The sequence below is a fragment of the Equus quagga genome, chromosome 1 (genome assembly GCF_021613505.1).
Source record: "Equus quagga isolate Etosha38 chromosome 1, UCLA_HA_Equagga_1.0, whole genome shotgun sequence".
Lineage (NCBI taxonomy): Eukaryota > Metazoa > Chordata > Mammalia > Perissodactyla > Equidae > Equus > Equus quagga.
Genome location: NC_060267.1, coordinates 128730644 through 128850771, shown reverse-complemented (window position 1 = coordinate 128850771; position 120128 = coordinate 128730644). Strand labels below are relative to the sequence as shown.

At 49.7% G+C, this 120128-nt stretch overlaps 1 protein-coding gene and 1 long non-coding RNA gene across 4 annotated transcripts; both read right to left on the bottom strand.

Annotated features, from left to right (window-relative positions):
* Positions 1-31804: 31804 nt before the first annotated feature.
* FAM3D (FAM3 metabolism regulating signaling molecule D) lies at positions 31805-70808 on the bottom strand. 3 transcript variants are annotated; one of them, XM_046655070.1, is made up of 10 exons: positions 70546-70808; positions 54020-54070; positions 52099-52206; positions 48554-48574; positions 45007-45124; positions 43631-43689; positions 40472-40522; positions 36326-36410; positions 35495-35621; positions 31805-32285 (listed from the first exon to the last, which is right to left on the bottom strand). In XM_046655070.1, the coding sequence occupies exons 2-10, from the start codon at positions 54030-54032 to the stop codon at positions 32196-32198; spliced, it is 672 nt and encodes a 223-aa protein (XP_046511026.1). In that variant the 5' UTR covers positions 54033-54070; positions 70546-70808; the 3' UTR covers positions 31805-32195. The 3 variants fall into 3 exon arrangements, 2 of the variants coding, with proteins under 2 accessions (XP_046511026.1, XP_046511018.1); XM_046655062.1 differs by lacking the exon at positions 70546-70808 and adding an exon at positions 55878-56133; XR_006887670.1 differs by lacking the exons at positions 31805-32285; positions 70546-70808 and adding exons at positions 40939-41122; positions 55878-56133.
* An 18573-nt stretch (positions 70809-89381) lies between these two features.
* LOC124236245 (uncharacterized) lies at positions 89382-96572 on the bottom strand. The gene is made up of 3 exons (XR_006887673.1): positions 96137-96572; positions 92904-93048; positions 89382-89453 (listed from the first exon to the last, which is right to left on the bottom strand). It is a non-coding gene; the product is annotated as an uncharacterized LOC124236245 (long non-coding RNA).
* Between the last annotated feature and the right edge of the window lie 23556 nt (positions 96573-120128).

The following is a 120128-nucleotide window of genomic DNA, read 5'->3' as shown; positions in this document are numbered from 1 at the left end:
GTGTTGGTGGGGCTGGTTGCTAGGAGACATTTCTCCAGGAACAGGCTCTATGCACAGCCCCACGTTATCATACCTGGGAGAGAGACGGCCCAGCACGTCTTTCCCCCAGGCTATTGGAAGTAGATCCAATTCCTTCTCCAACTGGTTCTTCCAGGACCCAGCTCGGAGCGTATCCTGGCTGAAAACAGATCTTGTGCTAGACAAACTCAGAGTCCTGGTGGGAAGAGCCCTTTGAGATGACCTACTTCCCTTCCTCATTATATAAATAGGGAAACCGAGGCACAGGGAGTTGAGGGACTCATACAGTGAGTTGGTGGCAAGGTCATGATTCGTGTCTTGTTACTGCACGAGGCAGCCCTCCCCCCTCACTGTCTGAGCCCTGTATGGTGAGATGGCAGGAGCTCGGTCTGTGAGGGCTGGGCTCAGGTCCCTTTATTGATCCTTGGGTTTCAAAGTGTTTTGGGGGACAAACAATTGTTTTGCTCAAGTGGAGATGAGCAGCTGGCATTTATTGGGCATCTACTACGTGCCAAACTCTGGAGTAGGTGCTTTAGGGTCTTCATCTGCTAAAGCCGACCTCTGGACCATCTTGGGGTCAGTTTCTCCTGGCAGTGTTTTCCTGTTTCTTTGCATGTCTAGAAAATTTTGGTTGTAGACTGAATGTTGTGTGTGTGATATTGAGACTCTGGATTCTGTTTTCTTCTCTGAAGAGTGTTAAATTCTGCTTTAGCTGGCAGTACAATTACTGGCTGATCCCTTTGCAATCCCATGGCTTGGTTTTACACTTTTTAGGGAGGATTCGTGCACAGCCCAAGCTATGACCCAAGCCCCCTAACTTGGCAGGACGCGCCTCCAAACTCTTTTTCCCTGAGGATCTGGAAGGATGTGGCCTTAGGCCTTGGGGCAGGTTTGGAGCAGCCCTAGAACCAGAGCATAGTCCTCACTCCTGGGGCACAGCCTTTCTGTGTCTCAGCTCCGGCCTGGGATGAAGGTCTCTGGGTACCACTTGACCTGCGCCGTCTCAGTTTGTTCTCAATCCTCTAACAGCTGCTCTCTGTTAAACCTCAGGTAGTCTTACCCTGTGCATGCACAGCCCAGCCATGGCAAGGACTTGTGGGTCCTGGGGGACCCCCATGCAGGAGCCCCCTGGCTGTGCAGCTCCCTCCTCTCCCGTGTCCTGTCCCACAGATTCCTGCTTTTGTTGCCCCAAACTCTGACCTCTGCCTCCTGAGCTCAGAGGGACTGTCATGCTGTCGGGGCTCCATTGCCCTGTGCCGTGCTGGGGGAATTGTCCCAGGATGAGAGCCCAGGTGCTGAGGGGCTTGCCTTGTGGGTTCCCCCTCCCTCAGAGGTCACAGTGCCTGCTCTCCACTGCCTGCGAATGGCTGCCTCTTATTTTGTCAGGTGTTACATTATTTTTGGTGGGAGAGCCGGTCTGGTACCAGGTGCTCCATCATGGCCGGAAGTGGAAGTCCAACTCACAGCTGAGCACTCTCTCTGTGTATTTCTCTTGGAGTGCTCACAAGGATGCTGAGAAAAAGGGCTTAATATTTTCCTTTAAAAAGTGAGAAAACTGAGGTTCAGGGGGAGGTAGTAACTTGCCCGAATGGCAAAGTGGTAGTAAAAACGAGTTTGCTGGACTTCAGAGCCTGTGTTCTGTCCCCACACTGCCCCTGCTTTCAGTGGAAGAGCAAAATTCAAAACTAATTCACTTTCACCACCAGCAAAACAGCAGCGTTTTCTGAGCCAGTTTACATATTTTCCTACATCCCATCTCTCACCATGTACCTTTATTCCTGTTTCTGCCACTGACCCCCTGGTCTGGGTGGTCGTCACCTTGACATGGGTGGCTATAGTCATCTCCTATGGGGCTTCCATTGTGTTCTTCCCAGAACACGTTTGCTGTCTTATTGTCTTGCTCCATTGTCTTCGGTGGCTCCCTATGACCCACAATGGCACTTCCCAAAGTACAGAATTGAGAGCCATGCCTTGGGGAATGCTGTAGCTCACAGCTCTCCTCTTGGAGATCCACAGCTCGAAGCGTGAACTTGTAAAGGCTCTGCAGGAAAGAAACCTGCTTAATTGGGCTTAACCCTGACTGTTGGCCCTGAAACCCTTGGTTCATCTAACACCTATTAAAATCCTGTGGAACACACCAGAAAATGTTGGACCACAGAGTAAAGGCTAGTCTTTTTTGTCTGCATTCTAGTCCTTCTACATTTCAACCTGCTCTTTCAATTTCATTTCCCACGACTTCTTGTCACAAGCCACCTTTCCCCTCTGTACGTATTTCTCCCTCCAGCCTTCATACCCTGCTAGCTGTAGGAATGCTATAAGCCTGCAAATGCTGGGAGTTTCCATGAGGGGGGACTGGCCTAGGAATGGGATCAACCAGAGGAAAGTGGAGCCATGAGGAAGAGAGGGACTGGGTCTTGAAGACTTCATTTAAGACTCTGGGTCCAGCCTTGCCTGAAGCCATCACTCCTAGACTTTCAGCTACAAGAGATGATAAAATTGCCTTTTCTTCTCCCTTAACTCAGTGTTCCTGCAACCAAAGCAGCATCGGGCTGGTACATCTTTCCAACCTCCTGGAAAGTTTTCTGAGATTGAGCGCCATGTCCTGTCCATTTCTGCTCCTCCTTGAGACTTTACACCGTGTGGTACTAAGGGTTGCGGTTCAAATGTGTCTTATACGTCATGAGCCATTGTCCCATGAGAGCCACTTTTCTTGGTCCACGATGTGACCAGATGTTTACAATGTGAAACTGACTTCACAGCTGCCAGCTCTGAGTTTTCTCCTGGAGGGTGGGGGTGAGGAAATTGGTGGGAAAAGGGGAGCTGGCTGTGGTGAGAGGAGCAGGCAATACCCAGTTGTTCACACCTTGGTGTGATCCCCCCCCTCTGAGTGTGGGCGGGACCTGTGACTTGATTCTAACAATAGACTATGGCGAAGCTGATGGCATGTCACTCTCATACTTACGGTAATGTGTGTTTTTATTTGTATGTGTGTAAGTGTGTGTGTGTGACTCTGTCTTGTTAGTGTGCACTAGCAAGAGGTTCTCCTTGCTGACTTGGTGAAGGGAGCAGCCATGTTGAGAAGCCCCTGTGGCCAGGAACTGTTGGCAGCCTCTGGTGCTGTGGGTGGCACCTAGCACCTGAGGATAGCCTCCAGCGAGCAACCAGCAAATCTCTGGGCCCCCTGTCCTACACCACAGGGAAATGAATGCTGCCAACAACCCGAATGAGCTCAGAAGCAGATTCTTCCCGAGTCGAGGCTCCAGGTGAGCGTGCAGCCTGACCAACCCCTGAGAGACTCTGAGCACAGGACACAGCTACGCCAGGCCAGGCTCCAGCCCATGGACGCTGATAAATGTTTGTTGTTCGAAGCTGCTGATTGTGTGGTAATTTGTGACACAACCATAGAAAACCAGTGCAACGGGCTTTGGAGAGTGAGAGACTGGGTTTGATTTCTGCCCCACTTACTGGCAGTGTGACCTTATGTGAGTCATGTCACCTCTCTGAGCCCCAGTTTTCTCATCTACAAACAGGTGCAGACTTGGGAGAATTAGGGCTACTGAATGTGAAGCACCTAGCATGAGGCCTGGAACAGAGTTGGTGCTCAATAAATAGTAGTGGTTGAGTTATCACGATTTTTAATTTTCTTCATTCATTTTTCTAAATTTTCAATACCAATCATGGATTCTTTGCTAAATAGAAAGAACAACTTTGCTTAGAATAATTAAGGGGGGAATTGACTTGTCCAACGTCACAGAGCTGGTCAGCAGGAGAGCCGGGTGACGGGCTGGGAGTCTGACGTGGGGCTCCTTCCAGAGCAGCCCCATCCTCATGCCTGGATTAACAACCGCAGCAGCACTAGCACCTACCCTAAGAGCCAGGCACCTCACCTCTACCAACCCTGCCAGGTGGTCTAGTCATCCCTGGTTTACAGATGAAGAAACCGGGGCTCAGAGAGCTTCAGCCACTAGCCCAAAGTCCCACAGCTGGCAAGTGGCAGAGCTGGGGTTTGCCTCTTGCACCTGGAAGGAACCACACCCTAGCCCACAGCGTCCAAACTTGGCCTGCATTCTGCGTTCCCAGGTCCCCGTGGAGGTGGCGCCAGGGACACCTGGGCTTTCTGGAATGGGGCAAATGCAGGGAAACGAGCAGCGCGGCCTGGCCCCGGATCCCGTTACTCCGGGGAGATCACGTTTCCCCCTTTCTGGCGCCATGAGCAGGGCAGAGAAGCGGGCAGGCGGCCACTTCCCAGGTTATTCAAGTAGAAAATTACAGGTGCCCGAAATAGCCTGGGCATTCTTTTATTTATGAACATACGGCAGATCCGAGGAGCTGGAATGGGGGGTCGCATGTATTTCTTTCCACTGGCTGCTCTCCTGAGATCCGCAGGGACCTAGCTCTCTCAGGGGACTCTCCCGGGCGTTGGGGGAGCTCGCGGCGTTGCGGGGGGGTGGGGGCATTTTCAGGGCCTGATCATGGGAAACGGAGAGATGAGTTCCCGCCACGCAGCAGCTGGAAATGGCGCTAGTCCTGAGGGCCTGAGTCTCCAGGGGTGCGGGGGATGGGGTGGCAGGCGTGTGGGTCTGTCCCAGCCACCCTCTTCTTACCCTGTGACCTTGGGCAAATGGCTTAACCCCTCTGGGCCTTCATTTCTTCTTCTGTAAAACAGGATGAGTCCTAAACTCACAGAAAAGCTTATTTTCTTCTGACTATAAAATTAATACTTGCTCACTGTAGACAATGTAGACAGTGAAAAAAAAAAAAAGACAGAAACATGACCATTGTACCCCCCCACCCCGCCTCTCCTCAGTGAAGATCATTAGGATTAACATCGCGTGTGTATCCTTCCCGTCTCTTTTTTGTAGGTATCTATTACAAAGATGGCCCATCCAGCTGCTGTGTTCTAAAAATGGGACCCTAAAGTATAGTCAACAAGTATTCGTCAGTCAGCAAACATTTACTGAGCACCACCTTAGGCCCTGGGGCAGCCTGGAGGCAGGTTCCCCCAACATCCCTGACATCCTCCTTCTGTTTCTCCAGCCCTCTGGTGACAGCCCCAACCTCGAATCCTCAGAGCCACCTGGTGAGCTGGTGAGGAGGTAAAGCCATTTTGCAGGTCCCAGACAGGGATGTGAGGCCCAAGTTGGGGGCTAGAGTCTCCTGGTGGGGACGCCCGTTACCTTGTGCCCAGATGGGCTTGCCTGTGCGTGCCCTGTTGACCCCGTCTCCCCGCTGGCAGGTCAGGTTGGGAAGCTGCTGCCTCTCCCGGGGCTGTATCTTGATAGTTAATGTGTAAAGCTCTCAGAACTGGGCCTGGCACAGTGTGCAGTCAATGCACCTTAGCTGCTGATATGATTATTACATCACTATTATTTCAGGTTGGGAGCTGGGCAGCCTGAGGCCATTCCCTCTTGGAGACTCAGATTTGTCATGAATCTGAGGAGACAGCAACTGAGTCCACTTGCAGGGTGGAAATGGGGACCATTGATTGGGTACAGCACTGTGGGCTAGACCCTGCTGAATCATCTCATTTGCTGCTATAGCCCTCAAACCAAATGAGTTTCCTTAGTTCCCATTCACGGATGAGAAAATGAGGCTCTGAGATGTTAAGTAACTCTTCCAAGGCCACACAGCTGGCAGGTGACAAATAGAGACCTCAGGTTTGTCGGATGCGGGATCCGTCATCTCTGAGGCTCGGCCTGTTGGGATGTGAAGACCTGGTCCCTGCCCTGGGGGAGCTCTCTGTCTGGTGGCAGAAGCCCACATTTGGAACTTTCCCCCAGGTTCCTTGGGTTTGCTGAGGGGTAGAGGGAGAAGGCTGTGGGCTCTGGGATCGGACTGCCTTGGTGTAGATCCCTGCTGTGACGCCTCCTAGCTCTGTCACCCGCTCAACTTGTCCAATTCTCAGTTTCTCATCTGGGAAATGAAGATAATAGAATGTTGCCGAGAGGATGAAATTAGATAACATAAAGCTTCCTGCCTAAGCATGGCACGTAATAAGTGCGGATAAGTCCGGCCATTAGAAACTTTATCTCTGATACTGTTCCCAGAGGACGTGCTGGCTTCCCCACGACCACCCTCCCTTCCGCCCGAGTGGCGGGCAGAGCCGTGGCCGGTTTAGCTCAAGGCAACTCTGACCGCGGAGTCAGCGGCTTCACGCAGACAACGCTGCCCTCCGTCTGGGCTGCTGCAGACACGAGCCCCAGTGTGAAAGGAGGTGGCAGGGCAGAGGGGTCCTGCACACAGGCCCCAGCATCCGCTCCATCCACTCTCCTTCCCCCTCCCAGTCTGGGGTCAGCAGCGTTTGACAGCCGACCTTGTGCTCCCAGAGAGAGTGCTGCTCTGAGCAGGGGGGATGTAGCTAGTGTAGGACAGCAGGACCAGCCGGGCCCACGTGACATTTGCCCACCCTGAAGGCACCTTCAAGCAGGCAGACACTCTTGATTTTCTGCAGCATCTCTTTATAGGCAGGTCCCTGATGGAAACTCAAACAGCCTCGACAGGTTGGTGGAGAGAAGCAGGGGAACCGCTGCTTCAGGGCTTGCTTCCTGGGCTCTGGGAGCCCTACCTGCTGCCCTGGGCCGTGACGCTTGGGCAAATTTGTGCCTCAGAGAGTGGGCTCTCAGGCAGCTGCCTGGGTCTGATTCCTGGTTTCACCACTGACCTGCTGTGTGACCTTGCACAAGGCACCTAACCTCTCTGAGCTCAGTTTCTCTTCTGTAAAATGGGGATAACAGTCATACCAACTTCACGGGATTGTTGTGAGATGGTGCATGTAAAGTACTAGAGTGGTGCCTGGCACCTGATAATTATTAGTTAAATGGGAAGTTATTATTTCCTTGAAATGAAGCTGTTTGGAATTCTGCGGTCCAAGTTGCCTAACTGCGCTGTACAAGAATGAAGACAGGAAGGAGACAAGGCACATTCGCAGACTGTGTTTTCTGCAGCAGTGGTTCCTGACTCTGGGAAATGAGCTCCCCTAAGGATCTGACAAGGTCATGCTCCCTCTCCTTGGAAGGTCTGCACATCCTCACGTACACTCAGCATTTTGCACCCAACTTCACAGAAACCCACTCATGAGCCAATACATGGGATCCTGAGGAAAGAACAAAGGATGTGCACCAAAATATGTCTACTAGGATATGGAAGAATAAAAAACAACCTCAATATCCAAAAATCAAGGATCAGTCAAAACAAATTGTGGCACAGCTATATTTGTGGAATACTATGTACCCATAAAAAAGGTATGATGTGAAAGCATGTGCATGATCTATTGTGGAGTGTGGAGAGGAAGTCATAACACAGGTCTTGCTTACACTATAGGTGATGATCTGTGCCAGAATAAGTGTGAGGGGATTCACACTACGTGTTAGCTCTGGTTACACTGGACGGAGGGACAATGGGTGATCTTCTTTATTTTTTTATCCCCCCCAATCTGTATTTTCTGATTTTCTACAATAACATGTGTTGAGTAATAAAAAATAAGAAAAGTTTAGGGGCCGGCCCCATGGCCGAGTGGTTAAGTTCGCGCGCTCCGCTGCGGGCGGCCCAGTGTTTCGTCGGTTCGAATCCTGGGCGCGGACATGGCACCGCTCATTGAGCCACGCTGAGGCGGCGTCCCACATGCCACAACTAGAAGGACCCACAGATAAGAGTATACAGCTATGTACCGGGGGGCTTTGGGGAGAAAAAGGAAACAAATAAAATCTTAAAAAAAAAAATAAGAAAAGTTTAAAAAATGACAGGAGCAAAGATCACTTTTTAAAGTGATAAAAATGGAGTATTGTGGAAAGTTTGGAAAATAAAGAGGAAAGGACCAAGTCACCTACACATCCCTCTCCTCACACCTATCGTCATTCTTCCCTCGCACTGTTGGGAGGCAGGTGTCTCTCAATTGTACGGACAGCCGTGTGGGATCCGTTCCCTCCTAGGAAGGAATCTGCTTGTGTCTTCCTGCTCGGGCTTCGGCAGCTGGCTGAGGACTGGATCTGCACAGGGATCTGTTTCTGTCGCTCTCCCCCATGCCCTCAACACCCCCTTCACTCCTGGGCCTTGGTTACTGTCTCTGTTGGATGCTTCCTGCATACGCGGTGCACAGCCATGGCTCTCCCTGCGCTCCAGCCTGAGGGAGCTGGCCGCTTCTTTGACCAGATAAAAGTCACAACAGAAATAGGAGCCATTTGCTATAATCACTGAGACTAAAAATCACAAATGTTGGAGAGGGTGTGGAGACAAGGGAACCCTCATACAACGCTGGTGGGAATGCAAACTGGTACAGCCACTATGGAAAACAGTATGGAGATTCCTCAAAAACTAAAAATAGAAATACCATATAACACAGCTATCCCACTACTGGGTATCTACCCAAACAACCTGAAATCAACAATCCAAAGTAACATGTGTACCCCTATGTTCATCGCAGCACTATTCACAATAGCCCTGACATGGAAGCAGCCCAAGTGTCCATCGACCACTGATTGGATAAAGAAGATGTGGTATATACACACAATGGAATACTACTCAGCCATTAAAAAAGACAAAATCATCCCATTGGCAACAACATGGAAGGACCTGGAGGGAATTATGCTAAGCAAAATAAACCAGACTGAGAAAGACAAACACCACATGATTTCACTCATATGTGGAATATAAACAAGCACATGGACAAAGAAAACAGTTCAGTGGTTACCAGGGGAAGAGGGGTGGGGGGTGGGCACAGGGGGTGAAGGGGAGCACTTAGGTGGTGACAGACAAGAAATAACGTACAACTGAAATTTCACAATGATGTAAACTATTACGAACTCAAATAAAAAAAAAAAAGAAATAGGAGCCATTTTCTGAGTTCTTACTGTGTGCCTAACACTGTGTTCCGTAGGCTCTAATATTAACCCATTTTAGAGCTGGTGAAGCCGAGGGTAAGAGAGGCCAAGGTGGCGGCCAAAGTCACAGAGCTAGTGAGTAAGGGAGCCAGGGGTCCAACCGAGCTTCTCCTGACTTCACGGCGCAGGCTCCTAACGCTATGCTAGAGCTGCCTCCGACCAGCTAACCTCGGACCTCCCATGTCAAGCTCCTTGGCCTGGTTCCCCAGGCCCCATTGACCTCTTGCCCCCACTGTCCTCTCTCCTACAGCGCTCACCTCTGTCCTGGCCCTGCCCAGCCTCTGCCTCCTGCTCTGGTCTGGCTGACTTGCTTGATTTCCCTGACTGGGAGCAAGTCTTCTCTCCCCTCCACCTGGAATGCTGCCACCTCCTCTTGGCCTGGCTTACTCCTCCGGGACTCTGCACTCCATCAGGTGCAGATGGCACCTCCTCTGGGAAGCCTTCCCTGATTGCCCCCTCCCTAGGTATGGGGACTATCTCTCTGTGAGGGGTGAGCTGGAAGGAGGCCCTGCTCTCTGGAGGAGACCATCCCCACTCAGCCCTCCCAAGGAGCTCAGCCTCCCACGGTTGCCATGTCCTTGCTCTGGGATGGTGAAGCCTTTGCAAGGCAGAAGGCAGGCAGCTTCAGCCCTTGTGGCCAGTCCGAGGTCTACATGTCGCATCTGCCCTAGCCAGCCTTCTGGCTCAGCTCTTGCAGGCGCTGTGTCTCCCTGCAGCCTGTGGCTCCTGCCGGGGTAGGCAGGCCAGGGCTCTGCTGCCTGGCTCCTGGCTGCGGGCAGAGCAGGCCGGGGCAGAGGAGTGCCTGCAGGCCGCAGTGCCGCTGGGCAGGACTGGGCCTCGAAGTCACCCTGGGACGTCTCTCCCTCTCTCCGATGTTTACCTGGCTGAGCCTGGACAAGACATCCCTGGAAAAACTGCCCCTGGAACTTTCCATTGACTCTGGCCTGGCTCTGGACTGGCAGGATTCAGAGACGAGGGAGCCCATGGCCATTTCAGGCCTGAGCCCCTTAGCTGCTCTGGTCCAGACCAGACTCCCAGAGAGGAGGCATCTGTGGCACCGGCTAAAAATAATTCCAGCGCCACCAGGTCCCAGCTGTGGGATTGTGGAGTCCTGCTCAGGATTCTTTTGCATCAATATTCATGAGTGGATTGACCTAGAATTTACTTTTCTTTCGCTGTCCTTGTGTAATTTTGGTATCAAAGTTATTTTATCATAAAATGAGGTGGCAAGTGTTCCCTCATTTTCTATTGTCTGGAAGACTTTGTATAAAACCAAATTGATGAATTCCTTTAAAGTTTAATGGAGCTCACCTATAAAACGGATGGTTTCTTTGTGGCAAGATTGACTCACAATTCAATTTCCTTAAGTGTTATTAACTATTCAGGTTGTCAATTTCTCCATAAGCCAAATTGTTCAACAAAATTTTCTGGATGTTTTTAGAAAGTTTAAAATTTTACGGGCATAAAGTCAGCCAGATCATTCTCTACAATTGTTTTAAAAGAACCAGCTTTTGGCCATATTGATCTTCATTATCATATATTTCTTTTCTGCCTCTTCAGTTTCTGCTCTTATTCTAATTTTCTCATTACTGCTATGTTCTTTGGATTGGTTCTGTTGTTCTTTACCAACATCTTAACTTCGACATTTAGCTCATTCAATCTCAGCCTTCTTTTCTATGTGCATTCAAGGCTATCAGCTTCTCCTTAAATACTGGTTTAGCTGCACCCTACATGTTTCAATATATAATATTTTCACTATCATTCGGGTCTAAAGATTTTCTTGATACCTTCTTTGGTAAATTAGGAAGTATAGTATACCTTCAAATATATTTTAGTTTCTTTTTGATTTGTTTTTTATTGTCCTTTGATTATGTTGTAGACACACACGACGACATGATAGTGATTCTTTGGTATCTGGATTTGTTTTGTAACCTAGAATGTGGTCAACATTTGTAAATGCTCCAAGAGTGCTTGAAAAAAATTTATAGGTTTCTACATATATCTTTTAAATCCAGCCTGCTGTTTTTAAAAAAGAAAGCAAAAGCCATAATGAGATACCATTATATATCCACCAGGTTCACAAAAATTAAAAAGCTTGAAAAATAGAAAATGCTGGTAAAGACATATGGCAGCTGAACACTTACACTACTGGTGGGAGTGTAATTTACTATAACCACTCTGGCTTTATCAAATAAAGTGTGAAGGGGGCAGAGTATGCCACCCCAAATATGCCACTTTGGCATAAGGATTATTTTGAGCTCAAGACACTTGAAAAACAGCAGGTGCAAGAAGGGCACTCTGACTTCCCCTTTTCTTCCTGAAAGCAGGAGATAAAACTCCCATGTGAAAGATGCCACCCTGCACCAGGGGGAAAGAAACATTCTTATCACCAGAGATGGGGAATTGAGGCCAAGAGAAGCACAGACTTTGTTAAAATAACTCTTATCTTCCTTTAGTCTCCCCGTACGTTTCAGTTACTTTTCCACAATCGCTATTCTTTGTTCAACCTGGTATATATGCACCTGGGCCTATCTGCTTTTTGGGTCTTCGTTTTTCTATGGGGGCTCCCATGTGCCTGTAAAAATCTGTGAGCTTTTCTCCTATTAAACTGTCTTAGGTCGATTTACTTCTCAGGCCCGACCAGAGGCCCTAAGAGGATAGAAGTAAAGTTTTGCTTCCCCTACAGGTTAGAAGGTACGTGCCCTTGGACTCAGGGATTCCATTTCCAGACCCAGACCTGAGAGACTCACGGACACTACACTCTGAGACATATAAAGTCCACAGCAACATTTTTGTAGTGGCAAAAGTTCTGGAACAACCCAAGTGTCCACCAACAGCAGTGTGCAGAGAGGAACTGTGGCATATTTACAGTGGAACGTCATTCAACCTTGGAAACACCTCCCAGATACACACAAGAGCGTGGCTGAATCTCGGAACATATAGTAAATGAGAAGAGCAAATTATAGAAGAGACACACTGGTCCCATTTACGTAAGGCTGGAATCTCGGCAATTTAGAACTAGGGATCCTGTGACAATGGCTGGCAGGGAGAGTGGGGACCTCTGAGAGAGGAGGGAAGTGGAAGTGTGGGCAGAGGCCCGGGGTGTTCTCAGGTGACGGTCAGGTGCTTTTTCTTTAGGCAGGTGGTCAGATATACGAGTGTTTGTTGGCCAAGCTTCGTTATACCTTATATGTGCAGTTTTCCAAATAGTCTTTTGTAGCTACTTCATATTTAATGGAAATAATCTTAGAAACTTAACAATTATAGTAAAAAATTTGTTTTACCTATTCAAAAATCATCTTTGAGGAAGAAGGTGACAGACATTACGCAAGGACCAGTTTGTTCTGTGCTCTCTCCCCAGGAAAACCTGAATCCAGTTACGTACAAGGACCCAAGTGGGGATTTTGGAAGAAAGAAAATAACTAGCCTCAGGTGTGACTTCACCTGGGGCCTCCTGCGGCAAAGCCTGAGGCTGGGGGTTCTTGGGAAAGCCCTGCCTGAAGGAACTTCCAGGCCTCAGGTTTAAGAGCATGTGCTTTCCCGGATCAGGGGCTTCTAAAGAACAGAAGGTCGTAGCTCCCGGAGCAGGCCCAGGCTGGGCCCCCTGATGGGGGGGCTGAGACGGGCAAGGCCATGGGCAGACTTGCTCTTCCCAGTGATAGGAGTTCCTGGGACGCCCCTCCCGGCAGGCCCAAGGGTTTCTTCTTGATCACTTCAAGGAATTTAAGTGCCAATCCAAGTCCCAAACCTGGTGGTTGGCAGGAACTACATCGCCACTGTTTTGAGATCTTGCCCTCTCTTCCTCTGCTCCAGGGCTGTTGGAGGTTCAGGGCTTATGGTGGGGGGGCATTGCTAAGACATCAGAAAGGGGCAGCTGGTCCTTGGGGACATCTGCATGTCAACATCCAATAATACCATAGTTGACAGTACACTTTGAATGTTCAATTTTCTGGCAGCTGACGGTGAAGGCCTGTGAGGAAGGGCGCCTTTTCCGAATTTCCATCAGTGAGTCATTCACTGTGGGCTACACTTTCTGTCTCTGTGAGCGAGTGGCCCGGGGCTGAGCTGGGCTCTCCTCCATGCCCCAGGCCTGAGGCGGCATCTGGCTCAGAGTAGATGCTCAGGAAATATTTGTGGGATGAAGGAGTGAGTTTGCTGTATGGTAGCTATGGATTCATTCATTCATTCACTCCGGCCTGTTGTGTCACACCTGCACTAGGCACTGAGCATCTAGAGCAAGTGACAGGTAAGGTCTCTGCCCTCATGGAGCTGACGTGCTGATTGGGAAAGCCAGACGGGAAACAGTTAAAGAAACAACCAAAGAAGGCAATTTCAGATGGTGGTAAGTTCTGTGAAGCAGCTGCGGGACCTGGGGACCAAGATGGGGGAACTTTAGCTAGGGGGGTCAGGGACGGCCTCTCTGAGCTGAGACCTGGAGGAGCCAGTCACAGGAAGAGCCAGGGAAGAGGGCACCAGGCAGAGGGAACAGCAGAGGCAGAGGCTCTGGGGCGAGGAAGAGCGTGGTGTGCTGGAGAAGCGTGTGGCGTCTGCTGTGGCTGGAGCAGAGGGAGTGAGAGGGAGCGTTGCAGGAGGCCAGGCCAGAGCGAGGTTAAGGAGCGCCAGGCGCTCGTGGATTTCCTTCTAGCTGCTCTTGAAGGGTTTTACCCAGGAGAATAGGGGATCCAATTCCAAATCAAAATAGCTCACTCTAGGTCTGCCGTGTGGGAAGCCACTGCGGTGGACAGGAGCTAAAGTGAGCTCGAGGCCCAGGAGAGCAGCCAGCAGAGGACAGACGGGTTTCAGCTAGAAGAACGTGTAACTGCAGGGACCTGAGAAGAGTAGAGGTCTGGAGGGGTGAGGGTCACGGTTATGGGTTGAACTGTGTCGCCCCAAAAGACATGTTGAAATCCTAGCTCCCATACCTGCGAACGTCATCTTATTTGGAAATTGGGTCTTTGAAGACACAATCAAGTTAAAATGAGGTCATTAGGGTGGACCCTAAGCTAATATGGCTGGTGTCCTTATAAGAAGAGAAGAGACACAGACAGACACACAGGGACATGTGACAACGGCAGCAGAGACTGGAGTCATGAATCTACAAACCAAGGAACGACAAGGATTGCCGGCGACACCAGCAGCCAGGAGAGAGGCCTGGACCAGGTTATCCCCTAGAGCTTCCGAGGGAGCTGGCCCTGCAGACACCCTGATTCAGGCTCTGGCCTCCAGAGCTGAGAGAGAATGAATGCATTTCTGTTGTTTCCAGCCACCCGGTTTGTAGCCATTGGTTGCAGCAGCCCTAGGAAACCAATGTGTCACTTCCCAGTACCCGGCTGTGATCACAGCGTGACCACTGGGCCTTCACAAACGCTGACTGCTACAGGGCCTGCAGGTCCTGATGGCAGGACTCTCCACGAACATTTGCCACATCGTACCCCCCAAACTGACCCCAAAGTGTTCCGAAGAGCTCAGATGCATAAGAAAAACCCCTGGGTGGTCCCATAAAACAGCAGCTGCCACTGGGTTTTTGGCTGAGTTCCATAGGTTCTGGGTGTGGCACCCCTTGTGGGACGCCCTATATCTCATCCTGAGGGAGCAAGACGTCGCCAAGACCAAGTCAGGCTCTCCCAGCTTCCCTGGCGTGGCCTTGTCAGTTTTTTTTTTTTTTTGCCTCCTCTTGGATTTTAAATGGCAAAAGAAAAGTTCCAGCTCTTTGCGTTTTCCTCCCTCCTCCCCAGGCCCTGAGATCTGATCTCGTTCTTAAACAAGGCCCCGTTCATAGCAGCTTAGGAGGCACAATGTTCTGAAAGCGGATCCCTGGGGCCCAGGGAGGGAGTTGCATTTTTGGGTTTCTGCCTTCTCAAAAGCCAGCTTCTGATTTGGCCTCCCCTGCCCCACCTCCAAGCCCTTTCACGATGGAAATTAAATTCCTCTGAACTTTAAGGTCCCTCTTCAGCGATGCTCCCAGTGGAACTGGAGCCGCCCCCAGCTGGTAACTCTACCCAGCAAGGTGAAGATTTGCTCTGGCTTAAGATGCACAGTTTCATCCAGACCCTTGAAAAACAAGTCTATGAGAATGGAGGCTGTGGAACCAGATGTATCTGGGTTCAAGTCCCGGCTCCGGCACTTGTCAGCTGTGTGATCTTGAACAGTGAACTCAACCTCTCTGAGTCTGAGTTTTTCCCTTGGTGAAACGGGGACCCTGATATCTGTGCGGCTGTGGTTATGTTGAGGATTCTGAGGGAGTTCCATTATTGGAAAGCACTCTAGTTTTTATCTTCAGGAAGTGCCCATTCTACAGATGAGAAGGATGGAGGCCTGAGAGGCATTGGGACTCCTTAGGCTTCTGAGCCATTTGGGGTGCTGTCGGTCCAGCTCACTGGTGTAGGCTGAGGCTGGACTGCACTGCATGAGGTCTCACAAGCCCTCGGCTTTGGGTGCCTGTGGGCCGAGTCCAAAGGCCGCCTTGCATGAACTCAGTGATTGCAAACGACCACTTCACAGCTATGAAATTGGGGAAAACCACGCAGGCCAGGCTGCTGAGAGGGGCTGAAAACATCACACACGTGAGGTCCTGGAATGGCATCCTTCGGGGGGTGATCGTTCCCCACCTCCCTCCTTCTCCCCTGCCTCATTTTACCCCTCAACCAGTGGGTAGCACAGCTATCAACCCTGCATTGACAGGGGAGGAAACTTGGAGCCCAGAGAGGGAGACCGCCTTGCCCAGGGTCATTCAGGGCCTCTGAGGCAAAGACTTTTTCATGTTAGTGAGCAGGAAGATTGCACTGAGGGGAGGTGGATGAAGAGAGGAAAAGCAATGAAAATATGTCCCTCTCTCTACCGTCCAGCAAAGGAGATTTTCCCCCAGCAGCCTGAGCGTGAGGTACAGGGGCCACGGAGGCTCCATGTCCCCTTTTCCTGTCTGGAGGCGTTAAAACATCTGTGAGTGGAAAAGAGGCCCAGGAGGGCACCAAAGGGAGGGGGGAGCAGAGGGACCGAGGTCGGGGACGACAAGCTTGAGGTTTCCTCGTTCTGCTTCTGGGGACTTTCTCTTAGTGTCTTTTGTCTCTTGTTTATGTCTATCTCCGTGTTTCTTTCTCCCTCTCAGTCTTTCTCTTTTTCTCTCAGCTCTATTTTGAATAATTGAGCAAAGGAAAGGAGAGGAAAAAAATAAAAAGAATGTTCTCCTTGATCAAGGGGTCTGTGGCAGATGCATAGTTGGGTCTTTTGGGGAGGGGAGCTGTGGCAGGATGAGCGGAGGGGAGAGTGGGCAGTGCGGAGCTGAGGCCTCACTTGGACCAGCCCTATGGCAGTCCCACCCCAGACCTGGGAATTAGGAAGCCCCACTAGGCTCAGGAAGAGGAGCTGGCAAACCAAGAGGTTCTTTCAGTTCCTGGGTCGCTCCATGGCCCCTCGTACCTGCAGGCCTTGGCCGAGGCCGTGCGCCCCCTGGGAACCTCTCCCGGCCCTCTGAGCTGGTCGACCCTTCTTCATGCTGCAGGTCACAGCGTGGGCATGTGGGAACTGCCCTGACTACTCCTCTCGCTTTGTGGCCCCCATTCTGCGCCCAGCTCCTCTGTGCTTCCCTCATTAGGGCACCGAGCACCTGCCCTGTCATTGCAGGTGACTTATTTCTCTCCCACTGGGCTGTGCACCCTGAGGGCGGGGCCTGAGTCCTATTCACTGGTCTGTCTCCAATGCCTGGGACCCTGGGACCCAGTAGGTACCCAGTCAACATTGGTTGAATGAATGATGAACGATCAATGCGGGATTTTGCCTTTGGCCAGGAAGTTGTGCAAAAAGTCCGTGTGTGTGTGTGTGTGTGTGTGTGTGTAGTAGTCAGGTGGAGGTGGGGTGGGGAATGTGGGCATTTGGGTCAGAGCCTTAAAGCTATTGGTAAGCAAAGGAGGGGATGTGTGGGAGAAACTGCGGGACCCAGCTGTGTCCTCCCTGCCAGTCCGAGGTTCTGCGTGGATCCTTCCATGAGCATGGCCTTCAACCCCACCCTCGAGTTACCTCCATGAGGACCCAGTCTCCCTCTCCCCCACGTCCTTCCTCAATTTATTGAGCACCTGTTATGTGATAGGGACGGGGGGCACCATGGTGAGCCAGATCAAACACAGTCTCCCTTCCCTCCTGGATAAATCACAGAACTAAACGTGAAATCACAGCCACGGTCAGTGGCGGAGAGAGAGTTGAGAACATAAGGGGATTTGCCCTAGTCTGGGGAACGCAGGGGGCGTGGTGGCGCCACAGGGTCCCTGAGGGAGCTTTGCCCTCTTCAAATCTCTCTGGCCCCTTTCCAGCTACCCTTGGAGGCTCAGTAAAAGCTGAGGGCCTAGTTTCTCTGAGACAAGCTCGCCCCATCTCCTCCCTATCTAAGCCCCTTGCCCTGTGTAGACATTTGAGGTCCACTAAGGGAAGCCTTCCTGGAAGAAGTGTCAGCTAAGCTGGCATCTTTCTTCCTTTCTTACTCCTTTGACTTTTCTTCTTAAGCTGGGCTTCCAGCCATAAGGATGGACAGGAAAAGTTTTAATCCTGGAAGAGGTGATTGCAGGGCCATAAGCGATGGCATTAGGAGATTACAAAGCAGCATTCCTTCCTCTGGGCTGACCTAGCCAGCACCCAGGTACAAGTCTCCATTGGTAGAAGGTTCACCCCTGCTGACCCATCCACTCATTGCCTTTGTGCAGTGCCCAACCTGTACGTCTGTTTGAGGCAGCCCTGGGCATTCAATTCTTGACCCCAGCTTGCAGAAGCCAAGGGCACAGAAGAACGTAAGTCCCATTGGGAGGCCTTGGGGGACAGGAAAACTGTCCTTTCCCTGCTTCTAAAGGTCACTCTGCCTGTCTTCAAATGTCCCTTTCAGTTGCAGCCAGTATACCCCCCACTACTCCCCCATCCCACCCTCTGTCCCTGGCCTCCCCAGGGAAGAAATTTCAATGCCAGTTTTTTCAAGGGTCGCAGGCCAGGCCATTCAGAGGGCGGGCGAGTGAGGCGGCGAGGACAGTGCCCAGTGAAGGGAGGATATGTGTTTACCAGTTTGCTCGGGCTGGGGAAGGCATTTGGGGGTTTCAGATCCAGATGGTGAACAGACGGAGTACAAGGGGAGCCTGAGACTGACCGGCAGGGTCCGGGGTTTGGAAAAGCACGCTCTCCATCCCTGCATGTGTGCTGGTGCCGAATCCCAGAACCCCCAGGAATGGGAACCTCCGTGCATGGACCCCCTCTGGCTGGCACTGACGACTGGGGCTGGCTTTCTGGGCGCGTGACCTCTGCGGTCACTCAGGGCCCCGCGTTCAGAAAGGTCTGTGCTGGGATTAATGCGCTGCTCTCCCTGTCTTGTAATTCTTCCTAATTTTTGAGCAAGGAGTCCTGCATTTGCATTTTGCACTGGATCCTGCTAAGGACAGTGACGAGGTCAGCGTCCTGAACCTTGTCTCTGGGCTCCAGCTGAAAGGTCCAGAAGGGGGCCCACCTCCCCCAAAAAGATACTGGAGTTTGTCATTTTTACCATGGTTGAAAGGGGCATTGAGAGTCATTTACTCCAACTCGCAGGGTTCCCTTCTGGGGAAACTGAGACTCAAAGAGGGAGGAATACATCCTGGGCTCTCGTTTAATCCTTACACCAATAACAAAAGTGGGTACTATTTTCATCCTACTTTACAGATGAGGAAACTGAGGCTTGGACATCACCCCGTGAATGAGTGCCAGAGCCTCAACTTGATCCCAAGGTCTCTTCTCACCTGGTCCAGGCGCTTTCCAACAAACCCCATGCCTGACCTGTGTGTCTCTGTTTCCTTGTCTGGGTAATGGGGTTGTAGGGTGGTAGTGAGGGTCTGAGATAAGGCTGCAACGTATCTGGCCCGAGTGAGGGCCGCCTGGCTGGCCAGATGTAACCCCTCGGCCCTGCCACTTCCTTGCCGGTGACCTCTGAGCCTCAGTGTCCTGATCTGTAAGATGGGGATGAGAACAGTGGCTCCCTCATGGAGGCATTCATGAAGGTTATATGAGAAAAAGTGGGTGGGGTCCCCAGCTCTGTGTCAGGCAGGTCGGGGGCCTCAGGACCTGCACAGAGGTCCAGAGCAGGCATGAAGGGCAGAGCACTCATACGTGAGTGTCGCTCACCCAGGAAGTGAGCATGGCGGCCTCCACCTTGCAGGGGGCAGGGGTAGGGCGGGAGGAAAAGCATGTGGTACACCTAGAGAGTGGCCGGCAAGGGTAGGGGCCCAGCAACTGATGTCCCTCGTCCCCATCTTCCCTCACACCTTGATGAGATATTTGTCAGGCGCACAGTCGGAACTCAATACACTCCTGGTCCAAAAACACTTACAAGAGCAGGTGCATGGGTGCTGGGCCTAGAGCTCAGAGAAGGGCTGGACTGTGCCGAGGAGTCAGGAGGCTGCTCCAGGCACTGCCTGGGGTGAATAAAGGCCAAGAGGCTGGAGTGGTCCTGGGAGACAGGGCTCAGCAAGGAGGTGCTGGCAGAAGCAGAGCTCGGCGTTACTGGGGGTGAGCAGGGGGTGTTCTCTCCCTCACTCCCCATACGCTCCTGACAACCTTCTCCTCTTGTCCCTGAGCCTCCCATTCCAGGCCCAGGAGGCCTTTGAGGACCCAGCTGTGGACTCCCCGTGGTGCTGAGGGATGGGGCACTTGGCCCCAGTTCTTTGTAGAGAAGCAGTCTGAGGCGGTGGGCAGAGTGGGGGCCATGGGTTGGCACAGGTGGCAAGGGCCCCCTACCATGGCCCTCATGTCCTGCTGAGCTGGGCTCCAGTGAGCAGGGCCCAGTGGACCCATCCATCACTGGCAGGGATAACTGTGCGAGGAGCTAGCAGCGCCCAGCCAGATGTGCGCCTTTTGGGCTCCGCAAGAACCAATGCTCCCTTTCAGGCCATTTATCAAATTTGGCCCTGTCTCCCATATATTTTTCCTTTTTATTTCAGTCAAGGAACCTTTCTTCTAACGAAGATGAATTAAAGCGATGAGCAGCGTGGCAGACATCAACAGAGTTAGAATATAGGACTCGTTAAGGGAAAGGAAAAGCCTGGGAGGAGCTGAGTTTGGAGAAATGTTTTAGAGAATGCCGTGTCCAAGCCTTCATGGGGTTACACTGAAGATTTAGGGGCACAACCGGCCCCCTGTCTGCTGAAGCTCCACCTTCAGCTTCTAGAGCAGTAGTAACAGTTTCACCCACGGTTCCCTGATCACCTACTATGTGCCAGGCACCTCATCTCATCCTAGCGTGGAAGGGAAAATCATGATCCCATTTGACAGATGAGGAGACTGAGGCTCAGAGAGGTTAAGCAAGTTGCCCTGATAGGGGTCCCAGGTGGGATTTGAACAGTGCTCTGCCTGCTCAAGAGCCCAGCTTCATGAGCGCCGGCAGTGGGATTCATCGGCTAAGAGGTCAGGCCCTTTAGGCTGCCTGGTTCAAATCTGACTCCCTGCCTCCTCGCTGGGTGGCTTGAGCCTCTTGTTTAACGCTCCCTGCTTCTGATTGTTTGAGTAATAAAAATACCCACTTCCGAGAGCTGTTGGAAGATTCGATGAGAGAATTGGTGCAGAAGCTGCAATGCGTGTGAGCTGTTATCAGTAATATTTTCTTTTTAGTATCAGGGTATCATTTAGTATCTCTTTTTTTAGACTCAGCCCCTTTAAGGGTATAATTAAGATCATGGCCTAGGGTGCTGGACTTGTGTAGGAGCAGCCCATGGAAGCTTGTGGGCCTGTCTCCTTCCCGGGGGAGCGACATTGGCTACTGACTGGGGGGCTGAGCACGGAGTGCCCCGACCCTGTGGTCTCGGTGAATCTTGAGCTGGTGTCTGAGGCCCATGGGAGTTGCTTTTCCTGGACTCATTGCTGCCCAAGGAGCTGCAGCCTCACTGAGTAATCGAATGGCATAAAACAAGGCTCCATCCAGGACATCTTGCCTGCACTCATCCCTCTAGTGTCAGTGCATGCCCAACTGACCAATGTTTGCCGCTTCCGGAATGTTCCAAACAGTTTGAGCCATCGCTTCCATGTAGCAAAAATACCTTCATTTCATCCTTGCAAAAATTCTGATATTGGCCAGGTGCCCACTTTGCAGATTAAAAAATGTTGAGTCCAAGGGAAGTTCATAACTTGCCTCGGCTGAATAGAAGCAACAATGTCTGTGTTTTGACTCCTGGCCCAGTACTCTTTCTGCCATACCCTTGAGCTTTCCAAGTTCTTTTCACTTTCTCTGTTCACACCATGGTTGGACACCATGTCTCCCCCAGGGTGGGGAATTATGATTAAATGTCCAGCATCCATCCTACCCCCTCCCACTGAGTAGCAGCCCTGCCACTGGGGAACTGATCTCCAGCTCAAAGGGGACCTTAGCTTGGTCTCTGGTAATCAATGGTCCCACTTTGATCCCTTGCCTGCAACAGGTTCAGGATTGCAGGCAAAGCTGATACCTTTGGCATTCCCCAGGGTTGCCTCAGGAATGGGCAGGTGACAATTTGAGCCAATGAAATTCAAGGGAACCTTGGCTGGGGGCTTCTGGGAAAGGTCCTGGAGACATTATTGAGCCACTGGACTTCCCACTTAGGGAACCCAAAGTTCCTTAAGGAACTTCCTTATTGTTTAAGCAGCTGGAGTTGGGGTTTCCAGTCTTTACAGCGGACAGCATACCAGATGAAACATTCGAGGTCCGGGGCTTTCAGCAGCTGTCTCCCACCTGGAGTCCCCACACCCAGACACACTCACCTGACCAGTCACCCTGCCTCCACTGTCACACGGGCCGCTCCCAACTCTCATTATTTGCTTTCAGTCAGTCTCCCCGACCAACAGTGAAGGCATAAGAGCAGGCACCGTCCTTGGCTCAGCTCCCAGTACACGGCAGCAGATACTCAGTTAATATTTTTCTATGGGAGGCTGGGCGGGAGCAAAGATGCAGCGGGCGGAGTTATGCACCAGGAGAGAGTGCACTTAGTGGGCAGGAGTCGTCTCCCAGGGACAGCTCAGTCCCGCCCTTCATGGTGCTCCCTCCCTTCATGGGAGGGAGACCCACTGCCTTCCTTGTGCTTCTAGAGTTTGGCCTGGGGCTGTCAGGCATTGTGGAAATGCTCTTCCACTCTTTGGGCCTCAGTCTTCTCAGCTGTACGATGGGGAAGGGATTGGATCACATCACCACTGGCTTTCCAGAGCTGTTATTTTATGACTACAATTAAGCTGTAACTGTGGGAAGGGATCTGGTAAGCCCTAAGGACAGTAGAGTGACATGTATAGGACAAGCCAGTGGGAGAATAACGGGATGGGTGCTGTGCATTGTCACAGACATCGCAGAGGCCAGCTGGGCTGTCGCCCTCAGAGAGAGAGGTGGGCATGTCGGGGATTGGGGGGCGGTCCCCAGATGGGGGAGCCCCCCGGGGCCCAGCCTGGGTATGCTCACAGCCTTTCTCCTGGCTGGTTCCCCCACTGACTCGCTGGGGGAGGTTGCCCTTGCCATCTTTTCATCTGCCATTGGGTGTGATATTGATGCCCTCGTTGGCTCAGAGGAAGGGCTGGGAGGCTCAGAAGAGGACACAGGTGTGAGAGGATCTGATTCAGGGGGAGACATTGACTATCTTGTCCCAGGCATGATATCATTTAGGTTTTACAACCATCTGAGGAGGATTATTATCTTGAGTTTATTGAGGTAGGATCTGAGACTCAGAGATGTGTGATGACTTGTCCAAGGGCACAGAGGATGTGGAGGAACTGACACAGGCTTATCTGATTCTAGAGCCCATGTCCCAGTCACGCTGCTCTGCTGCCTTCTCCCCGTGAGGGCTTTTCCCTGAAGGCAGGGGAAAGGGCTGGGCCCAGGACAGACATGGCTTTCAACCCGGGATCTAGTTCTGACTGACTGGTGAGGGAGTCCTGGGATGCTGTGTTGAGAAGGATTCTGAGCTGTCTAGACTTAGGGGGAGAGGGTGCAGGGCTTGATTTGTGATGTCTGCCATGGGTTGGGGAAGAGGGAGAGGCAGTCCATGAGCTACATTTTGCCATTCCTGGGCTAGACTGTGTTAGGGTCTTTTCTAGGACTAGGAAGCTGGTCTCCAAGGTGACTGTCTCCCCACCTCACTTTCAGCACAGATAGGATGTAGAGACTGAGCTCATGCTCCCCTGAGAAAGGGGAGAGGTGGGAAGATTGTTGCTGAAAGAAGCTCTGGGACTAGCTGGGGGCTGTGTCAATCTGCTGCCCGGACTGTGGGTGACCCACCCTGACCCCTGCAGGCAGGAGTGAGCATTGTGGGGAGAGTGACAGCCCCCTCCATCAAACTTTTAGGACAATGCTCTCAGGGGTTGCTGAGGGGAGGCAGGAGCATCCTGAAAGAAAGGGTGGTGGGAACAGAGGCGGGCACTAGGAGGCCCCTAGGGGTAATCTAGCCCAAGACTCTCATTTTGCAAATGGGACGCTGAGGTCCAGAGGGCTTCCTTTGTGGGGTCCATGAAGTGTCTTAACTTTGAATTTGAAAAATATGGGATGGGCTGGGTTGGCAGAAAGTCTGGAGGTAAGCAGAAGGGAGTCAAAATCCCACCCTTTCCCCCACTAGCTGCATGACCCTGGCTAAGAAATCACGTCTCGCCTCTGAGCCTCAGCTCCCAGTCTTTCATGTAATAGGTCATACGGGCGGCTTGAGGATTAGAGCCCCTGTTTTGGGGGCCCTCCAGGCGTCAGGCAGCATGCTACGCACTTCATAGGCACCATCCCATGGAACCTCCCACACAGTGGGTACCAGCCCCACTTTACAGATCAGAAGCTGAGACACACAGGGGGTCAGTTCCTCTCCGCAGTAGGTAGGTGAGGAGCTGGGACCTGGGCAGCCTGATCACACCGCTGGGATCACATCTGGGCCGACGTGGGCCGCGAATCACCTCAGAGTAAACTCAGAGTCCTGCTGCCCCCGGCTCCGCCCTCACTCCAAGTCAGGAGGTCTGGGTGGGCCCTGATAAGGCGACTCTTTGAGGAGACCCCTCCCACACCCCACCTCTAATGCTGACACACGGCATCTACAGACCACATGTTCAGAAACACGGCACAGGCTATGTGGTCTACAAACCCCCAACTGAGAGCCCAGACTTAGCAAGTGATGGATGATAATGTGAAGAGAATTCTTATAGTAACAGAGCATATATCGGTTCAAACACTTCGCGTATTTTAATTCATTTAATTCTCACTACGAGCCTCTGAGGTAGTCCCCATTTACACATGAAGAAATGAGTCACAGAAAGCTTCAGTAACTTGCCACACCCCACATCTGGTAACAGCTGGTTAGCCAACTTAATTATAGTGATCATTATTTTTCACCTTGCCACTACGTCCACCTGTGCTGACCCCACCCCCGCCTCCCCCCCTCCCCTCGCCCGGCGCACGGGAGGGGAGGCCAGGGAGCCTGTGTGCAGGGCAGGAGAGGCGCGTGTAATCCAGGGAGCCTGTGCAGGGCCGTAGGTGTGTCATTCCGGGAGCCGGAGAGGTTGCGCGGCCCGCCTGCTGCAGAGCCGGCCGAGCTGCGGTGGCTCGGCCCTGAGCCCGGCGGGCTTCTGGACGCCAGTCCTGGCTGTGCGCTCAGGGAGGGAGGTGACAAGGAGCTGCAGGCGGGGGCTGCGGGCGCCCCCCTGGTGAAGCCGGCCTCACCCCCGGTCCAGGGCCCCGCAGGACCCTCGGGGCTCCTACCTTCTTCCCCTGGGCGGCTCCCATGGCGCAGAGGGGCCCGCGGGCCCCGGGGCCTCAGGCCGGGCGGGTCCTGGCGGCGGGCGCTGCTTCGGGCTCAGGCCCCGTCCCCCGCGGCGCATACTCCGCGGGCACACAGGTGGCTGTCCCCGCGCCGCTAAGCCAGGGCAACTCAGGCCGGCTTAGGACGATTGATCCTGACAGAGGGGCCCGCTGTCCCCAGGCGGCCCACATGCCTTCCGGGTCCCTGTGGCTCCTCGCCTGCCGGACCCCTGCCTCTCAGAAAGGGAAACTGAGGCAGCCAGGGTCGGGAAGAGCAAAGCAGCCGGCAGCGGGGGCGCAGCTCTGCAGAGCGGGGGCTCCAGAGCGGGGCTCGGGGCTCGGCGGGCTGGTTGGGGTGAACACCTCGGGCTGAGCAGCCCCATGACTGGCAGACCTTGGAAGACGCTTGGGCCGGGCTTTCCCAGAGCAGAGAGTCTGACAGCAGACGCTTCGTTCCCGGGCAGCAGCCAGGCGGGGAGAGCTGCAGGGCAGCTGGGCTGGGCTCCGCTAGGAAAAGATCCGGAGGCGGGAGTCCGGGCCTGGGGCCGAGTTCTCAAGGTCTCCCGCAGTCACCCTCCTCCTCACTTGCCACCTGCTTCCTTGTGTTTATCACCAGCATGGGGCGAGATTCAGGCTGAAATCACCTTGGGCTTGAATCCTGCCTCTGTTCCTCACAGTTGTGTGACCTGGGGGACAGGATTTCACCTCTCTGAACATCAGTCTCTTCATCTGTGTGTGGGAGGGGATCAAGCAGGGTTGCCCTGAGGGCTGAAAGGGGATGGTGTGTGCGGCTGAAGCCACAGTTGTGTTAAAGCATAAATCATATCATGTCATGCCCTGTTTCATAACCTTCTGCTTGACCAAAGAGGATGATGATGGCTCTGCCCCCTGGGGCTGTGAGGATGAAATGAGGTCATTTGGGTAAAGCTCTGAGCAGAGGACTGGGACAATAGCAATTCTCCAGGGAAGTTAGGTGCTGCTGTTAGGGTGCTGTTAATATGATTGATGACAAACCCACAGCTCATTGGCAAGTCCCAGGTAATCAATGTGATTAAGCAAGAACTGATTCGAATGAGCCAGACTGGTGAAGAAAGAACTGATTTCCCAAGAACTGGGTGGGTGGAGGAAACCTTGCCACCTTTCCCTTTCCTCCAGTACAGGGCCTGGAACAGAGGAGGTGATGACAATGTATGACACAGGTGATTTATGAGATGGCAGTTGGAGGTGAAGAGCCAAGGATTAGGTGTTCTAGATCCAGCTTCATCCATAGCGTGGACTCCCCCATGGTCCCCAAGGTCTGATGTATCAAGTCTTGAGTGCCTCTCGGGCCTCATTTCCCCCTCCCCTGCCTCCCTGACAGTTCCTGGATCATACCATCTTTCTCTTCACCTCAGGGCCTTTGCACTTGCTGTTTCCTCTACCTGGAATGTTTCCCATCTTTCTCCCTTGACTCTGTTTTTTGATCTTGGCATGATTCTTTCCTTTTTATCCTTCAATCTCAATCATCACCTCTGCAGAGAAGGCTTCCCTGACCCTCCAGGCTCTGTTTATTTTTTCAAAGCGCTTATCAGCAAATAAAGTGATATTATGTCTGTGTTTATTGTTTGTCTCCCCGACCTGGGAACCCCGCAAGGGCTGGGACCTGGTCTGTCTTGTTCCTCAGTTTACTCTCTGGATCTAAAATAGTTCTTGGCACATTGCAGTTACTCAATAAATATTGGTGGAGTGGCTGAATAAATGATGGAGGATTAAATGAAATAGTCTGCGGAGTGCTTAACACAGCCCTGACTCATTGCAAGTACTGCCTGCATGGCAATTATTAATACTGCTGTTACTGCTATTGCTGCATTTCCTCTAACACCCACGCCCCCACAAGCCAAGCACAAATGTGGCTGCTTCTTTCTGTCCCTTCTCTTAGGTCCAGCCCCTACCTCAGCGCTCCCTGTTCCTTTGCTCTCTGTTCCAATCATAACTGGGGTGCAGCTTCTGATCTCCTGCAGTAAGGAGAACATCCACAAAATTGTAAAGGGCGGTAAGTAAACTGGCACTCAGCCAGAGGAGTAAAAATGCCATAACTCACCCCTGAAGATCACACTCCTTTGGCAGCCATCCCATAATTATTCACCAGCTTGGCTTTTGGTGGAATGGGAGGGGAGAAAAGGAATTCTACACATTTATTAATTTTTCCCATCTGCTTGGAGTCCTGCTGAAATATGACTTACGAGCTGCACTAACAACATGGTTGACCAGTTTTCTGAAGTTCACCGATTGGCTGAAGGTCTGAAGCTCAGCTCCTGGCAGGATGTGAGTCTGAAATGCAACGTTTGGACCCCGTGCCATGGGCAGGAGGAATGGGGGTGGTGGCCCCGGGGTCTAGCACTGGGCCTGGCTCAGAGGAGGTGCTTGGATGACAAACACAGATGGTTTATGAAGTGACGGTGGGTGGGGAAGGCTCAAGGACCAGAGATTCTAGATCCAGCTTTGTCCTGACTCACAGTGAGGCCCGGGCACGTCCCTCAGCCTCTCTTTCTCCATCTGCAAAATGGGGATACACATCTGCTCCTTCTTGACCCACAAGCTTACAGAAAGAAGTAAGGCCTGCAAAGTGTGTGTGTGTGTGTGGGGGGGTTTGAAAAGAACAGTCCCAAACCTCTCAAACCCACACCCTCTCCATCCTCCCAAAGCAGTGATGGTGGATGTTGAGAACGTTGACTCGGGTTCTGAGCAATCATCAAATGGCTTCCGAGGAGGAGGAGGGGGAGGAGGGAGAGGAAGTAGAGAAGGAAGAGGAGGGGGATACTGCTTACCTCAGAATGGTTTTAGGATAAGTGCTACCGAAGAGGGTGTTTCCTGTAGTGATGGAGATAGACTGCAATCCCAATACTTCTTCTGAGGCTCCTTAGCTGTGTGACTTTGGATAAGTCACTTGATCTCTCCGAGCCTCATTTTCCCCATGTGTAAAAGGGGGTAAGGATGGTCCCCATCCCATGGGGCTGGAAGGGTGAAATGAGGTAATTCATGTAAAGCTCTGAGCAGAGCATATCTGGACAACAGCAATTCTCCACAGAAGTTAGGTGCTGCTGTTACGATGCTGTTAATAATAGTGACGGTAAACCCTCTGCCCACAGGCAAGTCCCAGGTATCCAGTCCATTAAACACAGAACCTTTCCCAAGAACTGGGTGGGCCTGGGAAACCTCGCCACCCTTCCCTTTGTATCTTGGGCTGCCACCTACTGGCGAGGACCAGAATCACAGCTGCTGCAAAGATCTTGCTGTGGCTGTGGGAAGAGAGACATTCCCCCTCACCACCCGATCCTCGCTCCTGGGAGAGGGGCGTGGCATGCTGGCGGGGAGGGGGTAGGCAAGTACAAGCGCCAAATTCTGGTCCACAAGTAGCTTGCAGAGATTCCTGAAGGCTTGTTCACCCTGATGATGAGAAAATCAGTCCCCAAGTCTTGTCCGTTTCACTTCCTGAATATCCCTGGGACTGGTCCCCATTTTTATATCCCCATGCCCTCTCATGGTCCTGGCCACCACCCTCTGTCCCTGAATGATACAGCAGCCTACTCACTGGCCTCCCTGCCTCCACTCCCATCTCCATACAGCAGCCAGGAGGAATTTTTTAAAAATTGCAAATCCGATCATGTCATTTGCCAGTTTACATCTCTCTGTGTGTCCCCACGGCCCCCAGACAAAGTCCAAGACCCTGTGCCCAGCCCACAAGGTCACTCAGGCTCTCACTCCTGCCCTCTCAGCCCTTGTCATTTGCCCTCTGCCCCTTCCAGGCCTTGTCAAGCTGTTCCCTCTCCTAGCACACTCCTCCCTCCCTTCTTTGCCTGGTGAACTTCTATGCATTCCCAAGGCTCAGTGTGGATGCTGCTTCCTCCAGGATGCCTCCCCTGATCCTGCAGTCTTTCCGCCAGCATACCTTTATCAAGCCATATTGTCTGTTGACCTGCATCCCCACGAGACTATGAGCAGGGACTGTGCCTGGTTTTCTTAAGCGCAGTATCCCCAGTGCGTACCCAGTTCCTGATGCATAGCAGGTAAGTAATAACTGTTGAGTGAGGAAATTGGCTCTTAATGGGTAACAGACTCAATGATACAGACTTAACTCTCTACAGCCTTTTTCTTGGACTCTCTGTCCTGCCTGAATCCCAACCTGACCTGGGGGTCCCTATAGTGGCCACAATGCCCTGAAAATGATGTTGAGAGTCTGTGAGTATTTGCTCCTTTGGTGTGCCCACCCCAGAGGGCCCAGGGGGGCTGGCTCTAGGATGCCATCTCTTTGCTGGGTTTTGCTGGCACAACTGATGGTCATTTGGGCTCCTCTTCACAACCGCATCTGGAGGATGTGCCAACTGCGCCAGGCGCCTGGTCAAGGAAGGGGAGGTGGGTGGGGGGGCGTGACCTGCAGTCTCAGCCTCCTGTTTCCCAGCATGCAACAGCACATGGCCTCTTCCACAGGCTGCCGTGGCAGCAGCAAATGCAGCTCTGCCTTTGCTCATCGAGAACTGACCTTTTAATAAAAACAATTCCTGCAGACCCATGGTCTTGTCTCCCACTCCCACCGTCAGTTCCATCCAGCTGGCCATGCCACTGCCTGTCTTAAGACAGTCCCCCCAGAAGCCAACTTTGGGATGAGGATTCTTGCGCAGGTGATTTGTTAAGGACTGGCCCCTGGAGGACATGGGTATGGGAGTCGGGGAGCAGGATTGGGAAGAGGAAGCAACCCAGCAAAGGGACGCTTTCAGGCAAAGTCCCAGCTTCAGTTTGCTCCCATGGGGAACTCTGGCGTGTCAGTTACGCCTCATGGTTGTCCTGCCCCAAGACAGCGAGCTGGGCTTTTGCCTTACAGCCAGGCAGGCACTAGCTGTGGACCATGGTAAAGCCCAGCACTTCCTGGCCTCTTTTCTTTGCACCTGTGAGCAAAGAAGGTGCAAGTAGCCTGAGGGCAGTACTCTAAAGAAGAGCGCAGATGGAACAGGCTGAGCAAAGCCTGGGAGAGAGGATGCGGGGAGAGCACCAACCGCTCCACTGTGCTGCCTTTCCGAGCTCGCCCGTCTCCAGGAGACCCTTTCCCCACTTCTCTGATTCATCTCATTGACATTTTCTCAATCTTCTTTAAAGTACTGTGCAATGCCGCTTCTAGAAGAGTACCGTGTGTCCTTTCTTACAACCAGGTGGCCACCCCATGACCTTTTAAAATACTGGCCCCTGCCCAGAGCTCTTCCCAGCCCTGTTTCAAGTCATGAACTCACTTTAGAAATCCTTATGGGCTCTTTTAATTTCATAAGGTATTCTTGCTTGTTGTAAAGAAAAAATTCCAAACATACAAAGGTGTTTATGGTAATAATGGGAATTTCCTGCCACCTTCGTTCCCAGAGCGAGCATCTGGCCAGATGTTTTTTCCAATACTGTATTCATATTCTTTCTCTTCTTTGACAACTTTTAGTAATGTGGATATTTTATCACATTTAATGCCCACAGGCTCCTGAGAGACTGATACACTCCCCCATTTCTTAAAGGGGAGCTAAGGCTCAGAGAGGTGACATGACCTGCTCACCCAGCTGGTAGGTGGCAGGGCCCGTGCTCAGAGCCTGGCCTGGCTGCCTTTCTGTTCAGCCTCACGGCCTGAGATGGGTGACTTAGGTAACAAGGGTGGAACAGAAGTGAGTCAGCTAAGAGGACAGGAGAGGCTTGGTTAGGGTCCTGGGCCTGCAGAAGCACCCATGCAGCTTGACTTGTTAGTCGTGGGGTTGGGAGGGAACAGCCTTGGGCTTCAACAGCAGCCCTTTGTCAGCACTGATGTCAGGTGTGGGCAGAGGCCCTGCCACTTAGAACAAAATGGGAGGAGTGGAACACACTCATTTGCTTACATAAAGCTGCCAGGCATTTTACTGATGTGTGTGTCCGTGTAAGCGGTTAGCTGGACTCCCCCTTTATCCTGAGAGTGGATCTGTGGTGGTGGGGAGGAGGGGTTGTGGAACTGGCGGGGGGGGGTTGACTGGCTGGGCGCCTTCTTCTGATTTCCGCAGCCCAGCCTGCTGGAAGCTGTCCCATCAGGCTTTGAATATGCATCTCGAGCCCTCCAACTGCAGCCCAGGTCCCAGCCCCCATGGCCCCTGGTTGAAGGTTCCCATCCTCTGTCCTCTTCCCCACCCCAGGCCTCTTGGCACATTTGAAGCCCTGCCTGTTCCCAGGGCTTGGGGACCGTGAGCCCCACGCTGCTGGTGTGCCCAGGACCTGAGCTCCTGCTGTCCTGCCGCTCAGAGCATCTGCACTTGGGGCACGGGTGTCTCCTCCACGAGCCTCCAGTCTCTCTGGCACACACTCCAGGCACCGAGGACCAGTGCTTTCTACTCCCAGGCCCCCTCCCAGGCAGGGCCTTAGTCCCAAGTACCTTGGGCCTCACCACTGCAGTGGGCTCCAGTGCCTGGTGTCGATGTCTCCTGGCTGAGGACTCACTGTGGAGCCACACATGGCTGCTCTTCCCTATGCAGGGCAGATGAGAAGCGCCCAGCAATTCACATCAGCCCAGTGCTGGCAGCCCTCGAGTCATGACTGACGGGAGTTTGTGCACAAACCCCAGCTCCCTCACCCCTGACGGAGATACTGCTCTGGTGCGCGTCTACACTGATTCCCAGGGCTTCCCTGTGGGATTAAGCTCCAGTCCTCCACAGCCATATTTGAGTTGACAGCACCCCCTTTATAGGCTGCCTTCCCCTCCCTGTCTTACTTACTCATCCCCCTACTGGTGTTTTCTAGAATCACTTCCCAAATAAATCTCAGGGGCTGCTCCTGGGGAGCCCACACAAACACAACCAGGATGTTTCCCCTGAAGCCTGCCTTAGAGTCTGGCTGTTCTTTCCAGTGTGTCTCAGATCTCCCCGCTGCCTCCACCTCTCCAGCTCTGGATTTTCTCCGGCTCTCATTCAAACAGCAGGTGAGGACAACAGTCTCTGCATCCTGTTCTCTGGCTCCCTCTGTTCCTGGGAGTCTTACAGCTCACACTGGGAACCTAGGAACCTTTCATGCCTAAATGAAATCCCTATGAAATCAACCTCCTTTGTTGAAAGCTGCCTGGAACTAGGTGCCCGAGGTTGTCACCGACCTGTCTGAACTTGTGCCCCAAGCAAACCCAGCCTAGACCAATTTGATCCCAGGAAGGAATCCTGCACACAGAGTGTTTGGAAAGCTCATTCAAAACCAGCAAAAATAAAATTTAATTGTCCTCAGGTGTGGGCAGTCTGTCCTTCCTCGGGGGCGACAGTCAGCAGTCCCTGAGGGAAAGCATGCCTGTTCTCTCCACAGACAGTTGGCCCCGGAAGGACCCTCTGAGGCCGGCCACCCCTGGGAAGGATGCCTCAGCCCGTGGGAGGGTTTGTTTCTGAAGAGGGGAAGCGCACGGAGTGTGCGAGGACCCCCACTCAGCACTGTCCATGCTGCCGCTCCTGCTCCCTTCTCCTCCTCTGCCATCCGTTAGCTCCTGCCGGTCCAGCCCACAGCAACCCCGGGTCTGACTCGTAAGTCAGGCAGCAGCTTCTTCAGGCCCTGGCCCAGGAAGAGCCACAGCTGCCCTAAAATACCTTCCTGGGCACACAGCCCTCCAGCTCTAGCAGCTCCGGCCAGCCCTCATATTTGTTCGTGTTTGGGTCGTTCTTTAAGAACTAGAAGGGAGAGAAGAGAGAGAAACACTGAGGATGGGGGAGGCTGATTAAGATTCAAACCTGCGTTTTCATTGTGCTTTGAAACCTAAATGCTTTCAGTCACTTTATCCGCACTTCAGACCTGTGGGGAGGGGTGGTGTTGGATAGTACTAACCCATTCCACAGATGGGGAAACTGAGGCTCAGAGGAGCTGCAACTTGCCCACAGTTTCAGAGATGGGATCAGAGCCTAGTCACTGCCTGTCATGCCTGGGTTGGGGGGAGGGGGTGATGGGCAGGAAGCGTGTGGGGTGGAGTAGAGAACTTTAGCCCCTCTCCCGGATTCTCTATCAGCCCCTCCAGGACATCTCAAATAATAGTAATAATAATAATAACAACAACAATAAAAAGAAGCATCCTAGCAATTCGTGAGTGCTTGCTCTATGCCAGGCACAAGGGGTCTTATGTATTTAATCCTCACAATAGCCCTAAGAAGTGTAGACTATTATCATCCCAATCTACAGAGGGGGAGAGAGGGCCAAAGTACCTGCCTGTGGGCGCCCAGTTGGTAAGCGGTGGAACCACTGTGTAATATTAATATTAATAACAAATATATAAAGAGAATAAAATCAGTTAAGATTATGTTTAAAATGCTCAGCCTTAGTTTATGGAAGAAGAAATGTAAAGGGCAAAATCCACCGGTGGAATAATTTTGCCTAACCCTTAGGAAGAAAAAATAAACTCTAGATGTTGCTTCCCTAAATCCCAGTTTCCCATGTGTGGGAACAAAAGACACGATGGTTTTAATCACAGTGTTGTCCTTCGTTCATTTTTGGGTGGAGGGTCCCAGTCAGCTGATCATAAACATCAAAGAAAAGGTGGGGCTGACTTTCCTCTACTTATGGGCTTCCTCTTGGCTGTCTGGGCCCAGTTTTGAAGGGTCTGGAAGCTCCGCTTTAGGGAAGAACAGCATTGGCTCTGCCAGTGCAGCCTCAAGCCTCTTCTCGGAGACTCCTGCCCCCACCTCCCTCACGGCTGGTCCAGAGCCTGAGGCCCTGCCCTCTGTGTTCTCCACCCAGAGGGTATGAACAGAGGGCCCTCGCCTTTTCTCTTCTCTAGCACGAGCTACTTTATACTATTAATTACCCGAATATACATTTTCTCTTAGAAACACACACATACAAACCAAGCCAACATTTTCCAGACATGGCGAAAACCCTCGTGGCCCATTGTGGTCCCTGTTCCCTGGAGCACACGGCTTCTTTTTTCCCTTTTTTTTGCTTGAGGAAGATTCATCCTGAGCTTACATCTGTGCCAGTCTCCCTCTGTTTTATATGTGGGTTGCCGCCACAGCATGGCTGAGGAGTGGTGTAGGTCTGCACCTGGGATCCGAACCCACTAACCCAGGCTGCCGAAGTGGAGTGCCCTGAACTTAACCACTAGGACACAGGGCCAGCAGCAGCACACTGGACTCTGTCCCTTCTCTGCCCCCCACAGCCCATCTGTCTCCAGGCTGCTGTATCTCCTGTCTAATTATTGCATTGGCCTCCTCCTCTCCACCTTCTGACTTGCCCCCCTTCCATAGTGTTCTCCACGCTCAGCCAGGCAGGCTGTTCTAGAAGCGTCAGGACAGGGAGTCTTTGAGGAGACAGCAGACCTGGAGGAGGAATGCATCCACCTCACTGAGTGGTTCTGAGATCCCAGCAAGCTGGCTAAGACGGCTCCAGGTCCCCGCCCGGTTCCTCGTCTGTGAGAAGGGATGATAATCGTACCTACTTCACTGGGAGTGTTAAATCAGCCCCTGCACGTAACGTGCTCAGCTGTGCCCGCATGCAGCAAGCTCGCGAATATAGGGGTCCTCCCTTGTCTGTGGTTCACTGAGGCCCGGAAGCAGATGGGCCTCGTCTGACATGTCATCGGAAGGTCAGTAGCAGCCTAACTCACCTCACTTGATCTCATCATGCAGGCACTGTGTCATCTCACGTCATCACAAGAAGGGTGAGCACAGTACAGGAAATATTTTGAGACAGAGAGGGGGACCACATTCGTGTAACATTTATTACAGTGTATTGTTATAGTTGATCTATTTTATGTTATTGATGTTAATCTCTTACTGTATCTAATTTATAAATTAACCTTTATCATAGGTATGTCCGTATAGGAAAAAATACGGTATATATAGGGTTTGGTACTATCTGTGGTTTCAGGCGTCCAGGGGGGTCTTGGAATGTATCCCCCAGGGATAAGGGGAGACTGCTGTACTAGTCTTTCTTATTATCAATCTGCTCTTGTCACTCTCCTGCTTCAGCCTCCCATGGCTCCCACTGCCTTCAGGACAGAGTCCACTCTCCTCAGGGGTCCTATAGGTCCCATCATTGACCCTTAGCTCCCTGTCTTGGGATCTGGACAGAGCTGAATGTTCTTGGCCAGGAACCAGCCTACTTCGTGCCCAGAAAGGCCTGGCCAGTTCTCCCAGGTTTTGGAACTGCTCTGAGCTGAGGAAGCACAGATGGGGACTGTCCTGGACAGGGGGAGAAGGTACGGCACCTCTCTGGGTGTCCACAACCCTCCGTGGACTCCCCATTCCTCCTGTGAGTGCTCCTCAAAGTCCACCTGCCAGACCCCCTCTGCTGGGGCCACCCTTGGGTAGTGACTGTGGAGCCCCATATTATGGACCCCTCCTGACTCCTTCCACATGCTCAGGGGGGGTCTCCCATGTTCCATTCTTGGTGCAAGTTCACCCATTCCACAGGGAACTTAAGAGGGGCCTCTGGGCTCCCCTAGTCCAAATCCTCCCCTTTACAGGTGGGGAGATTGAGCCCCGGGGGAAGAAGGGGCTTGGGTAAGGTCGCAGCTGGGATTCGAAGCCGGGCACCCTGCCCCTGCTCTGGGGTCCCCTCCCTACACCATGCAGGCTTCATCCCTAGGTCCCTTTCTCTTTCTCCAGGCCTCACTTTCCTTCATCCTTCTTTTCTCCTTTTCCTTCTCTGTTTTGGTGCTTATCTATGGATCTGTACATCTATACATGACCCACCTCCTTGCAGAATGGTCAAGGCTGCTTCCTGCTGGGGGAGTAGCCAGTCGGGCCACCCTCACCTCTGGGGTGGATGACAGCCAGGTGGCCCTCCCCATACTGCCCCGTGTGTCCTTCCCAAGCCACCCCAGTCCTTGTCCATCTGTCCCTCGTGCCCCTCCCTCTTCACTGGGGCGGGGAGGCCGCCAGGAACCCACCTGCTCAAAGGGGCTTTTACTCTTGAGGTCTTTGGCCCCCAGGAAGACCCAGCTGTCCCGGAAGCCCAGCTGCTTTGCGTAGGAACTGCCCAAGTTGGAGAAGAGCTTCCTGATTTCATCATTCATTCTGTAGAGGACCAGAGGGGCCGGTGAGGCGGCTGGACGGGAGAAGGGGGAGCTCCTCACGCGCTCGGCCGCCTCCACGAGTGCAGCCGACGAGCTGAGCCGCGCTCAGGAGGAGCAGGTGGAGCGACCAGGACTCCTCCAGGAGCCACTCGGAGCGGCTGAACAGGTATGAAAACAGTTTTGCTTCTGCTTACAAATCCAATACGTGTTCATTGGAAAATATGGAACATCACAAAGTAAAAAAATACTTACAGTCTCACTGCCTTGACATAAGCACTGGAAAATTTTAATTTATTTCCTTCATGTCTTTCTCCCCCATGCACCCAAGGGTCATACCAAGGCTTTTGTAACCTGCTTTTTTTTCCCTCGCTTAACACTAAAGGGTAAGCATTCTTCCACATCCTTAAATATTTTCTACATCATCATTTTTAATGTAGTGTATCCTCTTTTATATATATATATATATATATAATATGTCATATATCATCATTTGTCATGATTTCTGTAACTAGCCGGTTATTATCGGACATGGGAGTGTGTCTAGTTTTTCACTGTTGTAACCAAGGCTGTGAGGAACCTCCTAGAGCATCTCTTTGTACACTTGTCTGGTTATTTCCTTAGGAGTTGCCACAAGATGGGCATGGGAGTTTGGAAGTATTTGGTACCCTTCACCCCATTGCCTGTCAGGTGAGGGTTCCCACTTACTTGGTCCCTGGATCATCATAGGAGGCCACCAGCACCAGCACGCCCTCTTGGATTTCTTTAAGGAATTTCACCAGGGCCGTAGGTTCTAGTGGAGGAGGAAAAACAAGGTGCTGGTCATTTAGGGGAAAGACCGCTGGTCCTTCTCATTCTCTCCTCCTGCAGTAATGACCCAGGTGCGGCCTGGGCAGGCAGACACTGAGCTCCATCTGAAGTTTGGGAGCCAGCAGGTGGCGGCATCCTGGGGTGGAGCTCCCCACAGCACTTGTTGTGGGGGAGAGCAAAGTGCACAGAGTGAGGCCATCCTCATTCAGGTGGTCTTGGGCAGGGATGTTCTGGAATTGGAAAGTTCCCCAGAGGATTCTGACGTGCAGCAGGTGAGAACGACTGGTCTAAGGGCCCTTGGGGACCTACCCCAGGGGACAGAGCACAAACATCTCTCCAGGGTTCTGGGCTCTTTGCACACCCCTCTGCTGCTCCCTTCCACACTGGTTAAGATGCACCCAGCTTGTCTGTGTTGACTTTAGGGGGTACTCCCTTTGGGCCACAGGCAACTCAGGTCACTGAGAGAAAACACCAGCCTCCTTCAATCTCCAGCTTATGTCAAGGAGCAAGGCTCCCTTTGCATCTTTAAGGCCTCCCTGCCCTTGTGAAGCCTCTGCATTTAACAGAGAGCAGCCTAGGGGTAGCACCTGGGAGAGGCGTGGTCAGCATGTGGCTCACTTCAAGGATGCTGATTTGTTTCTGTTGTGCTTATTTTTATGGTCACCTTCTCTGCATAAAAAGTGATAATGGCTTTCTACTTAGGGCAGTGATATAATTTCCTTTTAAGATATATTTATGGGGCCGGCCCTGTGGCCGAGTGGTTAAGTTCACACGCTCCGCTTTGGTGGCCCAGGGTTTCACTGGTTCGGATTCTGGGCGTGGACATGGCACCACTCATCAGGCCATGCTGAGGTGGCGTCCCACATAGCACAACCAGAGGCACTCACAACTAGAATATACAACTATGTACTGGTGGGCTTTGGGGAGAAGAAGACCAAAAAAGGAAGATTGGCAACAGATGTTAGCTCAGGTGCAAATAAAAAAAAATGATATATTTACTTAGGTTTAAAAAAGTGAGGTGATTTAAAGCAAAATACCAATGATACAGATGGTACTCTGGCTATGGTGTAACTTGTGCAGGGGGCTATTGAACAGCTGAGGAAGTATGGACCAGATTGGCCTGTGAGCAAAGCAGGGGCTATATCTGTAAAACGAGGATGATTAATAGCCCTGCTCATAGCATTTTTGTAAAGATCAAAAGTGACAATAACTGGGCATACAGTAAGTGCACTATAATGGAATTACAATGATTAGCAGGATTGGCTACATAATTTTCAGGGCCCAGTGCAAAATGAAAATATGGGGCCTTTTGTTAAAAAGTTATTAAGAATTTTAAGAGGGTGAAGACAGAACATCAAACCAAACATGAGTTTCCTCTAAGCGCAGGGTCCTGTGCAACTTCCCCATCCACAGGCCACATGCCCAGGAAGCTGCCCTGATTCTTAGCATCTGTGGGGATCCCTTGGATCTAGGGGAAGAATCAAATCCCACAGGCAAGGCCTGCCACCAACCAGCTCAGTAACAGAGAGGCCCCCAGTCAATGACCACAGAGGCTCTGTTGGTGAAATGGCCTTGAACTCTTGAGACAAAAGAAGGGGCTCTGAGATGACCATTAATTTGTTTGAGCCCTCAGTAGATATCAAGATCTGGCTCTTATCTGGGATGGACAGTGGATGTTTGGGAAAAATGAAGTGTGCCTTCTGTTAATTATCATCTCGCTTTAACTAGTCATCGTCTTCTTTTGTCTCCTGTGGGAAGGAGCAACTTGTTCTCAGAATGGTTCTGTTCCTGGTTCCCCATGGTTACATCCAAGTTCATAATAAGGCATTATGAAACTTGGTTTCATCTTTTTAGTTATTTTTTTCCCTTTTCATTCTGACAGATGACCTCTTTGCTTCCGAATCATGTGGCTGGAGTGAGGGAGGAGGGAAGGGGAGGGAGGAGACTAATGAGCTCCCCTGGGCCCCTCCCACCAAGGACTGCAGGTTATCATTTAACCCTCACATCAATGTCATGAAGTGGACACTTTGGTTACCTATACTTTACAGATAACAAAACTGAGGTTCAAGAGGTGTCACCTGCCTCAGGTCACACAGCCTGAAGTCTCTGACTCCAGAGACTGGACCGTTTCCATAAACCTGACCCCAGGCCTCCCTGGATATCTGCAGCATCCTGGACAGAGAGCACATGAAGGCCTCCGACCCTTGGTCCATGACCTGCCCTCCTTTTCTCACCCCTGTCTCCTTTCCCAGCCTGCACCAAGAGGGGCCTTGCTCACCTGCCTGTGGACACCCTAGTCTGCCTGTTCAAGCTCTGTCAGTGCCACCCTCCCCTGTAGTAACAGCCATCCCCTGGCCTCCCCTTGGTCCTCAGGGTGTGTCTGCAGCGTGGGGGGCACACCTGGAAGAGGTCTGTGTGGGCCCTGCTGCAGGCTCCAGGTTGGCTCATCCTCTGGCCCTGCAGACCTCACCCCTGAGTGGGGCCCTCTGAAGGCCTGGGCCCAGGACAGGGGCCCAGCTCCTGTCTCTAAGGTGGTGTTAGAGATCACCTTCCAGACATTCCCTGGCTGTGGCTTCCGGGCAGCAGCTTCCCATTTCCCATGTCTCAGCCCCAGCTTTGTTGGCAAAGCCAAGAGGGCTGCCTGCTCTCTGCCGCCGGGTGGCCCTCTCCCCTCTTAGGCTCGCATGTTTATGTGGGTGCAGCGAGGTGGGCTTTCCTTGGAGAGGAAGACAAAGATGAGGGGTTCGGGGCAGAAGGAAGCCAGCTGACTGACAGCGGCAGGGCCCCTTCCACTCTGTGAGGGGCTGCCCGGCCTGAGTGGTCACATGCTCAGTGCCCTGTGATGCCCGATCCCAGAGCTGGCCCTGTGATCTCAGGGACATAGGAGGGAAACTGAGTCGAGCTGGGCTCTGAGAAGGGGGCTGAGCCCAGTTCATCTGTCCTGATGGAAATCAGTCCTTGCAGGGCCCAGACCTCTGCCGTCTGCCAAGGGCTGCCCTACTGAGGTTTCACTCCTTGTTGAGGCACCCATGTCGGAAGGGAGGCTGGGTTGCCATACTGGGGTGGCATACTGGGGCACGGGGTGGCATACTGGGCCCGAGACTGATTCCACTACATTTTGGAAGTTGTCAGGAGTGACAGGTGAGAGTCCCTCTCACCCACTGCTTTGCCAGGCGGCTTGTGGACGAGGGAGGAAGCCGCTCTCTGGGCCTCCTGCCCCGGTAGGTCAGTGCTCTGTTGCTGGGCTGCACTCAGGGCAAGGGGCACAGTGATTTCCTAAGGTATGGCCTTGTGCACAGAGAAGCTCAGAGAGCATGTCTGTGCAGAGAGAGAAGAGAAGACATCTGCAGAAGGGTGCAGAGAGCTTGGAGCCTCAGAGCTGCCCTTTCTGGGCCTCAGGAGGCCTTGTCCTTTCCTTGGGCCCCCTTGCGACCCTGTGGCCTTAAAATAAAATGCTGTTTACACGGTAGAGCAAACTGGGCCATATGCCCTAGCCCTTAGCACTTCAGTGCACATGTGCCTGGCCTCCCACTGCCAGCATCAGCATTTCTATGCTGAAGCTGTTCTCTGGCCTCCAGGTCCTCCTTTGTGCCGTGGGGCAGGCCAGAAGTGTGGGAAGTGCCAAGGAATTAGGGGTGGGAGCACCCAGCTCCCTTGCCTCCTGGGATCTCTCTAAGGCTTGTGTTTGACACTGGCTCCCAAGTTCCAATTGCCCGCAGTGTTCAATGACTTGATAACACACTGTCCTGGTGGCCTTCCTTTCCCTGTCTCCCTTCCCCACTCCCAACTGACATTTCCTCACCTCACCCCCTCCCAAATAAAACAGTGCACTGAATCCTTGCCTCAGGCTCTGCATCTGGGAGAGCCCAATAAGACGGGAGAAAGGAGTTTCAGAAGCAGCAGGACGCCCTTCAACCCCTACTCTGCCTCTTTCTTGTAGTCTCCGTGAAAACAAGAGCCAAGGGCCCCACACCACGATAGCTCCTCTGCCACAGGAAGAAGCTCAGCCCACCCCTCGACCTCAGTGCCAGCAGAGGGGCCTACCTCCAGAGTACATGTCGAAAGAGCTCTCTCTCTGCACTGTCCCCGTGCTTCCTAAGGGAGAAGAGCACAGAACTGTTATTTCCTGTAGCATGGCATTCTGCCTGTCATTTTTTGGAAAATGGCTACTTTGTAGTCTAAGGTCTAAAAATAGACTAATAATGGAATAAAATCAGGTTCTGTAGAAAGCAGGCAGGACTAACGTAGGTGCCGAATAACACTTGGGCTGATCTGAGAGGCACAAGTACATAAAGGTGGGTGGGGGGGAGGGTCTCTGGAATCGAATGGAATCCAACCAATCTGGGTCTGTGCTCTGCCTTGCCACTTCCTAATGCACGACTTAGTATTTGGACCTCAATTTTTGCATCTGTACAATGGACTGCGGGAACTAAAAGAGATGTAAGCATGCGGGATAAATTTTAGCTGCCAAATAGTAATAAAAAAACGACAGTCTTCATCATTTTTCCCACCTAAATAGGAAATCTGCATTTTGAGTCCTCCAACTCTTGAAGGCAAAGGCATTTGTGCCGGGCTGAGCGGTCCTCCGGGTCCCGAGTCCAGTCTTCTGAATTGTGTTTGCGGGTTTTGCAAAGGGTCCAAGTTCCACGTGGAACCGGTGTGCAGGAGCAAAGCCGCAGTTCTCCCGCGCCGCCACTAGATGGGGGTGTTGCAGAGGGGATCGCAGCTCTATTTTCACCGTCGCGCCCCGCCCCCCGTACTGCGGGTTGTGGATTCCTGGCAGGTGGAGACAGCGACCCGGGTAGGAGCAGCTGTCCTGCTGGGTGGGGGCAGGCTCACATTGCAGCCCCTTCCCAATTCTTGCAGCCACTAGGGTCCAAGACCCTTGAGGCATTTCACCTGGAGCCCTTGGAAGGGGTCTGTAAACCCATGACACTGCTCTCATGACGGTGTGCGTTTGCGGATTCTTCTAGAATTAGGGGGAGGAGGTGTAGTCTGAACAGTTTCTCAAAGGAATCTCTGTCCCTCTAAAGGGTTAAGGACCACCAGTCTTTAGCGATCTCTTTGTTGTTCTGGCCTGTTACAGATGAGGACCCTGAGGCTCCGAGCGTGCTCTGTTAGACTTTGCACAGCTGGCATGCAGGACGCGCTGCACACGTGCTCGGAGACATTTCTAGTCTAGGGAGGCCTTTAGTGGAGTGATTAAAGCCTGGAGTCAGCCAGATCCGGGTTCAAATCTAGATGATTCTGTTGGCTGTGTATTCTTGGGCAAGTCCCTTAACCTCTCTGAGCCTCCATTTCTTACCTGGAAAATGGGGATCCTGAGCATGGCTCCTTTCTAACATCATGATAAGGTTAAATGAAATAGCTAGCGCACAATAAATGCTCAATAAATGTTAGCTCTTAGCATTACTGGTCCTTGTTTTTATCTTTGGGCTTTGAGAGGGTGGGGAAGGAGGCCCCAGCGTGAGCCCATCTCATGGGAGAACATTCAGAGGTCTTCTCCGGGGGTAGCTATGTGAAGGAAGATGAAGCCAGCAGGGTGCAGCCACGTCAGCTGCAGCTGGAGCCCTTTGCTGCCCTCCCTGCCAGCGGTGAGTGGAGATTGACAGTCGATGTGGAGTGAGTCTCTGACGGCCTTCTGGGGTCTGGCATGCCCGGAAGAGTGCTCTGAGACCTGTCTGGGCCCCAGCATGCCCTCCCTCCAGGGAGGGGCCACCATCGGAGTGACTCGGCCTTGCTCTCTCCTCAAGACTTCGGAGGAGCCACCGCTTGGCCTCTTGCCCCTCCAGGAGCCTGCTGCTTCCCGGGGCCCCCAGGAAGTTGGCCAGGGCTGCCCTCCATCCCCCTCCATCTGGGCTCCATCTTGGCTCCAGGCCTTGACCTCTCCCCTGACCCAGTGGGATTTCTTGGCAGAGGGGCAATGGCTCCTCTAGGAGCAAGGGGCCAGGTTCCAGTCCTACCCTGTCACTTACTATGTGGTCATGCCACTTGCAAGCTTGACCTTTTCCCTCCTGAGCATCCTTTGTGCCCTTTTCCCATCTGCTGTAACCTTTGTCCCAGGAAGTGGCTCTTCGATTCTTAGATCCAGGGAGATGGCCACTCTTCCCCATCTAAGAGTGGAGGGCAGGGGGTCTTGGCTGGGGCCAGACCACCTGGTCCTTCCTCAGCTCCTGAGTACTCGCTCCCTCCTGAAGCGTGCCCCTGTCTCACGCTTGGCCTGCAGTCGGCCCCCTGGGCACCACCCACTGGAGATGCAGCCTCAGTGAGACTGTGGGCCTCCCCCGGGTCTCCCTGCCTCCAGCCTCCCTACTCCAACCTGGAGGGAGGTTTCTGGATTGCAGGCTGGGCCCTCAGGCCCTGCTCCAAGCCTTTCTGAGGCTCCCTGCCGCCCTCTGCTTCAAGCCCACTCTTCTTAGCAGGACACCGAGCCCCTCACCCTCTGCCCGTGTGGGCCCCCCCAGCCTCGCTGCTCACCACTGTCTGCTTCCGTGTTGCAGCCAGAGAGGCCTGTGTGGGCCCCCAAACCCTTCTCCCCGCTCCTCCCCTCCTTGCACAGTGTAGCGCCTGCCTGGAGGGAGACCCCCCTTTTCTCCTGGCCACTCCCTACTGCTTTCAGGCCTCAGTGGACCATTCCCTCCCTCTGGACGCCTCACCTGACTAGACCCCCACCCCCCGCTCTAGGTCTCGCTCCCAGAGCTGTGCCTCCTTCTCCTCTGTGGATGCTGACCACATTCAATTGCTTGTGAACTTCCTGGACTCTGGGGCCCATCCTTCTAGTTCACAGCAGACCCCCAGCACCCTGTACGGGGCCTGGCCCCCAGCAGCTGCTATTGATATTTGTTGAATGAATGAACGTAGGCATGCTCTCAGTTGGTGGGCCCACACTGTCATTGGTTGTCCCCTGGTTTCCTGTGTGTTGGTTTGGGCTGGGGTGGCCTTGAGGATGGGGTCAGGTTTCATAAGAGAAGTATACTCTGCCGGGATAGGTACACGCGGCAGGGGCCTGGCCAGGACTGCAGGCAGGACTGGCTCTGTTAGAACTTCTGTGCCCGCAGGCCAGTCGGGCCTCCTCTCCTGAGCTGCAGGTGACCCTGGGCATGTGGTAGGAGCTGAGCTGATGTCGGCTGAGTGGCTGCCCAGCTCCCTCCCGCTGTGCCTGAGAGCCTGGGGGGGCTGTCTGGGGGAGGACCAGCAACTCACCATTCACCAGGGCAATGTTCAGCCCTCTGCCCACATTGTTTTTCACAGGACTCATGATCCTGAAGAAGAAGAAGAAGAAAAACAGAATACAACAGCCAGTCCTGAGTGTAGAGTGAACACTGCTTTCGAGATTCTGGAACTCGGAGAGAGCCCACACGAGGCAGAAGCATCAGGAAACCCACGGAATAATCTGGGCCATCTGTTGTCTCCTGGAAACGAGTCGGGGGCTGGATTCTCCGAGGAGTCTCTCCAGGCATGTCTGGACCAGAACAGTCTGTTCAGAGCAGAGGGACGGTCCCTGCCTGGGGCTCTGAGGTGTTGGAGGTAGAGCCAGCCCGCCTCCCCAGGCCACAAGGAAGGCAGAATCTGGAAAGTTGCTGCCATCCTGCGGTGTCTGGGATCCTCACCTGGAGCCCAGTTGTGTTCCTGCCTGCCCAGCATCCGCACCCCCGTCTTCTGGTGTTCCTTGGGAAAACTGACCTCCTCTGTCGCAGGCCAGGTGGTTCTCAGGACTGACCTCTCTCCTAGGCCTGGACAAGCACAGCATCCTGTACCCCTGGCCACAGTGACAGGGCCAGGCATGGTCATGTGACCCAGGCCAGCCAAGGAGACCCAGTCTTGGGACTTTTGCAGGGATAGTTAAGGTAGGAAAGCTTTCTTCCCAGTGAGGTGCTAGACTTGGCTACTCTCTCAACCCAGCTGATGGCCTCCCTCCTTCACCACATAAAGAAGTCCATTATAGGTAGAAAAAACTGAATCTACTGATAGGAAAGCAGAGCTGAAGATGGTGTGAGAGGGAGTCCTGACCACATATTTGAACCTCTGGATTCAGCTGGTCCTGAAGCCCACTCTCTCTGACCTTTTGGGTATGTGAACCAATAAGTTCCCTGTTTTGACTAAGTACGTTGGAGTTAGGTTCAGAATCCTGACTAAAACCCCTGTCTCTGGCTTCTTTTGTAGAATGAACTTGCTGTCCTAGGGCCTTTACTACTCAGAAAGATGGGTACACAGTCCTTGTCCTACACCTGAGTGGAAGTCCTGGCATCTGCTGCATTTGGACTTTGATGCTTGGCTTTGATCTGGAACCTTCCCCACAGGCATCTCCCTTCTAGGAAGCCCAGCAGCTTGGCTCTCAGATGGACCAGAGTTCAAATCCTGGCTCTGTCATTGAATGAGATGATGCCGTAAAGCATTTAGCAAGGTGCTAGCAGGCATGGAGCTGTTAGGATTATTATTATTTGTGACTCACCCACCCCCAGTAAAAGGAAGCGGGTGGACATTGTGGGCTGGTCTCAGGGCCTGCCCCTGCAGCTTCTGAATTTGCGAATGAATGAATGAATGAATGAAATGAAAGAAACGAAGCACAGGAAACTTACAAGTGGTTTTCGAAGCACATGGAAGGGCCCACGACGTTGGCTGCCCCGCTGCTGAGTTTAAATGAAAAGAAGTTTTCCGGGCAGGGCTTGCTGAGGCCACACTTGGTCTTCTCGACCCCTGGGGAAGGAACAGACCAGCCTTGGTGGCAGCAGCTGTGTGTCTGACCACCCCAGAATTCACTTTCGGGCTTCCCTTCACAGCCCCAGCCCCAGCACAGCGCCTGGCTCAATGCAGGCCCTCCCTCAACCCGGTAAATGCATGTGGAGTCATGGGTAGGGAGTGGTTAGTAACCAGAGTCACTGTGATTAAGGGATTCTCTTGAGAACCTTTCTCTTGGGCCACAGCAGCCTTGTGAGGTCCTGGAGGCGCCTGTTGACAACCTCCTGGGGCCCCAGCATGGTGGGAAGAGCGCCTCCTGCCAGCCGGGTTCCCTTGGGGCAAGTCTTCAGTCTCCTTGTACCTCAACTTCCTCATCTGTGAAATGGGACAACTACGGTGCCTTCCCCACAGGGTTCTTGTGAAGAATAAATGAGCACAGGTTAACGCAGTATGAATGGCTATGCTTCTTATTCATTCATTCACTGAGCACCTCCTATGGGCTCATTCCTGGGACACAACAGGAATAGGCAGGCGCTCCGGCCCTCCCCCTTGGTGCTTAGAACCCGCTGAGGACTCAGCATGTGGCACCTCTGATTATTGTGGCTGCCATTAAGACCCGTGTCCCCTCCACGTGGCCCTCCTGGGGCAGACCCAGGAGGCCTGTGAACAGAGTAACATGGAGGCAGGACCCCAAACTCAGCTGCTGAGCCACTCAGCCCTCAGCGGGCTCCTTGCGGGCTGAGACATCACTGCCTTTCACCCTGGCAGGTTCTAATTTATATTAATGTGTGTGTGTGTGTTTTTTTTTTACCACCACCTGACAGTTTGGAAGGTACCATGAGGAAGGGTTGGGTAAACATGGAATTAGAGAAAGTTCACCTGCAAAGGGGAAGTGGTGACTGGGCAGCCTCTTTGTCCTCCAGCCCCTGTGCCTGGCGTCTGGCTGAGCCATGTGGTGTGAGCTTGGGGCAAGCCCGCAGGCGTCCTAGGAGAAGCTCGCACGTGCCCGGGCTTGCTGGGTGCTGGCCACTGTGGCGAGCACTTTGTATTTATTATCTTGTTAAATTGTCCCAATAACTCCTGTGCCTGCACACAGTAGGCACTCAATAAATGTTCACTGAATGAGCACATAAGAGCATTTGGGCGGGCTCAGTGGAAGGCCTCTCCTAGGCTCTCTGACAGCCCCCGAAGTTTCAGTACACCCACCTGATGGGTGTAACCAGAGCTGCAACCAGGACGTTATCACCAGAGAGTGAGGGCCAGGAGTGGAGACCCCCACAAGGAGCTGTTCAGGAGAGAGTGGGTGTCCAGGCCTGTGGCTCAGGAGAGAGAGGGCTGGAGAAGTGAGCCCAACTCCCGTTTCCCACCCCCAGGACAGGACCCTTCACAGAGGGGCCCAGCCCCTGCCGGCAGGTCTGACTGAGGAGGGATGCTGGGGAGGGGTCCTCTTCTCCCATGAGCCTTGGGGCCGCACCTCTGGCCACCAGCCCCCTCACAGAGAGGCTGGCTTCCTCTTGAGGCTAGAGGTTCTCACCTATGCTGGAGGGATTGCTCCAGCCTTGGGGACCACCCTGGAGTTTGCCCAGAGCCTACTCAGCTGCACCTAAGTCTAATAAAGTCGATGTCAACAGGCCGGCTTAAGCAGGCTTTTCTGGAATTGATTTTCTGACCATCCAGCCTTCACTGCTGGTCAAGCTGCCGGATGAAGGGGATGACGCCCAGGAGTCTCAGCCACTGGGAGGCAGGGGATTTGCTGTCTGGTTCTGGCTCAGACGCTGCCTCCACCAGCTGCCCGACCCCTCCAGAAACCCCTCGCACTGATGCTCAGGGCGTGGAGCTGAGCCCTGGAGGGGGTGCAGCCAGGAAACTGGGGCTAATCTCTCATGTGACTTGCCAGAAATCTCTCCCTTTAGCTTTGCCAACTGTAAAACGAGAGAGTTTGTCCAGATCAGGGTTGTCAAATAGGTTTCCTCTTAAATGTCAATGGATCTACTGTTAAATGTTTAATGATAAAGCTCTTGAGGTTACCCGTGGCTTAGAGGGCAAGAGTGCTGGGATTGATTGGTGATGTCTACCGTGGGAGAGGGCAGGGTGGAAGGCAGCGTGTGTGCTTCGATTTGCCATCCCCCCAGCACATGATGTCTGAGTGTTTGTTCAGCACCAAGATGCTGTGACACTCTGTGTCTACTTCAGAATCTGACTCAGGAGGCTCCTGGGAGATGTGGCTGAAAGTGTGGTGTGAATGATTTGTGTTGATTCATTCTTTGCTTTGCAGGCTTCGCTCTCTGTGACCCAAAGGGCACTGGGGCTCCCACACCCTTCTCAGTCAGGTACAAGTCCGTTCCTGGAGCTTCATCCCTCTGTAGTCACCCCCATCTTGGGGTGGGAGGGGAGGACCTGGAGGTGCTGCCTCTTGCAAAGAGGTGTTGAGAGGGGGGCCCTGGACTAGACGGAGGTTGACTCCCAGTCCACCACTTACAGCTACGTTGCCTTGGCCAAGAATTTCACTCTCTGAGCCTGTTTCCTCATCTATAGGATAGGATGATTATGGCACTACATAGGGCTGTGGTGAGGAGCGTGTGAGATGCCTGTGAGGTTCTGAATACGGTGTCTGGCACACCATCAGCACTCCATCATTGTTAGTCTCATCACCATCACAGCTGTCCCTCCTCCCACCTTCTCTGCACCTTGGGAGCTGTGTTCAGACGTCCACAGTGTCCAGCATTCGAGGCCCTCAGTATTCCTGCCCTCCCAGTGCTCTCTCCACTCCTCACACTCGCATCCCTGACTTTGCAGCCAAGGTGTGACTGGAGCCCCAGAATTCCCGCCTCTAGGCCTTTGTGTAGGCTGTTCCCCCCTCTACAAGGCACAGCTGACAAGCCACCCCCTCCCTGATGCCTCCCCTGACCCCATCCCGCTGGAAGGTGGTGCCCCTCCTGAAGCCCGGAGTGCTTTGCCCTACCTCTCTCGGCACATTTGGCACTTCTGCCCCAACAATCAGCACCCCCTTGTTTTTGTTCCCAGGGGCCCCTGTAGTGCCCAACATGGCCCCTGGTACTTTGGAGCAGAAACCATGAGCTGAGTCTGGGGTCATTGCAGTGACAATAAGCAGAGCCCCATCCTTGGGGCTCCCAGCCTGGAGGGGAGTCAGAGAGGGGAGGTGGAGTGCAGGGCTGGGTGCTGTGACGGGGAGGCAGGGCTGGGGCACCGTCCACCTGAGTGGGGAATGGGGAAGGGGGTCGGTGGAGCTGTCCTTATCAGGCTGAATGGCTGAGAGGAGGCCACCCCGGCCACAGGGCTTGGGGGCTTCAGAAGGCACCACTGGGCCATGGGAGGAGAGCGCCAGGCAGACTCTGGAAACTGAGATTTTTCTAGAACCTGCAGGGCGGGAGTAGAGACCTTGGGACATCTCACCCTAAGGCAGAGGTGGGCTGGGGAGATACTCACGGGTCTCTCTGGGGACTGAACCTGCGGGAGAGAAGACAGATTCATGTTAGAGAGAAAGTGATCTGGGCCCCGGCTGCAGGAGGGAGGCTGGGGCTGGGGGCTAGGGAGTGGGGATTGGGAAGAAGGGACTTTAGAATGGCAGTGGCCTGGCCAAGCAGAGTCCCCCTCCAGCGGAGGGTGTTGAAATGAGCTACAATTTTCATCTCATCTGGGAGTCCTTCCTCACTTGCTGCTGTGACTCCTTCACACACACACACACACACACACACACTTATGTACATACCCGCACAGGCATATACATGCACACAGCCACATGGAGCACACTTACACACATGCACACTCATGTGCACACTCATGCACTCATGCACACACGGATGCAGACATACCTGACTCTCTCATGGTTAAAAAGAAGCAGGGCTCTGTTGAGAGACCCACTGCAGTCTGAGCCTCGACTCCTGGCCGTGTGGCCATGTGTGGGCTTTAACCTCCTAGAGCCTCCGTTTCCTTGGCTGCGCCGTGGAGGCCATCATACCCACCCTCTCAGGCTGTGGAGAAGATCCCGTGAGGTCAGTCTGGAAGGGCCCAGCCCAGCGCCTGGTGCCCTGGCCCCGGGGAAGGGGAGGACTGTGTGGCTGTTGTTCAGTCATGTTGGAGGGTCCCTGTCCTGACTCACTGAGGTGCTGGCCACTGCCACTGGGCTTTAGGGCCCTCAGTCACTTCCTGGCATCCTATTTACACTGTGTCCTGGTTGTTTCTGTGGTTCTATGTCAGGTCTCCCACCATACTGGCAGTAAGTGCTAGAGGACAGGGCTCCCAGAGACCATAGAAATGCCAGGGGGGGAATTTTCCTTTTTAGGGGGACTCTGCACACTGATGCACTTCCATTTGGTTCTTAGGGGGTGTCCATTCTAAGGTGCCTCTACTCTCTGCCTGCGAGGCCCCAGGAGTATCAGGTGATCCAGGCTGGGCCAGTCATAATATGACATTCCTCTGGAGACAGAGCCCTTCCCTAGGCTGACATATGGCCCTGGGAGAGAGAGAAGTGCCTTTTTCAGCTAAGCTGGAAGATGAGCATCTGGAGAGCTGGTAGGCATCATACCTGCCTTGGAGAGAAAGCTGTCCATTGAATGAAGTGAAACAGCAACAACCAGAGCCCAGAGACATAGAGAGACACATTCTGGGGACTTTGTGGGGGCCCCTAGATCCAGCCATATCTGAAGCCTGATTCCCAATTACATGACTCAAGACATCCTATTGTGTTTAAACCGGTTAAGAGTTTGGTTTGTCACTCCCATCTGGACGAGCCCTGCCTAATTTGCCAGGTAAATCAGGAGTTCTTAATCTCCTGATTTCTGTGACATGGACCCCTTTGGTAGTTTGGAAAAGTCTGTGAACTCCCTTTAGAATAAACTTATTCCTGCTTTTCTTGAGACACTTAGAACTTCCTATTCTACCAGAGTGCATGTTATTAAGTGCATAAAATAAAATAGATTAGATTATAAAGGAATCCAATGTATATATTATTATTACATATATCAATATAATAATAAAAACAAAAAATAAATTTGCACTATCATAATAGACGTGATTCTATATTAATGCATTAAATAATAAGGCAGGGGTGTGTGCAACCAGGTTAGGACCCTCACACGTAAAGGAACGGTCCCCTTTGTAAGGCTGCTGGTTTCGGATGTCCACTTTTCCCACCGGTTACTTTTCCCACTACTGTAAGCATTTCTTGAAACTCTGGATCCCGTTAATGCACTTTCATTTTTGTATATGCTGTTATTAAGTCTGTTTGTCTGCCCGACTCAGACCATGAGCTGGGGCCACGTGTTCCTTATTTTGGGGTCCCTGGGACCTAACACAGCATAGTCGCTCAATGAGTGTAGGTTGGAAGTATTGATTTGTCAGACGGCAGGGAGTTGAGTTCTGAGAGGGAAACAACTTCTGGGGTTTCCTTTCGAACACTGTCCCCTCTCTCACCTCAGGCTGGGGCTTTCCACTCTGGAGGACAGTCCTGAGCTCCACTCCTGTCCGAGCCTCCTGCACTGATCTGGGTCCATCTCCTCCAAGGCCACCAGCCCAGCCACGCCACTCTCTATCTATAAAAAAAGTGCCCTAGGGCTGGGGATATGGTGGTCACCTTGCATCTGTATCAGTCGTCTTGACACGGGTGTGGGCCAAGCTTGACAAGAAGTGGATGAGGTAAGGGGTCTCTGAGACTCCACTGGGGGGAGTTTGTGTTAAAGACGGGGTGACTGGCTTCTTGCTGCTGTAAAGCTGTGAGCTGGTCTGGGCCACTACAGGTTATTGTGTTTGACTATGTCAGTGGAAGTGGTTCTTTGAATTCAAGGAGGAGAAATTCAAAGGTATGAATTCCTCCCCTTCCTCGCCTTCCTTTGAAATGAGTTGGATCTGGGAGTCTTGAGTTTCCATTCCTGTTGACATCTACAAGAGGAATTTGGCAAATTTCTTAATCCCCCTGAGCTTCTCTTTTCTCAGACTACACATAAAACCATACCATGAGGTCATATGTGAGTCCACTCCACAGCCATACTGTGGACCACCTGATAGGCATTTGTGCAGATTAAATGAGACTGTGTATGTAAGCAACTAGCATCCACTACCCATCTATCCAACCATATATCCATCATCCACCCATCCATCATCCATCCATTCATCCATCTACTCATCCATCCATCATCCATCCTCCTTCCACCCACCTATCCATTTATCCATCATCCATGTACTCATCCACCTATCTGCTCATCCATTATCCATCCATCCATCATCTATTCATCCATCTATCCACCCATCCATCCATTTTTCTTTCATTTATCAAATGTTTACTGAGCATCTGCTCTGCACCAGGTGCTAGAAAGATGGATGTATGCAAGATAAAATCCTTGCCTTCAGGAAGTTCACATTCTAAGGGGTGGAAGTAGGCAACAAATAAGTAAACAGATAAGTAAACAACATAATGATGGATGATGATGATGCTCTAAAAGAAACAGGCTGACATGAGAGAAGCTGAAGTAGGCGTGGCTATATCTGGGGTGCTCAGGGAAGGCCTCTCTGAGGAGGTAACATCTGAGCAGAGACCTGAAGGCTGAGAAGGAGCTGACCACAAGGAGATCTGCATGAAGAGGTACCAGGCAGAGGGAACAGCAAGTGCAAGTGGAAGTCACTCAACGCACACACAGTTTTCTCTTTCTTTCCTTCCTCCTATCCTTGTTTCCTCCCTCCATCCTTCCTTCTTTCTTCCCTTCCTTCTTGGGGTCACATTTTCAAAATGGCCCTTGATGCAGGCACATGTTTTGGCTAAGGCCTTAGAAGGCTTCTCTGACCCCATAGGGTCTAGCCTTCCTGACAGCCTAGGGGTTTCCTCTCTGTCCCCCCACCCGCAATGGCTGGGGTTCCAAAGGCCCCACATCCTGCCATGCCTGGCCATCTCCTGGGTCACCCAGGGATGGAGAATGGAATAGATCCTAGGTCCCTAGCCCTGGTTCACAGGCCCCGCCCCAGCAGTGAGCCCCACTCACCCATCCAACGGGGCAGACGGATGGTTTTCATGTTGAAGCCATTATAGCTGCGAATAAAGACCCATGTGGTGACCAGGGCAAAGATGAGGGCCACGAGGCGAAACAGACCTGCAGACAAAGAGACACTGCCGTGAGACCACAGCACCAGATCACAACGTGGGGCCATGTGGCAAGACTGCATGAGTCCTTACCGAATGCCCACAGGGAGACCACGTCATGAGACCCCACACTGTAGGTCCAGACCACGTCCGCACCGTGGAGCAGCCCATGGGCCCATGTGGCAAGACCAGTGTGAATCCATGTGATGATCAAATGGTGAGATCATGCTGCAAGACTACATGGCAACATTCCCCAAAGCGGGGCCACTAGGAGAGAAAGGCAGACATGCACCTTCCTGGGCTCCACTTATCCTTCCAGAGAGAGACTCTCTAGGGAGGAGGCCTGGAATCCGCACTTTTATCCAGCGCCCTGACGTGAGGCCTGAGAATTGCAGCAGGAAAGCAGGAGGTCGGCTCTGTGCAGTGTCCTGGGAGGTGAGCCCTGGCGCAGGAGTCAGGAAGTCCGGTCCAGCGCTCAGGGCAGCCAGCCGCCTCTGCGCAGCCTCGGGCAGGAGCTCGGCCTCTCTGAGCAGGAGTCCCTCAGCCACAGATTGGACATGACAATGCCTTTGCTACTGAGCCCACGGCTTGTTGTCACCAGTAGGCAGTCCCCAGGGTGGCCTGGGGCGTAGGGTTGGTCCCCCACATTTTCCATCAACTCCTCCTGAAAGCCACCACAAATAGCCACACAATGCTTTCTGAAGGGACACACACTGGCCTTACTGATGCAGACTCCCCGCCTCACAGCCAGGTTGCTTCCCGATCCCCTCGCCCGTCACTGGGGAGCAACCCCACACATGGGACAGACAATCCAGAGCTATCCTGATCCATTCCCTTCCCTCACTCTTCCATGAGGGCCAGAAGCAGGCTCCACTACACCTCTGAGTTCAAGGACACTGGTGGCCCTGCTGCCTTCAGAATCAAATCGAACCGCCAGGTCAAGTTACCCCACTCCTTGCCTGACCTCCCTCTTGTCATCATCTTTGCTCCTCAGCCCTGAATTCAGCTCCGTGGCCTCCCGCTGGTCTCAAGCTACTTGACATGGGGGAGAAGGCCACTGGGTCCTGTAGGGTGGGGCTCAGGTCTGGGGGTCCCTCATCTTCTAGGGCACAGTGTGGCTGTAGGCACCCAGAATTCCTCCTGGGGAGCAGCTCACATTACACTGCACTCACTTTGTGCTGGGCACTGTGCAAACAGCATTTACATACATTACCTCAGTTCATCCTCACAGGAAGCCTCTGCATGGGATGTGATTGATTATCCCCATTTTACAGATGGGGAGACTGAAGCTCGGAGAGGTGGTCACTTAGCTAGTAAGTGACAGAGGTGGGATTTGAATCCGGGGAAGTAAGCCGACTCTAAAACTTGTGCTCTGAACTCCCTCACAGCTGTTTGGGAATATAAGGAATTGTGCCAATTTCCTGTTCGGTGCCTCAGTTTCCCCATCTGTACAAAGGGGGTATGGCATGAGGGTGTGGACTAGAAGGCAAAGGCCCCTCCTTGGGCCCAGCCCTATGGTGTGAGGATTCTAGAATAGCCCTTCTTGAGGCAAATATTTTGTCCCCCATTTCCAACCAGGGTCAGGTGTTTCCAGCCAAGTAGGGCTACTGTGCCCGTTCCTCCAGCCCTTCAGCCCAGAGGCAGGAGGTCGCCTCTTACACTCCTCCAGGCTCGCCCTGGAATTCTGGCCTGACCATCTGAGAACAGATACAGCCACACCACCTCTGAGTCCAGGATGGGCAGACACTGCTGACAGAAAAATGATTCCCAAACCAATTTCAGACCTCACCCTTGAGCCTTAGAATCCTCAGAGCTGGCCCTACCTGACACTCTCATCCTGTCCAGGTGAGGAGCAGCTTAGGGTCAGCGTTAGCCTGTGGAGAGAAGAAAATGGAATTGGAAATGGGCACCTGGGGTCTGAAAATGAGCAAGACTGGAGATTAGGGGCGGGTGCCCCTAACTGAGGAGTTCACAGTCCTTTCAGCTTGGCTCCTCACCGTCACATCCTCCACCTCGCCTTCACTTTTGCCCCTGGAATTTTATATTGAACTCAACATGTATTTTATTGAGTGCAGAGATTATGAAGTAGAGGGAGGTGCAGTCTGCCAGCCACTGTCACTTGCAGGGTTGACTTATTCACTCATCCATCCACCCACCCACCCATTCATCCACCCATCCATCCACCCATCCACACATCCATCCATCCACCCACCCACCCATTCATCCACCCATGTATCCACCCACCCACCCATTCATCCACCCATCCATCTATCCATCCATCCACCCACCCATCCACCCACCCACCCACACATCCATCCAGCCATCCATCCATCCTTCTATCCATCACCAACTGGGAAACATTGAGCTAGCTAGCCCCAATGAGACCATCAGGGAGGAGAAGCTCAAGTGATCTTTGCTAAGGTACTCAGGACTTGCATATTACAGGTGAATTTGTGCCGGCGCGGTTTGTGCATTTTCTCCTTTAATCCTCACAACTCCCCATTTTAGGGGTAGTAAACTCAGAGTCACCATGGCTAAGCCCAGGGTTATTCAGCTTACAAGAGTCAGAGTCAGAATTTGGACATAGGTCTCTGGCTGCCCAGTCCCCACAGGCTCCCGCTGCCAGTGCTTTTTGTCTCAGAGGAGAGTGGAAACTGGAGTTTCCTCTCCTCTTGAGTCCTGGGCAGGGGTGGAGTCATCCTCAGCCCCACCTCTCACCTGTACCACTCCCTGCGGCTGTGCAGTTACCAGAGATTTGTCAGCTTTGAAAACCCCCAGGAGGTCTCTGGAGACTCGGGGGAGGGGAGGCCAGGGCTGGCGGTAACTGTTCCAGGTCTCAGACTCCCCACTGCCAGCCAGAGGGTCTCCCACCACTCCTCTTGCCCCCTCCCGACCCCAGAATTTTCTTTATCCTAAGAATCCATCTCAACAGACATGGTGTGGAAAGCCCAACTGCCAAGGACTCAGCTATGAGACGGGAGATGGACAACGCCCGGCACTGAGGTGGTCGGGCTGGGTCAGTTCTTGATGCCTGAGCAACAGCAACAGCTAGTGCAAATCCACGTCTCCTTCTGAGAGTTATAAAAACCCTCCCCCGAGCCTGGCCCTACCCCTCTTCCTTCTGGGAAGGAAAGGGAGGCCTTCCAGGTGAGAAAGCTGAGCGTTGCCCGGCCCCACCCGCAGAAATTTTGTAGAACTTTAACTTCGTGAAGGTCAAATTACCAACCTTTTCCTTTTTTTTAGATACAAAAATATATTATGCTTTTGAATGTTCTTGGGGTGTGATCTATAGCTGGATGAGGCTCGAAGGACATTCTGTGGGGTCCCCCATGTGTGGAGGACCCAGGAGAGCTGGGGGCTGGGCAGTATGGAAGAACAAGGACAGGGTCACATAGGTAGGGATAGAAAGACAAACAGTCATGGATTTTTGCAGAGAGAGTGCACAGAGAGATAGCTAGAGAGAAAAGGCAAGGACAGGAGGAGAGGGGGATGGCAGAGAGAGAGAGACAGAAGGAGAGAGAGAACAAGACAGAGCCGTGAGAGAGGGACAGAGGACAGAATGGAGAGAAAGAACAAATGCTCGCGACATGCACACACTCAGGTTCAGACGGAGAGAGAGACGGTGACATTCAGAGAGAGAGAAGAGAGAGAGGACAAAGAGAAGGGGTGGGTGGCACATACCTGGGCAGGGGGCTAGCCTCTCGCTGTCATGTCCATGCCAAGCAGGGCCTCTGGCTTCAGGGCAGGGATTGGGCAGGGGCAGGGGTGGCGAGGGCTCTGCCACCTGATGTCCCTCCTGGCTGAGTCCCCGACTACCCCCTCAGCACCTGCAGGGCTCCCTGCTCTCCTGAGTCCCCAACTGGTTCACCCTGGCAACCCGTGAGTGCTCTGGAGCTGGAGCCCAGGACTGGCCTGCTGGGGTGGAGGGAGGGAGACAGGTGCCTGGGCCAGCTAGGCAGGGTGGGGCAAGAATTTCCTCCGCAGTCACCCAAACCTGAAATAGTTTCTTTCCTCTTTGTTCCTTCTGGGATTGTCGCAACCAGTTAATCAGGTTATGAAGCTGTAGGGCAAAGGCCTGGGGAGAAAGGTCCCACTGTCCTGCATGCAGACCTGGGCGCCCAGGCATGGATGCAGGGGCCTCAGGGTAGTATGTGCTCAGAAGATAGGTGGCATGGGAGAGTGGAGGATGGGAAGTAGGGACGGAGTGTGGGGGTAGGGAGAAGGAAGGCACAAATTGCTGACAACTGGCCGATTCGTCCCTGTCCGGAGAGCCCATTGTCTACCTTTACTGTCCTTGAGTCTCTCTCTTTGTCCTGCTTCTCCCCCTGGGCCCCTTCTGATTTCCCGCTGCAGGTCTGGCCATGTGCAGAAGCCCCAAGCCAGCTCTTTTCTTCCACGGCAGGCCTTATCTCCAGCAGGCCCAGTGCAGTGCTGAGCACTGAGAAAGTGCTCGATGATTATCTGGGGACTGGATGAATTGGATTCTTGCATAGTCCTTGAAGGTTAGGATGATTAAACCACGAGATAGAGAAGGAAGCTGAAGTTCAGAGAGGGCAAGTGACTTGTCTAAGGCAACACAGCTGATTGTGAATTTCATTCCTGAAGCATTCTCTGAGCCCTCATGGGAAGGCAGGCTGCGCACTAGGGATGGGGGATATAACTGTGAGCAAGACATACTCTGGAGCATTCGGAGGCTTTTGCATTTCTAGTCCCTCTGTCTGGACACTGTTCCTCTGCCTCTTTGCCTGGAACATTCCTACTCATCCTTTAGGTCTCAGCATAGAAGTCACTTCCTCTGGGAAGTCTTCCCTGATCCTCCAAGTCAAGGTTAAACGCCCACCTGTGGTCCTGGATGGGGGGCCATTTCTCATGGCACTTCACCCTGTCAAAAGGGGCTGGCCAATCAGAGCCCTGTGATTTCCTTGTAATTGGTCCAGGAGGGAGTGTGTGACCCAAGCAGGGCCAATCAGAGTTTTCCTGGGATAGATCTATGGAAACTGGGGAGAGGGAAGCTCTTTTCTCCTCGGGGATGCTGAGTCAGATGTCTGCAAGCCTGGGCTGCTGGAGTCCTCTTCTCAACCACTACAACGCATCACCTCCTGTGGGGGCTGAGTCCTGCCAGAAGATGCAGACGCAAGTGCTGAGCAGTGGGAGCCGTGCATGTGGTCTTGGTCTTGAAAGAATCAGGCAGTAAAAAGTCTGTGATGTCAGGAAAGAGGATGGACTTTGGGATCAGACAGACCTGGGTCTGTCGCTTACTAGTTGTGCGTTTTGGGGACGTACTTTTCTGCGCCTGGGCTTCCTCCTTCGTAAAGTAAGAGTGATGCTATCTACCTGCCCTGAAAGGGGAGTTGGGCTGGGAGGACACCTGTCTAGCAGGGGTTTGCTGCCCTGGTACCACTGCTCCATCCTCTCCCTGTTGGCAGTTCCCACTCACCCTGCTGCATCCTGCTAGCGCACCTCCACGGCAGGATTCCTACACGGATGTTTGTTCTTTCTGTGGAACCAAAATGCCATCAAAGCGTCTCTCTACCTGCTTGTTTGTGACATTTCTTAAGGGCTCTACAGGAGCTGGAAGGTCAGCTTATTCCTGTTTCCTGGAGCTCTCTGTACACAGGTGCTTTTCAGCTCAACCATGACCTGTCCCAGAGCCAAGACAAATGGAGAAAGGGTTACTCTCTCTCTCCAGGTTGGGAGGGTAGGGGAGAGCACCTTGATGGGGAAATAAGTGGGTATTTCCCCTGCTTAAATCTGGTCTGTTGTCCCTATTGCTCTCAGGATAAAGGCCACAGTATATCACGTGCCTTATAAGGTCTTGCATGATTTGACCCCTGACGTGAGATTGACCTTGCCAAACTCATCGTAGGCTGTCCGTACTTCACACACTTCTCCAGGCCTCAGAACCACCCTGAATGAGGCTCTCTCCCTCTCCAGCTTTGCACATGCTGTCCTCTCTACTTGGGCTGTCCTTCCCTGCCCTGTCCACTTGGACGACCCTTCCTTGGCCTCAGCTCCTTACCCAAGCAGCCCTTTGTTGTTGGAAGGACAGAGCTCAGAAGCTGTTTCCTAGCTCATCAAAGGGATCCGGGCTCAGCCAACAGTCACCTCTGAATCAGCCTTGAGTTACAGGTAGAATGGCATCTGAGCTCTGTGGACATGCTCTGCCTGCTCCCTGACAGAGGCATTAGCCACAGGTTCAACTTTGCTATCTGTTCAGTGGGTCAGTTCTGAGGGTGTGTGAACTTGAGGCCAGATGTGGAGCTGGGGAAATCAGGCTGATGTTAGCACCAGCTATGCCTTCCTGACTGCCCTCTGTTAGCTTTAGTCCTTCAGCTTTGCCAGCACCTACTGGCAATCAGCTCCCTCCTCTCTGCCCAGAGCCACACCGCGAATTACTACTCAGGATCCAGAGCCTGGGACTCCACAAAGCAGGAAAACCCCATCAGACACCCCTGGGAGAAGATGGCAAACTCATGGCATGCGTTCTGCCTCTTGGTCCTCTGGTGCCCACGGCAGACATCAACAACCGATCAGGAACCTAGCCTCAGAACCACAGAGCACTGAGGCAGAAGAAATCTATTTCTACTCCTATCTTAGAGGTTTCCTGAAGAAGAAACTAGCAGACGCTCACTATTCCTTATGCCCTTAGTGGTCTATCACGAGAACCTGTGACACCCCACTTGAGGGCTTTCTCTTGGCCAGGAACCGCCCTCAGCCAGTGTGGTTGCGAGTTTGAGGATAATACCCTAGCTTTCTCATCCCTAGGTGGGTTTTATGGGTTGAATTGTGTTCCCCCAATTTCATACGTTGAAGTCCTAACTCCCTCAGTACCTCCGAACGTGACCTTATTTGGAAATGGGTTGCAGATGTAATTAGTTAAGATGAGGTCGGTAGGGGGGTCCCCTAAGCCAACATGACTGATGTCCTTTGAAAAAGGGGAAATTCAGACGCAGAGACTCGCACAGAGAGAACGCTGTGGCAAGACTGGAGTTACGCTGCCACCAGCCATGGAGCCACCAGAAGCGAGTAGGGGAGGCTCCTTGCCTAGCACCTTCAGAGGGACCGTGGCCCTGCCGACGCCTGACCTCAGACTTCCAGCCTCCAGAACCGTGAGACAATATGCTTCTGTTGTTCAGGCCGCCCAGTTGTGGTGCTCAGCCCGGGCAGCCTGAGCCGATGAATACAGTGGGGCAGATTTGAGATGTGACCTGCTCCATGCCCAGAGTCCCACGGTGGCATCGGGCCTCAGTTGCCCACAGTAACCTGTTGGGTACCACACCCTTTCTAGCATCCTTCCCTTCCTGGTCTCACTTCCCCACTCCCCTGCCAGTGCCATCTGGGGTCACTTCCCAGAAAAACTACTTTCCCTAGTATCTTTTGCTTAGGGTCTACCTATGAAGAAACGAGCTCAAAACAGCAGAAAATCCATCTGTCCTTCCCTCCCCTTGGGCTTCCCGGTCCTGGGCCCCCTGTCTTCCCACAGCACCACCCTTCTCCCTACTTTGGACCAAGGGCTCTCCCAAAGAAAGGGCCTAGCCTGGGGCAGGGGTCTCTCCTTCCCTCCCAAGCCCACCCAGGGCCTTCCTGCCTGGGAAATCCCTCACCTTCCTGTTACCTTTGCCCTGGGGTGACAACCTGAGTCATCCCACCCTCAGGAGGGCGAGCCACCTCCACATCTTCCCAGGAGCGTGTTTTTCTGACTTTTCTTCTTGTCTTAACCCCAAGCCCTGGGGAACCCCTCCCTGCAGCTCTCTCAGGAGAGAAGGACCAGACTGTTTTCTTGGTGAGCTCTTGAGTAAGACTTGCTTTAGCTAAAATAAAATCAGCTACCATTTATTGAGTGCTTACTGTGTATCCGGAAGCAGGCTGAGACTTTACACATATATCCTGCCAAATCCCCATAGCAACCCTATGAGTTGGACACACCGGTATCTCCGATTTTTAGAGGAGGAAGCTGAGGCTTGAAGAGAGTAAGCACCGTACCCACGCCTTCACAGCTGTGGTAGCAGAGCTGGGATTCACACCATTGACTGCAGACAGCAGAGGGTGAAAACGCAGGCCCGGGGCTGACCCAGGCTCACCACATCCAAACAAGGGAGGGAAATGGGTGTGAGGGAGCTCTGTGTGCCAAGGAGCAAGGCTTGACTCTCAAAAAGTAGGTATTTAATTTAAACTCAAAGGATGATTTAAAGTGTCCTGGCCTCAGGGACGATGATTAGATGCCACTGAGGGCTCGAGTTTTCCTTCATTTGAGCAAATGATCATTTGGGGCAGGGATGGCAGATATGAGCTTCTGGGTAGCCACTTGGCAATCCCCCGCCAGTCCCCCATGGCGGACCTTCTAAAGCAAGCACAGCACTTTTTCTGGCTAAGAGCAGAAGAGAGCTCACACTTTTCCTCTAACCTCTCCGGGTTGTCATGCGAGATTTGTCACCTGGAGTGGGGCCTTCTCAGTGTGGAATGGAGGGCCAGGTAGAGTTGGAGTTTGGTCCTCCCCATGGCATCGGCCTTCAGGAACCAGAGGAAACACACTGGATGTGGCCGAAGCCTCTCTCTTCTCACAGCCGAGCTCAAGACGTCACAGGGTCACGAGCTGAGCAGGTGTGAGCCCTTCCAATCTGCCTGGTAGGGAGTTATTTGAAGATCTGTGACATCTTTTTCTTTAATCCAACTCAGTTATTCATCCTACTGCATTTCCTGAGGATCGCTTCTGTGCCATCGCTAGGCGAGGGTTGGGGGGACAGAGCAGAGGACCAACAAGGTTCTCCCCTTCTGGAAACACACAGTGTGGGGGTAGAGACCAGAATGTGGATGGCTACAGAGCAGTGGGATAGGTGCTCTGGTAGAGCTTCCTTCAGGGGAGCTCCTGGCCCAGGGGGCTATCAGAGAAGACTTCCTATAGGAAGCGACATCTAGGCAGATGAAGTTCTGGAAGATGTTCCAGGTAGACGGAACAGCATGTGCAGAGGCTCAGAGGAGAGGCAGAACATGACACCCTGATGGTAGAGACCAAAGGGAAGGGGGAGGGGACTGAATCATTAGAGCCTGAGGACTGGGGTAATGACCTTGGGCTTTGTTCTGAGGGTGAGGAGGGGGCACAGGAAGAATAAATAGGGCCAGTGATGGAACCTCAGTTCAGCTTGGAGAAGGTAGCACTTGCTCCAAGAAGCCTTCTCTGACCCCTGCTCCTGGCCCTTCCCTGGCACTCTGAGAATCCTTCCGTCGAGGTACCTTATCATGCTTCACAGTCAGCTCTGACTTTTGGGCTGGCTTCCCTTCCAGGCAGCAGCTCTTTTTTTTTTTTTTTTTTTTTTATTAATGTTATGATAGATTACAACCTTGTGAGATTTCAGTTGTACATTTTTGTTAGTCATGTTGTGGGTACACCACTTCCCCCTTTGTGCTCTCCCCCCACCCCCCCTTTTCCCTGGTAACCACCGATCTGATCTCCTTATCAATATACGAACTTCCACCTATGAGTGGAGTCATATAGAGTTCGTCTTTCTCTGACTGGCTTATTTCGCTTAACATAATACCCTCGAGGTCCATCCACGTTGCTGTGAATGGGCCAATTTTGTCTTTTTTATGGCTGAGTAGTATTCCATTGTGTATATATACCACATCTTCTTTATCCAATCATCAGTTTCTGGGCATGTAGGCTGGTTCCACGTCTTGGCTATTGTAAATAATGCTGCGATGAACATAGGGGTGCAACGGACTCTTGAGATTTCTGATTTCAGGTTCTTAGGATAGATACCCAGTAATGGGGTGGCTGGGTCATAGGGTATTTCTATTTTTAACTTTTTGAGAAATCTCCATACTGTTTTCCATAGTGGCTGTACCAGTTTGCATTCCCACCAACAGTGTATGAGGGTTCCTTTTTCTCCACAACCTCTCCAACATTTGTCGTTCTTGGTTTTGGATGTTTTTGCCAATCTAACGGGCGTAAGGTGATATCTTAGTGTAGTTTTGATTTGCATTTCCCTGATGATTAGCAATGATGAACATCTTTTCATGTGTCTATTGGCCATATTCATATCTTCTTTTGAGAAATGTCTGTTCATGTCCTGTGCCCATTTTTTGATCGGGTTGTTTGTTTTTTTGTTGTTAAGCAGTGTGAGTTCTTTGTATATTATGGAGATTAACCCTTTGTCGGATAAGTGGCTTGTAAATATTTTTTCCCAATTAGTGAGCTGTTTTTTTTGTTTCAATCCTATTTTCCCTTGCCTTGAAGAAGCTCTTTAGTCTGATGAAGTCCCATTTGTTTATTCTTTCTATTGTTTCCCTCAACTGAGGAGTTATAGTGTCCGAAAAGATTCTTTTGAAACTGATGTCAAAGAGTGTACTGCCTATATTCTCTTCCAAAAGACTTATTGTCTCAGGCCTAATCTTTAGGTCTTTGATCCATTTTGAGTTTATTTTGGTGTGTGGTGAAAAAGAATGGTCAATTTTCAATCTTTTGCATGTGGCTGTCCAGTTTTCCCAGCACCATTTGTTGAAGAGACTTTCTTTTCTCCATTGTAGGCCCTCTGCTCCTTTGTCGAAGATTAGCTGTCCATAGATGTGTGGTTTTATCTCTGGGCTTTCAATTCTGTTCCATTGATCTGTGGACCTGTTTTTGTACCAGTACCATGCTGTTTTGATCACTGTAGCTTTGTAGTATGTTTTGAAATCAGGGATTGTGATTCCGCCGGCTTTGTTTTTCTTGCTCAGGATTGCTTTAGCAATTCGCGGTCTTTTGTTGCCCCATATGAATTTTAGGATTGTTTGTTCAATTTCTGTGAAGAATGTTCTTGGGATTCTGATTGGGATAGCATTGAATCTGTATATTGCTTTAGGTAGTATGGACATTTTAACTATGTTTATTCTTCCAATCCATGTGCATGGAATGTCTTTCCATCTCTTTATGTCATCGTCGATTTCTTTCAAGAAAGTCTTGTAGTTTTCATTGTATAGATCCTTCACTTCCTTGGTTAAGTTTATCCCAAGGTATTTTATTCTTTTCGTTGCGATTGTGAATGGGATTGAGTTCTTGAGTTCTTTTTCTGTTAGTTCATTGTTAGTGTATAGAAATGCTACTGATTTATGCACGTTAATTTTATACCCCAGGCAGCAGCTCTTGAGTGCCTTCTTCACCCATGTCCCTGGTGCTAGTACCGAGGCACACAGTACGTGTGTGGTGAGTGTTAAAAGGAAGTGAGTGACTTTCTGTTTGGGAAAGAAAGTAAGGGAAGAAAAAGGCAAAAAACACCCAAGACCTGCTCCCTCCATCTAACTAGCTTCTTCCTTTCTAACCAACGACCAAGCGTTTTCTCCAAAGTTGAACTCTGTCCAGAGGATCTGCTCAGACTTTGGAATCTGGCTAACTGCTTCTGGAAACTCATCTTGGGCCGTTTTCCTTGTCACCCCGGGAAATTCTGTGGACTAAATGTCACCAAAGCCAGGGGGCCACTGTCTGTTCTTCCGTGGGTTTCTTTCTGTTCCACCCGTGCGTGGGCGGGGGTTCATTGCAAGGGACCAATTCTGCACGCCTGGGTGTGGGAGATGGAAACACTACCGAGGCAGTGACCGGGTCTAAGGGGGACAGATTCAGGAAGAAAGAGACGAGATTGAGTAGAAAGACATGAACAGAACAAAAAGAAGCAGAGACACTAAGGGACTGAAAGTGACAGACATATTGACAGACACACGTGGGCACTTGCACATGGTTGCTTGCACAGGCAAGCACGCACACATACCCATGAGTCAGGGCATCGCTGAGAGTCCCACCTGGGAGCTGGGGATGGCTGTGACCCTGCCCAGACCCAGTTGCCCCTAGCCTTGAGTTTCCAGTCATCCCCCAAGGCCGTCCTGAACACTGACGGTCGTGGGCCAGGCTTGTGTGTGGTGATCAAAGTAACCAGAGGCTGCCTCTCATTCTCTATGTGGTCCTCCTTGTAAACTCCTGGTATTTATAGGCAATTATTGATCATGCCACCAACACAGAGGGAGATAAACAGCAAATAAATCTATAAACAATAAGGCTGGTGGCTCAAACAATTTGTTCCAGTGACATTTATTTTGGAAGGAAATAAGCCCATTATTTCCATTCTGTCTTGTTTTAATTTTATTTATTGGTTTTAATGGCTTTCTCCAGCTCTGGCCAATGGTAGAATTATTGGGCCATGCAGGGCCGCACAGCAGGAGATGCAAGAAGATAGGAGGAGGCGCCGGATTCTGAGGGCTTTAACTCCATGTTCCTGGGACGTTTCCCAGAATAAGACAACAAACACATGTGCCAAGTGCTGCTCTGAGACTCTTCCTTATTTTAACTAATTTAATCCTGTAGCAGCTCAATGAGGAATTTGGGGAAACCGAGGCATAGAGCGGTCAGGTCTGATAGCTGTTAAGAGTCAGGGAAAGACAAGATCTTAGAGACAAGCCCAGGCAGAGACGAACCAGGAGCCCACAGTCTTAACCACTTTGCTCTACTCCTCTAGCCCAGGGCTTGGCAGTTTTCTGTAAAGGACCAGAAAGGAACTATTTTGGGCTTTGTAGCCTGCATGTTCTCGGTCACAACTGCTCAACTCCGCCATTGTAGCGGGAAAGCAGCTGTATGTAAATGACTGACTGTGGCTGTGTTCTAATAAAACTTTATTGATAAAAACAGATGGCGGGCTGGATTTGGCCATGGACCATGGTTGGCCCATCCCAGCTCTAGGTGTAGCCCCTCTGAGCCCAGGGTGGACATGAGCCCTGGTGCTGCTTTTGCTGAGCTCCAGCCTGCCTGGCTTTGGCTCATCAGTGGTGGTGGAGAAGGAAGGCTTCTGTGGGATAAGAGAGAGTGTCTAAGCTTCCGTCCCTCCTCCCTCCTTGCCAGCCAGAGTCCCCCTCAGGGGGCCGATCCACCAGCCCCTGCTTGCTCTGCAGGGCTCAGCTGCCTGTCCTCTGTCCTCACGTGGGTTTTCAGAGGGACTTTCTTGCCAGTACACCTGACTGGATTATCACCTGAAGGTGCCTCATTCAGTGCCCGGCACCTGGGAGGCCCAGTAAATGGCAACTCTAGCCATATTTGCACTTCAGGTCTGCAGAGACCTCATCTGGCCTGGGAATTGCGAGTCTGTATGACATAGTGGCTAAGAGTGGGGATGTTGGCACTAATTTGGAAAAATATCTGCACCCCTTCATTCTTTGCAGCATTGTTCACAATACCCAAGGTTTGCAAACAAACTAAGTGTCCATCAATGGGTGAATGGATAAAGAAGATGTAGTATATATATATATACAGACACAATGGGGTACTATTCAGCCATAAAAAAGAAGAAATATTGCCATTTGCAACAACATCGATGGACCTTGAAGGTATTATGCTAAGTGAAATAAGTCAGATAGAGAAAGACAAACGCCCTATGATTTCGCTCTTATGTGGAAGATAAAAAACCAAACCAAACCAAACCAACAAAACAAAACAAAAACAAAGTCATAGAAGCAGACAACAGATTGGTGGTTACCAGAGGGGAAGAAGGGTCGGGGGAGAGTGAACAGAGTAAAGGGAGTCAATGACATGGTGACAGATGGAAACCACAATTTGGGTGGTGAGCACACTATGATATATACAGATGTTGAATTATAATGTTGTACACCTGAAACCTGTATGATCTTATAAATCAATGTTGCCTCAATAAAAGTAAATAAATAAACAAATTAATAAATGAAACAAACTACAACATTATGTTAGCAATTCAGGAAAAAAAAAGAATGGGGGCTTTGGAGCCTGGTCTGAGTTGTGCCATTGGACTGTGGATACAATCCTCTCTCAGCTGCAGTTTCCTTGTCTGTACACGGTCATCACAATCCCTATTTTAGTGAAGATTAAATATAAGAATGCACCCAAAGCATACAGTATGGAGGGAGTGCTCCGTGACAGTTGTTAATCAAGCAAGCCCTTTGCCCTCTCTCTTGGGGATGCCAGCTGTGTCCTCCACCCTCCTTCCCAGAGAGGCACAAATCTCTCCAGGATGAGAAAAAAGTGTGTTTAAATGAGGAATGGGTTCTTCCAGGCCCTGACAGAGCAGCCAGAGAGAGGAAGAAGTCGTCTGACTAAATACGCAGCCCCTGTCGCTCCCCTCCAGCACCTGAGGGGATGGGGTGATCCCACACTGCTGGGCATCTTTGGGTACACTAGCCTGAGAGGCCAATTTGTGCTACCAGAATTTCTCTTTGCTGAAAGCCTGGCTGTGTGTCACCAGAGAGGACTGACTGGATCAGGGTGGGGCTGCCTGGAGCACCTGGGTTCATCCCTGAGCCATGGCGGGCCTGCTCTTGGCCTGTCTGAATCACTTCAGCAGGTCAAGCATGAGGAAATTCGCCTGAGACCCAGTGGGTAATTCTATTCCTTTCCATCCCAGGCAGCTGAGTCTTGGCCTCTTTGATTAACCAAGATGGTGGCCTCCACAGAGAAGTCAATGGGATCTTGGGAAGGTATTGGGAGGTAAGTCTAACTGAGGGAGGTGTGGGATCCAGAGATGTCTGAAGGAGAAAGAATAATAATCATAAAAATGATTCTAATAAGTATTAGTATTATTAGTCTGCCAGTTTTGAGCCCTGTGTCCTTTCATTTAGTCTTCCCAACAATCTTGTGAGGCAGATTGATTTACTAACTACATTTTGCCCAAGAGGAAACTGGGGCTTAGAGAGATTAAGAGACTTGCCCAAGATCACACAAGTAGAATGACATGGAATATTGCCATCTCTTACTTTAGTAACTGTAATTAAATGAAATAGGGATGGTTAGAGTGAGAGTCTGGTGGACATCTGTTACTCTGGTCATCCAAAGTCATCCACCATCCATTCCTCCCTCTTCTGGTGACCACCCAGATTTTCCCCTGGGAACTCCTATCCCCTACCCCACCATGCAGTTGGGTAGGGCTGACCTCTTTCTCTGCCTCAAGTGTGGCCATGTGGACCAGGCCTAGTTGATGCGTGTGCTCCAACTCTTGATCACGCAGATGGGATCAGAGATGGGCAGATGACCCAAGCTGAGGAGATCAGAGCTTTGCAGGGCTTTTTAGGGACTTGTCAGGAAAGAGGAACTGCTTTTCTGCTGGGGTTTGCTGAGACAAGACGACTTAGAGCTGGAGAGGTTGTTGGGTATCTTTGCCACCATGTGAGGAGACGCTGCCTGAGAATAAGGCAATGTGCAGGAAGGGATCCCAGAGATAGTGACAGAGTTCTGGGATGGCATTTGAGCCCCTAGATCCAGCCTTGCTTGAAGTCAGAACTATCTCCAGAGTTTTCCATTATGTGAGCCAATACAGGTCCTTTATGTGTTGGGCTGCTTTGATTTGTTTTTTTGTCACCCACACCCAGAAGAGTACTACCTGGCACACAAGGATTTCCCCATTTTAAACCACAGTTAGAAACCACATGTGAGAAAGACTCAAATTAACTTCCCGGCTTACGCCTTAACCCCTGAGGTTTGGACATCTCAGCCCCTGCGGAGGCCTAAAAATTCAGGCCAACTCTTGACTTTTTCTCTGTGTCTTTAGCAATGGTCTCCTGATGGCTTCCCTACCAGAAGCCATATTACTCCTGACATTTTTCACTGGAATATTCCTCTAACACAGAAATGATTGTGTCTGCAGGGAGAGCCAAGTCTTTGGCGTTGTGCCTGGGTCCCAGGCTCCCTCTCGCCCTCTTGGTTGACTCCCAGCTCCCACCTCCATGACTCTGATAATTTTCTCCACTAGGCAGCCCTCACCTCTCTCCTGTTGAATCCTGTATTTTGTGGAATGCGGCCTCTTGTGTGAGGTCTCGCTGCTGTGGCCTGTGTGGTCTCGGTGTGTGTGTGTAGGGAGAGAAGGGGCGGGGGGCAGTGGAGTGCCTGGACCCCAGAGCTGGACCGGCTGGGTGCAAAGCCTCTCTCTACCATTTTTAGCCCTGCTGCTTTGGGCAGATTACCTCACCTCCTCAGGCCTCAGCTCTTCTTCTGTAAAATGGGAACAATAAGACCTACTATGCAAAGTTATTGTATTTAAGCAAGATAGTCCACGTAGAGTACTTGACACCATTCTAGACACAGTCAACCCTCCATACAAACACCTGTTATGATGTTCTTCGTGTTGATCATATAGAACTGACACACATCTCTCGCAGTGCCCGTCACTCCCTTCCTGCTCAGTTATCCATCCACTGTTTGATCTGTAGCCTGTGAGCTCCTGAGAGAGCGTCCAGCCATCTCTAAATGCCTAGCACCACGGATAACGCCTGGCACACAGCAGTGTTCAGCTTTGACAACAGCACCAGCCTGTATTCTGCACCTAATGGGTGCCAGGTATCCTGGTAGGTGCTTTACATTGTCTTCTGCAAAATCCACAAAAGTTAACCGCCTCAGGAAGTTATTAATATCCCCATTTTAAGATAAGGGAGGCTCAGGCGGGTGAGGCAACTTGCCCAAGGTAACACAGCTGGAAAACAGGCAGAGCTGGGATCCACACTCCAAAGGCAGGACCTTCCCCATGACTTCTCCATCCTTGGCTCCCCAGGCCACACCCTCGGGGAGCACACCTGGGCGTTCCCACCCCCCTCCAGGCTGGGCGGGGGCTCCAGGACCCCCTCACCCTTCCAGGCTGGCTACTCCCCACAGGAAGCACCAAGCTTGCCAATATTGGATGGGCTGCTCTCATTCAAGGAAAGGCAGCTGCCACGGGGGTTTCTGTCTCATGGTCACTGTTTGCACACCTCTCTCTGAGCTCAACTCCATGTTTACACACAGGCCCATTGGAACTCCCTTCCAATAGGAAGTTGGGAGCCTACAGAGCTTAGGGGCACTCCCTGGGGTGGGGGATGCTGGAAGCCGTGGTTTGCCAACATGTCCTTGGGCTTGGCAGCTGCTCCTCCTTGGGTGAGACCAGCCCGTCTAATATGGGCTGGCCTGGCCTGGCCTGGCTTCGCATGGGTAGTGGCCAGCAAGTATGGGGGCTGGCAGATGTTCTAGAGCAAACAGAGAGATGGACAGACTGGAGCAAACACTGGGCAAAGCCAAACTCCTCCCCACACTTGGGCGTGACTACCTCGCTGACCTCATCTCCCACCACCAGCTCCTGCCTTCTCAGTGCAGAATGGCCGCCTCCTCCTCCTTCTGCCCCTTCCCTTAGATTCTGCAATGGGCCAAATGCTTACCTCCCCTGCCTTCCTACCTCTGCTAGCATTCCTTGGCAAATTTAGTCTAAGAGAAGTCTGTTCTGACTCCTGGACCATCTCCTTTATGGCACATGTCAAAACTGTTTCAAAATGACCATCTGTGCAAATTGTTTTTTACTTTCTCCTTAAAACCATATCTGTTTTATTATGCTGTCCTGTTAGTCATTGTATCCTGTTTATCTGACATGCAGGAAGTGCTCAATTAATCCTCATTGAATAAATCTTCTGGAAGGACACGCTGTACCAGCTCTCTTCCAGCCATGGACTCAGAATCAGGTGCATTGTGGGGGCGGTGCAGCACAGCTGAGGGAGCACATCTTTTGCAGCCACACTGCCTGGCAAGTTTAATCTCGCAGGGCCTCAGTTCCCCATCTGCAAGATGGGAGTAATAATGGTGCCTTCCTCATAGAGGCGATATAAAGATTAAATGTGTTATTATATAGAGAGTACTTAGTACAGAGCCTGGCACATAATGTGTGCTATTTTATGTGTTTTAGTGATTATTATCCTAGGCGCATAGACAGAACTAATGGGGGATAGCCAGACTATTACTCCCATTTTACAGATGGGAAAATTGAGACAGTGAAAGGAAGGGACTAGCCTGACTCTACACAGCTAGAAAATCTTGCAAGACCGTGAACCTTTTTTGTAATTTTCAGGTCATTAGTTTCTGAGAAAAATGAGGATTGGGGCCAAACAACAACATTCCTTCCTACTTCATGCCTTCTTCAAGTATTTGTGTGGTTTATGGTTGATGCTCAAATTTTTTTGAATGGATAGATATCAAAGAGCCCCTGTGGTTAAGGGAAAACGGCTGCAATGTGGGTTATCAAATTCCTGGCTTGCACGCCCCACCCCATTCTTGTGTCCGTGGCAGATATAACTAATCGATCATGGCGTACCTTTGCACTGAGCCTGAACCCAGCCTCAGAATCCTCATCATGGTCCACTATTAATTGATCAGACTTGGCCCCTCAGATGAAATCTGTCTGCCTTCCTGAGTCTGATTTCAGAAATCTCTTTGATTATTTGATTGATTTCCTCTCCTTTCATCCTTCTCTCTCAGGCTCTTTCACTCCTTATTTTCCACCCACCCCACCTCCATTTTCCTTTCTCTCAATAATGTGGACCCAGAGGTATAGCCTTTTCCGTTCTGGTGGAAACGTACCTGAGGGCTCAAGGCTCTTACTTTCCTGCTTCAGTGGAGAAGGCGAGATGGTCCAGCTGGTGCCTTGGGCCCCCAACCCGGCCAACCACGACCCTGGACCAGCTGCTAAGAGAGTCCAGCCTCCTGGTTCTCGGAGGGGTTGGGGCCTCCCAGGCGGGCTGTGTAGGTGCAGCAGGCACGGAGGGAGGGACAGGGTGACTCATGGGCACCTTGGGTGGATCAGCTCCTCCTGGGCCTGCTCGGACTCTGCCCCTCTTTGTCAAGGGCTGCCATAAACTCTCCCTGACCTTTTAAACAATCTCACCAGGAAGGAGGAAGTTAATTTAAAGTCTCACTGGGAGGAAATGAGTCTAAAGTCTTGCCTGGCTGCGGAGCTACCCGGAGAGCTGGCTCGGGCCTGGCTGTGAGTGTCTGTTCCCCAAAGAGTTCTCCTGGCCTTGGCAGGGGGGTTCAGGGTGGGAATTCAAGCAGCTTCATCAGGAACGAAATACCACAATTGCTGCCTGGAAAAACAAACCGAAACACAACACAACGCCATCCCCCAAAACAAACCCACCCTCTGCTGACAACCTCCCCAGGCCCTGGGGGTGAAGTGGGGCCAGTAGAGTGAGTTAGTGAACGTGCTGGTCACCTACTCGGAGGATCTGGTCCAGGGGGGAGGCTCCTGGAAGGACTGGGGAGGAGGTGAGCCTGGGGAAGTGACACAGACAGACTGGGTGGCGGTGGGGGCAACAGAGAAGAAGGGGTTCAAAGGCGACTGCAAGATAGCAAGTCTGAACGACAGAAAAGGGGTCCCCTTGATCAGGAGCAAGGAAAATGAGGAGAGGAAATGGTGTGGGGAGAAGATTCTGGATTTGGTTTGGGGCACATGGAGCCAGAGGTTAAAGCTGGAGAGAGGGAGGGGGGCAGAGAAGGGCCAGTATGTGGCAGAATTGCAGTGAAAGAGCAAATGGAGGGTTCATTGCCTCTTTCTCTCCCTGGGCCTCAAGGGGCATTTAGAGGGCCTCAGCAGCCCCGCTCCTGATCCAGCACCCCCAGGCTTTGTCACAACTCGTGGTTCTCAGTCCCGAGGCCTTCTCCTTGTGGGACGAGTTCTTTCCCAGGAGGCACCACGTTCCACATGGGCTCCTCCTTCCTCACTTGTTTGCTGGTGGGGGATGCTTCTGTACTTGGAGATTTTCTACCCTTATTGCTTCCGGAAATGATGTGTGCCCCGTAGAAATGAATATCCAGGGACATGAGGTCAAATAGCTGGCCAGAAAATAAAGATGAGTGCCCAGGACCTGGTGAGGGAAGAGCAAGGGCAGTCCCTGCTGGGTGAGGCGGCCCCTAGCCTGTGTTCTGGCTGCCCAGCTGGTCCCCTGGGAGATGACGTGGGCTCCTTGGGGGCGCATGCCCGGGGCAGGCTGGGCTGTCCTGTGTCCTGACTGGCTTTAGGCCTGCCCTTGCGTCTGCCCCTGCCTCCTCTGCTCTCCTCTCCTCTCCTCTTCTTGCTTGGCTAGTTCTTTCCACAGCTGGAGCCTTCTTGTCATTCAGACCTGGTCTCCCATGTCACCTCCTCAGGGAGGCCCTCTGCACCCACTTCCCAAAGTAAACAAGCAGGCCATTGAGTTAAAGTCATGGAAAGTTCTGGAAAGCAACCTGTGCAGCGAGGAGCAGGAGAACCTTCTTCAGCAGGTGGTCGGGAAGGCGTCTCTGAAGAGGGAAGTTTGAGGTGTTGTACCCATTTCCTACTTGTGCTATACCTACCACAAACTTAGTGGATTTAAACAACACAACTTCATTACTTTAGAGCTCTGTAGGTCAGAAGTCTGACATGGGTCTCCCTGGGTGAAAATCCAGGTGTCGGCAGGACTTCGTTCCTTCCGGAGGCTCCAGGGGAGAATTCGTTTCCTTGACTTTTCCAACTTCTAGAGGCCGCCTGTATTCCTTGGCTCATGGGCCCTTTCTCCATCTGCAAAGCCAGCCGTGTTGCATCTCTATGACCTTCCTCTATCATCACATCTCTTCTAACTCTTCTGCTTCCCCCTTCCGCTCTAAGGACACTGGGAATACATTGGGCCCACCTGGGGGCTCCAGGATACTCTCCCTCTCTTAAGTCAGCTGATTGGCAACCTTAATTCCGTCTGCAACTTTAATTCTCTTTTGTCATGTAACCGATGTTACATATTCACAGGCTCTAGGTTTTAGGACCATGAGGGCCTTTATTCTGCTAATCACAGGGGCAATCCTGCTTTATTTTCTTTGTAGCACTAACAACAGCCTGAAGTGATATTTCCTGAATATTTGCTCACTTGTCACCTGTCTCACTCTACTGGAAAGTGAGTCTCCTGAGGGCAGGGGCCTTGCTGGTCTGCTCACCAGGACAGTGCCCGGTACTCAACAAAGGTTTTCTGAATGAATGAATGAATGAATGAGTGCTAGCTCATTTTTGCATTAGTCGATACACACAGCACTGGTCTGGGAGCCAGGAACTGTGACCCTCACTCTACCCTGAGTAACCGTGTGCCCTGGGCCTTCCCTCCCCTCCTCTGGGTCTCAGGCATTCTTGCAACAGCTCTGGGAGGAAGGGAAGACCCAGGGCAGTCTCCCTGAGGGCTTCATGACTTGGAGAAGTTAATCACCTTCACGGACTCGTCTCTTCCTCTTCTTTCCAATGGGAAAGCCCTCACGGAAGCATCAACCTGAGCCGCCCCTAGGGGATGTTCTCCCCACGGTTGACTCAGAGAGGAACCAGCTGGGTCTCCATGCTGGTGCCAGATCCTGTGCTCTCCAGGGGCTCCCCCCGGCCAGGCCCCTACACAGGGAGAGAACATGGGCCCTGGGTCAGACGGACGTTTCCTGACTCTGCTATCAACCTGCTGGATTCCTTGGGCAAGTGCCCTTCCCTTTTCAAGCCTTGGTTTCCTCTTCTATGAAGTGGGATAACTCCTGCGTCATGGGGAGGTCAAGAGAATAAAGCAGGAGCATGTGTTTGAAGGGCCTGGCCTGTAGTAGAAGGGCCTGGCTCAGTAAACTCTCACTGTGGGTATAATCGCTCTTTATTGGGGTAATATCATCTGTGAACTTGACTTTCCTGGAGAAAGGGCCCGGGATGCCTCCTCTTCTCTCTCGGATGACAACATTGAAAGAGTCGGGGTCAGTGTTAAGTCTGGATGCTAGGTTGGCAAGAGGTCTTGAAAGTGCAATTGTTGGTGTTTGACAGTTGCTTCATTTCCTTGGGGATTGTTGGTGCCAAAGGGTGACCAATCGGCCAGGAGGAGGTGAGAATGGTGGCCATCCCTTCTGTTGCTGACAGACTTGGGCCACTGGCTCTGCCACCAGCCAGTTGTGTGCACTCAGGGAAGGAATTGTAACTCAATAGCTTGTTTCTCTTATTTCATCGTAAAAATAATACAGTCCCATCAGGAAAATTTTGGAAAACACCGAACAGTGTAAATGAAAAAAAATCAGGTCACTATCCCCTCCCCGGGGAATGATGCTACCCTTTTGGTGCATTTCCTCCCCCTGGTTGGGTGATGAAACTTTTCCAGTGTGTCCAGGTTCGTGCCCTTCTCTTTCCACTTACCATGATGGATAAGGCATTTTCCACCCCGCTGAAGACTTGTCGATGTGACTTCTGTAGCACTGCACGCGATCGCATGTCACGGAGCCCCATCTGCATTTCCTCTGCTCAGTGGCTGGGTGTTTTGATCATTTCTGTGTGTGTGTGTGTGTGTGTGTGTGTGGTTACAAACACACTGTAATGAATTTTTGCAGGCACTTCTTGTGGTCTTTGTGCACCTTTATTTCCTCCTTTTTTTTAATGAGACCAATAATTCCAGCCTTCCTACCCCACAGGATTTTATGAGGCACAAAGAAGAAAACGGATTATCAAGGTGCTTTCAAAACCATGGGAGAAAGAGCTGCCCAAATGGAAGGCCAGATTTCAAGCACTGGCTCTCCAAGGGGGTGTGTGTGTGTATGTGTGTGTGTGTATTCTTAAACAGTTAGGAGATTAGAGGAGTGTGGGACTAGGAACAGTAGCAACAGCATCAACATTTATGCAGCATTTACTGTCTGCCTGGCACTCCGTTGAACAAAGTACATGCATAGGGGCCAGCCATGGTGGCCTAGTGGTTAAGTTCGGTGTACTCTGCTTTGGTGGCCTGGGTTGGGTTTCTGGGCGTGGACCTACACCACTGTCTGTTGGTGGCCATGCTGTGAACTGGTGGCTCACATGCAAAATGGAGGAAGATTGGCAACAGATATTAGCTCAGGGCAAATCTCCCTTAGCAAAAAAAGAGGAAGATTGGTAATGGATGTTAGCTCGGGGCGCATCTTCCTCAGCAAACAAAAACAAAAACAAAACCCCCCAAAATAAGGTACATGCACAATCTGAATTCATCCTAATAACAGCCCTCCATGGGAAGTAGTATTATTACCTACAACTTACAAATGAGGAAACTGAGGCACAGAGAGGTTAAGTAATTTGCCATGGTAACACAGCTAGCAAGCAGGAAGGTGAAGAGGAACACATACACACACACACACACTCTCTCTCTCACACACACACACACACCCCTCTGAAAGCTGAAGAGTCAGCAATGAGGTCTCCAAAATACTGCAGCAGCACCTTCCCTGGGGCTTCTGAACACCCAGCGGCCCCAGCATTTCCTGAAATGAGGTGCTTTTTAAAAATTGAGCACAGTCTGGTGTTCCTGGAGGGCAGACAAACTAATCTGAAGACTATCTCCCCAGAGCTGGGGGAGTTTCTGAGTTATAATGCTTCATGCAGAGGGAAAAGCCCAGAGGAGCAGAACCCACCCCTGGCATGTCTGAGACAATATGGCAGAGTAGTGTCAACACGTGCATGCACACATGTATGCATCCAGGTGTGGGTGCCTGTAAGCAGGTGAGTGTGTGTTTCTTGGGTACCCATGGTGGGTGTGCATGTATGTGCACATGGGTACACAGACGTGTGTGTTTGTATAGGCTATATTTAACCTTTTGGGTTCCCAAAGGCAAAAGATTTGACTTACTAATGAAATAAATGTCCATCACAATGGTTTTCCTAGTTCTTATCTTTGAGACAAAACTGGACCAGGACCTGGGTTGAGATTTCTTTGTACTCCTTCCAGCATCACATCAGCAGTATTTTTCACAGCGACCTCAGGCCTTGATGACAAAAGGAAGCCAGGTGTGCTCTGAAGCCAAGGGAGAAAGGCACAAGGCATTACTATGCCAAGGGGCACCATCAATAAACTACCAGCAATTTATAGTCTTCCTCACCCTCGTTAATTGACCAAATCCAACGTGGCCATGTGTGCCTTGTGCCTTGACCTGCTTTGTAAAAAAATCGGTGCCTCGGCATGAGAGGCACAGCTAATGACAGAATACTGAGAGAGTGAGAATTTCTTTCTCAAGCATTAATAATTCATTCCTCCATCCATTTCTTCTAGTGCTACTGCTGTTCCTTCGAACAACAGCAACAACAAAGAGTGGGAATGGAAATCTTCCCATTGATGCCACTGGAGCGGCAGCTGGGCAGAAGCTCTGGTGCTTGGAGCCTGTTTGCCAGTAGCCCGGCCAAACTGTGCACAGTGTGAGCTCCCACTCTGGGTGTGGGGAGCGACAGGGAGGCTGAATCAAGTCAGAAGTCTAACGTGGATCCCACTGAGCTAAAATCAAAGTGGTGCAGGGTTATGTCCTTTCTGGAGGATTCAGGGGAAAATTGTTTCCTTCCCTTTTCCAGTTTGTAGGCATCACCTACATTTCTTGCCTTGTGGCCACTTTTTCCCTCTTGAAAGCCAGCAATGTTGTATCTCCATGACCCTCCTTCTATCATCACATCTCTTTCTCTGACTTTCTTCTGCTTCCCTCTTCCACTTTTAAGGACCCTTGTGATTACATTGGACCCACCTGGATAATCCAGGCTAATTTCCCTATTTTTTTTTAAAGATTAGCATCTGAGCTAACATCTGTTGCCAATATTTTTTTTTTCTTATTCTCCCCAAAGACCCCCAGTATATAGTTGTATATTCTAGTTGTAGGTGCTTCTGGTTGTGCTATACAGGACGCCGCCTCAGCATGGCTAGGTCTGTGCCCAGGATCAGAACTGGAAAAACCCTGGGATGCTGAAGTGGAGCGCACGAACTTAATCACTCGGCCACGGGGATGGCCTCCGATAGTTTCTCTATTTTAAGGTCAGCTGATTACCACCTTAATTCTATCTTCAGGCTTAATTCCCCTTTGTCATGTAACCTAACAAATTTATAATAATTGAAATGGGAAAAATCACTTCAAATGTCTTAAGAATAATAAAAGTAATACTTGTTCATGGCAAAATATTTAGACCAGTGCAGAGCTGTATAAAATAACCATTCAAATGCCTGCTTTTACCCACTCTCCAAGATGGAACCATAGTTCACAATTTCTAGGTCTCCTTCTAGAATTTTCCACGCACAGACGAGCACATATGTGTGTGTCTCTCTTGTTCCCGGTCTCTCTCTCTTCCTTTTCTGTTTCTCTCTCTTTCACCTGCTATCCAAGCAGCCATCCATCAATCCAGCCATCCATTCAGCTGTCATGAATTTTACTCCATACTGCGGGTATAAGAAATGTCATACTTTATTTTTCTAAATCAAGTTAAATCTCCCTCAAACCCCCACTTGCCAGAGTGCAAGAACTTCAGTATCAACCATAATTCAACTTCAGTATCAAGCATAATTCTGGAGCTCCCCTCATCCTTCTTGGTTGCAAAAAAATGGGGGCAGGGAGGGGCTTTGTGATGTTTCAGAAACAGAATCTGGCATCTCCTTTTCTTTCCACAGGCACAGATTTCTAAACAGTACTCTGTGAAGGGTTCCAATTAAAACAATGTAGAGAAACAGACACACATGTGGATGAAAGACCGCGAGGAATGTAGCAGAGCACCAACGGGGTTGTCTCGTGGAAGTGGGATTGTGGCGAGTATAACTTTCTTCTTGACCCAGCTCTTCTTTTTCTCCTACATTTTCGACAGTTAACAGTTATCACTTTATAATCATCACAGTAAAGTCCAGTATCAATACTCCAGTCACCTCTGCACTGGCCTTTCCCTTCAGCTGCACCTTTGCCCCGGGACTCCCCAGGACCACGGAGTCCTCCTTGGGCAAGGTCCTCCCTGGGTGCAGGCACAGGTTTAACAATGCAGGTAAACCGTTGGAATGGGAACTGGAGGCCGCCCTTCCTCCCAGTGTCACACCTGCTTTTCTAGGCTTTGGGGAAGGTTTGGGTGGGGTAGGGGAGTCTACTGATCTGGAGAGGAAAAAGCTGGGCTTTATGGCCGCCTGGTAGCTTTTTTTATTGGTGTTCACAGCTATTGTCCTTTCGCTCCAGCAGGGAAGACTCACCCCTCCCAGCTTCCAGGCAGCCATGATCGATTGAATCTCCCCTCCTGCAATGGGGTTTGCCTTTTCCAGCCACTGAGGGGGAGGCAGAGATCCAGGGAGCTGTGGCAAAAGGTGGTTGACCCAAAACTTCCCTCCTAGTTGCTGGGCTCTGAGTGAGTGGGCCAGTCAGGATGTGGGCTGCTGGATTTTTTCCCCAAGGGCAGCCTGAGTGTGGGGCAGCCCGGGGAAGGCAGACACTGAGCACAGGTGGGGCCTGAGGGGCCCCTGGGAGTTTCATGAGTCTGGTTGTCTCCAGGCAAGTTCAGAGTGGGGAAGGGAAGGCATGTCCTGGGCAAAGATCAACTCTTTGGCATTCACTCATTCAGCCATTCATCGACAAATATTTAATGAATGCCTTCTCTAGGCCAGACACCAGGCTGGGACCTGTGGGTACAATGGAAAGCAAAAGTAGATTTACTTCCTGACACAGACTGGTGGACACCCTCAGAGGGACTCGGCCATTTGTTTCTTCCTGTCTGTTTTGTTCTTTGCTGTAATTCCCATCTCTAGAATATAGTAGCAACTCTAGACAAATTTGTGAAAAGAATGAAAAATTTGTTTTCTGTTAGTTAGAAGAAACAATCTAACTACAAAGAAATCTGAAAGTCAAATGAAAAAGAATTTTGTTCCTGATTCTTATAGATGTTTCATCATCATCATTGTCATCATCATCATCATCATCATAATGGATATGGATGAGGCTTTATCTTCTCCATACTTTTGTCATGCTCACATTTTGTCTTCATTAAGATGGCTGGGAAAAAATCCAGCTTCACCCATTACTTTAGTGTGCATGTGGTCCATTTACCTGGGTTCAAATCCTGGCTCCAGCACTGACCAGCAGTGTGAGCTTGTTTGGGCAAATCAGTTCCTCTTTCTAAGCCCAGTATCCTCTGTAAAATGAGGTTGATAAGACAGAGGTCCTCACTGGGTTGTCATGACGATTAAATGAGATGATGCGGGTAAAGCTCATAGCACGGAGCCTGGCTCAGAGCAGGATGCTTCCTCCCTGTCAACTGATGTCTTTCTTTGTGAACCTCTTGACTCCATTGCCCTTCTTTGCAGGAGGTCCTGATGGATGCTGAGGACTCTGCCTCAGAGGCTGTGGCCCCATCTCCCAGGTTGCAGAGGAGGGCACTGGTACCGGGACTGAGACAGGGAGCAGCAGAGGGACCTCCTAACTGACACTTTTTTCCAAACACCTTTTTCCTTATGAGCTGGAAAGAGGCCCAGCATTGGGCCAGCCTGTGCCCAGGTTGGGGCGAGGGTGATGTGGGAAGTTGGTGTCTTGCCTCAGCCTGTAGAAGCACATCCTCCCCAACCAAGCTGAGAGCCAGCGACCTGGGTCAGAAATCACTCCCTCCCACGGTTTCAGTTAGAGAGAGAAATCGCTCCCCAGGACTTCGTACACACTTTGGTGCTCGCTCTGAACTCACTCACAGTTGTCTATGTCCGTCTCCGCCAGTGGTGTGCTGATAATGTTCACAACAAGCTCTCCAGAAAAAAATGTCTGCACATCTGTACATACATAAGTTTATTATATTTTACTGATGTAAAGAATGTGCATCAAACACACATTTGTTATTTAAATAATAAGAAAAAATACCATACTCTTTATTGTAAATTGCATATAGTCATTGACTCTCACAAAATGCTTTCACTCCTTTTTGACAACTTCTTGTATTAGCCAACCTATGATTGCAATTCAATCATGATCTGACAAAATTAGACTATGATTACTTTCCAATTCAGCAAAGAAGTCTTTCAGGTCATTGAATGAGCAAGTGCGGTTCCATCACGAATGTTGTTGATATTTTCATTGATGTTAATAAGTAAGAGGAAAGCAAAACAGTGAGGATGTATGTCAAATCTTCATTTGATTGTCATGACACAAGTGACTTCTTTGCTGAATTGGATAACAGTATCTGAATACTGGAAGAATATTTCCTCAATTTTTTCTTCAATTCAAATGTAATGACTATAGACACGGCACACTTTTATGTTTATTGCATTATTAACAAAGTCTCCACCACTTTCTTAAGTCTAGGGTCTAGACAATAAACAAAGCAATAAATCAAGCTCAGATTTGTAATGTTTGCCAATTTCTGTGGTGTAAATACACACATCATAGGCAATTTCAAGCTACCATTGTGAAATCACTAAATGTGGAGTTGGGAAGATATGCAGGTAGAACACCACTATATAAAATTTCCACCAAATATCTACAATATATACATATCACTTCAAGAGCATAGATAGTTGTAACATGTAGAAAAATAATTAGGACCTGATGAGTTTTGAATATTTATTACCTTTGTTTTTAATACAGTTTACTTTATTTGTAAGTTTAAATAATTTACCTTTTAATAATGGCTGTGTTTAACAACTGGATCACAAGATTACAGGAAACTTAGCAACTGGCTCTTGTGAGCCAGTGTGAGCTGGCTCCAGCTCTCCCTCATCTGATCACACCTGAAGCTAAGCAGGTCTTTATCCTTCTCTGGCCACAGTGCTTAGCACAGTGCCTGCCACACTGTCAGCCCTCTGTAGACATGTGCTAATGAACGGGTGACCTGCATTAACTGCCCTCGTAGTCTGTAAGCCCCTTGTAAGGACAATATTATAGTCATCTTTGAATCCTCAGTCCTGGCACAGGGCCTGGCATGTGGTAGGTGCTCAGCAAATTGATGAATGACCAAGTTTATACCCTAGGGAGTACCTGAAATGCTTTATCTGGGAGCAGAGATGACCCACCACTGCCACAGGTAGGGCATCACAGAGTGTGGGTGTTGATGAATCTCTGGTTACTATTTCCTAGGATCAGCTCATGTCACTGCCTGTGTTCGTTGTCTATTGCTGCATAACAATTACCACACACTTAGTGGCTTAAAACAGCACATAGTTCTCATAGTTTCTGTATGTTAGGAGTCCAGGCATATCTCAACTGGGTCTTCTGCTCACTGTCTCACAAGGCTGCAGTCAAGGTGCTACTTAGGTTGCATTCCCATCTGGAGGCTCGATTGGGAGGAATCTACTTCCAAGATAATTCTTGTTGTTGTGACTGAAGTTGTCACATGTTTCCTTGTGGTCGTGTGACTGAGAACCCCAGGTGTTTGCTGGCTGTGGGCTGGAGGCCACCCTCAGGCCCTAGAGACTGCCCACAGTTCCTCGCTACATGGGCCTCACCAGAGCTGTATACTTCATCAAGCCATCAAGGAGAAGCTCCCTCATCTCAGTGAGGATGCTGTCCCTGTTTTAAGGCCATTCACCCAGTTAAGTTAGACCCACTGAGGATAATCTATTTTTTTATTAAACCAAAATAAGTTTATTTAGGACCTTAAATCAGTAAAATCCCTTTAGCTTTGCCATGTTCTTTTCCCTAGAAGCAAGTCACAGCTTCCATCCACCCTCAGGGGAGAGGATTATGTAGGATGTGAACACCAGGAGGTCACCTTAGGGTCTGCCTGCCACACTGCTTCATCCCCCCATCTCCACCTCTGCCGTGAGATGTGGCTTTAGCCCTTGAGGAGACTCAGCCAGAGATTCCTGCATTCTCCCACCTTAGATCATTTTGCCTTTCCCTCAGCGAAGTGACTGATCTGCATAATTTTGGTATCTATCTAATGCTGATTTTGGACACATGGGAGGAGCCCAGTGGTTTCCAAGTGGTGCCAAGATATCTGGTAAACCCAAATCCTGTACTTCTGAGGTAGGTCCTCAGGAAGCCTCAGGGAAAAGAAGAGATCATCAAAAACAAACAGGAGCCAACCCTGATGGTCTAGTGGCTAAAGTTCGGTGCTCTCACTGCTTTGGTGACCCGGGTTCCTTTCCCAGTCACGGAACCACACCACCTGTCTGTCAGTTGCCATGCTGTGGTGGTGGCTCACATCGAAGAAGTAGAAGGACTTACAACTAGGGTATACAACCGTGCACTCGGGCTCTGGGGAGAAAACAAACAGAAAACAAACACCTCAGGCTGAGGAGTAAACATTACATCGGCAGGCAAACTCTTCTCCTTGATTTTACCTGGGGTTGTCATGGTGATGAGAGGAGACTGTGAAATGATGCAGTGGAAGAAGTGGGCTTGGTAACTTGGATAGCTGTCCTTTGAAATGCACTCCAATATCAGGAAGGCAAGTCATTACCTTACTTCCACTGGGCCCCTGGAGAGGCCTCATGGCATCAGTGAAATCATCCATCCCATGAGTTCCATTGGTTCGCATTTTTTACAGCAACACCTTCCAACCTTAAGGAAGCTCAGACCTTGAAAAACAGGGTCCTGATACCACTCACAACTACAAAACTGGGGAGTTTGCCACTTCATCCAGTGTTTCTACAGTAAATACTTATTGATCACCAATCCTTTGCCAGGCTTCGTGAGAGGCATGAGTAATAGAGTAGAAAACAAGCTTTCCCTCATGGAGTTCCCAGTCTGGTAGGAAGCTGACAAAAGAATTATACAACAAAATAAAGTGCTTTGAAGGAGACAAAGTGAAAAAGGAAAAAAATAATATAGGGAGTGCTGTTTTAGATGGCATAGTCTGGGAAGGTCCCCAAGAGAAATGACATTTAAGTTGAGACAAGAAAGATGAGAAGCCCCAAGCCACTCTTAATGGAGGGAAGAACATTCTAGAAGGATAGACTAGAGTATGCAAAGTCCCAGAGGGGGAAAAGCTCTTATTGTAGTTACAGCGTAGTGAGTGAGAGGGAGGGGGTGCCAGGTGACGGGAGCAGGGCCCAGACAATGAAGGCATATTTGGGAGACAGGATTGAGAGCATTGAGTGGGTTGCATTGGAGGATGAGGGAGAGGCAGCTCTTACGAACGACTCTTGGATGTTCAGATGAGAACCGGATGGAGCCAGGCGCTGAGATGGCTTCCCAACCTGCACATTCCCCAGACTTCCTTTGGTATAACCCAGTGGTGGACTGGTAGCTGGCCTCCCCTCTCCTTCCACAAAAAGCCCTGACTTTGCTGACTTCCATGCTGTAAATACTCTCACTGCGGCCAACTTTGAGCTATCAATCAGCTCACAAGAAAGCTGAATAGTTAAAAATCAGATCTTGGAGCCGCGAGGAGCCAGCTCCAGCGCCCCAAACCGCCACCGGGTCTCAGCACAGTCCTGTCTTCGGAGCGAGTCACCAGGTGGTAGCTTTGAGACCTGCCAGGGCTCCTTCCCTTCCCCATCACCTCTATACCTGTTTCTTTGTATTTTCCCACGGCCGCCTGAGTGGTAGCCACCAAGGAAAACACACCATCTCCTGGCAGACGGCTCTCAGGAACCTGTTCACAGGCTTAACGACAATCATCTAATTGTCTTAGAAGCTTCTTTCCAGAAAAAGCCGACAGATAAATTAGTGCAATTAATTGGTCTTTATAAAGCGTTTATGAAAACTCAGGATATAATAAAAAAACCTTAACCTAGAGAGTACATCTAGCTAAACCTGTTGTGAACCGAGAGGAGCAGGAAGGAATGGCAGCGGGGAGTAAGCAGAGGCTAGCCCTGGATTCCGCCCCGCCAACACCCGCTGTATGGATTCCTGGGACAAGGCTCCTTTAGAACCTCAGCCTCAGTGTGTTCCAAGTCAGACTCATCAGCATCCCTCATAAATCAGTTTCTCTTTAGATTTTCCATTTGTGTTGAGCACATCACCATCATCCCAGTGTCTCAAGCTCAAGACCTCGGGGGCAACTTGGACCCAGCAATCTCACTTGTCACCCGCATGGATTCCGTGTCTTGGTATTGCTCACATCTGTTTCTTCATATTTGTGCTCATGGCCACTCTCAGAACTTGGAGTCTCCAGCACCTGTCACCTGCTCTGTCTCCGCTTCTAATTCATTCTCTGAGACACAGCAGCCCAAACTTCCGACAGGACCTGCGGGAGACTGGGAGGCGCCCTCACCTCCCCAGCTTCATCTCAGGCCTCCAGCCCCTGGTGCTCTTGCTCCCGTCAGAGGAAGTATGCAGTTCCTCCAAGTTCCCTTGCCTTTGCGCCTTCTGTTTTCCTTGCATGGAACAGTCTTTCCTGTTGGATTAGTCAGGATCGGTTATGCTATGTGGTGACAATAAATTAACCCCCGAATTTCAGACACATGCATTCAAGTTTATGTCTCTCTTCTGTGAGGTGCAGTGTGGGTCGAGTGGTCCTTCTCCATCTGGAGAAGTGGCCTCCAGGGTCACTGGTGCAAAGGAAACTGACCCAGCCTGGACATGTCACAGGTCACTTTGTCTCACCCTCTGTTGACCAGAGTTGGTCATGTGGCTCCAGCCTAACTTCAAGGGAGGCTGGGTAATGTAGAGAGGCACATGTGATGCTTGCTAAGCACCACTGGTGCCATACCTTTCTCCTCTTCTGACTCGTTCTTTGAGTTGTCGTGAAAAGTCACTTCCTCTGGGAAGCCTTCTCTGATCCCTCAGCACTGGGTCAAAGTTTCCTCCTGTATGTGCCCCATGCACACCCTCAGCCTGGCATGTATCCCTCCTAATGGTCCGTTGGCTGCCCATTCCTTGCTTGGCTGTGGGGCGGGGCCCCAGTCGTCTGTTACTGGGTGCCACCCTCCCCCCAGGGCTCAGCGCAGTGCCTGCCATTCAGCAGGGCTCAGTAGATGACCCTGGAGTGGATGGCCAGTCACCCTGCATTCAGGGCTCTCTAGGGTCTGACTTCGTCCACAGCACTTCTCCCTGTCCCTTTGACGCAGCTGCTCTGGGGTTTGGGTCTTTCTCGAATAGCATGGTGGGTAAGCCCTTGGACTTTTTGTCAGGCAGCTCTGAGTCAGCCAGTTCCAGTACTCACTCGTTACAGGACCTTAGGCAAATTACTTCACTGCTCTGTGCCTCAGTTTCCTCATCTGTCAAATGGATTCTATTATACCTATTTAATTTTGGGGATGCAAAGAAGAAATGCTTTAAAAATGCATCATCGTTATTATAGATTATGGCAAATATCATACTTCACTGATTCTCAAATGCACTTTTTTTTCACCTTTTAACATATCTGCGATCAGATGCATCTTACAATTGCTGTTGAGGAACACTGTGTCATTGTTCAGTTCGTGGCTTTTGTTTTTTCTTGGTGGTACATGAAATATTGGTGTGTCTTAGATTCCATGACACGTGAGAATTAATAATTGATCATGATTAACTATTATTTTTGCCTCTTAAAATGACCTCTTCCTTTGAGAAATTTTTGTCTGCAGACATTTCTCTCATCCTTCCAAGCCTTTTGATTGGAAAGAGTGTGAAAATTCATGATGAGCTTACCTTCCCCATCAGTACCCTATAGTGGAACAGGTGTTGGAGATCTTGCCTGTGTCTCCTCGTTCTGGACACCTCCCTGCTTATCTCACACTCAGACACTCTCTCCTTCTTTTGAATTTCTCCCAGGGGAGCACTAACCAGAGTTTACCTTGGACCTTATTAAAAATTAATTTACTAAAATTAGTCACATCTAATTTTTAAACACTGATGATGTGCTATGCTATGCTCCTTACAATGTACTATCTTACTGAATCCCCACAACCTATGAGAAAGGCATTATTTCTAAGATGAAGAAATTGAGGCACAGAGAGGTTCGGTAACATACCAAAAGACACACAGCCAGTGAATGGAGGAGCTGGCATTTAACTGGGCTCTGTCTGATGAGAGCTTGCACTGAACAGCCCCTCAGATGTGCCTAGTTCACCTTTGAGTAGTCCATGGTCCACAGCACACAGCACAGGGATCACCACACAGCAGGTACATAAATCATCCTATTTTCTAGAGGATGGTAAATCCTCGGTTCTCATTCTCATATCAAAAACCATATTAGACTCCTCTGACCTTCGACCCAAAGAGAAAGGCTCTATTTTTTAATTCATAACCGTCGCCCTTCCCAAAGCGGTCCTTATCACTTGTTCTCACTGTTTCCTTTGGAACAACCCCCACCCACATCTCGTGCGCAGTCCCGTTCTCTCTCAGCAGCTCCCATTCTGAGCAGCCGGTTCCAGCTGTTTCGGAAGCGTCTCCATGACAGCAGCTGGTACTCGTGGGTGGCCGCCCGGCAGCACAATAAGGGAAGAGAACAGTCAGAGTTCCAAAAATGCTCCAACGTACCGTTCACTCCCCCGCTCCAACATATGCCAGTCTCCGCCTCCTACAGCCAGACCCAGGCAGCCCCCAGGGTCGCGGAGAAGGTGGATTTTTCTATCTGTGACCTCTAGACGTGCACCTGTGAGCCTTTGCCCGTGAGCAGCGAGAGGGTGCGTACGGAGCTGGGAGGTGATGCCAGATTCCTCCCTTCGGGGACAAGAGGACAATATGGTGGTGGTTGTGCACTTACTAAAAAATGGCCTCCCGTGGCAAGTCTAATGGGGACCCCTGCACACCTTAAATGAAGCCACTCCCCTTCAGGAGACTTTGGTAAGCACAGACGAGGTCTTGAGGAAGAAGGAAAATAGAATAATCATTCAAAACTACCTTTGCCTTTAATGGTGAGAGCAAGGTGGTGAAGGAACTGAAGTCTGCAGTCTCTGGACTGGAGGTCACGCTGGGCCTGGAGCCCTGGATGCTCCATCTCCCAGATAAGCTGTGACTTGAGCCAATGCCTCCACTGGCCGAGGCCCCAGGCCCAGGCAGAGGCAGCATTGTACCCACCTTCTCCTGCTCTTTCTTCCTTTTCCTCATTTGCTTTTTGGTCTTCCCTACCCATTTCTTCAGGAATTTTCTGTAGGGGAGAGGTAGCCGTGGCCGGTCCTGTCCGTTTGGAGCAGATTGTGGGTTTAGCTTTGCTAGCGGTCTCCTGCTGCAGACTGAGCCTCATGAGCCTTCATAATTTAGGGCTCAGGAGGGAATGTGCCTCCTCTAGGTTCTAGCACTCCCTGGGTGTTCCTGAATCCTGGAGTGGTTCCCATGGAAGCTGGATAAACTCTGGCTAATGCAGAGAACATTTCTGATGCTGCTGGGGGGTTGGGAGAGAATGAGGTGGGCTCCGGGTCCTTGCAGACTCTGAATTTCTATTTATCCTCCTGTTTATCAACCCACCCAGGATGGTCTTTCATCAAACTATGGTGGAGACGAGTGTTTCCTGCCTCGCCTTTCCTGAAAAATGTTGCCTTTGACTACCCTGATTTGCCTCCCTTACATTTCCTTCCCCTTTCCCATCTGAGATGTGCTCCGTGATTGCCATCCCAGTTCTCAGAGCTTTTGTCACATATAATCTTGGGAAAAGATAGAGAGGGAGATGGCCAGAGAAGAGAGGCAGAAGGGCTTAGCTGGAGAGGCTGAGTTGAAATATGGTATAAAGGGCTGGGCATGAGGATGCAGGAAGGCGAGAGGAAAATATCCTTGCGGTTAGGGGTGGAGGGAGCTGACAAGATGTTGCCCAGGGAGGCTGCTGGGTGTGAGAAAACTGGGGTGAAGAGGCAGGAGTACTTGGGGGTTTATTAACTGGCTCCTTTTTCACTTTTCATGAGAAACGCAAATAAAAAGAAGAGTTCTTTAAAGATTTTCTCTTAGAGGCTGGACTTCACTTATTTGAACATGACTCTGCAAAGACTGGGCCAGGGAGGCCCCTGAATACATTAGGGCTACAAAAGAATGTCATTATCTCCACTGTGCAGACTGTGCTGGGCACTGAGGGAGCAAATATGAGTAAGAAATGATCCATGCCCTGGAGGAATTGACGGAATTCAAAGATTCTAAGAGGCCAGCATTCCAAGATTCGACTATTTCAGAATTCCATTTTACTGAAATTCTCCGCTCCACCGAGTGGGCTGGGCAGTACATTTCCAGCACTTGAGTCGGGGGCAGAATTTCTGGAAGAAGGCCGTCTGTGTTTCCTCTTTTAGGAAGAGTCTGGGCTCTGCGGAGGTTCTGGGGCCAAAATCCGACTGCCTTTTAAGAGGATCCCTATCACCAACCCAGAGGATAAATTTTCCCAGAACAGAAAGCTCAATGTGGTAAACCCATTACTCCGGCTCCATTTCTGGTCTTTGTCTCAGCTCTGTCTTCACTCTTGGCTGCCTCTCTAAGTGCACTTGGCCACTAGGACAATGCTTGAATTCCAACACAGAGGCCAGCCTTGACCTAAAGCCTTAAAGAGAGCTAAGTAGATTCATTGACCTGGGTCCTGTCGAAGGATAATAGCTTCTGAGTTTAACCCAGGTCCTGTACCTTGGTGAGAAATGGTGTTCAGAGAAAACATTGATCGAGGTTTTGTCCCTATTGGAGGCTTACATATGTGTATACAATTCGCCAACACTCACTTGTGAGTCTTTGATCTCTTAGGGACCAGCAAGAGGGGCTGAGATCTCAGCAGATGGGTAAACAGGACCTAAACGAATGGAGGTGCCAGCTGTCTCTTTTTGTTTAACATTAGTCCCTTTTATTTCTCTTTAGCTTTCACTCATCTGTCAATATTTTTGTTTACTTTTCCCCCTCTCGTGTGTCTATTACAAACGTTTATCCAGCACTGGTCTGCTTTGAACTGTCGTTTGTTAGAAGCTACGACCTTAGCCTCTATAATTCCCTTAGCTATTAACAGTAATAAGAATAATAACAGCCAGCCCTGGTATCTGATTCCCGCTTTATGGTTGACACAGGAGTTTAACTTGCATTACCCAACTTGACCCCTGTGAGGGGGTTAGGAGGTCGTGTACCTTAGTGGTTAGCAAGCGTATGTTTTGGAGTTAGAGAGACTTGGGGCCAAATCCCCGCTTGACTATTGGCTGGCAGTTGGATCCAGGGCAAGTGGTTTAACTTTCTCATTAGCTCTTAGGACTTTGAGGGTTGGATAAACTGTAGTCAGCCTACTGCCTGGTACATAGGTGATGCTCAATATACAGGAACTTACTAGGATCATTGTACCCATTTTACAGATGAAAGCATAGAGAAGTTAAAAGACTTGTCCAAAGCCATACACTCCCCATCCTGGGTTCTTTCCTCTCCGTGAGGCTGCCTGGCATTCCTCCATGAAGCGCCAGTGGGTCCTGATGCCCGCAATCCTTCTCAAGGGATGAGGTCGGCACTCACCCATGCGTTGGGGGATTATCTTTTCACATTCCCCAGTGGGATGAAATACGATGCCTGGTAACGGAGGGACTTGGCCTCTCCCAGCCCCCGGTCAGCGGTGTAGTTTCTCCCCATCTCCAGCCCAGCTGCCCAAGGCCAGCCCGTGCTTGCGATCCCATCTCTACGCCACGGTTGGAACCGAGTTCTCTTGCTTCCTCTTGTGCTGCTTCCATCTCTGCCCACATTCACAAAGCATAAACATTAAAAACAAATGTTGGAGAGCATGCTTGTTCACAGCACTGAATTGTCCCAGGTTATACGGAGTAATCATTGCCAAATACATTTCTGTCCCAATTTCCTTATACCAACCACGTGTTTTATTGCTGGGTGTATTTTCTTCACACACAACCCACCTTTATCAGGACTTCGGGTTATCCGAGTTCTCACAAGGGCTTAGCTTTCCATCCTGGCTGCCAATGTGCACCTTTGTTCACAGACCTGAAACAGAACTAGGCAAGAGGGAACCAGCAATGTTTGGACAAGGGGAGAGTTTCATGTGGCTTTTTTTACAGTCTGGATTCTTCCTGAGGGATGGGAGGCCTTAAAGGCCAAATGTTCTGGCTGAGAGCAGTAGGGGAAACTCCAGGCATTTTCCACTGGTGAGGAGAGTGCCAATGCACGTGGCTGCTCCTGTTGCCTCCCTCCTCCGCCCCTCAGCACTTCAGAGACCCCACTCTGGGCCCAAGGCAGCTGATGCAAACTCATGTTATTGTACGTTTTGGGATCTGACCACTAGGGGATCATAAAAAGCAGGTACCCAAGCATGTCTGTGATACTCAAACTTTAGATTCAATATTGGTATTTTGTGTAATGAGTTCAGCCACTTCCTGTAACGAAGAGGTCGGCACGGAGTGAGGGCTGGGGGATACGTTGTGTTCTTGTAGTCACCGGTCTCCCATCTCTGACAACTTTATTAATGGGTTCTTTGGTAACTCAGCCTTGGTGTATTAGTTATTATTGCTGTGTAACAGATTACCTCAAAATTTAGCAGCTTAAAAAGACAAATATTATCTCTCACAGTTTCTGTGGGTCAGGAATTCAGGAGCAGCTTAGCTGTATAATTCTGACTCAGCACCATAGAGTCTCAAAAGAGGTTTGTTATAAACTGAATGTTTGTGTCCCCTCAAAATTCGTATATTAAATCCTCATGCCCAATGTGATGGCATTTGGAGGTGGGGCCTTGGAGATGTGATTAGGTCACAAAAGTGGAGTCCTCATGAATGGGGTTAGTGCCCTTATATAGGGGGGCCCAGAGAGCATCATCACCCCTTCTGCCATCTGAGGACACGGCAACAAGATGGCTGCCTATGAACCAGGAAGAAGGCTCTCATCAGACATCAAATCTGCCAGCACCTTGATCTTGGACTTCCCAGGCTCCAGAACTGTGAGAAGTAAATTTCTTTGTTTATAAGCCCCCTAGTTTACAGCGTTTTTGTTATAGCAGCTCCAATGGGCTAAGACAAGGTCATAGTCAAAATCTTGGCTGAGGCTACAGTCATCCGAAGATTTGATGAGGACTAGATGATTCTGTTCCAAGATAGCTCACTCACATGCCTAGTCAATTTGGCCTGGCTGGAGGCCTCAGTTCTTGACCGTCTGGGCCTCCCTGTGGAGTTGCTTGAGTATCCCTATGACTTGGCAGCTGGCTGACCCAAGAGAGGGTAACGTGAAGCCACATGTCTTTTATGACCCAGCTTCAAAAGTCACACTCCATCATTTCTGCAATGTCCTAATGGTGACACAGGCCATCTCTATTCAGTATGTGAGGGGAGCACACATGGTGTGAGTACCAAGAAGTGAAAATCACTGGGGGCCACCCTGGAGGCTGGCTGCTGCATTTGGTTTACACATGTTAACAACAGTTCTCTTTTGCAGCTGTTCTCTATTTTCCTGAGGAGCGCTGGTTTTAGACTCCTGCTTGATTATACATGCACAGAGACCTTCCTGTATGAGCGTCAACCCAATTAGGACCAGTGGGGGACAAGGGACTCTCTTGGCACATAGAATATATAGAAGAGGTAAAAACACATCTGTTATCTTCTGTTTATCTGTGTTCCTCAGAACGCAATGTTGGAGTTAATGGAGATGAGCACCAAACACAGGGACTTGAAGGCAAATAGGAAAAATAGCCCAATTTTATTGGTCACTTATTACGTCTTAGGCATAGTGTTAAGCAGCTTACGTGCTCACATAAATGTGTGTATATGAGGCAATGTGGTTATTAAACTTTTTTACAAAAAAGGAAACTGAGGCACAGAGAGGTGAAGTGCCACAGCCCAAAGTCCCACAGCTAGAAAGTGGTGGGGTGGAGATTTGATTGCTGGCTGTCTATTCGAGGGCCTATGCTTGGTATCTCCCCAGTCATTTGTCATCGCAGTGAGAGGACAACGTCAGGGCCGAAAGCATGTATTCACCTGCCTGCAGGGATTCCTGCAAACCAGATCTCCATCTCCCCAAAGTGCAGCCTGAGTCAGGGGGCTTCTGACATGCCCAGTAGGTTTTACACTTCACAAATGGACTTCCGGAAAATATTTATTTAAATCAGAACTCCTTTTAAGGAAAAATAATTTTTATCTCTTTTTTTCCTCCATAAAACAAGACATTCTTATTGCAGAAAACTGGAGCATAAAGGTGTAGAGAAGAATTAAAAGCCACGTGGTCCTGCCCTGCAGAAACAAACACTGTAAACACAATGGGGTCCAAATTGTGTCCCCTCGTCTGGGTGGTTATTACACACACGTTTGAAACAAAGATGGGCAAAGGTGAGAATCTTAGGGAGCACGCTGCACAGCCCTGTTCTGAGGCGTAGGCGTGCCTGTGGGCTGATGACATCTTAAATGATCTCTTCGTATGGGTGATGGGCACCACTTCTTTCAAAGTAAGCATGTGCTCACTTAATAAGTTGACTCTCTTGCATGACGTGACCCCTCTGGCAAGGCCAAGGTCACAGCCAGTGGGAAAGAGGAAGAAAGAAGGGTCCAGGGAGGAAGGAGCATTAGGACTGGCACTTCATGTCTCCATGAATGGGCGTCTGCCCCTCATCCACGAGGGAAAGGAGCCCTGCATGTTCCCCTGCAGCTGTGGTGCTCAGCTGGGCCCTGAGTGACTTGAGCATGGTCTTCCTCCTGTCTGGGGGTGCCCGTGCTCGGAGGAGCTACAAGTGCCCTGGCAGCAGGGAAGCTGGAATTCCTGTCCTGGCTGACTAGGGACAGTAAATTTAACTACCGACCATTGGATAGGGTTTTGTAACGCTCTTGGGTAGTGCACACTAGAGTAGGAGCCCTCTCATCCAGTATAATTGAGACCTTGAGACCTACAGTTGGAGGTTAATCAATACATCAGTCCAAGTAGAGACTTGGCTGGAGGGAGCAGATAGAACCCTAAGAGCTGCCGAGAATGTTTGGAATGCCACTTCAGTCATCACGGTGCACCTGAGGGTGTGAGTTAATTGGGTGGGCTGGGTGGGTGTGAGTCAGTAACCAGAGTTTTCACTGTATAATTATCCTCATTTGATAGATGAGGAAACTGATGCTCAGAAAGTGAGGAATGGACGCTTAAGCTAAACTATGCCTTTCCACTTTAATTTAGCTCCTATTCTTAGAACTATCTCTTCTTTTGTATGGTTTCATTTTTTTTTTTTCAGAAACAGGGGAAGTGACCTGTCATATACTAAGTGCCTACCATGTGCCTACCATTTGCACATTGCATTTCTAATTCGCACAACAGTGCTAAGTTTGGGACTTCATTATCTCCATTTGCTGGGTGAAGAAAGTGAGATGAAGAGGCATTCTGTGATGTGGCCAAGGTCACATTTAGTAAGAGTTTTAGAATTCCATTTGCCACTGTAAAAAATTACCACAAACTTGGTGGCTTAAAACAACACAAATTTATGGTTTTACCTTTATGTAGGTCAGAGGTCCAATACAGGTCTAAAATCAAGGTATTGGAAGGGCTGCATTCCTTCTGGAGGCCCCGGGGTGAATCTGCTTCCTTGCCTTTTGCAACTTCTAGAGGCCGCCTGCTTTCCTGGTCCCTTTCCTCCATCTGCAAAGCCAGAAACATGGCATCTCGCTGACCCTCCTTCTGGTCCTCACATCTCTTTCTCTAACCACAGCTGGGAATGGTTCTCTGCTTTCAGGACTCGTGTGATTAGATTGGGCCCACCAAGATAATCCAGGATAATCTCCCCATCTCAACGTCCTTTACCTTAATCACATCTTCAAAGTCTTATTTGCCATACAAGGTAACATAGTCACAGCTTATGGGGATCAGAACATGGACATCTTTTGGGGTGCACTAATCTGCCTACCATCACAGTAAGTGAAGGATTTGGGATTCAAACCAGGCTCTGTCGATGTTAAGATTTAATATACAAATATGGTCACCAAGGCAGTGTGGTATTGCAGGAGGGACAGACACATAGATTAATTGAACATAATAAAGTCCAGAAATAGACCCACTTAAGTGTGGCCAACTGATTTTCGACAAAGGTGCAAAATGGAGGAAGGATAGTCTTTTTAATAAATGTTGTTGGAACCATTGGACCCCTTTAGGCAAAAAAATGAACCTTGATCTAAACTTCATACCTTGTACAAAAGTTAACTCAAAATGGATCATAGATCTAAATGTAAAATGTAAAACTAAAACTTTTAGAAGAAAATCTTTGTGACCTAGACTAAGGCAAAGAGATCTTAGACATGACACCAAAAGCACAATCTATAAAAGAAAAGAATTTGAAAAATTGGACTTCATCAAAATTAAAAGCTTTGCTTTATGAAAGTCTCTGGTAAGGGATGAAAAGACGAGCTAAAGAATGGGGAAAATATTTTTAAGGTGCATATCTGACCAAAGGACTTGTATCCACAATATGTAGAGAACTCTCTAAACTCAACAGTAAGGAAAAAAAAATAATCCCACTGGAAAATGGACAAAAGACTTGAACAGACATTTCACCAAATGGAGATACAGATGGCAAATAGGCACATGAATATATGTTCAACATCATTGGCCATTAGTAAAATGCAAAATAAGACTGTGTTGAGATACTATGATACATCTGTTGGAATGGCTAAAATAAAAAATACTGACAATACCAAGTGCTGACAAGGAAGCAGAGAAAGCAGATCACTCATATATACCTGGTGGGAATGAAAATGGTGCAGCCACTCTGGAAAACAGTTTGGCAGTTTCTTATAAAGTCAAGTATATATTTACCATACAACTCAGCAATCGATCCTAGATATTTATCCCAGGGAAATGAAAACACTGTGTTCACACTAAAACCTGTACATGAATGTTCATAGCAGCTTTATTTGTAATTGCCCCAAATTGGAAGCTGTCCAGATATCCTTCAGCAGACGAATGAGTTAAAAAATGGTGTTAAATTCACACAACGGAATGCTATTCAGCAATAAAAAGAAATGAACTGTGGATACACACAACAACTTGGATGGATCTCAAGGATACTACACTGAGTGAAAAAAAACCAACCTCGATAGTTACATGTATTTCCATTTATAAAACACTTTCAAAATGACAAAATTATAGTGACAGTTGCCAGGGGCTAGGAGTGGTGGAGGGTTTGATTATAAAGGGAGAGCATGACAGAGTTTCTTTGTGGGGATGGAACAATTCTGTATCCTAATCGTAGTGGTGGTCGCACAAATGGATGCATATGATAAAATTTCACAAATCTATACACCCTCCAAAAATGCATGTAAAAGCTGGTGGATTCTGAGTGATAATTTAGTTAACAGTGTTATACCAAAGGCAACTTTTTGGTAACATGGTTATGTTAGATGTTATCCTTAAGCCTAGTGAAGTGTACATGGAAACTGTAATGTTTTAACAATTTTTTGTGAGTATTAAACATTTTCAAGGGAAAAAGTAAGCACATGGACAAAACTCCAAAATAACGCACCTGGGTCTTCTCACTCCACACTTCAGCTCTGTCTACCTGGCTGGGGCACTCCCCATCTGATGCTTCATTATTTGCCTTTGTCATGAAATTTGAAAAAGAGAGTAAACCAACGTTTTGGTGTTTACAGAGTGTTTCCCAAAGTGTTCTGCTGAACACAAATTCAGCAAGATTTCATGTTCGGCAAGATTGAATATTCTGTGTTCAGGAATGTTTGGGAAACCCTAGGTTAACTATTTACTGAACGACTGCTTTGCAGGACATAAATGCCTATTGTGGCTCTCCAAGAGAGGGCTACAGAATACAGCAATTCCTTTCTTTTGTGCATAGAATCTTTTTTTCCCCTCCCCTCTGGTTGTCCCAAGAAGCTAAGGGTTCATATCCTTGAGAAACACTCTGCTAAAGCATTCATCAGAGAAGAGAAAAGTAAGGACTGTGGAATCATTTCCACTTTAGAGCCTGGCATTTGGCTTCAGGCCCTGGATCCTCTCAGCCTCTTGTCATGTAATTGTAATAGCTTATTGAAGGCATGTTGGAAAAAAAGACGGTCAATCTTCATTCTGTGAAATGTCTGAGTGTTATTTTTTATTTTTATTTTTTGCTGAGGAAGATTTGCCCTGAACTAACATCTGTTGCTAATCTTTCTCATTCTTTGGTATGTGAGCTGCTGCCACAGCATGGCCACTGACGAGTGGTGGAGGTCCGTGCCCGGTGACTGAGCCTGGGCTGCCAAAGTGGAGTGTGCTGAACTTAACCACTAGGCCACCAAGGCCGGCCCCTGAATTTTATTTTTTTGATTCTCCACTTTGAGCAGAGACTTTGGAGAGAATTATTCCTCCCATTCTCCATTCTCAGAGTTGGGAGCCCCATTTCCTATCTGACAGTGGAACTGGATGAGGCAATCAACCCTGGAAGCTGAACATGAGGGGATGGACCTTTGCGAAAGTGGAGTGGAGGGACATGAGGAAGCAGATCCAGAAGGGGTATTTTCTGACAACTACAGAATTGGCCACGTGGTGAACCCTAAGTTTCTAAAGACACACACTCATGAGGAGTGAAACCTGTGGATAGAGAAGACATTCTGAGTAGACTGAAAAAGTCACCCCAAATCTCTACCTTTCTGGGATTATAAGATGTCTCCAGTGCATTAGTTATTTCTTACTGCATAACACGTTACCCTCAAACTTAGCAATTTAAAACAGTAAAATTTATTACCTCACACAGTGTCTGTTGATAAGAAATTCAGGGACGACTTAAGTGGTTCCAGGTCCTGGTCCCTCACTATGCTGTGGTCTTCTGAAGGTTTGTTTGGGGCCAGAGGATCTGATTCCAAGATGGCTTACTTGTATGACTGCCCCATTCATGCTGCCTATTGGCAAGAAACTTAGTTCCTCACCACGCGGACCTCTTGTAAGGCTGCTTGAGTGTTCTCACAACATGGCAGCTGGCTTCTTCCAGAAAAGGGATCCAAGAGAGAGCAAGGTGGAAGCTGTAACGTCTTTTATGATATAGTCTTGGACATCACACTCCATCGTTTCTGCAATATCTTGTTGGTTACACACGTCAGCCCTATTCAGTGTGGGAGGGGACTGCACGTGGCGTGAATTCCAACATGAAAGAATCATTGGGGGCCATCTTGAAGGTTGGCTACTAAAACCTAAAACAGAAAGAAATTATTGAATGAACATCCTTAAATGGATGGTAAGAGTTTTCAAATGGCTAAGTGCATGACCATTTTCTCGAGGTTGTACCACTCTTCCTTTCTGCAAGAAGCAACACAATTCAGGGGTCACAATTTGCCCATTCTTTCAGTGGATAATTATTTATCACCTCTATGTGCCATCAGTTTGCTTAGGACCTTTACAGAGGGAGCCCTGCAAGAAAAGCACATCCCAGGAGCACAGTCAGGCACCAGACAGACAAGCCCAGGAAGTACTGCCTTGATTCATGACCAGACCTGCATATTTGCCATTCATCCTAATCGTCCTTTTAAGTAGGGGCCTCAAGTAATCTCTCCAGCCTGAACAGCACTCTGCCCTTTGTTTGTTTGTTGGATAATGACTTCATTCCACGTGCTCTGCTTAAACGGATCAACTCCTCTCTCCCGCCCCTCTCTCTGGCCATAATTCTTTCTGTTCCCATTTCAGACGGAGACAGGTGCCCTCCAAACCACACTCCCCACATTTATCAAAGCTAAATAGCTTCCTGCTGCCTTCTCGCATATTTCTAAAGGCAAGCTCCTCTCGCCTCATGCGGAGAGCCTGACCTGAACAGGACGCTTGGTTAATGCACAACTTGCCTCTTCCCTTGTGTTCTTTATGTCTCACTCAGAATTCCTGGTTGCCAGCAAGAAACAAACTCTGGCCATCTTCAGCATAAAGACGTTTATTAGAAGGACATCAGAGTTCTTAAAATTGATTGGTGGCTTGGAAACCAAGCTTAGGAAATGGGTGAGAACCCAGAGCTTTCTGTAGGGCCAGGCGGCAGGGGGGACGTGGTCAGCGTGCCCCTGTGGCCACTGTGATGACGCAGCTTCAGCTGCTCCTCTTGTTGTTGCTTCACAGCCTTCAGGTTCAAAGTCCTAGGAAACAGCGTCCCTTTAGCTTGGCCAAGGTCAATACTGGCCCCAGGCTCCAGGGGTGAGAAGAAGCGAGATCTGACATATTTTGTCAAAAAACGGGCAAATGTTTCTACATATATACTAATTGTCTATCCGGCTGTGGTTGATTCGTCACCATGCCATTCAAACTGAAGCTCTCCGTTGCTCAATGAGGAGTCAATTACTTCACGGTCCTGAGGATCCCCCCAGCCTTGTATTTTCCATAAACGAGCCCTCCAAACTGGCAAACACTCTCAAGAAGTGCTTCAGTTGGATATTCTGTTAATTTACCAATAATCATCTTCTAATGCTATTTATTACAGAAAATTAGATGATGTAGCACGAGCAGAAAAATATTGATTGCCGCCCTCTGAATTTTTAATATGGGTATTTGATTTATAAATTAATGCTTCATTTCATTAATTAGAGTAGTGAGGCAGTCTCCCCTCCCAAGCTATGAAGCTGAGGATTATTGTGACTTTTTCATCAGCAATTTTAGGTAACAAGGGTTTATTAAAATGAATTTCTTCCTTGGTCCAGTTTTCGTGTTCTACTCCAGCAAGGAACTTTGCGTTTGCTGGGTTTGTGGTTGCCTTTTTATGGTCTTTCCCTCATCTTTCATTCTCAATCTACTTGCCCATTTTGGCCAACTTTTTTTTCTTTTTGCTGGGGAAGATTAGCCCTAAGCTAACATCTGTTGCTAATCTTCCTCTTTTTTTTTGCTTGAGGAAGATAAGCTCTGAATTAACATCTGTGCCAATCTTCCTCCACTTTGTATGTGGGTCACCACTGCAGTACGGCTGACTAGTGGTGTAGGTCTGCACCTGGAATCTGAACCCGTGAACCTGGGCTGCCGAAGTACGAACCACTACTCCTTGGGGCCAGCCCCTTGGCCAACATTTTTCTGAGCATCGCCTACAGGGGATTGGCCTGGTTGACCTCTACCTTGTCCCAGGACTCTGTAACCTCAGTCTGAAGAGCATTGGGTTCTAGTTGGCCTCAGATTGTCCAAATGTCTGTCCTCAAAACGTAGCCCCAGCTTGGTATGTAGCAAGGGCACAATTAGGTACCGTTGAATGATTGAAAGAATGAGTAAGTGAATAAATGCTTTCTGTTTTTCAAGGATTTTCCAGTGAGTATATTGTTCCATCTTTTAAATTTCCCTCAGAAGTAGAGAAAACACAGCCTGGTTGATCAGAAGCTCAGGTCCTGGAGTCAGACAGAATCCTGTCTTTGCTCTATGATGCTATGTGGTTGATGCAAGGCAAGTAAACTTACCTCTCTGCTCTTCTGTTTCTTCACCAATAAAATGAGAATAATCAGATTTCCTATCTCATGGGGTTGCTTTGTGGTTGCCCTATGCAGAGGGCAGGACCAACCTCCTCCCACCCAAAATTGGTTCGGTGTTGAGACTGATCATGTCACAGACGCACCAAAAGGGCTTGGAAATATTTATAGCATCATGAGACTTTCTGTGGGAGAGCAGGGCAGGCACCCAAGCTGGTCTGCAATGGATTGAAGGGGCAGTGCCCCTTGCTTTTCCTGTGGCCAGGGGTGGGGCTGGGGTGAGTTTCCACACGTGGGCAGAGGTTTTCAGGGCTGGAATTTCCCCACTGGCTCAAGTGAGGGAGTGTCCGGGCTTTCTTATTGACTTGCTCAGATGGGGGGCAAGAGGGGATGGGAATGATGGGGCTTGAAAGCTGTCAGTGGACAAAAATAAAACATGGAGACACTATTACAGGGCTGCTGTGAGAAAATATCCTCTTAAAGCAGTCAGCACAGTGTAGAGCTCTGGTAAGTGTTTAATAAACAGACTATTAATGCAATGTTGGGCTTAATCCTTTTCAGAAGCTTTTGCACCCATCTTATTTCCTCTTTACATCAACTCCCAAAATTAAGAGACCTGATCAGAAGTAGGTCCAGTACAAAAGAAGCACTCGACAAAGGATAGCTGCTGACCTCACTATCACCATGACCATGACCATCACCAGCTTTACCATCATCACCGTCACCATCTTTGTCACCACCATCATTACCATAATTACTGCCACGATGAGCAGCAGCAGCGTCACCAACACCATGATCACCATCACCACCACCAGTGCTCCATCATTATCACCGTCATCAGCAGCATCACCATCACCATCATCATCATCACTGTCATAAGGTTTCTCATAGACTATCCACTTTCTTAGGTTGGAGAGCTAAGAACTATATTTTCTGCATTGTTGCAGACCAAATGACATTAGCTATTAGTAACAAAAAAATAGGGTTAAGAATAAGGAATTTAGTCTGTCAAGTAGCAAGAAGTCCAAGAAGAGTGGTTCTCAAGAGCTCAAAGACATCTTTAAAGTCCCTGGTTCTTTTTTTCTTTCTGCTCTGCCATGCTCATCACATTACTTGGTCCTTGGCTGGTTCACAAGATGAAGCAGCAACATCCACACACAGAAAGGTGTGTTTTGGTAGAAAAGGGGACTGTTTCTTCCATAATTTTCTTTTTAACAGCAAGTAAAATCTTTTACAGAAGTGTCTCCCCACAGCCCCCTCACCATAGCAGTTTCTCCTGATGTCTCATTAGCTGGAATGATGTCACATGGTCACGCCTGAACTCATCGCTGGCAAGGCACGTGGTTTTGCTCAATTCTCACTTATTCCCAATCTGTGGATTGGGTCTGATTCCTCTGAAGTTTACAGGGTGTGCGTGTCAATCCAGCAAGGAAGAGGGGAGGAGGGATGTTGGGTGGGAAATCAACAGACTCTGCTACAGGGCTGGTTGACGGAACCCCTATGCCAGAGAGACAGAACCGGATGGAACTCTCTCAGGTGGCCGAGAGATGGTGGTCTGCTTTCCAGATAGAGAAAAACTCACTCCAATGAACCCAAGAGGAAAAGGAAACTTATTAGGAGACTATTGGGATATGTCACAGAGTCTTAGAGAATGCGGGAGCCGGGGAACGCCTGGGGCCCTCATTCTAGTGCTCTACCCTGCGTGTGTCTCAGCTCTCAGACATCTGGACCCTGCGGAGCTGCATCCTCTCAGCTTCTCTTGGTATATCTGTCTCCTTCTCCTCTCTCTGCCGATATGTGTTCTCCGCTGTGCTGCCCACACCACGCCAGCCCTGGCTTTATAAGGCCTTCTGTTAATAATTCTGACAGAGCTGACTGCTGGTTCTGAGGAGGCAGAATTTGATTGGTGCATGTTGAGCCATGTCTACCCCTGCTCCAATGGGCTGAGACTGGAGGGTAGGCCATGCTGCCTGCTGGTCACCTTGCCCATTCAGCATGGGCTGCATGAGCGCTTCCTCTGAGAAAGGGTGGGGGGACTTTCTCTGGAGGTGCTCAGGCAGGGGAGAAATGACTGCTAGAGGAAAGTTGGGGGTCCGTCTCTTGTTGTGAATCGCTAAATAAACACACTGGAGTCTGCTTACCCCAGCAGCAGCCGTGCCACAGCTGAGGAACCTGAACACACAGTGGTGGCTCCCTCATATGTGTAATGCTTAGAAAGCCAGGACCCCTGTGGATCAGTCCCCAAAAGGTGTGGCAATGAAAAGAACACAGTCAACACCATCAAAAGTGCTTTTATAGGGGCCGGCCCCATGGTGTAGTGGTTAAGTTCAGCATGCTCTGCTTCAGCAGCCTGTGTTTGCGGGTTCTGATCCTGGGCATGGACCTACATCACTCGTCAGCTGTGCTGTGGTGGTGTCCCACAAATAAAGTGGAGGAAGACTGGCACAGATGCTACCTCAGGGCTAATCTTCTCAGCAAAAAAAAAAAAAAAAAAAAAAAAAAAAGTGACTTTATAAATTACTAAATTCCTTTATTTGTATTATCCTGAGCGCTGTGACAATGACAGAGTCCTCACTGATATCCTCGAAATCTTGTTCTATAAACCTCTGTCATCCACTCCTTCTCATGCCACAGACGTTCCCAATACCCATGACCCTTTGCACACACACAACCTAAAGTCTCCTTCAGATTTTGCCCTTGCCTGCCTCCTGTAACCCTGCACCACTCCTTTTTCCTTTCAATTTTCCCATCCCCAAACCCCAAAGAACCTGTCTGGCTGGGCCAGGCCCTCCTTGGAGGGTGGAGTCAGGTAGTGGGCCATAATGGGTAATTTTATGTGTCAATTTGGCTGGGCCACGGGGCCCCGATATTTGCTCAAACATTATTCTGGATGTTTCTGTGAAGGTGTTTTTGGTGAGGTTAACATTTTAATCAGGGGGCTTTGAATAAAGCTTGCCCTCCACAATGTGGGTGGGCCTCATCTAATCAGTTGAAGGCTGTATGGAACAAAGACTGATCTCCTCTGTGCAAGAGGGAATTCTGCTAGCAGACTGCCTTTGGACTCAAACTGCAACTCTTCCCTAAGTCTCTAACTTGCTAGCCTACCCTGCAGATTTTGGATTTGCCAGACCTCCACTATTGCGCAATCCAATTCTTTATAAGAAATCTCTCCCTCTCTCTATACACATGTCCTGTTGGTTCTATTTCTCTGGAGAATCCTGACCAGTAGATTGAGCCAAGCGTGGATCTTCTTTTGTCAGGAGGGGTTGAGGAAAATCTGGGAACACATTTATAGCCAATCTTGATAACACCACAGGTGGGAAGATTCTGGAAGCTGCATTTTGTTTTCTGCAGTTGTAGGTCAGATTTCCTGCCCTGAGCATATTCCCTCCTGGGTGGACATTGAACACCCAGCCAGCTACATGGAACATCAGAGACACCGTGTCCTTCCAACTCCTTGTGTCCTGATCCCATTGATAACCTCCGAGAGCCCCATCTTGGCTCTAGCTCAGTGGTTCTCAGGAGGGACAATTTTGTCCCTGGGGGACATTTTGCAAAGGCTGGAGACGTTTTTGGTTATCACAGCTGGGACGCTTGCGACGTGACTGATATCTAGTGGGTAGAGGTCAGGGATGTGGCTAAACATCCTACAAGACGGAGGAGAGCCCCACAGCCAGCCCCTAGGAAAGAATTATCTGGCCCAAATGTCAGTAGCGCCAAGACTGAGGAACTCTGATCTGGATAATTAACAAGTGAAACAGGCTTTGCTTTCAACTCTGTCTTCAAGAGATGTCTACTTCCGTCCCTCCGTCTCTGTCTTCCTCGCTCCTCCATTTCTCTCTGTCTCCTCTCTGTCTCTGTGTGTCTCTGTCAGTTTCTCTGTTCCTCTCTCTGTCTTACACACACACACACACACACACACACACACACACACACACACACAGAGTCTCTTTTTCCAGTGTCACTTTATAAGCTGAGAGAATTATGACAGAGATTGAAGAGACAGCATTTTATTTCACTGTGTCTCTGTCCTCTAACGCCTCAGAGCTGCCAGCTCCGGGCCTCTGGTGCCCAGCAGAAAATCTGTGAGAGTTAAACGTGTACTATGAGGTGCCTTATAAAACACACAGAAGATGGTCTGACAAGGTCCTTTTCCAGCGCCCCATCCCACACAGTCCCCAGGCAGTAATTCAATTTCAGGGCTTTTCTCCTCTGAAAATAAGTGTGTGATGCCACCCAGGCCCTGGACTGAAACACAGTTTTGTAGTTAGTGCTGGGCATTTCCTTCTCTGGGTAATGGATTTTTTTTTTTCACCAAAAATGAGCATTAAGGAGACACTATTGTTTTTAATGATAGTTTTGTTTGCCTTGGAAAATGCGAGACGTTGCTGCATGATGATAATAAACATCAACTTCGGGTTTATTCTGGGGTTAATGGATTATTATAATGCTGTGGAAAATTATTTTCCAATAAATGTTAAATTTCTTTTTTTCCAAGCCTTCTCTCCGTCTGCCACATGTTCAGTCTTTTCTTCTGCTTTAAAGACGTGCGAATCCCAGACAAATGGGCTGACAAAGCCGGCTGTGCTTCCTTTACCATTTCTGACTCTTTAAAAAAAAATATGCCATGTTAATTGTTAGCCTGCGTTGGGGAAAAGACACGGTATTTGGTATCGTTCCTTAATAGGAGAAGCTTGGTGAACTTCGTGGAAACTTATTTCTGTGAGGCCCCCAGGCATCAAAAATTAGCCATTTCCACAAAATTCTCAAGTTCAGCCTAGTGGATGGTAATAGCTTCAGTCACCAATGTAAATCTGTTTTAATTCGCGGATTATTAATTGCGGTGGCAGCGAGGAAATCTCCTGAGCTGATGAGATGGCTGCAGAAGGGCGTTCAACACTGGCCGGTCTCTCTGTCACATTGGCAGCAGTTTCTGGATGGTGGCTTCAAGTGTGCAAGTGGGTTTGAGGAAACACATAGATTTCTGCGTGACTTCTCCCCCTTACCTGATTCCTCCTGCTCTCCGATCTGAGGTCAATCACCGAACGCTTCTGTTGAACAGTCAGGGGCCTAAAAGTTAATTCCTAGGATAAAACAACCAACACTCATTCAGCAAACGTTCATGGAGCACCTGCCATGGTCAGTGCCAGTGTGTGACGCAGAGACAGGACGAGGCCCTGACCCCAGGAAGGTCACTGTCTGTATTCTCACAGAGTCTCCACAGCTCAAACTCTCATTCTCCTGGGGGGCTGAGATAACACGGAAGACTGGGAGGACAAATCAGACTTGCAGGAATCAGAGATCTTACCTAGGACCCAACTTTGCTGACAATTTTAAGGGCACGAGTTATTGCCAGGCACTGGCGGGGCAGGGAGAGGCTGGGGACCACCAGTGTAGACACTGGGCCCTCTCTTGCTGCGTTGGGATGCTCCCTCCTCCAGATTTAACAAGAGGAGTCCCTAAGGAATGCCTGGGGGGTGAAAGAGAGCTATTTTGATCACGAGGCATCTCCAGTTTATACTCCGATAAGTACAAAGGCTACATGACACCTTCCAGGGACCCAGCCCCATAAATCCACGGAGTCCAGACTTTTTTGCCATAAGCAACCCAGACACCTTAGGTGTGTCCTGCTGAAAGCACCCCACGGGTAGGGGCTCTCTCCCCGTAAATATCATCTGTGCTTTCCAGAGGTCAGTCATTAGCACATTTCCGAAGGGATCTGATCCAGTCACTGTACTCTCCTTCCCAGGGCATTCCTTGAAGAGGGCGGGTGTGGATGGCGCCCAGGTCCTTCCCAGGGGCCGTGACTGACCAGCAGTGTCTGCACACGTGGCTGTGGCGGGGGCTTGAAGGAGGGCAGCGAGCGTGTAGCTCTGAGCATCTCTGAGCACGCTTGTCTCGCTGGTGTGAGGCCTGGAGAGAGCAGTGAGCTGCTGAAAGGCATAACTCGGTGTGGTGCAGAAGAGACTCAAACCAGGGGTCCTAGGCTCCACGGATTTCCACCTATACTCTTTTTTTTTTTTTTTAAGATTGGCCCTGAGCTAACATCTGTTGCCAATCTTCTTCTTCTTTTTTTTCTTCTTCTCCACAAAGCCCCCCCTTCTAATTCTGCTATGTGGGACGCCGCCTCAGCATGGCCTGATGAGCGGTGCTAAGTCCGCCCCGTGATCTGAACCAGGAAACCTTGGGCTGCTGAAGTGGAACGTGCGAACTTAGCTACTGGGTCATAGGGCCGGCCCCATCCACTGATATTCTTGTATGTCTCAGTGGTTAGAAGTTCACACTGTGGAGTGGCAAGACCACGCGTTCTCCAGCTGTGACCTTGCCCACGCTCCTGAGCCTTCAGAAATTGAGATGGGGGAGGATTTCGTCAGCCCCTGTTTTTCCAGGGCTTGCTCTGGGCTGGACTGGGCTCGGCTCTTTGTACCTACTATCTGATCCCATACTCCCTTCTACCCTATGGGGGGTCCTATTGTTATTCTCATTTTGCAGACAGGGAAACCGAGGCCCAGAGAAAGTAGTGACTCACCCACGGCCACACATCTCTTAACCCGGGCATTTCCATCACACACTTGGTTCGATTAGAGGGGCTGCTTTTGCAAAACCAGCCTCATCAAGGGCGCCAGCTGTTGACTGTAGCCCTCTCCCTCCCTGCAGTACACAGGATGAGTTTCCGAGTGGCTGCTCTTCATTTCCTGTCCTACGGGGAGTGAATGGCTGTTATAAATATAAAGAAGGTTTTCCAAACAAGTTGAAGGAAAAAAAATGGAAAGTGTAAGCAAAGAACTGAGAATGGCTTTTACGTGTCAGGACACTGTCTTGAAGCAGCATTTATACTGGTTTGCTGGCAAAGGTCTGCGTTTGCTGGGTAGCCGTCTAAATGCATGACGCCCCTCCTTAGTGCAATTGTAGCAGTAAGAGCAGCATGGGTGAAAATGGACACGCCCTGGCCTCCAAGCTGTCAGGGCACCTGTGGCCCTGGCCTGCTACCTTTATCTGTCCCGTCCCCTCTCCCGAGGGCTCTGTTTCTCTACCTGTTGGATGAGACGGCCTCTGAGCAGGCCAGCTAATCCTACCAGCTCTCCTCTATGAGCCCTCCCATAGAGTCTGATAGCGTTTTGGGAACACGGTTGTCTCACAAACAGTATGGAGAGTGGCTCTTTATCCTTTCGGATTCTTGATCTTACTTGGGAAACTAATGAAAGCCACAGATCTGCCTCCTGGCAAAATCTGCATATTAACAACAGTTGGCCCACAACTTTAGGAGATTCCTAGAACCTTCCCCCAGTGCCCATGGATCTCAGGTTCAGGACCCCTCACCTGTATATTGGGCAACAAAATACTTGCAATTTGGAGATAGAAGCACAAGAAACTGGGTTTAGAAATGCAGCGCATGCATAAAATATGAACAGAGTTTCACGAAACTCCCCATTGTGGGAGGCAGTCTCTTGGCTCCCAACGATCCTTGCTTCCTGGTTCCCATGCTTTTGTGGAGTCCCCTCCCCTTGAGTGTGATCTGGATCCAGTGGCTTGCTTTGGACATGTGGAATGCGACAAGAGTGAAAGGGAAGTCACTTTGGGGATCAGGTAATAAAAGGACTCTGGCTTCCACGTTGCTCACCTCTATTGCTCTCTCTAGTAGAAGCCGGCTGCCCTTGTGAGCCACCCCATGGAGAGGCCCATGTGACCAGGAACCAGCCGATAGCCAGAACTGAGACCCTCAGTCCAATGGCCCACGAGAAACTAAATCCTGCTAACAATCACGGAAGTGAGCTTGGAAGCTGATCTCCTGCGGGGAGGAGGCTCCCTCAGTCCAGCCTTCAGATGAGTCTTAAGATGAGAGCAAGAGCATAGTTCCAGCTGATGCCTTGATGGCAGCCTTGCGAGAGACCTTGAGGCAAAGCCGGCTCGCTTAGCTGTGCCTGGATTCCTGATCACAGGAGTGTTTATTGTTTTAAGCTACCAAGTTTTGGGGTAATTTGTCAAACAGCAGTAGGTAACTAACTCTCACAGTCTGACCTCAGGTGAAAAATACTGCACAAAAGCACGGGAGGCCTCTGAGAGGGAACCTTGGTGGACACAGTGTCCTTTGGAAGCATGAAAGCAGCGTATGTCTTGGGACCCCAGGCTTGGGGTAGCAGATGACCTTCACTCCCCAGAGGTCCCATGCCAGCCTGCCACTACCACTGCCAGGCTTCCCGTGGGTGTCTAGAACCTTCTGGCTTTTCCTTCTCAGGCTCTAGCTCTGTCTTACAGCCAGATACAGTAGGAAAGGAAAGTTGATTGCCTTTCATCGTTACGAATGATGAAGTATTTGTCGATTCATCTCCCTGGGGAAGATGTTCTGTTGTCACAGAGAAGGAGTGACCTTTGTTCACCCTGTGGATGTGACATATTATTTCTTTTGGCTCTCCAGTCGGCCTGTGGGAGTCATGTTGCAAGAAGCCAAGAGGCTGCGTTCTGGACAAATGGCTCTGGGCAAACTGGCCGCTCTGATGAAGGGCAGGTCATTCAGAGGTTGGGCATGCCAAGTTAGATAACCATCAGAGTACAAATCATGCCAGCAGAAAGACATAACGTCAGCCTCCCTACAGCGTGGAAACTACCAGCAAGGCTCGCGGCTGGGGGAGGGGGGCTCGCCTGGTGACGGCAGCACAGGTAGGGTGAAGCCTCCATTAATTTTTAAACCTTTCTGGCCCCGAGGGACAGATGAGTGCGTACTGATGAGAAGGAAGCCATTTTCTGCCTCATTGGCTGGATGCTGTCCTGTGAGTAGCAGGCAGGCCCAGCCAGAGGGAGACTCGTGAAGGAGGCAGAGATACTGTGTGCCTTCCTCTGGTATCTTCCAGAATACCTGCCTCAACAGGGCACTCTTACGGTTAGGGGCAAAAAGATCAAGATCAAAGGGAAATGAGCTGCAGATATTGTTCTCTATTCATCACTGTCTCTACTTTTGGTTCCAGAAATTACCATTCCTCAGAGTTGCCCTTGCATCAGCTGGGGAAAATGGGGGCTCACTTAGGAATTCTGTTGTGTCGCATGCCAAGAAACCTGATCACAGTACTTAACTCAAGGGGAGTGAGTTTCCGAACCTGTTTTCGAGCTGTGACCTTCTTTGGCAGTCAGGGGAATCCTGTGGAAGAATGTTTTTGCATACATAAAATAAAATAAAATAAGCGAGACTATGAAATTGAATTAGCTATCAAAATATTTTTACAAATCCATATTTGACATATAGTAATATATGTGCATTTTTGTTAATGCGTTAAATAACTAGATCAAGCAGTGAGTCTAATAACAAACCACCAGAATTTCAAAATAGTGATAACTGTAAGAGATAAATCAAGATAAAGCCGACAATTGTAATGGTAGATGAAAACATCTGTGATTTCTATTGACAAAGTCACAGGCATCGCTGACACTACTCTGGTCTATTGCCCACATTCATAATAGATGGGAATGCTAAATCTCAGTTACAGGTTTGTAAAAACGAAGATGTAACCTTTTCCCTCTCAAGTTCATGAAACCCCAGGTTCTCTCCAAGGATGCTTTGGGATCTTGAGAGCCAGAAAAAGAGGTTTATTCTTCTCATGTGGAATGTGTTCTGGAAGCTGTGATCCAGGGCTGGTGCAGCTGCTCAAGGAGGAATCAAGGGCTCAGACTTCTAGCTTCTTACTCTGATACCCTTAGCACGTGACTTTCCCTCTCATGGTTGCAAAAGGGCTGCAGCACCTCCAGGCATTGCTTCTGTATTTCAGTTAGGAAGAAGATGGAAGAAGAAGAGAAAAAATATGTGTACCAGCTGAGTCTGTCCATTGTTGTCAGAAAAACAATAATTTTCCTTAAAGCCTGGCTATGTTTACTTCTGTTGACACCTCATTAGCCAGAACTGGTGACTTGGTCATCTCCAGCTAGATGGGAATCTGAGGAGGGAATATTCTGAGTACACTGCTGCTCAAACCACAGTTGTGTTAGCAAAACGAAAAGGAGGAGGATATTGGGTAGATCAACCAGTGTGGGCTGTGACTGGTGTCTGACTTCTTAACAAGTTCTCTTCTCATAAGCCTCTGATTTCCACCACTTCCATTTGGATTAGCTATGGAGGAATTCAAGATTGGCCTCATTCATTCATTTATTCACTCGTATGTTCACTCCCTACTTACTGAAGGCCAATTTTGTGTCTGCTCTGGTTAGGTTCTGGGTCAACTGTGCTGAGTGAAATAGCTGTGGCCCGGGGTTCCTTGGATCCTACAGTCTAGAGGGGAGAGACAGTAAGAAATGTAGTGGGAATACAAAATTCACTAATGCTACACCCAGATAGGGAACAAAACGCCGCTTCTTTATTTCCTTAACCCATCCGACCTTCCCTAAAACCTCCTCCTGCTGGGGAGGGACGAAGCTTAAAGGGGCCAATTGATAATATCTCAGGCTCTTCTGGTTTCCACAGTCTCTTTTCACTTTAAGTCGTTTGTTCAGAGTTCCCTGGCCTCTGACAAGATCCCCATTGACTCCCGCCCTAGAGTGTGTGCAGACAGCAGGGGCCCCACCATATGACCCTGAAATGGAGGGACTCCTGACACGCCTCGGCCTTCCACTCTGTACCTTGTGTCCACTCTGGTGCCTCTGGTGCAACCTGAGAGCTGCTCCCTCCTAGAATGGTGAGTGTGAAGTGGGCAAGGCCCCAGGGGCACCGTCACCTGGCTAAGACACCTCCTCATTCTGGGGCCTGTGACTCAGATGGGGAGGCCACATCCTGGCCTCTCTATCTGTTCCCTTTGCCTCCCCTCAACTGCCTGGACTTGAAGGGGCGAGCACCCCACTTCTTTTCTGCACATGACCTCTCTCCCTATCCTGGCAATGTGGGAATACGGTCATGCATCACTTAAGAGGGGGATATGTTCTGAGAAACAGGTTCGTTGTGCGAACATCATGGAGTGTACTTACACAAACCTAGATGGTATAGCCTGCTACACACCTAGGCTATATGGTGCTAATCTTATGGGACCACCGTCACATATGCAGTCCATCATTGACCAAAACATCATTACACGGCATATGACTACACTCTGCTCTGATATGTTAAGGGAGATCGTGTTAGTTAGAAACATTGGCCTCTTCCACTTGCAAAGCCAAGCCCACAGGCTCAGATCCGTTTAGATTCTCTGCACCACAGTGGTATCGAAGCCAGCGTCTCGGGAGCAGGGTTTAGATGTGTGCGTGTGTGCATTGGTGGGAGGAGGTGCGGATGAGGATTAAAAGACATTGCTTTGCTATTTGCGCTATATCATTCCTATTCCTCAAGGAAATAATGTTTAGAAACTGAATTTTTTTATGGGTGTGCTGGACACTTGGCACAATTGCTTCTATTAAAAGTACAATTCATCGATAAGGAGGCAGGGCAAAGTTCTGATTAATTCTCTGGTTAACCGAGGATTAACTTGCCTTCACTTTTTGTTCCATAATTGTAATGGAGAATCCTTATAAAATGTTTGAATGCCATTCCTTTCCCCTCTCCCTTTGTGGACAGTTGACAGGTGGTGTAGACATCCTGTAGATGGAGGGATGAAGTTGAAAATCAGGCTAAGGGCGGCGGCTACCAGCCCTTCTCGGGAAAGCTGCTTTTTTGACTTCTTCCTGGATGCAAGCTTATTTTGCCACGTACCCCTTTATCTCCAGTTACGGTAACAAAATTATGTTCCCAGTGAGCAGTGGCAGTGTTGTAGTGAATCTGGATCTTACTGCATTGTTAACTCTGTGTGAGTCGGGGCAGCATCTCTCTTGGGCACCAGCTTCAGTGCCTACGTGGCCTGTAATAGATGCTTGGGAACATTATTTAAATGAATGAATGAATGAACGAATGAATGAAACACATAATGACTTATGGTAGCAAAGAGTTCAGTCCACAGGCATGGAAGATCTTGTGCCCTTCCCAGATTTTTCAGCTGTGATCCTTCAGACGTCCTTTTGTGAAATAGCTCTGTCTGATAAAACAGTCTTACCTGGTTGGGACTGGGCTGAAGAACCTGTTTCAACCCAACTCTCTTCCACTCTGTTCCTAGTTGGGAAGCTTGTGTCTCCCCAGAAGAGCTGGAACGCAGCGCTTGGCTTCCCTTACCATAAAGAACCAGCTCAGGCTTCCCTGTGTTATTTCTTGTGGATATGAGGTTGTGAAGCACAGTGGTTAGGACCATGGGTTCTGGAGCCAGAGAGAGCTGGCTGGAGTCCACATCCTGCAGAGAGATCACCCAGCACTCTCGCTTCCATCACTACGTACAAGCCGCTCTGCCTTCCCCCTGCCCTTGAGCATGCCAGGTGCAGCCCTGTCTCCAGGCCTTGTCCCAGCTGTTTCCTCTACCCAGAAACCTCTTGTCAGAGCCACCCCCTCCTCAGCTTTCAAATCTCTGGTCAAATGTCTCCTTAAGGGGCTTTCCTGACCACACCCTCTCAAGCAGAGGCCCCCTTCCCGGTGGGTTCCTCTAAGACCAGTTCCCTGTTCTACTCCTTTCCAGCATATCTCACCCTGTGCTGTTGTCTGTGTGTGTATGTGGACTCCCCACCAGAATGTGGGCAACGTGGGGCCAGGGGCTTTGACTGTCTCATTCCCTGTAGGACTCCCCAGTGTTTGCAACAGGGCCTGGTACAAAGCAGGTGTTTGAAACCGATTTGTCACCATGAAAGGAGGAATGAATAAAGGCGTTTAAACTCTCTGAGCCTCAGTTTCCTCCCCTATCAAACAGACGTAAAGATACCTGAGAGGGTTGTCATGAAGATCACTTGAGCTGCTGCGTGCAAGTGACGGCCTCCATGGGGAACCTGATACAAGATGGTGAATTTGAAGACTTCCTTAGCCACCTGACACTTTCGGGGCTCCAAGGATCTATAGGATAACTCCAGACCCTATTAACTGCTCTGACTTTGAAGTCTGCTGTGGGGACAGGCAGAAGAAATAGCCCTGCAAACAATGACATTGCTGGAAGGCCAGTGCTGCCACTTGCACTGTCGTTATCTCAAAGCTGGTGCCTTGAGGCGTTTGGAAACAATCTCCTGGCCGGCATTTCTCCAGCTAGGCACTACAGCTCAGACTGTAATTTCACTGTGAACGTCTTTCCTCTCTGAGCAGAGGGTCATTAAGTTTAACAGTGTCAAAGTGCCCTCCTTGTTACATACAACTTAATTAGTGCACATGGAAACATTAAGTGGCCCATTCACACCGAGAAATATCTTTATACTTTTTCCTTGGCTTATACTGATTTATCCTGCAACACATTGTAAATGTAAATTACAAAGGAGTAATTATCTGCTCCTGAAAGAAAGGAAGAAAGTGAGACCCGCGTGCCCGCATGCTTGGCTGGGATGGAGGACTCAGGTGGGGAGAAAGGCTTGGTGGCCTTTTCATTTCTCATTTCCTCAAGAAAGTTTTCCGAGACTCCAAGGCTGGGTTAGGTTCCTACTTTTCTCTCCCAGAGCCCTTCTTTTTTCATCCATGCATCCCCTGGGTTTATCTACCTACCATCTGTCTCCTTCTCTAGAGGTGAGTTAGAAGATGGCGAAAGTGGGGTTGCCTTAGGCACTGCTGTATTCCCACCCCTAACACGGTATCTGGTGGCTATAAGGTGCTCAAGAACTATACAACTCTATTCCAACAGATGTTTATTAAACACCTTCTCTGGGTCAAGGATTCTGTAATTGTGTGTGTGTGTGTGGGGGGGGGGGTGGCTACAATGGTCATCAAAAACAGTTACTCATCTCATGGAATTTACAGTCAAGATGAGATAGACATTAAATATCTAAAAAATTACAACCATGATAAGGTACTTAGTCCTATGAGTGTCTATTTTGGCAGTTTGACCCAGTCAGGGAGCTCAGGAAAGTTTTTCACAAAGAAGTGATGGTTAAGCTGAGATCTGAAGGGTGTGTGGGCATTCATAAGCTGAAGAGGAGAGGGAACAAGCAGAGGCAAAGGCCCTGGGGCAGAGGAGCCCAGGAACAAGTAAGAGAAACCTAAAGCAGGTCAGCGTGGCTAGAGAGAGAGGAGTCACGAGGTCCACATGAGTCTGGAGGGAGACGGGAGGCCTACACCACACAGGACTTTGATGGCCCAGACACACGGTAGCTAGTTTGTTGATTGAATGAAGGGATTTTTCCAAAGATGATTCCCCTGGGACCTCTATTTCTTTCTCAACATTTTCCTTTCAGAGAACCAGGGCAGGACTCCCAAGTAGAGACCACCATGCTCTGGTGTTGTGTGGCCGATTGTATTTTCTAAAATCGCTGCCACGATAGCCCCCATCCCTCGTGCTCTTTGGGATTGTGAGTTGCTGTAGCCCGCTTGACCCTGGGCTGGCCTGAACTGTACTGGGTAGAATGCAGAGGGAGAGAAGCTGTGTGACTTGTGAGACTGGTTCAGAAGAGGTCATGTGGCTTTCACCTGGCTCTCGTGGAACGCTTGCTTTCTGGGTGTTCCCTCTTGGGTAGGCCCCATGTCATATGGAGAGGCCACAGGGAGATGCTGAAGTCCTTAGTGCCAGTTAAAACCCAGCCTTCAGGTCACCCCAGTGCAGGCACCGACATGTGCATGAAGAAGCCTGCAGATGATTCCAGTTGCCAGAGGTCTAGTCACCTCCACCTATTTGAGCCTTTCCAGCTGAGGCCCTAGATGCTGCGAAGCTGCGATAAGTGGGCCAGCTGGTCCCTCTCTGAATTTCTGACCCACAGAATCCCTGAGCACAATACCACAGTTGTGGTTTTATACCACACAGGTTTGGGGTGGTTTGTTATACAGCAGTGGGTAACCAGAACACATGTCAAAGGAGCCGTGATAGGCAATTTTGCCAAGGGCAGCAGGGTGGCAGCTCCAGTCATCTGGACTGGACTCACACTGGGTCTCAGAGGCTCTGCTCGGTGATGGAGGAGATGACCTGAGAGAGGCCATCCTCATCTTGCAAAGCCACCTCTCCCCTCTCAGCAGGCAGGAGCGGCCGCTGAGCAGACACCCGCTTTGAGTTCTTTTTTACCTTTCTCCAGGTGTGAAAGTCACACATCAGCTGTGACTGTCTGCCTGAGTCCCTATTTCATTGTTGTTTTGGGATCAGTTGTTTTTGAAAGATCCCCAGCTGATGCTCACTGCTGGTATTTTGCTAAGAGAGATAAACAGCCTCAGCTTGTACCGCAACCGGATTCAGGGTTAGCAAAAGACAGCAGCCTCCTCCCAGCAGAGCCCTCTGCCCTGGAAATACCTGGGCGGTCAGATTCACACTCACCTTTCAAATCTATACCTTGTCACTTTGGGTCGTGTGCAGCAGACACGTTTGTGACCACGTAATCAGAGTTCTGAAACCTGAAATGGCTGCAATCATGAAAAACATTGAGCGATTCATCTTGATCACCCCAGACACTAGTGATGATACTTTTCAACCAAAATATGGAAACAAACCTGATGCTAAGCAAATGTTCACTTTTGTGGTCTTTAAAAAAATATTATGAATTTAATTGAAAATCGAAATTACTCAGCACAATAATAAATGCTTACCGAGTGTTGTTACTTGGCACATCAGGTGGTAAACTGTAAGCGTGAATAAACCGCTTATAGTAAGATGTTCTCCCCTTCTAATGCTGTAGAGGCAGATGGTCTAATAAATATGCAACACTTTGTACCCAAATTTTGACATTGGCAATTTCAGGGCGGTAAGGCTTTCTCCCCTCTTTCACACAAATGAAATGCACCATCATCCAATATTATACTTTTTAATGGAAAAACTTAACGCGTGTAATGTAAATTACATCCCACTTTCAACAATTTTACTGGTTTACCAACAGTTATTATGTGAACAAACACATAAGCTGTTATTTACGCTCTTTCTTTGCAAGACCGTTTTCCTTCTTTCTTGGAAACTTTTCTGACTTTGAGTTTAGGGAGCGTTCTTAATTGGCAGCTAAGGGGCATCGATGAGTAACTGTTGTTCGGTCCTGTTTGCTTCTGGTTGAGACGAGGCAGTGTGAGCGATGCTTCAGAGCAGACTGTGGTGGCAGGCAGGTCTCTGGCCCTCATTAGCCGGGTGATCTTGTGCAGATCCTCTTCTCTCACTGGTCCTCAGTGTTTACTTTCGCCAAGTGGAATGTAAGTTTGCATTTCCCATTAGGGCTAGCGTGAGGATTACCTAATGCAGGCAGTGCTTGATCCCTGGTGGTGCTCCGTGACCGTTCGCTTTCATTATGATTAAGGTGGCTGAGAGACGGAGAGTTTAAGAAAAACCTTTTTTTCTGAGGAAGGACAACTACAGTTAAAAGTATACTAACGACTTTTAACGGGAGAGACAGGCTCCTCAAGCCCACGGTTTTGTTGTTCCAGTGTGTCTAACATGGATATACAGTAGACATTCCCTTGCTGGGCTCAGGGTAGTAACAGAGCCCCCAGCTCTTCAGTGCAGGATTCTTGGTTTAATCCCTTTGAAAGGAGGGGCTCCTTGCTCTGGAGAGGGCTGGGGGTTGTCAGGTTGGTCTGTGGGTGTCAGGTGGCTCTTCTTTCCTGTGGGGGCTGCTCAGGCCTGGGAGCTCCCTCAAATCTCATGTGTTGGCCTGAAGGTGGTAAGAGAACCTCTGGGTTCTCATGGTGATGGGAGGAGGTGGTGCCAGGTGACTAAAAGCTCGGGAGCAGCAATGGGACCCAGGGCTCGGCCCCAGCAAGCAGTCACCTGAGCAGACTTGTGGAGCCTGGGGGCACTGCTGGGGAGGTTCGGGAAAGGGCTGGGCCACATTTTGATGAGGGTGAGGGGAGCAGAGGTCCTAGTCTTCTTGTCCTGGAGGGGACTATGGAACCATTACTCATTTGGGTTATGTTAATATCAATGACAATTATGCCAATTGTGGTTTGTGGGTACCAGCACTCTTCGAAGTCCAAATAATGGCTTTAAAGAGTTATCACTTTCAGATTAAAACAAAATTATCTATATTTTTATCATGCACAGAGACTTTTCTTTTTACAACGTCCTCAACGTCTTTTATTCATAAGGAGAGCAGATCCGTGGAAGCTCCGTAGCTGTTCTTGAGAGTTAGGAGGGGGACCACAAGCCAGGGACTCGGGATGGGATCTGACGACTTCAGCACTGTTTTAGCCCCAGGATCCACTGAGGAAGGCACATGACATCTTCAGAAAAATAACTGTACAGGCTAAATAACTCTGGAGTTTCTCCAGAGATGAGATTCTTGGCTCCAACAGTGTTTCAGTGAGAACCAGGTTGTGCTGCAGAAACACACAACCCTCAGTTCTAAGCTCGAAAGAATGAAGGTTTATTTCTTGCTCAAACTGCATGTTCTCATGGTTGGCAGGGGGCTCTGCTTACCACAGTCTCTCAAAGACCCAGGCTGACAGAATGATGCAAGGCTGCAAGCTAGAAGAAAAAGGGGACTCTGGAGGGGCTCTCACTGGAAAGTGAGAAGAATGCTCAGCAGGAAAGTGACACATCACTTCCACTCACAACTCATGGGTCCGAAGAGATGATTTGGCTCCACCTTACCACAAGGGGACAGGAAGTGCAAATCTACCATGTTGTGGGAGGCAAAGAGCTGGAAAGATTGGTGAGTAGCATTAGTGACAGCCATGGTCCACTCTTCCGCTCACCAAATGTTCAGTCCATACTTCCTCCTGCAGGCAAAATACACTCGTCCTCTCCCCAGGGGAGACAGTGCTCAAGTCCCATCTTCCCATCTTACCATGGAGTTCAGGTCAAGAAGCAGGATCTTGGGATAATGGACAGTGTTCTCTACATCAGGTCTGGCCATGGCTTCTGTTAATCCAGAGATATACTAATTAAAAAGACAAATGGCATACAACATCCAAAACACAGTGGTGGAAGAGGGACAGAATAACCGCAGTGAAGATGGAACAGCCTCTAGACCCCGGCAATTCTGAATTTGCCGGGAGATGCTGAGGGGGTCCCTGCCCCGGCTGTGAGGAATATTCTTGACTAGTTCTGGATTCTGCTGCTCCCCAGTGCAGTTGGCTCCATCCTCTGGGAGATTTACCTTTCCTTTCAATCTCTGTGGCCACATCTGAGGTAAGCATTAGAGAACATCCTCCTTGGGTGCCGAATAGCTTTCTCAGCCTGCTTCCTGCCTGGGGAAGGTTGGAGGTCCCAGGGTGGTTTTAAATCTTGAAATGTTTTTAGTCACAAACGTTTTTAGTTCAGATTCTTGGTTTCTCTGACTATACATCTCTCTCAAAAGCTTAACTGGCTTCCAATTTATTTGATTCTGGTCAGCTTCATGAGCCCATAGTTACACTCACAGCTCTCTTCAAGACATGCCTCTCTCCCTCTTGACTGGAACCTATTGGTGCTCAACAGGAAAGCCAGGCTCTTAGTCTTTTTCCCAGGGCCACTTCCTTCTCCTCATTCCAGGAGTCAGGCTGATGGAGAAACCAGCACTTTGAACATCACAGTTGCCACGCAGAAGGGGAAAAGCAAGTGGCAAAGTGCGCCAGTTCTTAATCTCCCACCTGGAAGTGACACATATCACTTTTGCTCACATTTTATTGGCTAAAGCTGGTCATGTAGCCATACTGCACTTCAAGCGGGCAGCAGAATGCAGGCAGCAGAATGAAGTCAGAGTGCAGAGACAGCTGGAATATTTGTGAAAAGCACTCATGACGCCAACAAATTATTGCATTTTGGTGAGCATGTAGCTGCATAACCAGAAAGTGTGAAGTGAGATTAAACTGTAACACCACTGATTATTCTGGTAAGTAGATTAAGTCCAAAGTAGCATGTTTAGGAAACATATTAAGAGTACCAGGTAACTGTCTTGAAGGTTTTGCATGGGGAAATAACTTTGGCTGTCCCACTGGGGAGGTAGTTGAAAGAAGGTTCAAGTCCTTGTGGTAGAGACTAGCTGGCTAGAAGGAAAGATACTTGAAAATTGGTTTTTCCATGGAATTTAGGCCAAGGACTAAAGAATTGTGTGTTTCTTGGTGTGATTCAGAACTTCTAGTGGGTTATAAAAGTTTCTTCACGTGGATGTGGGAGAAGATGTCCTCCCAGATATTATTTGGAGGAGTTAATGAGGAAATTGGACATGACCTTGGGATGAAATGAAAGAAAATCACAGACACAGGTTATTGCTGAATTAACACAAAACTAAATTAGTAATTTAAAACAAGAATGAGTGGTCATGTCCCACTGATTTTAGACTTCTGATGGTAGAGGAAATCGCATGCTAGAGTTTTAATAAACATGTTGACTCTATACATCATATTGGAGAGAACTGACATCTTTATAATAATGAGTCTGCCAATCCATGAACATGGGACATCTTTCAATTATTTAGGTCTTTGCTGTATCCAGCCGCAAAATGACTTCTTTCATCCTGAAATTTACACCCTTGTGTAGTCTCTACCCACAGTGACTCAGAGTTGGTCTGTGTGACCAACAGAGTATGACAGGGATGATGGTGTGTGACTTCTGAGGCGAAAGCATAAAAGGCATAGTGGCTTCCTGCATCATTTCTCTGGGAGAAGCCAGCTACAATGTTCTGAGGTCACTCAAGCAGTCATATGGAGAGGCCCATTCCCAGCCCGAGTAAGGCCTTCACATGACCGCAGCCTGGGATGAACTCTTGACAGTAACCTCATGAGGGACTCCAAGCCAGAACTGCCTAGCTAAGCCACTCCTGAATTCCTGACCTATAGAAACTGTGAGAGATAATGTTTAATCTTCTTTTAAGCGACTAAGGTTTAGTTTAGCTAAGTTTAAGTTTAACTAAGTTTTAGCTATCAATAGGATGCTAATTAGTCTTAGTCTTTTAACTAGTATCAATAAATGTGTATTGTTTTCTGTGTGGAGAACTTGCACATTTTTTTATTAGATTTATTCCTAGGTATTTGATGTTTTCTGATGTCCTATAAATAGTAGTATACTTTACATTTCATTTTCCATTTTTTGTGTCTAGTATATGGAAAAACAATTGATTTTTGCATATTGACTTCGTATCCAACAATGTGTAGTGATTCTCACAATTTTTAATAATTTATCTGTAGATAAAATAAGTTGTTTTAAGACACTGTAGGTAAATTTGCTAACTTTAGTTATTTGTAGATTCTCGTGGATTTCCTGTGAATACAATAATGTTGTCTGAAAATAATGACATTGCTGTGTCTTCCTTTCCAACTCATATGGCTTTTAGTTCTTTTTTTTGCCTTATTACACTGGTTCACACTGCCAGTACAATGTTGACTAGAAGTGGTAATAGTGGGCATTCTTCTGACATTCTCATTATTGGGGGAAGTCTTTCAATATTTCAATATTAAGTGAGAAGTTTACTGTAGGGTTTTTTTTGTTAGGTACCATCTATCAGATTAAGGATGTTTTCTTCTATTCCTTGTTTCTAAGAGATTTTATCATGAACAAATGTTGAATTTTATCAAGCACCTTTTTTGCATCTAAATGATTATATGATTTTTCTCCTTTTTTTCTGTTAATATAGTCTGTTAAATGGATTGATTTTTGAAGGTTAAACCAAACCTGCATTCCTGAAATAAACCTGACTTCATTGTGATGTTGGGTTTATTCCTGTTTATATATCATTGAATTTGGTTTCCTAATATTTTGTTTAGGAATTCTGCAACTACGTTTAAGAGAAAGAGCAGTGTATAATTTTTATTGTAATGTTCTTGTGAAGTTTTGGTATCAAGGCTATGCTGGGCTCATAATATGAGTTAGAAAGTGTTCTTTTCTATTTCATGAAAAAGTATGCATAAGATTAGTATTATTTCTTCCTTTTAAATATTTGAAAACAGTCACTAGTGAGCCCAGTTGAGCCTCGAGTTTTCTTTAGGAGGAGATTTTAAATTACTGATTTAATTTTTTAACAGTTATATAGAACTTTTAAACTTTTCCACTAATTCTTGTATTATTTTTGGTAAAGTGTGCTTTTCTTGGAAATTATGCACTTTAACCAGACTTTCAAATATCTTGTCATAAAATTGTACAGAATATCTTCTTATTTTTAAAATGAGTATAGGATCTCCATGTAGTAATACCCCTTTTTCATTCCTGTTATTGGTAACTCAATTTTTATTTTTGTCATGAACTGATTTTTTGAAATCAATTTTACTAGTTTTATTAGTTTTTTACAACAAACTATTACTTTTGTTAATTCCTTCTATTGTACGTTTGCTTTCTAATTTGTTAATTTCTGTTTTTTTTTTCACAGTTTCCACTTCTCTGATTAAATTCTTCATCTGTATTGGATGTTTTGCCCGTATTATTTACAGTTCGTTGGGCCCCAGGTCTGATAACTCCAACATCTGTACTTCCCCAGGTCTGATAA

Coding starts and splice junctions, on each gene's coding strand:
- FAM3D (XM_046655070.1), bottom strand. Junction 45,125..48,553: donor TTCAGTCCCCAGAGAGACCC/GTGAGTATCTCC, acceptor TTCCTTCCCCAG/GGGTCGAGAAGACCAAGTGT. Junction 43,690..45,006: donor ATGTGCTTCGAAAACCACTT/GTAAGTTTCCTG, acceptor CTTCTTCTTCAG/GATCATGAGTCCTGTGAAAA.